The sequence below is a fragment of the Nilaparvata lugens genome, chromosome 1 (genome assembly GCF_014356525.2).
Source record: "Nilaparvata lugens isolate BPH chromosome 1, ASM1435652v1, whole genome shotgun sequence".
In the NCBI taxonomy this organism is placed as follows: domain Eukaryota; kingdom Metazoa; phylum Arthropoda; class Insecta; order Hemiptera; family Delphacidae; genus Nilaparvata; species Nilaparvata lugens.
In genome coordinates, this window is record NC_052504.1 from 34,516,518 (window position 1) to 34,638,413 (window position 121,896).

The following is a 121,896-nucleotide window of genomic DNA, read 5'->3' on the forward strand; positions in this document are numbered from 1 at the left end:
CGACCTAATAATAAAAATCTAATATTAGGAAGTAGCAACCGGGAACGACCACCGTAATCACAGAATACTTAGCAGCGGTAACATTTTTATTCTGAAAGAAAAAAATTTCAAATTTGGAAGGATAGAATAGCAGGTTAGCTTTATAAAGAATGTTTACAAACTCTCTACCAATACTCGAGGGCATTGTTCCTGGGTAAGAAACATCTAAATTGTCCAAAAGTCTTTAGTTACTCACACAGAGGCAATTTTGCTTTTTTCACATATTTTTATTTTTTCTAAATAATGGTTGAACATATTAAGTTGAAACTTTGCACAATCATTTATAACAACTATAGTGAGGTCCACGTTATAATGGCTGTGGTGCAAGATAGAAGAATAGCGATGCCGATTCTCTGCATTAATTAATTATATTTCTACACTGTCAAAAACATAATTGGCATGTTGTGGAACTAGAAAAGGATAGTACCACCGGCTTTGTCAATGATAGACAAGGATAGCAAAACCAAAGTTGATCAAATACTGTCATTATAAAGTGGACCTCACTATGAACAAAACTACAAAAAAATATGATAATTTTTCAAATTCATAACCCAAAATGACGGCCATTTAAAATGTTGTTGTTCAAATAACTTGAAAACCGTTTGTTTTACAAAAAAGTTACATGAATAACTTTTTTTAGTAAATTTAATCACCTATCAATTGATAACTAGTTTTATTAAGATCGGACCAATATGCACTGAGATATGGCAGCTTTAGTGGTTGGTGACCCACCTTTAGAGGATATATGTAACATTATTTAATTGTTTGAAATAACCTAAAATCGCATACTAAGAACATGCAATGCAAATAGAGATTGTTGCATCAACATGAGGCAACTTCATCAGCATGTCTTGGTGTGCACTGCAACAAATTTCCAGTGGTCACCTATAGAGAGAAGGAATCTCTCTTCTCTGTACCTATCGCTGAAGCGGCCATATCTCAGTTAATATTGGTCCAATCTTAATAAAACTAGGTATCAATTGATAGGTAATTAAATTTACTAAAAAAAATATCATTGTAAATTTTTTGTTCAACTTTAAGTTTCTGAGTTTTCAGAAACAAACTTTAAACAACCGCAATTTTGTTTTATGAATTTGAAAATTTTTCATATTTTTTGTTGCTTTGTGTAGTTGTTATAAATGATTGGGCAAAGTTTCAATTTTGCATATTTCACCATTATTTGAAAAAATTAGCGAAATAGCCGCTGTGTGAGTAACTGAAGACTTTTTGGACAATTTAGAAGTTTTTCTCACCCAGAACAATGCCCTAGAGTATTGGTAGGGAGTTCGTAAACACTCTTTATATTTGAATAGCAATATTCTGGTTATACTCAAAGTGCTCCAGAAATTCATCATCATAATCTTCTTCTATAAATATAAAAATGAATGTCTGTATGTGTGTTAGTTTGTTTGTTCCCTATAGACTCGAAAACTACTTGATAGAATGGCACGAAACTTTGGGAATATGTTGTATGAATATTGGGGATGGTTAAAGTTTCTGACCAGAAATTTTAATAGGGGGGCTAATAATAATTATATATTAATCCATTTTACAGACCTATGTTTTCAAAATTGTCGGCCGAGCGGGTAACGTAGAACGGGAATATGATTATGATTCAAGATCATGTTGTGATAATATGATTCAGCACCTGAATTTACCAGCTGTAATAAACATGTCACTCTGTGATAAAATTGTTTAATGGTATTAAAATGGTAGTTTTAAGTACATACATAGGAAGTACGTATTGAGATGTGAATGAAAATATTAAGATAAATTTCTGATATTGTCAGATAAATTTTATGAATCACCAAATAAAGTCAAGTGTGATATGAAATACATTGACCTTTTGTCGATACAAAGTTCGCCGGGTAAGCTAAAATAAACAATAAACTAAAATCATGCACATATCTGCTCTACGGTCAGTCACCGTTACAAAAAACGAAGCGGATCCAACAAAATCATTTTCTACGCAGGCGCATGTTAGGTACAGATTGTCTTACTGAGAGAAAGCGGAATAACAGCTGATCTGCATCCATGCAAAAACCTTGACCTTAATTTAGTTGAGTTCAATTGTAATAGTCAGCATTTATCATGAATAACAGCGTTGCTTTTCATTCAAACAGAGCTGACAGTAAAAAGTAAGTTCAACCATCATAGCAAGCAGCAGACGCCAGACCAGAGTCAGATTGAGGGTTATGTAAAATGTATAGGTTATTCCAGAAACCGCTTTCATCTTTCAATTTCTTCATAAATTATATTTATCTTCTGTTATCCGCGTGAAATCAAATAGTTTAAAAGTTGAGCTCTCATTCTTTGTATTTTTTTCTATAAATATCCTTAATTAACTTTGAAAATAATTACTTCGAAAAGTATACTGTTGAATGTGAAATGGGTAGAGTATTTTCATCGATGAAAAGAGAACTTATAAACTATAATGTTGAAAATAGAGCGCACAAAGTTATATCAAGAGATAAGTTACCACCTGCCCCTCGATATGAATCAGTTACTAAGGATATGGAAAGAATGCAAGGTTAGTAATAAAAAATCTATTTATTGCAAATTAATTAAAATTTACACCGAAAATGAAATTTGCTCTACAACCTGAGACCAGCAAAATTGCTCTTTCTCATAATTTATAGATTTTTAGTTATATCTGACAGAAATGCTCCTTGTATTTTTAAAAACTCACAATTTTTAGCTTTAACCATCAAACTATAATGTCCTTGTGCGCATCAAAATATTCTTTCACCGAGTAGAATGGATTTTTTTCCAGCCAGAAAAATGTTTTTTTTTTACATCCACGACAAACTTCAACTGTAACTCCATAGATGTCTAGACTGTGGGAGCTCTTGAAGCTGAATAAATAACACAAACAATATCCGCAGACTTTATTTCTCTCCACCTTTTGACTTATTTCACTAGGTTGTTATTGCAACCAGGATCCAGGAGCATCATAGCTCACGTTATTCATTTAAGCTACAATCCTTTCCACCTCTTCAATAAAAAAGTTTTGAATTCATCCTGTGTTGCTTTACATTTGGGCTTTGAACCAACTTTGGAGATCCGATTTACAATGTCCCAGGCAGCTACACATGGGATTCCTGCGGATTCAATTTTGACCATATTTGCTGCCTTTTTTGCAGCATCAACCTAAGCTCGAAAAATGCTCTTTGCTCTTAAGTTATGGTTGTGGAGATAGAGTCTATCGCCCTCATCATTACTGAGCCTAACCCTAGCATGAAGAGCAACAATCAAATTTCTGATCTGTGCAAGCCTTGGTGTGTACCTGGATTGATCATCAATAATATTTTCAGACGAAGAATATTAGGCTACTCAGTTACTAACTTAACTAGTTCATGATTATTTTATTAGAAGACGTGATGATGTAGACCTGCCACAATTACGATTGGCCAGATCACACACAAGTTTCCCAATTCGCACCCTGAAAATATTCAACAGGCTCCCATTGTGTGTCCGTGAATTGGAAGATAAAACAGTTTAAAAATGTCATCATCATCCGTGGCACTACAACCCGCTACAGGTCTTGGCCTCCTCCAGTATTCGCCTCCATTCGTCTCTGTCCTCCACCCTCGCTTTCCAACCTCTGGCTCCAATCACTTGTGCGTCCTTGTCAACACCGTCCATCCAGCGCAGTCTCCGCCTTCCTGGTCTTCGCCTCCCTTCCATCCTGTACAGCATGAGTCTCCTTGGTGGGTATGTCTCATCTGCCCGAATAAGGTGGCCAGCCCATCGAAGTCTACCAATTTTGATCATTTTAACCACATCAAGTTCACGATATACTTGGTAGAGCTCCTCATTCTTCCTCCTCCGCCAGGTGTAAATAACTACATTTTTTAATATACCTATAGAATAAATAAAGAAGCAAATTGGAAACAAGTACTATTTATAAATGGTTCATAGAGCTGGGACAAAACAATCACGAATTGAATTAGGAGTAGGCCTAGTGGTAGTAGTTTAGTAGTGGTCACCAATAAATTAACCTCATTATCTTAAATTATATTTCATAGAAGAAAGATATCACAGATTGAATTACATATCACATATCATTTCTGTCATCTTTAAAGCCTTCACAATGTAAATAAAAACTCTTTTTATCGACAGACTTGACAACATTACTATCAACCTGTCCTCATTATTAACTATAGCCTATTTTTGTTAAATTTTCCTAAAAATTGAATTCTGCATCTGTACATAGGATAACGCATTATAAAGTGCTCCAGAGTTTCCAACTCCCTGTAATTACACATAGGACAATTCTTGGAAGAGTCTATCTATCTCTGAACTAATATATACCACTATTCGATGTCAGGCGAAGCTGAGATACGATTCTTGATTAAGCAAAGAGTGATTTCATGCTTAGTTGCTCTCCTAAAGTAGAAGGAGGATTTCTTTTCTTATAAAGAGTACAGGTTTCCGACACTTAAGCTGATTGTACGTCTGACAGTTTTAAAAATTCTGAATACTTTTCAGAAATATCTGATAATGAGGATTTGAGTAAATTTTAAAGAGATAATATATTTGCTATTTCAACTTATATCCAGACTTTTCTATGTGACTTCTCACTTGAACCAATCTGCTCCCCGATAAATTAGCTCTACCTAATTGATTTTCCGCCAACATAACCAAGGTTATGTCACAGATTGGAGTAGGCCTATCGAGAATATTCTTTTTACAAAATGCAAGCTTCTACAAAACACGAAATGCCCTAATATGAATATTATTTTCCAAACGTACCCCCCAACTTGGTGAACATTTTTATACATTAGCTAGGAATATTCGGTTATAAGTTGAAAATCAGGTGACATATTATCATAGGGTACTGATAGTGTAACTTACTGATGTAATATATTTTTATTTTGTATCATGTTGTATATATTTGACACTTGTATTGTATCTGATGACCTCAGATATTGCTGCAATAAAGATTCTATTCTATTCTATTCTATTCTATTCTATTCATTGGCTCAGAAAGAAAAGTTTTTTTTAAGAAATGCAATTGAGCTTTTTCTAATAATTCAACGTTTTGGAATCACCATATTTAAGAATCATACATCAAAGCAGGCAGAACAACAGAGTCGTACAGTTTCATTTTACTCTCCCAGACATTCGACTTAGCCTTTCTAAGAATATTATTCACCGATTCCCCATCAACTTGATCTTCGTCTTAAGTGACTTACCATGCTGTCGAAAATTTTCCATCAGCGCTAAAAATTACCCCGAAATACTTGTACTGTCTGTCTATTTCAATTTTTCTTCCTCCTAACCAGAATGCCAAATTTTTCTTTAAACCTCGATTGTGAAAGTACTATTTTCGTTTTTCACAGTAAGGTGTTTGCATTTACAGTATTCTGAAAAGCATTTTATTTTCTTTCTCAGATCGGACTTGCAATCAATCAATTCATTTATTTCACAAACAAATATAATACAGATTAAAAAAGAAAGATATAAAATGTGAAATAAAAGTGGACAACCCTATGTATGCATAAGCCCGATTGGGGTGGACTACTCCTAATAAAACAACTAAAAATACTCAGAGGAGTAAGGGCTAGTTTCACATTCATTCGGTTCGTTTCGTTTTCGGCAAATTCCGATAAGTGTGAAACGGTAATTCGGTTTGAATTCGGTACCGAATAGAAACCGCATAAAACCGAACGCCCACTTGACTCTAATAAATTCCATCAGGTTTCAATTCGTTGCTAGCGAGAGGTTACTTTCACACACTTTCGGTTCGTTTCGTTTTCGATTCGTTTTCGGCAAATTCCGATAAGTGTGAAACGATGATTCGGTTTGAATTCGGTACCGAAAAGCAACCGCATAGCACCGAACGCCCCCTCGACACGAATAGGTCATTATATTCGAATTCGTTGCTTGGGAAACAGGAAAAAACAAAGTCTTTTACACACGCTTGCCTTTTATGTTTCTATTTTATTCCTCGAATATTACATGATTTCATCAATGGAGAGAAGAGATGAAGTTTATATACCATGTGTCAAAACAAGGAACAAATTTTCAATTTAAAAATTCTCTGAACATCCAAAATTAACATAATCAAAAAGAAACTATTCAAACAATTCACAATTTTTAATTAACTTTAAAATTTTGTTGTTCAAGAGATAACATCTTACAATTTAACACCAGCTGTTATATTTAAATATACCAGCATGAACTGTGAAAATCCAAACACAGCTGTGTTTGAGAAGAAAATACCTAATTAGAACCGTACGAATTAAAACCTGACATGTATAATGAAAGCCTCATTCGTTTTCGGTAACGAACCGAACCGAAAACTAACCGAATCGAATGAAACCGAAAGCGTTTGAAGCTAGCCTAAGGCCGCTCCGCTCTATAAAATATAAACTTGGCATAATAAATTATAACTTAAAAAAATACATTTTTTTTCTGCTACGGTAGCCCATCACATGAAAACAAGGATGAAGTAATTACATTATGAAAAATAACAGGCATACAGAGATAAAACCAAAAATAGAACATTTACAATGCAAAATGCATACTCTAAGAAAGGATATGTTAATTAGATTATTATTTAGGATTTAATAATAATAAATGATGGAATTTCTTATTTAAGAATAACATCTTACAATTTTCAGAAATGATTCACTGTCATTAACACTGAGCAGGTAGTTTTTCAAACATTTCAGAAATGAATGTGAAAGTTCCTGGCAATTTAGATATTGCGACACTAGATTGAACAATCTAGGACCATTAAAATAATATGAATGTTGGAATATCGTTAAATTCTAATCAGCGACGATTAGTATATCATCTGTGAAGAGCAGCTTCAATGTCTTCTTCTACGTTCATTCAGATGCCACTGAACCCCTTCGCTCTAAAAAAGCTATGAAAATCTCTCAAATGGAGGGAGAATAGAAGCGGGCTGATTAAATCCCCCTGCAAAATGCCCTTTGTAACCGGAATAGTTTCAGATTCTTCATTCTCATTTTTTTACTTCTTATGGTCGTAGCTGAAATATAAATTATTGTTGAGAATTTTGAGCTGACTCCCGCCCTTCCTAAATCATACCATATAGGAGCGAATGCGGAACAGAATCGAACGCCGACGCAAAATCAATGTATAAAGCGAATAGTTTTCTTTTTCTCACATGTATCTGGCAGTAAATAAGTGCTTGAAGTGTGAAAATATTATCAGAGCAAGTGCGACCTTTACGAAAACCGTTCTGGCATTCCGGTAAAACCTTGCTACTCTCCGTCCAAGTTGTTAGCCTACGCTCCAGCATACTTGTGAAAAGCCATTATAGTGATCAGAACTATGCTCCTGTAAATTTTTGGGTCCAGTCTATTGTCTTTCTTATATAGAAAAACATATTTATTTTTTCCATTCTAGAGGAATTTACACTTCACAAAAAATTCTATTGAAAAACAGGAATATTCTCTCTAGCCAAACTTCTGGTAGATCCTTATACAATTCATAACAAATTTCATCATTCCTGGAGCTTTCCTATTTTTTGACCTCAAGTAATTTAGTTAATTTTCTTAAATCGAATCCACTATCATGATGAAGGTGAAGAGCATCTTGAAAAAGTAGTTTGCATTTTCCGCCTCTTTGTTTCCATCCTGTCAATATCTATTTTTTTAGAAATTTCACCCAATTTTCCAATGGAATTTTATTATCATTGTGCTGTTCTCCTTTAAAAATGTTTGCTGCGTCCCAGAAATCCCTACTGCTTCTCTAAATTTCATTTTCAATCTATCCAAGTACTGAACTCTCTTCTCATTTAGAAAGAAGTTCTTTGTGATCTCTTTTCTTTTTCAGATATTCTTTTAAGAATTCATAAACGAAGCTATGCCTTTTCGCTTTCCTAAAAAAACACGCAATTTTCTTTTAGTCTCGTTGCTCTACCATGGTTTAGTTTTAAATTGGAAATGGTTACAATTGTCTGGATTCTATTCGTCTAAATGCTAAATATTATTTTAACTGTTACCTTTAAAAATAATTGAAAATCACATAAAATTACCATCATCCTTTCAAGTAGCCTTGTTTAAATAAATGAAATCATTGATATTTATAAAAAAATACCTACATATTTTTTCAGTGAGCAACCAAATAAACAATCTTCTCTGCCCTACTCTGTAGCCTATATAACCAACTTGGTAATATGATAAAAATATGAATAAATGAGATATCTACTGTACATTGCTTTTCTGCAATGCCTTTAAAACATTTCCACATAGTTATTAAAACGTGCAAGGCAGTCTTAAAACACCAACCCATGTCAAAGTGCCGTATTGTTCAGTTGATTGCTTTGGTGTAGACGTGATATACAGACCACCCTAAGGCTGGGCTCTACCCTACTGGTAGAACGTGCATGATAAACCTGCATGTCTTGTTCACAGAAACACATACACATAATCACATGTTCATCATCAGCGAGAGGCTTCCAACATAAAATAAACAACCAATAAAAATAACAGGCTGTGCCTGATGGTCCTTCCCCAATCATTTTAATGAATAAATTGCCTTCTGTGTATCAATAAATAAACCACTTGAAAATTACAAATTATAATGATAGTAGAAAAATAATTTAACCTCACAGCAGCAAAGAAAAAATAAATAACAGAAAATTGAGATACAAACTACTAATCTCAAAAACATTTTGCTCAAAGCGTTTCGCGGTGATAACAGCTGTGATGACCCAACAATGTAAGAAGACTGTGCATGCCATGCATGTTCTACAGTTAGTCTACATGTTCCAGCCTAATGTAACCTAAGCTCTATGTGGGGGAGTAATTCAGTTGTTCTACAAGTACCTACCTATTTTTCCAGTCCTTGATATACTGGAATAAATAAGATACTGGAAATTAAACCATTCAGTACGCATCACATTTTTGATGCGTTTTTGTTTGTCACAGTCAGCGACACCGTTGTACACTTCATAGGGATTAGTGAGAATAGGTTGGGGAGAAGTTCATTGAATATAAGTTTTTAGGTTTTTGCTTTCAATTGGAAATATGCTGGTATCATTCAGAATTTGTTTGATAGTGTTAGAATTAAATATATGATATTGTATATATGACTGGACTAAATATATTACTGGACTTTCTGCAAGCAACTGGAAATTAATTTACTGAAAACTGGACATACTGAAGTTGCCTACCCTGGCTGGTTCTTGACCAACTGAAATATTGACGGAGCGAATGTCACTAGGTACCTACTTTATTATGGGCAGCGACTTTTGGATCACTCTGTACAATATCTACTGTAGTTGTTTCAAAACTACCTACTTTTGTTTCCAAACAGTACCTTCCTTTCGATGGAATTACTCATTTTTACAGGCTTTTTGATGCAAAGTAGGAGGAACCAGGTTGGTATATTTTTTATATTAATTATATTTTATTTTTTCAGCACAAGGACTGACTTTGGAGGACATGGGAAAGAAACATGCCCAACTGAATGAGAATTTGAAGAACATACATGTGAAATCTACTGGCCCTGCAGTTAGTAACTGATCTAATACTGTATATCTTAAGACTAGATTAGTTTTTATCAAACTAGGCCATTCTAATCGAGCTACGAATTTGCTGACAAAATACCTCCATATCACTCATCTCCATAGTTCTGATTTGAATATGGAAGGATATTCTGAAACTGATGTCAGTAGGCTATTCCTTAGGATTAAAATCAATGCTGATGTTTGAAGCGAATCTCACTTTAGAAAAAAGCTATAGTGACTAGTGAGATTTTCCTTATAAAGTGAGCACCTGGGTAACATTGATTTGCTATCCTTGTCTGACATTATTCATCGCCGCTATCTCTATCCTTTTCTCAAACTCCACACCGCTTGTAGGCAATGAAGAACTGATTATAAATACATTGTATTTCATCAATACAAGCAAGCAATCGAAAAAAAGTTCAAAATATTTACAATAGGCTACAATATAAAGTTCACTGCAGATATAAAAATAGTATATTTTTTTATGAAATAAACCTATTCAACTATGCGATCCCTTATACTAGAGCAGTAAGTACATGGGCTAGTGCACTAACATTTTCGTAGCAGTAATACGTCATTTTGAACGGAGTGCAAAATCTTTGGGTAAGTGAGCTCACATATATTGTTAAAAATTATGTTATATATATAATCTTTCATTTATTATAATCCAGTTTTTAACGGCGGTTGTGAATTTTCTTGGGTTTTCTATTATCGTGCTTGTACATGAAGTAAATAGTGGAGTTTTGGAACTAGTTGGTTGAAGTGTTGTTGATATTTTGCCTTCCTAGCAACAACGATCGTGATAAGGTTTCTATTTTTTGTGTTGATTTCTATGTTGAAAGCATTCTAGTTTTTTGTAGTCTGCAAATTATTTCCAGAGAGTAGATCTGCCTAGCGTCCATTACACCTCATTGTAGAGCTAGTCTGGTGCATGGCGAGGTGGCTTCTGCTTGATATTCGTCAATAATTTTTGCGCTTTTAGAAGTGGTCAAGGTGCACATAGCTTGTTCTTCCCAATCCTACAATCGCATAGGTAAGCAGGTCAGTGATGATGGCAGGGCTGGTTAATAGTATCTCGCCGCCTTCTGGTGTTGTAGGTGTGCAACTGGCCCCTCACTCGGAAAATGTCGGCTATACAAATACTGGCTTAAGACCGTCATGATTCTCAAACTTCTGAAAATGGACCGACAGTGTACCAAGTGTAGTGTGATGAGATTATGACATGGATAACTTTTTTCTGTTGAAGAATAATTTCAAAACGACCCACGTGGCCGCAAAGTACTATCCCTTAGTTTATATGACTGTGAAACAGACCATGGTACGCTGAGATCATGTAGCTGGTGGGCACCTGACTCTTAAGTTCCCACATCAGAAATATCACCCTGGCAAGATTTGATTATTCATTTTCTTATTTCATTTAATAATAAGAATCCACTACTCAGACAGATGAATTGTACATTTTTGATTCAAAGAGTTTGCGAAAATGGAAACTATTGATGAGTGACTTCCATTTCGCGTTCCCTTATGTAGTTGTTTTTTATACATTTTATATAATATAGTAATTTTTCAGCAGAATTTGAGTAGTGGCATAATCAATTTTGGTGACCACTATTTTAGAAACTAGGCTACTGAAAATTGCTACTGTTTTATTTGATAATACTGCAGTTTTTATAAAAATTTAATCTAATCTTCATTTTCAGCCGGATTCATTAGCAGCTATACCTCCATCTCTGGAAAGATTTGCATATGAAGAAAGCGTTTTGGAGCCGATTTCAGTTCCTAAAGGGAAAATTACATTGAAAATTTTTTTAGAAATGTTAAGTCGATATCAAGAGGATAAGATCAAGTATCGTCCCGAAGTATTAGCCGCAGTTTACAATCTAGATTTGAAATTTGTTGGTAAGTAATATTTTATAAGCATGAAACAATTAGTATTCTCAAATAATAAACAGAACAAAGCTCTTCAAGTTCACTTGTGTGAGTTTTGTTTCGTCGTCTGCTAGTGGCGGTTGGAACTGTGATAAGTGTTTTAAAAATCGCCATCTGAGTCGATCACTTAGTGATTCAACTCCCGTGATGGCGGGCTCGGACGACTCGTATAATGACTCTATTAACAAGCGTGATTTAGAGGCTTTTCTAGCTAGAATCGAGGAAAGAATTGACTTGAGATTCAAACAACTCGGAGATGATTTGGGTAAATCTTTGAATTTGTGCCATGAGAAACTTGATGAAAGTAGTGTATTGCTTCTTAGTCAAAACGAAGTTATATTGAAACTTGAAGAGACTATCACTAAGTTGAAAACAAAAAATTTAGCATTGAAAAATAAGGTTGACGAGCTTCAAATCAGATTAGAAGATAGTGAACAGTATTCACGTGCAAACACTCTCGAGATTTTTGGAATACCAATGAAAACACTCTGGACAAAGTTATTAAAGTCGGTAAGGCGTTGGATGTGGACGTGCGCGCGGACATGATTAATGTATGTCATCGAATAAAAAAATAAAATAATCGCTCAACTACTAATATAATTGTTAAATTTGTACGAAGAACAAACAAGGATGCCATGTTACAACGTAGGCGTGTGAAACGTACATTGTCGACGCGTCATCTGGGTCTTCCTTCTGATCAGCCGATTTAGCCTATGTGAATCAGTCATTGTCTAGAGCAAGAAGAATTCTATTTGCGAAAGCACGTATGATGAAGATTGACAAACATTACAAGTTTCTTTGGATTGACAAGCGAGGAAATATCAAATTGAGATACGAAGAAGGCAGCCCGGTGTTTGTTATCTCTAGTGATAATGACTTACTCAAGCTCTAGATTAAGGAATGTTTCAATCTACTACCAAAATTTTGGCGGCTTAAGGACCAAGCTGCATGATTTGTCAGTTTCACTTTTGAGTTCTACTTGCGATATTATTATCTTATCTAAAACCTGGCTAACCGAGGATATTGAAGATGGCGAGTTCTGCTCTTGCGATGGTAGGTATCGAGTCTTTCAAATCAAATGTGATCGGGACCGAACTGTATCAGGGATGACGAGAGGAGGGGGGGGGCGCTGGTGGCGTGCGCCGCTTGGTTGCCGGCTGTAGCTGTCGCCACGAGAGCATAGGCCCAATACGAATCTCTTATCATTCGGCTTCGCCTACCTGGACGCACTATCAACATCACAGCTGTTTATCTCAGACCAACAGCTGGGCTCATCCATTATCAGAACTTTTCATAGAACATTGAAAAATACTTTAATTTGATCAGTGAGGACAATATTATTGCTGGCGACTTCAATTCGAGTGAGGTAACGATCCTATTCTTACTAAAAATATCATCCCGCACTTTTCTTTCAAGTAGATTTGCCTTGAATGCATTTCCCCGCCACTGAAATTTCCTTTTATAACTTCAAAAAATCCAATTTTCATAATCTTTATCCAACATTGAAAATTCAGATTGGGAGAAATTAAATTTCATTGATGACGTAGATGAGGAGGCTGTTGATTATTATTATGATTTATTTTACAATGCTATGAATTTGTGGATCCCCGAAGTAGAGAAAAAAGAGCTGCGCAAAATATCCTTGTTGGTTCAATAATGATATAATCAAAAATTTGAAATTGAAGAATAAACTAGCTCGTAAGAGAAAATTTTCAAGATATCATGTATAAAGATTTCAGGAAGTTAGGACCACTTTGAAAATGCAGATAGCTGTAGCTTATCATAGTTATATAACAGCCATACAGAATTATGCTAAGACTAATGTAAGAACTTTTTAGAACTACATGAAAAACAAAAGAGCAAATAATACTGTACTCAGCGAATATTAATTGAATGGTGTTAAGATTCCTGTTAGTGAAGTACCACAAAAATTTGCAAACTATTTTGCTCCAGTTTATAGCAATGATGCTCCATTTGGTTTTGATGACCTTGTTGAAACAGATGCTGAAATCAGTAGCACAGTTGATAGCTTTTGTATAAAAATATAATTGTAGATGAGGTTGTTGAATCCATTAGAAATTTGAAACCTAAAAGGTCATGTGGGCCAGACAACATTCCGCCGTATATAATCAAGGGCTGTTCGGAAATTTTGATCAAGCCTCTTCAATATTTATTCAATCTCTCCATTGACAAAAACAGATTTCCAAGTAGATGGGAAGAAGCAAGAGTGACTCCAATCCCTAAAGGCGGTAAATTGAGCAACTTATCGAATTACAGGCAAATATCTAATTTGAACTCAACTGCAAAAATATTTGAATATATATTGTATAAACGTATCTACAATCATTTTAAACCAATAATATCTGAAAATCAACATGGTTTCCTGACTAAACGTTCAACAGATATTCTATTGTTTACTAATTTTGTTTCTGCAAACCTTGATAGAGGATCACGTACCGTTGCCATTTACCTTGATTTTTCTAAAGCCTTCGATAAAGTAGACCACAAAATCCTTTTACAGAAAATGTTTGCCTTAGGATTCAGATCTGAATTGGTAGCCTTTTTCCATTCATACCTACTTGATCGATTGTTTTTTGTACTCTTAATGACATTTCCTCTTGTGTAAAAAATAGCAACTGCCTAATATATGCAGATGATGTAAAAATTTATCGTGCCATAAATGACTGTCGAGACACTGAGTTATTACAACAAGACTTAGATAGAATACATGATTGGAGTCTGAGAAATAAACTGGTACTCAATGTACAGAAGTGTAAATACATTATTTTCACAAGGCAGCGGACGCCAGACGTTTTCAGCTACTCAATGCAGGGTAACCAACTCGAAAGAGTTTATTTAATTAAGGATTTGGGCATTTTCATTGACTCCACCCTCAATTTCAAGGAGCATGTTAATTATGTTGTTAAAAGTTCCAATAAGATGTTAGGCTTCTTGATAAGAAATGTTAGACATTTCACAGATATTGGGCTTATCAAAATGCTGTACTACTCTTTGTTGAGAAGTCGATTAAAGTACTGTGCTGTGATTTGGAATCCATATCAGAATTCTTTTGTAAACTGTGTTGAGCGCATACAGAATAGATTTCTTAGATATTTATTTTATAAAAAAACATTATATTTATTGTCCATATGATCAGTCCATGCGTGATCTGAGAAGCACTTTTCAAATAATGTCTTTGAGTAAAAGACGTGACTATTTATCACTAATTGTGCTCCATAAAATTCTTAATAGTCAAATAGATGTTCCTAATTTTGTTCAATACAACATGTATTTCTTTGTCCCATTGAACAGACCACGTTTAAACATGTTATTCGCAATAGAAAGATCTAGAACAGTGCAACATACAAATTGTTTCCTTCAAAGAATACTGCACAATAGTTTAAACCCGATTCTTGACCCATTTGGTGATAATTTACGCAAATTTTGCTTTAAATCTATGCAAGCTCTTCAATTTTAACTGTCACATTATTATTCTGCAGACCTTCAATATATTCTTCCTTTCATTTTTACCCCGTTTTTTTTCTTCTATCAACTTTTTCGTTTTCTTGATAAAGTTTTTTTTCTCAATGTTTAATATTTAGTTCTTATTTATAATCAACTTTTTTCTAACTTTCTTATCTTCTTTTAAGCAACTTTTTTTCTGTTTTCTTAATCAAGTTTTATCTTGATTTTTAATATCAAGTTCTTATTTCTAAAACAGTTTTTTCTCTCTAAGCTACTTTTTTTCTATTTCCTTTATCTAGTTTTGTTTTGCTTTTTAATTTTAAGTTCTCAATAATTATTTCTAAATCATTTGTGTCATACTTTTTGTGTAAATGAGGCTTGTTTTAGCGTTTAGCTGTAAACCTCTTCGAGTTGTACTTTATCATGTAATGTATTCTCAATAAATAAAATAAATAAATTTTCAACAAAAATTCAAATAGTTTTTTTATCGGGGCAATTTTTGGACAAACGCGGTCCCCGGTAAAGTACCATACATCGTATAATGCAATGTTTTACTATTGCTACAAAAGGAATCCCAAAATAAATAGTCTGATTATTATTTATCGGCAAAGGAGTGCTCTGCGAAGAGGAGGTGGGGGTATGCTGCTGAGCACTGGGAGCCAGGAAACTGGAGTGGATCGTAAGGCTCCTGTAATTATTTGCATTTAATTGTTCAGCTGCACATCTACAAGGTGAGTGTGACAACTGTTGATCCAGGAAGAGGCATAGTAGAGGCAGCAACATACACCAGGCCCAGACTAGAGCACCTCAGAGTTGAGAAAGATGAGCTCCAAGTTGTGCTTGTGCCACATAGTTTCCGAATGATATTGTTTCTCGTCTTCAACTTGGCCGCTACATTCCTTAGGTGCTGGTTGAAAGAGAGTGTCCTGTCCAGGGTGATGCCAAGATATTTCGGAAACTTTTTGTGTTTCAAGGCAGCATCATTCATTAAGAATTTCAGCTCAGCATTTGCTAGTTTATTGAATAGAATAGAATGACTGCCTTTATTTTATACCTGGGAGGGCGAAGTTAGGGCGCAGTCGGTCCTCTCTTACACTTAACCCTCCAATACAATACTAAATTATAATTTAACAAGCAATACTCAGTAAAATAAAACAAAACGATATTTTAAATGAAAAAAGTAAAAAAATGATTAATGATAAGTGGAATAGTTGAATAAACTTAAAAGTAGAGCATTCTTAAAATGTAAAATAACATTAACAAAATAAAATGTAAGATCTATTGAGAAATGAATACAACATTTACGACGGAATGATAGGATCGAAGGAGCAAAAAGAGCAATATGGCTACAAACCTTATAAGCAAGATGAGAAAATAAGGAAATTAATAAATACTTCTATCATGAAATTAATTTTGAGAGAGAAAAAGAGTATTTTTTATATCTGTCTTTAGAGTTCACTTTTAAAGTTGAACTTGATTCTCTTAAAATTCATTCATTTAGAACCGACGATGAGCCTCAATGCGCTTCAATTCAGCCGGCAATGAATTCCACAATCCACAAGCTGTTACAAGAAAGGACTTGTTGAACAAGTCCTGTGAGTTGGTACAGCCAGCAGATGGGAACCATGCCGTGTACCACCACGACCGATATCACTCAAATATTGAAAATCCTCTGCAATATACTTAGGTGTTCCAGTTTTTAATGTCTTATGCAGAAAAATAACAGCATGGAGCGCCCTACAATCATGCAGTCTCATGAGATTAAGTCTGTCAAAGTATTCAGTCACATGGTCATCACGTCTGAGGTTGAAGATGAAGCGTACACAGTAATTGGGGGCACGCTGCATCCTCTGTAAAAGTTGAACTGTCATATCAAGAGTCACAATGTCACAGTAGTTAAAAATTGGAAAAATCAGTCTTGACTAACATAATCCTTGTAGAGAAAGGGATACAGTCAGCAATCTTCTTCAAAGTCATAATGCCCGCAATGACTCTATTGCAAGTCAAGGTCACATGATTTGTCCAGTCCAAAGTCTTGATCATAGTAAGTCCTAAATTTTTAACATCTGAGCTGTACTGCAATTGAACGTTGTTGCTTGTAATTTATGGTCCATTTGAAAAGTCAAGTGTGTTCAAGAGTCTTGAGTAGCCAACCATAATTAACTTTGACTATGTCTCATTAACGTTGAGTCCATTACTTGTAGACCATTCAATAACCCTGGCCAAGTCAGCATTGACCTCCTCTACCACAATGCTGAAATCAATTTTGTTGAAGTGTTTGTAGATTTGTAGGTCGTCTGCATAAAGGTAGTATTTAGAAGTAAGTAAAGTAGTAGTGACGTCATTTATGTAGATGCTGAACAGCAGAGGACTCAAGACCAATTGAGAGCTTCCACTCATCAGGAAAAACAGATGTCATGAGGGAAGTGTTGATCGAATGGGTGAGGAAAGGAAGGATCAAAGGTAAGAGGATTTTCAGCAACTTGATTGGGATACCATCTGCGCCAATAGCATTACTTTTTATTTTACTGATTGCAAGAAATACCTCTTGCTGAGAAACCGTAGAGAAGTAGAAATTATCATTTGGATGGATGTCAGGAAGGGAATTGAAGTGGGCACGGGCTTGATCCAAACTCACATGTTTATCGATGAAAAAGTCATGAGGTTGTCAAGCGAGTGGGCTACAGTCGGCACCTGCCTCTCCTTACCAGCTCCAATCCCCCTCAAAGCACGCCATAATGATGAGGATGATGTCCTCTTAGATGAAATCAAGTTGCGGTAGAAACCAGCTTTAGCATTTCTGATAATTTGTTTGCAAGAGTTTCTTAAATGCTTATATTGATAATAATCATGAGGAGTCTTGGACTGCCTTGCCCTTTTACACCAATAATCTCGATCCCGCATCAGCCGCCGGATCTCGTCCGTGAGCCACGGAGCAGGATCTCTGGTAACTCTGCGGTTTTAGAGAGGAACATGTTTATTGCTATAGAAAGGAAGAGTAAATTGCTATTGAGTAAATTTAACATAAGGTTTACATCATTAGTATTGAAAATGTTATGCCAGTCAAGATTAAGTGTATTAGTAAACAGATTAGAAAAGTTAATATTGTTATAATCCCGGTGATTACTTTCGGTTTAGGTTTGGGTCTCCTAATGTTATAAACTAGGTAAATTAAGTCATGTGTTGAATGACCTGGGAAAGGAATTTGTCCATGGCTCATAGCTGATCTCCTATCAGCAACCGCTACGAGATCTAACAATGTGTCCGAGGTGGATGTATGATGCGTGGCTTGGAGAGGCAGCAAGGTCATACCGTTCGCAAAAAACATAGTGGTCAGTTGTTCTATGTCATGAGTATCAGGTTCAAGAAGGTCAGTATTTAAGTCACCTATGATAGCCACATGTTCATAAGGCACCATCAGCTCCAACAGAACCTCCTCAAATTCGGACATAAAGCCAATGTGAGGGGGCCTGTAGCATACCGAAATCAACATTTTTACTCCATTGCATTTTATTTCAAAAAAACATATATTCAGGCCTCGATGGACGGGAGTTATCTGATGAGAACTTATGAGAAGGCCGCAGAGTACGCTTTATGTACGCAGCAACCCCTTCGCCATTCTTGTGCAAACGGTCATTGCGGATGATAACGAAGTCGTCAAGAGCAACGAGCCGACTGGGGACAGTTGGCTTGAGCCAGGTTCCAGTCACAAGTATAATATCACAATCTCCACTGGAGAAAGTGCACCTGAACTCATCAATATGGCAAAGGAGGGATTGCGTTCACATGAGCAATCTTGAGTCGATCGGGATAGGGCGAGACAGCCTGCTTGAAGGAATCGGCGACACTCAGCGCGGCCGCACCGTCATCCTGCCGCACCGACATTCAACGTGTCAGGGCGACTGCCTCGGAACAGTGAGGCGGAAGGGGGGGAGGGAACAGACAGGTGCGGAATAGTAGCAAAATCAAAACACACCACATTCATACTAGCAAGCAATCACACAAGAGGAAAGCAGAGAAAGAAAGATAAAAAAAGACGATAAAAGAAATAAAATTAAGATGTTAATAATAATATTATGAAAATGGAGATAAAAACAAAGTACCCTACAGCACTAAGCAATGAGTCGGAACGCTAGCTATAGGCTTGAGCTGTTCGGCTCCTATAAGATAAAATTTAGGTTCTAATTCGGTTTTCGTGATAATAATTAGGAAAGAGAAAACGAATGACAGATCAAAAGTATTTCAGTTCAAGATTAGATACACAGCAAACTAGAAGACTGTAGGATGTCGATTAATGCGAGAGTCAAACGGAATGAAAGAAAGTGTGAACCGAGTCCACTATTACAGATAGCAGATAAGAGTAATCACGGCAATCCTCAGGTAAATAGAATAGATTGGGAGCAGAAGAAATATGAGAATGTAGTGTGAGAGAGAGTAGGAGAGAGAGAGAAGGAGAAAAGGAGAGAAATCCAATAATAAATTGATAAGTGAGAGCAGAAAAGTAATGATTAATAGTGGGAAGATAACACATGAAAGATACATCAAATAGAATCTGTAATGTGATTAGATCATAATTATTGTCAATTATTTTAGGCTATAAGAGTATATCATTTAAGTTGTAAGATAATTGTAAGATTCATCTTAAGAATATATTAAGACAGATTACTATCTACCTGTTCTTGTGTTTTAGAGATAATTATCAATAATTAAATCGTACGGTATTATGGCAAACAAAATATTTCATTATGGCGAACAAACCCAACTTTGATCTGATAAACTGTGTTCCGTCTTATAAATGTGTTCTGTCTTATATTAAGACAGAACACATTTTTACTCAATAGTGCAAAAAACTCACAAAATATCAAAATTTTATATCATATCAAAATATTAAAAATATCAGAAAAATATAAAATTAATCATGTAAGAATAAGAAGAACAAAGAAAAGAAATAAATAAAAATATTTTTTTTTAAATCAGTGGAAAATGAATCAAATAATAATAAACCAATGATAAGTCTTTCACAGAAACATAGATAATACGATTTCTAAATTCAATTTCATAGTTCAGCTTTTAGAAATTTCTCCGAAACATAATTCTATCCCCCTCCCTCCACTTTACCGTACCATCAACAGTCCAGGCGTTTGCTTGGCACCCACGAGCAGCCACCTCGCGATAGAAGCTGTTCCGCTTCCGAGTGAGGTCCTCGCGGATGGTGATCGAGGACCCCTTCAGCTGCCGCCGCACGGAGAGAACGGCACGTTTTGTCTGATAACTGATAAACTTTACCAGTATCGGACGCGGCCTAAGCCGCGGCTCGTCGGGCCTTGGATCAACAACACGGCCGGAGCGATGGCATCGGTCAATCAGTGCAGGGTCAATATTCACGTTGAGTTTGTCGCGGCATATTTCAGTCACGATGGCTGTCACGTCCTCACCCCTCACCTCCTCCACGCCAAAAATTCGCACATTGTTGCGCCGCTGGTACTGCTCCTGGTCATCGATCTTGTTTTCGAGCAGCACCTGACGGGCCCTCGCGAACGGCGACAACCTCAGCCGCGAGAGACTCCACTCTCGCCTCCAACGCCGACAGTCGCGGTTCAAACGCTTGGACAAAGCGCGCGGAGATGGTATCTGCCAGTCGTTCGAAAAGCTTATCGGCAACGTTATCTGCTAGCCTGGTCAGAAACTCGTCATCGGAGAGGAATGCCGAGAATGTCTCTCGAGCCGCCCATCCCCCCCACCACCGTATCGCTTCCTCCTTTAGACGAAGAGGCAGAGGGGGCCGAATTCGACCGTTGATTCACTGGCACGGCTGGGCGCTTATCTCCTGCAGTAGCCTTATCAATCGAAGCCTGCGCCCTAGAACCGCTTCGTAGAGCTTTTGGCGATGGATACATGTTGCTTGGATTTGAAAATTGCTCAATTGCGCAAGAGATATGAGGTGGATTACAACAAGATTCGGTGATGAACACGATAACACCTTCACACACTATATATGAAAAAATCATGCTGATTCGATGAGAAAAACCGACTGAAACGACAATAGTTTTGAGGAGCCGAAACGAGACGCGTCAAGCTGCTTTCATAACTCTTATCTCACTCATCTCAATCTCTTATTGCATAGATGGAAGGCTGATACTTCAGTTTTCTCAGTGCTAGGGCACAGCCTCTATTTCGAACAGTAGTCTGTCAGGACAGCTAAGTCACTTGTTAGTGATAGAGTTCATTGAAAACATTTTATAAAACTTACATGAGGGATTAAATACTGTAGGAGCATTCCTGGATTTAACCAAGGCATTTGACAGTGTGAATCATAAATTATTATCAAATAAACTTCAAAATTAAGGAATTAGAGGTAAAGAGCTTAGCTGGATCAAGTCATATCTAGAAGGACGGCAACAGTATGTAAATATAAAGTATACAAGCAATAAAAATCAGTACAATATTGGATCAAACTTAAAATATAATAACTATTCTGTACCACAAGGATCGGTGTTAGGTCCATTTTTGTTTCTGTGCTACTTAGGGGTGTTGCCTAAATATATGTGCGATTTAGTTGAAAATGGTAAATTATGCTTATACGCTGACGATATAAGTCTGTGCATTGCTGATAAGGACTGGAACACGACAGAAATTAAATTTAACAATTCTATATCATTAACTAAAAAGTACCTAAATCATAGACATCTGCTACTTAATGATAAAAACAAAGTTCCTCCATTTTACTTGTAGAAATTCAGAGGTAAAACTACTTAATTCCGGAAATAATAAAGAAGAGATTAAATTTTTAGGTCTATATCTTGAAAACACACTTAGTTGGTCCGTTCAAATTCAAAAAATATGTAAAAAACTAAGCTCAGGAATTTTCGCACTGAGACGACTAGCAAAAATTTCCAACTTAGAAACGTTAAAAGCAGTGTAGGTACTTTGCAATGATCCACTCCCACATTTCATATGGAATTGAAATATATATGGAGGAACAAGCATCTCAAACTAAAATAAAATACTCCTATTACAAAAAGAAGCAATAAGAATAATTCTAAACCTTGATAGAGAGCAATCATGCAAGCCATTCTTCAGTAAGTTAAAGTTCATGACGGTGTACAGCCTGTACATTTATAGGACAATATTATATATAAAAACTAACGAATCTAGATTCCCACGGCAAGTAGATATGCATAATTACAACACAAGAAATAAAAATAATTTTTCAATAAAGAAACACAATAAGGAAAAATATAAACAAAGTCCAACGTACATGGGAATAAAATTTATTGGTTGTCTCCCAGATTGCATAAGACATGAACCTGATTGATCAAAATTCAAGGAATTGCTGAGAGCATATTTGATAGATTTAGCATGCTACAGTATAAACGAGTTTACTGTAAAAAAATGAATTTTAAACAGTCACTATTTCTCTTTAGCTTCAAGTTAGTCTTTTGACTTTTTCATGTATGTTTTGGAAAGAAATAAATGATTGATTGTTTCCTCTCCAGTCTCAAGGTCACTACTCTGTGTAGCCAAAGCCTGTATATATGCAAATACTCGGGACCTGACTCTTGACAGGTCTGAGACATAAAGTTGAAAAGGAGAAGAGCCAAGACAGATCCTTGTGGCAGACCATTGTCAAGCCACATTGAATTTATTTGTTCGAACTCATCTCATGCCCTATCAATACCTGGAAGGATCTGCTTTTCAGTATATTATCGTTTACAAGTCTTACTGTATGTTGACATGGAATGACTTGCAACATTTTATTATATTAGACCTTCTCGCCAGACTGTATCATATGCTGCCTTTAAATCTGCAAAAACTACAGCTGTTTTTTCTGTCTCTGATATCCAGCCTCAATGAATGTTCTCAGTGCCAAGTCTTGTCGGATATGATTCAATGTTTGTCTAGCCTCTCCACAATCACAAGCAGGGGAGGACAATCTGCCCCAGTCACTGAGAGATGCCCTACATCTTCGTGTCCAGTTCTAATCCTGTTGAGTACTGTCCATTGTGATTGGTGCGCAAAGTAGACATTAATCAGCTGAAACCACACTATATTTCGTGTTAAGAGCTGCGACAAACGCTTCTATGACAGAAGACCTCCCGCATTCTCAGATTTCTTAGGTCCTGGACACTTGGAGAACGGTCTTAGCAGGTTGTAGATATACATATACAGTGTTTCTGAAATGGACCGACAAACTTCGTAAGTGATTAAACAGTAAGTAAATGATTTCCTTGCGTTAAAATTAAGAAAAAATCAAGTAACATGGGATTAAAAATGCACTCTTACGGAGAAAATGATTTTATTGATCTATTCAGAATTTATTCATCATTTTCTCTGATTTAAAATACCGTTAAAGAATAAGTATCCTAGTTGAATTATTTTTAAATTGGAAAATTACGTTTATTTTGACATTTTCCCCATTATCGCAACAGTCATTGAATTTACATACTCCTAATTGATTCTATTCGATTTCTTAGCTAATTTTACTTGAGAATATTGATCATCAAATACCCTCATCAGAGTGCAACATATTTATCTATAAAATTTTGTAGATTTGAAAAAATGTGCAATCTTCCGCCATAATTATCTCTGTAACGAAACATTTTAGAACCCATGTTTACTGGAATTATCTTTTCTTTAATGTTTGTCAGAAAACCACTCACAAAGTTTGTCGGTCAATTTTAGAAACAACCTGTACGGTATATACAGGTATACCTAGGACCACTCTGTAGATCGCTCTCCGTGTGTTCAGGCCCTTATTATGTCCGGGAAAATGTAATTAAAAAAAAATCAAGTTTGCATCCTTCGAACTCCAGAACTTCCAAGATAAAATCTTCTTTTTGAGAGTGGTGCGGATGAGTCGCAAGCCTAAACTTTCAAAACCTAAACTCAGGCCACTGAATTTTCCAAATGTAGAATTAAATTTGAATGTAAATGTTTAGTATTTTTCGTCAAAAACACTACATTATCAAACAAAGCTTAGCTGTATATGACGTGTCAGGGATATAAATCCAATTATAATACTCAAAGGTGAAAAATCATATATAGGAGGTTTCTATTCAGGACTGATCACATCCGTGTAGCAATAGTTAATTCAGTCCACACTCAGTTTGAAATTATTCATAGTTTATCTTTATTATTTTCAGAGACGGCTGTAGATCGATATCAGATTTTCAAATTAAATGTGCCGAAAAACCTGGATACCCACGTCAAAGACCTACGTCTTCGTCTAGAATTAAAAAAGACATTGGCAAACATCAAGACGCTTACCATCGGCCAAACTTCACAGCCTCAAAAAGAAGGCGTTGATGCGAAAGAGATTGTAACAAAATAATCAGATGTGTATATAAAGGCTGTGCTTTATCTGTTGTAGTATAAGATTATGTAATAAAATTGTTTTTCATTAGAGCATACCATTATCTTATCAATTTGTATTGTGCCATTAAAAGTAAAATGTGTTGAAAATCCGAGGATTGAAAAGCGGAGTGAATTTTTTGCGTTGAACTTTTTGTGAAAAGATGAAGCGATATTGTATTGTTCACAAAAAATATATTGTATTGTATAGAACACATTTTTCTATCCAGCACACTGCCAACAATAGTGCCACATTCAATCATTTTTGTGTTGGATGGCTTTCACACAAAAGCTTACAGCACTTGTGCGTGGGTAATGAGATGAGATTATGTCATTAACAAACAACCATAAGACAATGAACTTAGAAGGGATTCGAGCCCAAGACTGTTCCGACTGTAGTTTATCAAAAGTTAATGGCAAAAGTCTACAAACCTACGATGAGCATTATTTTATTTCCACGATAAAATAAATTGGAGAGTTATAAGCCCTAAAAGAGCAAAAAATTGTATGAAAAACTGGTATTTCAAATATTTTTACACTTTGAGAGCGAATATCTCGAAAAATATTAGAGATATCCCTAACCAATACTGTACAAAAAGTGTAAAAAATTAATCAAACTTCATTTTTTAATAATTAGTCATGTCCGTTGAACGTGTGAGCAAAAAATTGAACATTGTAACTTTTAAACAACTCTCATCCTTTTAGCACAAGGGGTAAGGATGGGTACTTTTGATATGATCACCTCCTAACTGGTCCCAACAAAGCTGCGAGGTAAAAAATTGTGTTCAAAACATTCCTTTGTCAATTGATCTATTATTGCAAAACTAAAGCTGCTGCAACAGTAGTAGAGAAATACTTAAACTCTAGAAGAAGTTGGTAGATATAGAAATGAATCATCATCATTTTCGATCTCCGTCTCCAGTTTCCCGGGTGCGGTTTACGATGCCTCGCCATGTCTGTCTGTCCAAGTAGCTCCTCTCCTCCTCCAACCTCCTCCAGTCCAGTCCTCTCTCTTGGATCTCACTCCTAACCTGGTCTCGCCATCTTCTTCTTGGTCTTCCTCTAGGTCGTCTTCCCTCCACCTCTCCGTGTAGCCACACCTTCGCCGTTCTAGTATTCTCCTATTCTCCATTCTTTCCACATGTCCGTACCACCTCAGCCTTGCATTTGAAATGTGGGTCAATAGGGTCTCCCTCTGCTCCACCTCCTTCCTTATTTCGTCGTTCCTCACTCTATCTCTCCTCGTCTTCTGCACGCATGTCCGCAAGAACTTCATCTCCCCCGCCTGCAGCCTGCTCTCCTCTCTCCTGTTTGTGGTACAGGCCTCCAAGCTGTAGCTGGCAATCGGCACATAGTAGCTACTGTAAAGAGTTTGTTTGGTCTTGAGTGGTATTTCCTTATTCCACAGAAGTGTCCTTACTTGTTGTTATAGAAATGAATATTGTAGAAAATTATGTTAGCTTCAATTTTGTATACAATAGTCATGTCGTGAGATCCATAGTTTTCGAATTATATGCGAGAAACCAAACAATAGTACCTTTATAACACCCCCACCCCATTAGTATAGCAGGTAGAGGTGGGGACTTATGATATGTTTACATCTTTTACTACCCTAAACAGAATTGCGGAGTCAAAAATTATCTTCCAAACTTTTTATTCTATACCTTTTTTTTGAGAATTCATTACCTGGAATGATGTATATGAATGTCATCATTTTGCAAGGTTCCTCTACTTTTCACTAATAACATGGAAATAAACGAAATCTTCCAACTTAGATTTTATTACAAAAATGTTCATGATCACATGAATTTTTCAATAGTAAAATATGGTAAAAAAACTTAATATAGCCTCATTCTTGCGGAATGTAATCTAAATAATCCTTATTATACGGTGACTTCCATTGCTTCAGCATCTGAAACAAACCACAAGACAGTGATGAGTATCAATAAAAAAAGTAATATTTAAAAATAATAAGATCGTTGCAGAGTAGTTAGTAAGTTAGTTGGAAGTTAGCTGCAAACATTAGGAAATATCAAACTCAACACAACAATTTCTACAGATTATTACTACAAACCAGTACTCCGTTCTTCTGTACGGTATTAATTCACAATAATACGTACTGAACAAAATGACATTGTAACGGGTGTGTTTTTATAGATGTATAAAACTTTAAATTGCAATAAAACAATGGCTTATTCGATTGACCTTTTTTTAAATCTAATGATAATCACTGTGGCATTACATTTTGAATATGATTTCTTGCATATGACCGCCACGGCAGGCTCGGATGTAGTCCAATCTGGACGTCCAATAATCTATTACTTTTTCCAACATTTGTGTCCGTAAATCGGCAATAACATGGCGAATGTCTTCCAATTGGTCAAACGTTTGTGGCTTATCCGCATAGACCAAATGACTTTACATAGCCCCACAGAAAGTGGTCTAGTGGTGTTAAATAACTAGATCTTGGAGGCCAATTCACAGGTCCAAAAACGTGAAATTAGGCGGTCACCAAACGTGTTGTTCAATAAAACTGATGTGGCACGAGCTGTGTGACATGTTGCGCCGTCTTGTTGGAGCCACAGCACCTGGACAGCATGATTGATCAATTCAGGAATGAGAAAGTCAGTAATCTTCCATAAATTGGATGGACTATCCAACTGCTGTGCTCGATGGCGGATGGACTCATTCGGGTCTTCCTCAATGAAACGTTCTACAGTAGCAATAGCCTCTTCTGTACGCACCGTACGGCGTCTCTGGGGATGCGAGTTATCAATAAGAGTATACGTGGTGCAAAAGCAAAAACGTTCCATGGTTGATCAAATTAACTGCTCTGATGGATGATTTTGTCTACAATAAAATGGATGTAGGGGGCGATATATATTCCGCATAGAACCATTATTTTCGAAATAGAATTGCACTATTTGCAAGCATTGTTTAGGGGTGAGTTTATTCATAATGAATTGCCAGACAAAACTGAGAATTAATCACTCAACAACTGTTGAATACATCGGTATACATCTTAAAAAATACATACTGCAAAATGTTGAACACTACAAATGATTCTTACCTCCTCCAGCTGACTGGTCATACAGGTACTCATCCTGGTATTCTTTCAAAAATTGCGTGGAACGCCCCTCATCAAGGAACAACGAATAAACTCTTTTCACATCATCGATACCAACCTACAATCGAAATCATACCATTCTTGAAAATGACTAATATAATCAATAAGAACAGAGCACAGAATTAATAGATTCAACGTTGAAGCCAATTAGTTTTGCTTGTCAATGCCGAAGAGTTAATATATATTTTGTTAAACGAGCGAAGTGTGGTCTAAGATTCAGGTCAACGGTTTCGCATTCCTCTTTATGTATGTTTGTTCCGCATTTACGGCGAAACGCAGCAATAGATTTTCATGAAATTTGATAGAATGTTTCTTTTTGGATTGCGCGTCGATGTATATGTAAGGCTTTTTAAAATTTTGCATTTTAAGGATAATATGAAAGGAAAAGGAGACTTCTTCAAAATCCAATATTATCGTAGAAATCAGACTATAGAACTATTCATAATAAATCAGCTGTCGAGTGGAATATGCAATGCAATTGATAGCTCAAAGTAACATAGTATTTTCTCTTGACCTTTCTCTGCTTTCAACTCGGGCTGACCAGTTGACAGTATGACTTGGAAGAAATATTTACAACAGATGATAAGCATTGTTGATACGCCAACCCAATCAGCCATTGGCCGACATTGGCCAACTGACATCTCGCCGACACGACAGGACTGGACAGCACACAATTTACTCTGATGGACAGTATTAGAGGAGGCTTTGGTTTATAACTGCGCGAGGTCTACTGTTCACAGAACTACTAGTGTTAAAATTAGAGATTTCACCTGGATTCGTACTTATAAAGTTATATTTTAGATCAGAGACAAGAATTCTCTACATCGCACATAAAACATAGTAAAAATGTGCATTTCTTTCAATAAATTTAGCAAAAAGTTGATGAATTTGGTTTGTGAAAAATGTAAATAATAAATTTAAATTTTGGACTCCAAGTATCCCATTAGCTATTTACTCTTCTCTGTTTGACTTCAACTCTGTTCGTATATTCATATTCATTTTTTAATTTAATTATACATAATGCATTAAGATGATTGGGGGAGGAACGACAGGCACAGCCCAAAACGGTTCAAAGAAATATAGAATATATTTGTTCGATTGAGTATCATTGCTCATTGGTATAATTTAAAAATTCTTTACAGCATTATATTAGACTAAATAATGAAATATATCCTTATTAGGCTAGTTTCACACACATTCGGTTCGGTTCGGTTTGCTTTCTGTTCGTTTTCGGTCAATTCCGATAAGTGTGAAACGGTAATTCGGTTTGAAATCGGTTCCGAATGGCATCGAACGCCCCCTCGACACGATTAGGTTTTATCATATTCGAATTCGTTGCTAGGAAACCGGATACAAAAACAGTTTTCACACACGCTCGGTTTTTTGTTTCTATTTTAACCTGATATCGTGATTATCTGTTTCAAAATCTTCAATGTCAAAATCATATGGTCAATATGCATTCCAGTTAGTTCACTAGAGAATTTTTTCTTAATAAATAGTATGCTAAAACAATATGAAGATAAATTAACACTCAGGGAGAATTATTTTTTTTTTAATGAAAATTTCATGATTTCATTACTGGAGAGAAGAGATGAAGGTTATGTACCATGTGTCAAACAAGAAACAAATTTCAATTTTAAAAAATAATCACCTCAACGTCCAAAATTAACATAATCAAAAAGAAACTATTCAAAGAGTTCACAATTTTGAATTAACTTGAAAATTTTGTAGTTCAAGAAATCACATCTTACTATTTGAACACAGCTGTGTTTGAGAAGAAAATATCTAATTATAACCGTACGAATTAGAACCTGATAATATGTATGAAAGTAATTGAAAGAATAAGACTTTGATATTGTCAATACCACTTTTATTTATTCGAAAATTAATTAATAATTCAGAACCAGGTTTCATGGTAAAACCTACCACATCTTCAGCTGAACTTTTCTTTCAATTATGGAAAAATACCACAACATCTCATACCATACAATCAAATGTATGAAAGTCTTATTCGTTTTCGGTAACGAACCGAAACGAATGTAACTGAATGTGTGAGAAGCTAGCCTTGAGGAGAAAGAAGTACTAGAGAATATACATAGTGGCCTATAAGTCAGTTGACGCTAGCAATTTTTCAGGTCAGCTGTTTTAACACACAGCCGTTAAAGGTGGGTCTTCGTTTGTGCATATCCGCGTTCGCCTGCGTAAGCAATTAGTCGAAATAGCAACTTTCCCAAACAATAAATCGTATCTATTTGTGTCGTATCTATTTAGTTGATATCTTATGTCGTTCCATTTAATATAACAGTGATTTTAATACTAAATACGATATCAACTGAATGGATATGTTAAAAATAGATTCAATCTATTGTTTTGGATAGTTGCTATTTAGACTTGACGCATACGCAGCCGATCGCGGATCCGCACAAACAAAACCCACCTTAAGATTTGTTAATCACAGTTTAGTTTGAGGTTATGTTTGATGGTTGTTCGTGATAGATTGTTCCATGCTATTCGAAAAACATTGAATATAAAGTTAACAACAGAACAGCTGTCAACTGACTTATGGGCCAATCTGCATCTGCTAGATTACTACTATAGTAGAACATCTTAACTATTATAAAAACAGTGAAGCATCATCTAACCTCAGTTCGCTTCCTTTTTCTACTGACAAGACTAGCAGTAGTGATTAGTTGGATGGCATATCTCAGTGATGTTTCCACTGCAATCTTAGTTAGGACTAAAAGTGCGTCCTCACTCATTTCACAGTCCTCTTCCTCACACCTGCGATCAAACAAAAATAAACATTCGACAAAGTTTAATAGGTGTAGAATTAAAGTTAGATTCACGTTATAAAGTCAGTGGAAATGATAGAAAGGTATTGTTGCCACTTTTCCTTTTCCTTCTACAGGGTACGCCAGAGAAACTTACTTATTTGAAAAAATTCCCACGCGTGTATTGATGGTGTAGAGGGGCAGGAGGGGTCGCATCTGGAGGAGGAATTTCTAAAATGTATCCTCCCTCAAGCAAGTAGCCATCATGCCTCTGGTCGAGAGAGCAGCGGGCCTTCGCATTAGAGAGCTTCTTTTGTAATGGTCGATCTTGTTGTTGCAAAGTAACGTGTCTTCGGCGCTCGATTTGAAATTCCTCCTTACAGACTCATTCCTGGCCGTAATTCGTTTCTGTCGTGGATTAGCTCATTTCGGGAGTGTGGAAGTGTCAGAACTCCAGAAAATATCGAAAAAGTGAGGCAGTCAGATGTGCGTTCTCCCCGGCGTTCGGTTCGCGAACACGCAGCTGCTATGGCAATTTCCGACTCCACTGTTCGACAATTTCACTGTTGTGAAAATTTCACATTACAATTTTTTCCATGGCAACCAAGATAATTTTTCAAAAAAAGTTGAGGAATTGACTGAACGCTATTTTGCTGTCTGTCAAAATGCATTTGATATGCTGATTGACAACCTGCCTGAAGACGCGATCATTTTTTTTTGTGACGAAGCTCATGCGATTTTTTTCATGAGGTTATTTAAATTCCCTGGTTTATGTCGATCGACCACGGACCATAGCACATCTCAACAACAATATTCGCGACGCCATTGCCAACATACCGATTGATATACTGCAACGAGTGGATACAAATTTCAAAAGTCGACTTCATCAGTGTATGCGCAATGGGGGTCGCCATTGATCTGATGTCATTTTCAATAATGCATGAAAAAAAATTGGGATATTGTATTCTCATATAAAAAAAGATTAAAACAATAACTAAGTACTTTTGTTTTTATTGACCTTTCAAATAAATAAGTTTCTCTGGCGCACCTTGTATAAGAGATAGCTGCAACTCAAGTTATCCCGGTATCTATGATCTGATATTTATTGTTGTTCTTGTTAATGATGAGCAATTCTATCTCAAATATATTTTACTTGCCAAAAAAATGTTTTCTCATTGTTTTACAATTGAGATTAAATTTATTGGTGATTCATCATATTTCTACATTGTCTACTAACTATTTGGCAACGGTGCGGAGTTGGATAAGGATATAGCTATCTCCTTTGTCTAATGATAGACAAGGATAGAAAACCAACTTTAATCAGATGCTGACTTTGAATCCTACTATTTGAAATACAGAAATAATTAAACGTGATTTAGAAAATGTGCAATCGATTCTAGGAATACCCAGTAGCGGTAGGCTCAACTCTCACTTACGCCTCTCAGAAGAGAATCGACTCTAGTCGAGAGCATGTATTTCTAAATGGTGGTACTCAGACCAGTCGTTTCTAGTCTCCGCGACGTCACCATTTGAAAATACATGCTCTCGACTAGAGTCGAGTCTCTTCTCGATCTGAGTCGCGTAAGTGTGAGTTGAGCAGTAATGTTTCTCAAGCTCAATACGTAATATTAGCGATTAAGTAGCAACACAACACACCTAATTTTGAGGATTTCTTTGAGTTCGGCCTCTTCGTATGGTGATGTGGGTATGATGACCATTCGATCGAGCAGGTCTAGAGGGAGTCCATGCGGAGAGCTGATGTTGGTGCCTCGGATGCGAGTGATGCCTCGATTCGTCGCCATTATCACTATCGGAGCCATCTCATCTTCTAGAGCCCGATTCAGGAAAGAAAAGCATTCAATGTCCAACATATGAACCTGTAAATAATTACGACTCGTGTTAATTAGATTCGAACAATTAGAATTGGAACAATATGTCCTATTTTTAAAAAGGGGATAAAATGGTATGCGACAACTTCAGGGGAATAACTCTGATAAGTACTTCATATAAGTTTTTCTCTGCATGGCTTTTGAAGCGTCTAGGTGTGTATGTGGAAGAAATAATGGGAGAGCATCAATGTGGTTTCAGACAAGGAAGAAGTACAATCGATCAAACTTTTACCATGAAGCAGATGATGGAAAAATGTTTTGAGTATGATACAGATCTACATCTGCTTTTTGTTGATTTCCGCCAGGCATTCGATAGCATCAGGAGAGAAAGAATGATGAGAATATTACATGCAAATGCAATACCGAGAAAATGGATTAGTCTCATAAAGCTAACAATGTCCAGCACAACCGCTCAAGTTAAGATAGGTAACAAAACTAGCCGAATGTTCAGTGTTACTACTGGTGTTAGACAAGGCGTTACTCCCTCTGCAACACTATTCAATTTGGTTCTAGAGATGGTGCTCCAGAAACTGGAGAAAAGCGGAACTATAGTCAACAGAACTAACCAAGTATTAGCTTATGCAGATGATGTTGTCCTAGTCTCAAGAAATCAAGATAGCCTCAAAGAAATTTTCAACAAAATAAGGGAAGAGGCAAGAGAGGAGGGTCTTGAAGTTAACATCAATAAAACTAAATATATGAGAATGTCTGCAAATCAAGCAAGAAGGCAAGTATGTAAACTGGAAATAGCCGATAACTGTATTATAGAAGGCGTCAGAGAGTTCAAATACCTTGGGGTAACCCTGAGAGCAAACAATAAGACCAGTCAAGAAATATACAATCAAATAATGATGGGCAACAGAGCATACTTTGCTAATCTTAAAATATTTAAAAGCAGGCTAATATCCAGAAAAACAAAGGTGAAAATGTTCTTGACGCTAGTGAGACCAGTTGCAACCTATGGGGCCGAAACATGGACTATCTTGAACAAAGATGAAAAAGCATTAAGGTCAAAGAAAAATGTACAGAAGAATCTGGGGACCAACATGTGACGGAGGAGTGTGGAGAGCCAGATTTAATAGTGAGATAGACCAGGCCATTGGAGCAGGAAATAGGGTGAGTTTCATAAAAGCCAAGGATTGAATGGCTTGGACACTTAGCCAGAATGAGTGGCGGGAGGGTACCATTAAAACTGCTGGAAGAAAGAATGCTTGGAACGAGAAAGAGAGGTCGACCACGGACAAGATGGCTGAACGACGCAATTGAAGACCTCCGTGTGCTGGGCGTGGCAAACTGGCGACGGAGTGCACAGGATAGAGACGAATGGAGGCGCTATGTTGAGGAGGCCAAAGTCCACCCAGGACCGTAGAGCTGGATAAAGTAAAGTGGAGTAAGTCAATTAGATTACTGACTTATTTATTTATTTACATTACAATATGATAACTATTACAATTATAAATAACACAATTTCAAAAAAATAAGAAAAACCATCATTTTTGTATTACTAACTAATTCCATATAATGGAATGACTCAATAAATATAGCCTAATGCGAGAATATGAGCAAAATAAAAGTCATTAAACATCTATGCAAACATATTGAATTGAAAACATTGAATATTTTGCACCGACTCGAAAGAAATATTTTTTACTTCTATTCTCAAGATCATTGGAAACTTCTCAAAAGTAATATTTGAAGAATGATCAACTCAACTTATCTTATAAAGAATCCCTTTACGTAATCTACTTGAAACTGTAAGTACATCAATATTAATACTGTAAATAAACATCAATCATCATTATTTACTTCATTTCTAGCGTAAAGTTTCATCGAAATATTTTAATGAGATTTTTTAATATCCAAAACTTGGCACCCATAAATTCCATCTTGGGAGAAGTACAGCTCTTCCATAAAATTAATATTATAAAAATAATATGAATGACTAAATAATAATAAATATCATTGATAGCAAAAGGTAGGCCCTGAAAGTAAGGAAATGAACTAAACTTTCTAAAGGAATATTATTGATATCAATTTATCAAATTTTGTATTCAAATTTGTAGACCTTGAAAGGGTTACCATTTGAAGAGCCGACTTCTCTGAATATGATTTGAAAAATCGCTTCACAGTGGTTCAGACTCCTCCTTAAGCTGCACTCATCGCTCCTCATTCACCATCACCACGCACAAGCCGCAAAGTGCATGAGGCAATGAACCTCAAAATACAATAACAAATCGGTAAGATGGTTTTCTACATTGAAATTAGCCTTAAAATATAGCAACTTCACCTCATCAATGAATAACACTCCAGGAATGATGTCAGCTTTTCCTTCTTCCCTCCATTCGCCAACTTTGGCATTGATTTGCTCACGAACTTCAGATTTTATCTCGCCAGTGTCACCTGAAACATATTACTGTACTAATAATTTTTTGTGTACAGATACTTAGGTACTTTATATGAATACGAATTCCTCTCTGAAAAAATTTATCAGGATAATCAACTTCGTTACTCAGAGGTGCAACTGAATATTACTTAGATTATAAAAAAAAATCCAGATATTCCATCAAATAATATACTGAAATTGTTTCTATCAAAACCAACATTGTTATTGGAATGAGCTGTGATAATCAGAGTGGTTATCTGAAGCAATATTAACTTATGTGAATAAAGAATAAATTCACATTAATACTATAATATATTTTTCACTCTAAATAATATTAGGCCTATGGAGTTTCATTTATTTATTAATTTTATTTACACATGCACAAAATCAAAACAATGATTGGGAGAGAAACAACAGAATTAATGCAAAACTATTTCTCTCCAGTTGTGAATGCTTTACGCCTTTTGGCCAGCAAATTGAATCAATCATCTGTCATACAGGCCTTATGTAATCAATCCTTGTTGTTCGAAGCACACCTTAGTATACTTCAGTTTATAATATTATTTACCACCAATTAAAAATTCTTAAGCGTCTCAATAATTTATTTCGCTTTTCAATATTGTCAAATAAATTACCTGAAAAGAGTGCCAGGAAGCCATGAGTTCTGGAGTTGATGACATCCACCTCATGCAATGTAACAGTGTGAACAACTTCTTTTCGTTTTTGCAGTTCTCCTTCTGGGCACTGCACAAACCTAAACAACATATCTAATACTGTAATGCATTATCTTAATTAAATGTACTCATTCTTATGTAACACCTTAGAGTCAAGTAAATTCAAGTAGGATTATCTGTTATAAGATAAGCATGGCCCAAATCGGATACTTATACAGCCATATTTATTAGCACTTACACTTACAATAATTATTAATATAACTTATAACTAACTCTAACTGCAACATTGAACTTCATATAGTTTCCTCTTGATTCAACCAAAATAATTACCAAGTGCCGAATGTATACGCAACCTACATATAGATTTAAGAATAAGAATAAGAATTTTATTTGCCATTAAACATATAAACATCAATGCAATAGGCTTCGTCAACAAAATATAAATTTGAAATACATATTACAATATAATATATAACATGAAAACTAATTATAGCTCACAGTCTAGCAATACTACTAATATCACAGTCTAGAAATTCTCTTAAGTTATAAAATGGATTCTTTTTCAGCCAATTCTTTACCACTAATTTAAAGTTTTTTTCTTGCAAATTTCTTATTGCTATGGGGAGTTTATTAAACATTACATGCCTCTGATACATATGACTCCTATGAGTTCTAGACAATCTTACATAGGGTGTGAGAAGGTCACCGTTTTGTCTGGTATTGTAATTATGGTTATCACTATTTTGAAGATAATTTCCCAAATTGTTTCTCACCTGGATTAGATTGTAGTAAATATACAATGAAGTCACAGTCATTATACCAAATTTAATAAAACTCTCTCTACAGGAATCTCTTTGCTGCAGGTTAGCAATAATTCTGATGACTTTTTTCTGTAGTATTAACACCCTTCCTGCATTGCTGCTGTTCCCCCACAGCATAACTCCATAACTGATGAGTGAGTGGAACAGGCCAAAATTGGTCATCAGTAGTGTTTGAGTACCTACGCAATATTTTAACTTCCTTATAAGATAGACTACTCTTGAAATTTTCCTGCATACAAACTCCACTTGCTCTTTCCATGTTAACTTATTATCTAAATATAAACCTAACAATTTGACTGATCTATTCTCACAAACATTATTCGCCAATGAAAAATATATATTCTCAGTCTTATCATTATTAATTGCTAATCTATTAGATTCAAACCATACTATACTTCCATCTATTATACAAAATAATCAGCCAATTTCTCATATTTGCTATTTGAGGTGTGTACCACTTGTTACAAGATTTTTTCTTAGCACTTTCAACATAAGTAATTACAGGACAACATATATTAAAATGATTCAATATTACATTCATAAAATTTTCAAAAGCTACATTCAAATTTTCATTGTAACAGTTCTGAGATCAGTTAACATTCAAAAATCTATTCTTAAGTTCTAATAATCTGTCATCAGTTATTAATAGTTTGGTTACAGTCTTGTTTCGTACATTCCCAGTCTTAGAATCTTCTACAGAAATCTCCAGCCACACCCCTGCATGATCTGACAATCTTCCTTCACCCAGCAATGATACTTTACATAAATCAGGTTGAATATCAGTGACAATATTATCTAGGCAAGCTTGCCCCCTAGTGGGCAACTTATTCGTACAATAAACATTAAAAGATCTAAGAAGATTTAAAAAATCATTACAAGCCAAACTGTTAACATCCAAGATATTTAAATTAAAACCTCCTGCCAATATAATAGATTTACAACTTTTTGTGAGAATATATTCCAACAGATTTTCAAGATACAGAAAGAAAGTCTTTACATCAGAGTTCGGAGTCCTGTATACATTTATTACAATAATAGAATTCTCAATAAGCTTGATGGCTGAAGCCTCACATAGAAAATCAGTGCAAAGATTGGCTACGTCGATAACTTCAAAAATTTTATCTTTCTTAACATATATGGACGATCCCCCGTGTGACTGTGGTGGCTCTCTACAATAGAAACTAGCAAGCACGTAATTAGATGGCACATAACAATCTATTTCATCTCTCACACACCAGTGTTCACACATACATAAAACATCCACTGGTTTGTTTACAAGTTCAGCTTCTATCATACTCAATTTATTTCTGATGGATTGTATATTAATATGAAGAATAGATAATTTCAATTTATTAATAGAAATATTTTTATCAACACCACCTTTGAGATTGTTACGGTTATAAACTGGAATCTTATATGAATCACTTGTCGAAATGGCAACATCAGTCACAGTTTGTGTGCATACAGGCGTAGTAATCGAATCAGACCTTCGCTCCTCTACTCTTCTAAAAATTTGCAGTTATTCATAACTTATAAAGTCTCGGATTATAAATACGGGCACCATTTTTTGACACTAACCTTTATCCAAGTCATAAGTTTCGACAAAAATGTTGAACAATCAATTTATCAAGTATAAGAATCAACGCAATTTTTATAATTTATACTCCAGAATCTCACGTTCAACTCATTAATTATAGTCCATTCAATGAAAGGCTATAGAGGGAAAATTCTGCAAGACAATTTTTGACCCCGCAGTTCTGTTCAGGGTAGTGAGGAGGTAAACATATCAAAAGTCCCCACCCCTTCCCCTTGTGCTAAGGGGGTGGGGGTAGTTCAAAGGTACCACATTTTGCTTTCTCGCATATAACTCGAAAACTATGTATCTTACGGACATAGCTGTTATACGGTATACAAAATTAAAGCTTACACAATTTCCTAGAATATTCATTTTACAAATGTTTCTATATCTTTCCTAGTTTTCAAGATATCCGCTCTTAAAGGTGTGATATTTTTGAAAAAACACGTTTTTTTGCTCTTGATACCCCTTACATTACAGTTGTTTTAACAATGAAACGAAAACTTGGAATAGTGAAATAATACATCATTTCAAAGAGAATTTTATGCTTTACAAACCTACGATAAGCATTGAGTTTTACGATGCATTGCTGCAGAGCTATAAACCCTAAAAGAGCAAAAAAATGTATAAAAGCCTGCTATTTTAGCAATTGCACACCTTCAAGAGCGAATATATCGGGGACTGTTAGGAATATCACAACATTCCACTCAACAAAAAGTGTAGAGAATTTATCAAGCATAATTTTAGAATAGTTAGTTATGTCGGTTGAACGCATTGTTCTCAAGATTTGATCGCGGAAGCAAAAAGCTTAAAAATGCAACTTTAAACCATCCTCTTCCCCTCAGCATATGAGTTAGGAATGGGGACTTTTGATATGTTCTCCTTCTAACTAGTCTTAACAAAGCTGAAAGTCGAAAATAGTGTACAAAACATTCCGTCCAAATTCCTTTTTCAATTGGTCTATTGTTGAAAAATTGGAGATTTCACACTCAACACTAAAGCTGCTGCAAAACAGTTGTAGGGAAGTGCGTAAAAGTGTGAAATTATACATCAAATTGAAGAGAACTTGATGCTCTATAAGCTCATAATTGATTTTTCCCATCAATTATTAAAAAGTTATAAGAGCATAATTAGAAAAAAAATGAAAGCAAACGTGTTTTTTTTTCAAAAATGTCACACCTTTAAGAGCGGATATCTCGAAAACTAGGAAAGATATAGAATAAGTTGTGAAATGAATATTCTAGGAAATTGTGTATATAATAGCTATGTCCGTAAGATACATAGTTTTCGAGTTATATGCGAGAAACCAAAATGTGATACATTTGAACCACCCCCACCCACTTAGCACAAGGGGTAAGGGTGGGGACTTTTGATATGTTTACCTCCCTACTACCCTAAACAGAACTGCCGGGTCAAAAATTGTCTTTCAAACTTTACCCTCTATACCCTCTTTTGAGCATTCATTGCCTGGACTACTGATTTATATTTCAGATTCTCGTAGATCTCATTAATTTATCTTCATACTAAATTTGTTGAAATAAAACACTTTCATAGAAACCGACTAGAATTGACTGAGAAACTGTAGTCGACAACATAATTAGTACACTTTCTGTTTAAAAATTACACCTAACAAAATGATCTGCAGACAGGTAGGGATATTCTAGATTAATGTACAGAATTGAGGACTTATCGAGAAGTGATGCCACTTACGAATAATATGATATTACTAAAGTGAAGATCTCATAACGTTTCCAAAAACGGCTAGATGAGTTGTTGAACAGTTGTTACAACAGATCTTTACCATTGTTCATCAACTCATGATCATGATTGTAATTGAAGAAATCAACTGTGATGAATGATCAGAGAAAACTCACAATCAACTGTAGTTATAGGGTAACTGTGGAGCAACTCTAGTTGAAGAGTAACACAAGTAGGCCTAACTCTGAAGCAATAATTAAAAACGAACCTGGTTTGTGGCCCAGTAGCATCGTAATCTCTGGCGCGAGTGAAGGATCTTCCCAGCCTGCTTATCTTGCCTGTTGCTTTGTCAATCGTAATTACATCACCAGTTTGGATCTAGACAAAACAATTACTTCATTAATAATTAATTTCATTGGAATTCCAAAGACCTCAATTCATTAAAGGATTGAATTATTCTTATTGTCTTATTGGTAAAATAAATTCTGATATGAATGGTGTCCATCAACACCAAGTTAGTTACGCTATTAATCGTATAAGAATTTGTGAAATTTCAAGATTTATTAGCGAAATTATTCAGAATTAAGTCAGTTACAGAAATAATTGAAAGGCAACAGACAATTTATTCTGGATTGTTTTCACTTTGTGAAGGTATATCACACCTATAGCCAGCACAATAATTAACTGTGTTAACTCGTACTTATTTCTCTACAGAGAAGTTAAGTGTGCTCACTTAAAAACCTTCACTTTGCAATATAATTTAAGTATACGCTAACCGAATTCACTCTCTAGTGTTTGATTTTATGAACTGAAAATCTGCAATAACATTTATAGATGCTCACCTTTTCTTTGGTTAGAGATTCGATCATTTTGCTTCCCAAGTCATACATTGTTTCCATCTCAGTGCTCTTCAATGTCAGCTTGCCGGTTTTGCCTCCAGTGCCTGATGCTGGTCGCTCTATTTGAATTTCAACCACTTCGCCTTCGATTATTTCTGTTTCTTCTCTACAAAAATCATGGAATTATTTATTTTATGAATAAGAAAAGTATGAATAAAAGCAACAACTACTTAATAAAAGCAACAGCTATAAATAGCTGTTAAATATCAAAAGCAATATCAATATCAAATGCTACAGCTATAAATAAAAGCAACAGCTACTTGGAGTGACATGGATCTTGCAAAAATGGATGGTTGAAAAGAGATGAGGTTTTTACTGTGACAAAAGCAAACTCTACTCCTGACGGATGCGATTGAACAAGATTGAAAAAGGGATAATAATGAAATAAATTAAAAATTATCTATTTTTTATTCCTAAATACTACATCTATAACATTATTCATCAGCATTTGAATAAATGCAACTTTCAAATCTAAAGATGAATATGATTAAAGTGAAAGTTTCCTAACGATTCCAAAAAAAAAAACGATCAGCAGTTTTCTGCTAGATAACAATTAGTTATAACTAGAGATCTTTACAATAGTTGTTTAACCACTCATCACCATAGTTTCTTTCCATCTGAACAAGGAATGGTAAAGGGGATAATTTAATTAACTAACATATTAATGATGGGCAGAATAGACAAATTATACTTACTTGATTCGTACACCGATCGATTTTCTAATAGCCTGAGTAAGAGCTTCAGTTTTGCTCATTTCCAAGCTATATATTTCTGAGCCAGCCATACTGGTGAATGGCGTATCAGCTCCCAGTGCTTGAGCGAGCCCCATAGCGATTGCAGTTTTACCTGAAAACGCAGTTTACGAAAAAATGAAAATTATTTAGAGGACTAAGCAATTTATGAAGCACTTCTTTCACTTCTACAATAGTAAATTTCAACTTATTTTTCAAGTCTGGACGCATTTCAGAGCGTTGAGCTCCATCTTCAGCAGGCAAGTAGTATCTTAATACTCCTGGTACTCCTTGCCTGCTGAAGATGAACCAGCGCCCTGAAACGCGTCCAGACTTGAAAAGTAAGTTGCAATGACAATTGTAAAAGTGAAGAAGTGCTTCATAAAGTTTAATGATTATCAATTGTTAAATATAGGATAAAAACCTTTGGATGAAACTGAACAATCATTATAGAAGTATGAAAATTACATAATGAGTATTATTTGTATTGAAAACATATATAAGAATATTAAAAACGATAAAGAAATACTGAGTGACCACAGAGACAACCTTGTGTCAATTAAGAATAAATGATAGAAAAACTATCTTATTTCTAAAAGCACCTTAAACTCCCATTATAATTATCGTAGAGAAAAATATGTAGGCACCTGTGCCAGGCTGTCCAGCCAGTAGGACGGCTCTTCCGGCAATTTTTCCATCTTTGACCATGGCAAGAACCACACCGGCTGCTCTTCTGGCCTTCAGCTGGCCAACCATGCCTTGCGACACCTACAAATAAAAACCTTCATTTGTATTGTGCGTCACCTATTGCAACCACAAGCATTTCTATTTCAAGCAAAGAGTGTACCTTTCATTTGTTTTCAGCGTAACAGCTATACTTCTTGAATAGTTTAGATTTAATTTATGATACTCCGAGCCAAGCATCAGTGTTGTAACTGATTCATGCTTGCGAAACCTATTGCAACCACAAGCATTTCTATTTCAAGCAAGGCTTGTTCAATTTCTTGAATATTTGAGATTTAATTTATGATACTCCAAGCCAAGGAAGCATCCTTGGTGTAACTGATTTAAAGTTACAGTTGGCAACCTTTTGTGATCGCCAAGTTTTGCCTTCATAACCAAACTATGAGCAGACATGGTGAGTCGGATTTGTAGATCACGTATAAAAAAATTGAAAGACAACAAATAGTCGATTTTGTAGAACAATATCGATTATTTATAACAGCTTTAATAAAAAACCAATATAACTATGACTAATATAATATACTACGAACTACAAAGGAGCTGAGGCCATGGATTTACGATTGAATACAATAATTGCTTTACAACTGAAACTGAGAGCGGTTGCTTACTGTTATTTGAAAATAATTGATCCATAGGCGCTCGGCAACAATCGAAATATGTATGTGGTTTACTATTATGTTATTTAGACACTACAATATACAATACCTAATTCAATTCAATATTATATTGATGCATGCTAAAGCATGCTAGGAGCTAGACAAAACTCGTTAATTATCATCTAGAAATTTCTCAACAATAAGTTCACTTGACATTAGAATGCCTGGAGGAAAAAATGTTAGAGAACAAATATCAAGTTTAGAACAAACTTATGATTCAAAATTTGGTTATTCAAACTTAATGATGATGCCTAGATAAGAATAAATATAAATATTAAGGAACAAAAATCAAACTTCTGATCCATAATTTAGTTAGGTCTATATAAATTTAATGAAACGTGTAGAAGTTACTTATAATGAATAACGCTTTTCTAGAGCTCTTGTAAATTTCTAGTTCCTGTACATAATGTAAATTTATTTCTAGTTATTTCTGTAGTAAGGATGAAATTAATCTATTTAAAGACCGAGTTTTCTTTCTCACAAGTTACGAGGCAAATTTATTAAAATATACTGCCAGTTTTCATTTTTTCTCAAAATTGATAGGCCATTTTTCTCAACAATTGTAGGTCTACTGGTGTAATAAAACGAAAAATCTAATTTTAAGGACAATTTTTTGTAACATTACACTTGACAAAGAATAACAATATTGTATTATTAAAAACTCTCTTTGTTTTGCCTTGACCCATCATATGCAATATGGTACAACTGTAGTCTATTTGCACTACAATATAACTGCAAAATAGCTAATGGGAAATGCTGAACAACCATTCTACATAATGTTCTTCTGTATAAACTACAGAGAATAGGCTTCCGGGAACTGTGTTGAATCTATGTGGATGTTACTTGCATGAAAGAATACAAATCCTTGAAACCAGTAAACTAAACGTCTGAATATGGTCTTTTCAAGGATAGATAGAATATTATGTAGGCCTATACTTATTTAAAAAGAAATAAATATTTAAATGAAATGATCAATTATTAAGATAACATTTCAAGAGTTACATGAATTGATTTGGATGAAGTTGAACTGACCTTTCTTGGCTCGAGTCCATCATCCAGGCCGAGTCCCCGGATATGAGAGTGAGCACCAATTCGTTCAATGCGGGTTATTTCTCGAACTTCTTGATCCTTAGCAGCTGTGATAGACTGCAATAACAAATACAAAGATTGTCTAATAAGTAAATAGAATTTATTACACATGCTTGAATTTATATTCAAGATTTGTTGAATGCGGTTGACGTCCAAATAAGCTCTTGCTTGTGCGTGAGGAATGAAATGAGATTAGGCCTATTAACGACCATTCAACATTCAATTTTATTGTTGAAACATTGATACAATGTATAACAAAGTCAAAATTATTATAAAATATAAAACTATGAGAACAATACATAAAATCTGAGAAAGACATAAAAAATATCGTATATCTATGAAAGTCATTTTACATCACATAACCTATTCAAAAATAATTAATTCCTGTTATAAGGACATTTTTTTCAACAAGATAAGTTTTAGTTTCACTTTTAAAACATTCAAAATCATCAACCTTAAGACTATCTGGCAAGTAATTATAAAGTCTTGTACCAAATTCAATAAGACAGTTCAATGTATAGGAATAATAACACTGTTTAACTATGAGTGAAGAAAGAAGCATTTCTTGTATGATGACTATAAACAGAGCTATTTGAACAGAACAAAGCAAGACAGACTAAGTTTTTCTTGATGTATAACAAACATTCCAGTACATGAATAGCATGAAATGACAAAATTTTATAATGCTTGAAAAATGGTTTGCAATGAGACCGACTACGAACACCAGCAATAATTCTAACGGCTCGCTTTTGCAAAACAAACAGTTTTGTAACATTAGTATCATTTCCCCAGGCATTAATACCATATTCTAAATGACTATGCACATAAGCAAAATTAACAGTTTCATCCTTGACGTGAATAATGAACAGAAGTGGGCCCAAAATAAATCCTTGGGGGACACCTGATTTTACTTCCAAGATATCTGAATAGCAGTTTTTGTGAAAGACAGACTGATACCTTCCACTTAAGTAAGATGACATAAGACTAATAGCAGCATTGTCAAAACCATAAAAAGTTAAGTTTATTTCATGAGATATTGTATCAAATGTCTTAGACATAACATAAAAACTACCTTTTACCCTATGACCATCATCAACAGAATAAAATAATACAGATCTTCATGAATTCAGAGACAGCCATGTCAACTGCAGTAAAATACCAGGTTTCTGAGCCGTATGTGATTTTTGGTAGGTCTAATGAGTGTATTGTAAATTTTGATCTTGGTTGCTCTGGATGGTGACCGAGAGGTTATTAATTTATTCGCATAGTAGGCACAATTTCCAGCTAGGCTATGTATGATTCTCTGTTTTATCTTATCTCTCATGATTAAACACATTCAATAAAATATTTTTATAATCTTCTAAAAAATTTGAATATAATCAGGCAGCTCTAAACAAGAGACTTATGCAGATCAAATATATTAACTTAATGATCTATTTTTAGAGATAAAAATAAAGTGTAAAAGCAATTTAAAAAACTTATTTCAAAACAGCATTTGAATTTTAGGTTATAGCGGTAGAGCTTTATTTGTATCTATATTCTATATTTAATCTTGAAATTAAACATGGAAACTGTAATAAAAAAGTTCAATTATTTACTTACTGCCATTATTTACCACTGAATACAACACAAAATAAGAAATTAATGATCAAACATTGAAATATCAATCAAACAATGCTCAAACGTGCTTGGAAAATCACCCGGTTTCTAGGATACAAGCATCGTTCGTTGCTCTTCTGTCTGTTTCTAGTGTTATTTTGATTCAAAGAGCATAGAGAAGCCCACAACACTTTACTGTGAAATAAGCTGGAACACTGAAGAAATTAGCACTAGGATTAAATTGGTTTTTCATCAGTTTGGGATTGATTAGAATGAGAATATATTATTTCAAAACTATATTTTCTGTTGTCTTTGAATTTAAAGAGATACACAAGATATGTATTGAAAACCTTTTCCAACGCAACCTATCTGAACGCATTATAATTTTCAGAATTCATAGCGCAGTACAACCTATGTTTAATACTGTGATACAACGTCGTAGACTATATATCATAGCTCCGAAGCCATATCTACGTACAGAGCTACAGGTGAGCAGTTGTGAAACAAAAAATATAGGGCATGATTGTATGCTTTCGGCTGTTGTTTGTTCGAAATTTTGTTGGTGAATGCGAATCACTAACAAACAGCCTCGGAAATCGGACAGGAAATATGGATAACAAATTGTATTTACCTTAAACAACTTAGATTTGGGGCATGGAATTTTCGAACTTAAGCAACTCATGGAACTTGTGACATAATGGCAAATAAACTTTATATATATATATAGTGTATAAGTGTTTTTAATCTATCTGTGTCGTGTGTATCCTGTTTATATTTATACACAACACGGATAGATTAAAATATTTTTGAGTGTTTTTAATCTATCCATGTCATGTGTATCCTGTTTATATATATATAAATATATAATATATATTTTTAATCTATCCATGTCGTGTGTATCCTGTTTATATTTATATTATAAAACTTTAAAGTGTTTTTTGTTATGAATATATATATATATTCCAAGCTCGGAAACCGGCCCTTAAAAACTTATGTACATTTAAACGAGAATTTTTGGGGGCTGGGCCCCCTTTGTCAATCAACCAGGAATACTTTAAAGTTTTGACAGAAAACACTTTAAAGCTTTATAATATAAATATAAACAGGATACACACAACACGGATAGATTAAAAACACTTAAAAACTTACATTTAACCGAGAATTTTCGGGAGCTGGGCCCCCTTTGTCAATCAACCAGGAAGTGAAGTGGTGCCTTCTCGAAAGGGGGCCCAGCTCCCGAAAATTCTCGGTTAAATGTAAGTTTTTAAGTGTTGTGTGTATCCTGTTTATATTTATATTAAAAAACTTTAAAGTGTTTTCTGTCAAAACTTTAAAGTCTTCCTGGTTGATTGACAGAGGGAGCCCAGCCCCCAAAAATTTTCGTTTAAATGTAGATAAGTTTTTAAGGGCCGGTTTCCGAGCTTGGGGTTTAGCTAAGTTCTAGACTTTAACTGGCTTTAAACTCTGGAGTCAGAAAATTGGCTTTATAATTTTGCTTTCTGAGTGAAGGTCTTATAAGTCCAGTACTTAAATTAGATTCTCGCCTCTTTCCGAGTCAAGGATTTATTGAAAATTGTTAAGTCCAGGACTTAAAACAGCGTGATTTCAAACCCTTGACTTGGGTAGCAGGGTTTATATTCAAGTACTAGACTTAACTGAGCAAACACAATTCAGTTATTGTTTTGGAGTAGATAATAAGCCAAATAGATATCATGGAATACCTAAATTATTTGGATTTGTCCATCTAAATTCATAATTTATAGTTTGCAAGTTCATTTAGGAATAAAATTGTATCAGAAATAAGCGTAAAAAACTAGCCTCATTTTACGGCTGTGACATAACCTAAAAATGTTCAAGGAAAATAATACAAGGATTGCCTTAGTATGGCCATCATCACATCTCCCAAAGTGAATATTATTAATCAATGGCATATTCAACATAATAATATAACAATAATAAATTATTATTCCAGTTTTTTCTCAAAACATACAAAATTTTTTATTCCAAAATCAATGGCAAGGATCAATGATAAATAATAGCATAACGTAAAATGGAATCCTTATTTTTTATTCATATTTCAAAAGGTTAGGTTTTGCTTGAATTTATAGATCTAAACAATACAAAGAAATCGAAACATATTTTCACAAAATAATTGTCACAAAACAGTTTGGAGAGCATTTGAATTATCCCGCTGCAATCATCTGTTTTGCTATAGGCCTAATGCCAACAATACAACAGCAAAATATTGAGAATTTCCCTCTATTACTACCTTAAAGTCCTGGACTCAAATAAGTCGAGTACTCAATAGACCCCGGAGTTTAGAACATAAACCTGTGACTCAGAGAGTTGATTTAAACCCGAGAGCTTATTTCAGTCCTGGACTCTGTAAGTCCAGAACGTATAGATCCCGAGCTCGGAAACCGGCCCTAAGTGTTTTTAACATAAAAATTGCATCTACCTCCTTTCCTGCAACTTCTGTCCTGCCTTCTACATAGGTGAAACCACCACTGCCATAAGCCTCCGGATCAACAATCACAGGGCTTCCTTTAAAAATAATACTTCCCTACCCATCCCTACCCATGGCTCTGAGCACAACAAGAACTTTGACCAATGCTTCAAAGTCAAAGTCCTTCCCCCACAGCCCCCTCCTTAGATGTCAAGACAAAAGAATTGGCTTTTATTTGGGTGCTTGGAGCTGCTTACAGTCCTGCTACCAACTGTTTAATTTAAAGTGAAATAAATTTCACAACTATCAAATATATATATATATATATATATATATATATATATATATATATATATATTTTAAATTTTCAATAAAAATGAAAAATAAATTCCATTCAAGTTCAATTCTACAATTCCTTTCTCCTCAATTTTAGTCTAATTCTTTTTTGATTTATAATTTTAAATCTGCTCTTTTCTATCAATTCATAAGCTACAACTTTCCTTATTCATAACTCACTCAAATCTTAAATATGGACATTGTAGCACTCCAATAGACAGAATGGCCCCTTGGAGGCAGAATTGAGACAGACAAATATAGGATTTACTACAGTGACTGTGATGATGATAGGTTTATTAAATGAAAAAGACTAAGAAATTGTCAAAAAAAAACACATATCTATTGATACTTAAAAAGACCGGTTTTGGTAATTACACCATTCATTGTCAATCTCTGATAAACTCAGTTTAATATGAATAATTATCACAATATCAACTTCTGAGCTACACAAAAAGATGATAGGTTTTATGATGGTGTGAGATTTGCAGTTAGGAAGGCAATAGCAGAAGCTGTGATCTAGTTTTAACCATGTATAATGAGATAATGTGCAATATTAGACTAGGAGAAAGATTGAGCAATATATCTCTTGTCAGATTCTATGCATCTACTGAAGATTCAGATGATGAGTCCAAGTACCAATTCTGTGAACTCCTTGAATAATGGTGGACAAGTTACCAAGTTTTGACCTGAAAGTCTTATTGGGAGATGCAAATGCAAAGGTAGGGAGAGAACAAATGTGGATGCCAGCAATTGGAAAAGAAAGCTCATCATGCAGGAGAAAGATACAATATAAAAGAGGATCAAAAAGCCATGGTTTCATCAAGAGTGCCAACAAAGAGGAACGAAGTAGATGGAAAAAAGCATGGATGAACAGCATTACAGGAGACTGGGAGCTATATACAGAGTCCACTGGAGAAACCATAAGCTGCCAAGAAGAAAAACACCACTCAACATTATTGGACTACTGAACAAAGCTGAGGAAGACAATACATCGAATAATGCAAGAGACTTCTAATTCACTCCACACCCCTATGGAGTGAAAAATAAACAAGGAGGCTTAGTAACTGATAGTACAAAAAGTACTAGAAAGATAGAGAGAATACTTCTGTGAATTACTAGATTTATTTATTCATTTATTTGCATAAATACATACATGGAGACAACAGGTTAAACCCTTAAATATCTTCTTGAAACATTACAACATTCTTCATTCAAAAATTTGATTGAAAATAAATTACAAGCTAAGAATAAAACAAGAGTAAAATAAAATAAGAACAAAATGAATTGAATAATAAAAAATTATTGTCCTAACAATAGAAATATGTTTTTTTTTAATAGAAAATCCTATATTCAATTTATTGCTAAAACTACTTTCCAAGAGAAAGATGAGAGGTGGATAAATATGCACTTAAAACTATCTTAAGGTGCGTACAGACTGTCGCTCTGCTCCGCAACCGAACGTCACTCCAGCAGAGCGATTGATGATCGACCGGCGAGCAACAATGGTTCGACCGGGGAATGCGAGAAGATCTACCATCTTCCGTAACGTTCATGATGGGTGCGTGGGCGGTCCGACTGTGGTTCGATGGTGGTACGAGGGCGGTACGATGGCGGTACGAGGGAGGAGCGTGCTCGGTGCGGGTTGGAAGCACGAATATGTGTACACAGCTTTACATGACATGCATGGTAATACAGAACAAAGAATCATGTGGGCACTGAGAAAAAAATTCATAAAAAAAGAAGAAAAATATGGTATGGCGCACTCACACAACTTTCCTTGCCGTTATGAAAATTGATCACCTGACGCTAGTGTACCCCTGCATCTCAAGTCTACTATTCAAAGATAAGAGACAGCTGGTGATTGGTCAATAACGCTGGAAACACACGAGGTCTGCTATCTCTTTGTAGTGGATGATTTAATAGAACCAACAGTTTGAAATTTGATAATCACATTTTCTCGGATTTCAAGCTTATTTTCAATTTTAGGTGAACATGTTACTGAACATTAATTGAAGAGATTTTCATGCTCAATCTTTTCCACTCGAAATTTTTTGTTTAAATTGCATCTGAAGCCTGATAATTGAGAATCTAAAATCAAACTTTGCATAGATGGGGCGGAGCTTCTGGAATTTTTACAGATATGTGACTTGTGGCAGTTGATAGAACTTATCGATGACTATTTTGGGTATAACTTTAATCAAAATCATTGGAGCCGTTTTCGAGAAAATCGCAAAAACCTTGTTATTGACAACATTTTCGCCATTTTAGCCGCCATCTTGAATCGCATTTGATCGAAATTGTTCGTGTCGGATACTTACATTGTAAGGACCTTACGTTTTAAATTTCAAGTCATTCCGTTGATTGGGAGATGAGTTATCGTGTAGAGTCGTCTTAACGATAGAAGTGAAATTTGAAATGTTTACAAAGATGGCCGACCTTTGCTCTGAACTTGGAATGCTGACAGCGCTTCACTTGGCGTTTTGTGAACTATGAGACATGATGATCATTATTATTTATTATTAAAAAATACTTTATTTTATTCTATTTCTGTTAATTTTCTTGAGTAGGAACTTAACTCTTTCAACTTGTACTCTTATTTTCTTGTACATGTACATGTACATAATTTTATATAATTACTATTTAAATGAACTCACTAATGGCGCTCATGTGTTACTTTTGCCAGTAGAGCCAAAATTTCATTATTAGGTACTTTACTTAATATTTTCACATAATCTTCTTAATTATATTGTAGGCCCACTGTATACATCTAAAATTTTGTACTTTTGTTAACTTTATTACTGTTATTATTTTGTGATTGTAGAAATGTCCGTGAATTTATTTGGCAAATAAATTTTAATATCAATTGACTTAAACATGTATGGGAAAGCTTTGAAATTCTTCAAACCTACAAAGTATTATTGCTTGGATACATCCATTTGCTAGTTATTTTAATAATATTTGAAGCCAAAACAAGAAAATATCCAGTTTCTTGATAGATTTTTAATATTATTATCATAGTTAATAGTACATCATTTCAGTTTATAGTTAGAAAACAGCTTTTGAATTTGCCAGTTGATTACTTTAATTTAAATTTGCCAGTTGAGCAAGCTTCATGATAGTGTCAGAAAAATTTCAAAATAATAATGAAACGACTTTTTAATTATTCAATATAAATACCCATAATCTAGAATAACAAAACAAATCAAGTTGGCCATCTCGTCAGCATTCCAAGTTCAGCTTTCAGGGCGGCCATCTTGTCAACATTCCAAATTCGACTTCTATTGTTAGGTAAATTGTTATCGTGTACACAGACGCACATACACACACACACACACACACACACACACATACAGACCAATACCCAAAAACCACTTTTTTGGACTCAGGGGACCTTGAAACGTATTGAAATTTAGATATTGGGGTACTTTAATTTTTTTCGGAAAGCAATACTTTCCTTACCTATGGCAATAGGGCAAGGAAAGTAAATTTGATTCCATGAAATAGCCTATGAATGTTTGTATGATATAAGACTACCTTAAGCTGTGTACACATATTCGCGCATCCAACCATTCCAATGCTCCTCCCTTGTACTGCCCTCGTTCCTCCATCGTACCGCAGTAGCTCCGCCTCCGCTCGGCAGTCGCACCCATCATGAACGTTACGGAAGATGTAAAGGTGCATACAGACTTTCGCTCTGCTCCGCAACCAAACGTCACTCCAGCAGTGCGATTGATGATCGACCGGGGAGCAACAATGGTTTGACCGGGGAACGCGAGAAGATCTAACATCTTCCATAACGTTCATGATGGGTGCGTGGGCGGTGCGACTGTGGTTCGACGGTGGTACGAGGGCGGTACGAGGGAGGAGCGTTCCTTAATTCCTTAATTCCTCCTTCTACATCCATGACCAGGGAACTGGATAGATGGCGTCGAATGGTAAGATGACAGGTCAAACTATATTGTCCTTGTAAGCATTAAAATACTCATTGACTGAGTAGAATGGGTTCCTCTTCAGCCAGATCTCAACTCGGTTTTTAAAAGCAATACCCTGCAGGTTCTTCACACCAGCAGGCAGGTCATTGTATAGGCGCAGTGCAAATATTGGGAAGGAGTCTTTTCTCTTGTTGGTTCTGCAGCGAGGTATGTCAATGTCAAGTCTCCTCCTTGTAGCGTGCACATGACGATCAGCCCTCAGCACATGACTGCCCTCGGTGTCCTTAACATGCAACAGACTCAACAGTATGTACTGGTTGAAGACCGTAAGGATGCCCAGGTCAATGAAGATAGGCCTACAGTGCTCACGATGCCCTGCTGAGGTGATCACTCGAAGTGCTTTCTTCTGGAGCATCAGCACACTTTTGCAGCCCGCTGCATGCCCCCACAGCAGAAGTCCATACAGCAGATGGGAATGGAAAAGGGCAAAGTATACCATCACCATATATTTCCTGCTGAGAAGGGCTCTGAGTCTACGCAGCAAGTAGATTACTCGTGCCAGCCTGGTGCAAACTCCATCAATATGGCCAGCCCATGTCAATTTTGAGTCAATGACAAATCCCAGGAGTTTCACCACTGATTTATGGGCAGAGTCAGCAAGGCTGCGAAGTCCACAAACCAGTTGCTGAGTCTTCCCCTCATTCAAGCAGAGTCTGTTTCTCTCAAACCACTGCTTGGCATCATCAAAAACTTGCTAAGCCTGCAAGCCAGCTTGTTCAACCGTCCGCCCCCTAGAGTAAATTGTGGTGTCATCCGCAAACATCAGCACCGGTCCAAGAAGCCCAAGATCATTGATCATGACCAGGAAGAGTAGTGGGCCCATCACCGATCCCTGTGGCACACCATGATCCACCTGCATAGGCTGTGAGAGAGCACCTCCAATGGATATGATCTGCTTCCATCCAGTCAAGTAGGATCTGAGGGTCACAAGCACCTCACCACCCAGTCCATACCCAGCAAGCTTCTCAAGAAGAATTCCATGAGGCACGCAATCAAATGCCTTACTCAGATCAGCAAGGACCAGGTGAACAAGATCTCTCTCCTCAAAGGCTTTAACAACAAAATCAATCATCTCTGAGACAGCTGTAAACGTAGACCTTCCACTTCTAAAGCCATGCTGTGCGTCAGAAAAAAGATTATTCCTCTCGAAGTGGAACACAAGTTGCTCCTTCATTAGGACCTCAAACACCTTACCCAATACAGGAATGATTGATATAGGTCTATAGTTGTTCATAGACTCAGGGTCACCCTTTTTGAAGACTGGAACCGTGCGGGATAACTTCAGGACATCAGGAAAACAGCCATGTCGCCGCGTGCTCGGTGCTGGTTGGAAGCGCGAATATGTGTACACAGCTTTAGATCTTCTCACGTTCCCCGGTCGAACCACTGTTGTTCCCCGGTCGATCATCAAACGCTCTGCTGGAGTGACGTTCGGTTGCGTAGCAGAGCAAAAGTCTGTACGCACCTTTAGACCAGTTATAGAACTGTTCTATAACTTCTATAACTGTTCATTAGAACAGTTCAATAACTGGTCTAAGTAGATAGCGCAATCAGCAGTGACAACCAGACGACCGGTTTTTAGGTTTTAGGTTATGTTAAAAAAGAAAACATTGTCACCAATAACGTGAGTTATGAAAATTATTTGATTTGCAGTTTCTATAAAAATATGTAGTTGGAGAAAAATGTTGTGTACATCACAAGTGAAAAATGTTTTTTCTCCCTCAGGGAAATTGTTGCCTCGACTTCGCCTCGGGCTTCAAACTTTTCCCCTCAGGGAGAAAAAGCGGTACTTTTCACTCTAGATATACAAATAACTATTTAAAAATAGCTAATTTAAAAATACAAGGTAATACAACATAAATTGAAAACTCAAAGCTCAACTTTTCGAACAGTCAGTTTACTGTCTACTCTTTGTTTGAGCAAATTTTTATTTATGAAATGTGTTTTGTTAAAAGACAACGCGCCCAGAGATAGATTTTGAATGCTTGATATATCAAATTTGAAACGAATCTTGTAGTTTCATCTCATGAAAAAGGAAATGAGATAATATATATATAATGATACATTTTCATATCATATATTATCAAATTTTTCCCTATTTTAGTTCTCATAGATCAAGTCCTCTGTCCTTGAAACAGAAAACACTTGCTGCCTGTACGTAGCTAATCAGCTGATTGTATTCTGCAGTTCTGCATCCCTCCAGCATTCTGCTTCTGGGAATTGCGATCTGCAATGCAATCTTCTGAAGCGGAGCTTCAGATTTAAGCTGCAAGAAGACTGGAAAGAAAACCAGAGTTTCGGTTTATAGTGCTCGAATTGTAGACTATGGAAAGAGTTGACATCATGAGAAGTCGAAACTGGAATATGTGGTTTTTGTTTTTTAATTATTAATTTAATTTTTTTATCACTCCAAATTACTGTTACTGGTATAAATAATTATTTGTTGTTTCAATGGAAGTTGACGAAGGAGTACAATCAACCAACGATGATGCCAGTGAGTGCAAGAGATGTGCTGTACATTTGGGTTATTGGGATGATAAATATATTTATATGTTTGTGAAATCTGGCGACAGAAAGGCCCCAGAGATCAATCAAGGCTATTTCGCCCGTACTCGTGGAATTAGAATGCTAGTTGATAAATTTCTAAAGGTAAGATAATGTTTTAGAAATTGTCATTATAACATTGTTTTTTATAGAATAAAGTAGCTTTAAAATAGATAATAATAACCATCACACACAACATAGCGTAGCTTGAAATTTGCCAATAGACGTAAAGCCGTCGTATTTTCTGATGTTAAATCTACACTTCCGTACGCCGGTTTAAAATGGACAGATTGATTAACATTTGGAAACGCGTCGGCTACGATAAGCCTTTCAATAGACTTATTTCCAGCTACACTAAGTTGTGAAAACTAATAAGTAGAAAGGAAAGTCTATTTATTATTTGTTACAAAATTGTAAATAACCAAAAACTGAGCAGGGCAAATTGGAACGTGAGAGGGGATGTTTCATTAACCAGCCGGAGCATGAGTGGTGAAATATCCAACGTGGTGGCCCAACGTAGTTGGACCAAATTGTCGGATAGTGAATGGCCTGCTTTAGATTAAGGGCAAAGCCACATTAGGCATTTCTCATACGAGTCAGCAGGGTACGAAGATCTCCGATTAGCTGATTCCAAACTCCAAGCCAATCGGAGATCTTCCTGCCCTGCCGACTCGTCTGAAAAACGCTTGATGTGGTTTGGACTAGGCTCTTGATTTGATAGATAGGTATTCCAAATGTGTCTTATAGTTATGTGCATTACATTTATTTACACATACGTTTAGGTATTCCATATATATAGCCTATGTGTACACTATTGAACTATCATAACTGCTATCATGAGGACAAGGGGTGTGTACCTATAGGTTCTTGTAAAGTCATTACTAGCTCTTGCAAGCGTTTGGGCTATTTTTAAAATCAAAGTTTAGTTTTATTAAACCTAAATATGAACAGGCATTTATGTAAACTGTTTTCAGCAATTCAAACATTACTTAGCATACAGTAATCATTATGGTTCTGATCTTTTTTTTTTTGGTCTTACTACTAATTTCCTAGAGCAACATTCTATTGGAAATGCCTGGACTATACAGAAGAAAAATTGCAATTAGCTGTCTCCATTACAATTTATTTCCAAGTTACCATTTTGTAATAATTAACAGCAAAGCTTGTAGACAAATAATATTTATTGTCAAGCAAAAAAGGATTTGTTTAAAACTCACAAACCGCAAGTGCAACTGAACTTTCATATCAATATCACTAAACAACTCCTTTTTAAATGTTTTCTTGCTAAATAGTGTAGCCTACATCGTTCAATTTACAGAAAACAGGAGCGGCTTGTCAAATAGTAAACTTGGGTGCTGGATTCGATACATTGTACTGGCAGTTGAAGGAGCAAAGGATATCAGTTGCCAACTACATTGAATTGGACTTCCCGGCCGTTACATCTAGAAAATGCTATTACATAAAGAGGAACAAAACATTACTCAATGAAATCCATAATGAAGGTGAATATTAAAAAAAATCAAGAAACAATACCATTCTATGCATTATGATATATGGAAAAATATGCACACCAAATTTTAAAAATAAGGTAATAGGGTGCATGATTTTCAATGGAATTACTGTGACCATTGGTTTTTAAGCACCGGCATGAGAACACACCGGAAAAGCAGAGAGCCATCACCCAGCATAATTTTGTTAACTGCTGTTAACTTAATTGAAAAGTCCTCCAGGCCAGCTCTGATGTGCCATATTCTATGCCTCAGTCTAATGGGATCAATCTCTAATGTGTCATTTTTTTTTTAACATCTTTATTGCCCATAAAAACAAAATACAAAATAAAAAACTTACAAAAGAAATATTCTAGATTATAATAATATATTATGCTATTTTACAAATAAATTAAAATTACATGGCACCACCCAGCAAGGGCAAAACCCTGACCGCTGAGTGAGAGTATCAGCTGTTCAGACAATATAAAAATTTATTTACTAATAATCAAAGCTACAAAAAATCAAAGTTAACAATAAATTACTAGTAATTATAATATTTGACTGATGTCGAAGAAAAATTTTTGTATCACCCACTTATTTATCTGTTCCATCCTCTGTCTACCCCTATTAGAAAGATATTCTGACAATGCATTTGGCATTATATTTATTATTTTTGAGCTAAGATACCCCAATTGTCTTCGCACAATTGTCACATCTGAATAATTAATATTATAAATGTTATGAGATGTAACTCTCAGGTTATACATAGAAACGTTATTATTCACTGTAAATTCCTCCTTCCTCATCCATGCATAATAGAGAAGTTTCTTTATATAAATTTGACGTACTGTCATCACTTTAAATTCGGCAAATGTTTCACTACTAGAAAAAGCCCTTGGCTTATTAAGAATTGCTTTTATTATCATTTTTTGAAATGTAAAAATTTTATTCATGAAAACATCATACGCTCCTCCCCATACCACTAATTTCGTTATTAGGAATTCTCTGGTGGCGCATTCATTCATTTTAGAAGAATATTCAAGGTTATCCTTCATAATGATGGAAAATATATGCGATCTATTGAAGTTTTAGTGAAATACAGAGTGTGGCATGGGAAACGGACATTTATCAGTTGTTTGGCAATATTTTAACGTGAAATATTTTTCAAAATAGATTGACCGCACGAATTAAATGGAAAAAGCGACTCAATCGCAAAAGGTGAAAGAACATTTACATGTGAAGAACATTTTTATCAATTAAATTATATTACTCAAACCACTGAGTTTTAAAGTTCAATAAATCCAGCCCATCGAGATGAAGCTGGATTATAAGTTACAGATAGTTTTAATCGAAGCAGCAATTGATCTCAAACATCCTGCCCACCTCCTAATGCAATATACCTACACTAAATATTTTTTACCAACATAAAAGTTCAAAAAAATAAGAGAATCATCTACAGGGTGTCCACGCAGCGGGAAAACCGGGAAATCCGGGAATTGTACGTGAATTTCATTTGGGCGGGAATTGTACGGGAATTTTGTCGAGATACGGGAATTTTTTGACACTTCCGTCAACTAGATAATTGTAAACTAATTAAGGACAGAGTTGAAATTTAGCCAGTAGATGAGTGGTGTATTAGTGATGGATATGATGCAGGTTGGTGTATCGATGTGGCGTTTTATAAATATTGTGTATCGATACGGCGTTTTATCGGTGCGTGTATTGATAGATTCTATCGAAACGAGGGGTTTTTTTCGATATTCATTATTAAGGAATGTTTATTTATGCCGAACCGAACCTCGAACAGCGCAGCTAACCGTGCACTTCGCTGCGCAGCGCGCCGTGCAGCGAACCGCTTAGCGGATTCAAATAATAAAATGCTGTCAAGTGGTGATCTTTTTCAATTATAATAATGAAACATCTGTACTGTTGATTTATTTTTCTAATTTCGGCTTCAAATCATCAGTTTTCGTATTGTCAATGATATCTGAAATAATTTCAAGACATAATAATGTTCCAATCACTGATTTTTTTTAAACATGATTAGAATATTATTTGATTTGGATTCTCTTATCATATTTTCTTGTGAATCAATAATTGATCATCCATTGAATCGATAGATACTAAATAAATTAAAACCAATTGGAGAATTCAATCTAACAGGCTCTAGGATATATTTGGTAACAAAAGTATTTAGAGTAGTTATAATAATCTATCACGTAAAATTATTAAGAATCTATATGCAAAATTGCAAGTTGATCAGTCCAGTAGTTTAGACGTGACCAGTACAGTATCATTTCATATTTTATTACTGCATAAAATGTTTCAACTCATGAGAGCCATTTTCAAATGAAATACATGAGTGCCATGACATTTGAAATTGGCTTACATGAGTTGAAATATGTTATGCAGTAATAAAATATAAAGAGGTATTGGATAATATTTTATATTCACTTCATTTCAACTTATAAATTTGAAATAGAGCGTCAAAAAATACTGAGAAATAGTTAACTGTGTTGTTTAGGTTGTGTGGAAGTTGAGGATCGATTGTCAAATTAGACAGCATTACACTGCTGTCTCAATAAATGTTTCCTCCAGTTCTATTTTCAGCTTGATGATCCAGCCCTTCTGGTCAAAGGTGAAGACATCACGTATCAAGTAGTGCATGACAGAACAGAAGGTTGATAGCCTTCGCCTATTTCCTAGGTATTATAAGAGAATGCATATTATTTTGTAAACTGTCACAATGATGCCTGAGCGTTAATAAACATGATTAAATAGTTTCTGTGGCTTGTAAAAAGAGGATTAACAAGAAAAAATATGGTGTGGTACACTCACACAACTTTCCTTGCTCATTGAACTGTAAGCCCCATTCTTAAACGAGATTAATTCACATAATGACGATTGGCGGCAACATATTTGAAACTACGATCAGACTTCTGTATTTATGTGTATATATAATATTGTTTTCAGAGTACTTTTTTCTTTGTGTAAATTGTGAAATTCGATTATTTTTTAAAAAGTCGTCAAAATAGCTGTTCTACAGATGAAATATCTCGTCTATGTGTTCTTTTTATGAACTGTTCTACCTACCTAGCTCATGCACGAGAAGGAGGTTACAAAGTTCATTTCTCAAGGATAGGGTGGACCCCCATTAGTTTCCCAGAAAGGAGACTCATGCCAGTTGATAGAGCTGATAAATAACTATACAGGGTATGAATTTGAAAAAAATCGGTCGTCATTTTTGAGAAAATCGTAAAAACATTTTTCTCAAGAATATTACGGAGCTCCTGCAATTTTCCCAGAAATGAGACTCATGTCAGTTGATAGGGCTTATAAATAGCTATCCATGGTATACATTTGAAGAAAATTGTTAGAGCTGTTTTCGAGAAAACCGTGAAAAACATTGTTTTTTAGTGATTATCCGGCATTTTTTCCGTCATTTTGGATTCAATTCTATTGAATTTCTTATTGTCAAATCCTCATGGTATAAGGACCTTAAGTTTAAAATTTCAAGTCAATCGGTTGATTAGGAATGGAGTTATCGTGTTCACATACACACACACACACACACACACACACACACACACACACACACACCACACACACACACACACACACACACACACACACAGACCAACACCCAAAAATCATGTTTTTGGACTCAGGGGACCTTGAAACGTATAGAAAACTTGAAATTAGGGTACCTTAATTTTTTTTGGAAAGCAATACTTTCCTTACCTTTGGTAATAGGGCAAGGAAAGTAAAATCGGGTGGTTTCAACAAGATGAGGCTTATTCAGTCAGAGCTTCTAAGGTTGCTCTCAGGCACTTGTTCCCTACCTTATCTAACAACTTGGTGTACCGTGGTTACCCATATAATCACATTTATTTGAATGTGATGTCTGATTATGGTAATAGGTATTATTGAAAAACACACGTCTGTGGTATGTGCATCAAACTCTCGTAGTGTTTTATGAAGTCAACAAAGTTTTGTAAGTGTAGAGGCATGTTTTGTAAATAGTAAAGATAAATTTTTCTGATAGCATCATCAGATCATTAATGAAAATTGCATCACTTAAAAGTGGTAATTTCCCGTACATGACTACTGTATTCGGCATAAATTCACATAGCAAATAGCCAAATTTCTGATTAGTTTGCGATTTTCCGTTTCCCAAGTACCACTTTGTATTGAATATTCAATAAACACAATTAGCTTTGTGGCTTCTATAGTGAGGTCCACGTTATAATGGCAGTGGATAAAGATAGAAAATTAGCTATGCCGATTCTCTGCATTAAATTATTCTATTTCTACACTGTCAAAAACATAATTGGCATCGTTGTAGACCTAGAAAAGGATAGTACCACCGGCTTTGTCAAATGATAGACAAGGATAGCAAAACCAAAGTTGATAAAATACTGTCATTATAACGTGGATCTCACTATATGAAATCTGGCAGCACTGTACTTCATAATGCTGCAATCTAAAATGTGCACAGTCTACACTCTGCTTAAACTCCTATTCTTACTTTATTGTGGATAATCGATGCACCAGTCGCTTGCCGACAAGCATGATGTGTCGTCTTGTCTTTCAGTCTCAGAGTATTCGACACTAATCTGAACGTGACCATTTTAAAACACATGCCTTGCCACCGAGATCAGTACATATTTGATTGTTGGCAGATGGAGAAGTGAGACTGAGCGCGACGGACATGCACGCCGGCAACTATCACTTGGTCGGCGTCGATCTTCGCAATCTGGCAGAAGTCGAGCAAAAACTCATGCAGTCAGAAATCAACACTGAGCTGCCAACGTTGTTCATATCAGAATGCGTTCTAGTCTACATCGAATCTACGTTCACTCTGCGTCTACTGTCCTGGATTTCGTCGAAATTTCCGCTTGCACTGTACATCAATTATGAACAAGTGAGTTGGTTATATAATATAAATAATATAGTTATATGATCTATATAATATTGGTGAACTGAGGTTAGAGGATATATACAAATTTGGAGAACCGAGTATTTCATGATTTCTATCTATGATGGGACCAAAATAACTAGGTGACGATATAGCAGCATGTAATGTGGGGCTGTCTCGAGCAGTTACTATACCGAGACGGCACTATAGTCTGTGTAAAATAAGTTGAGACTTGACTCTCCATTCAAAGAAATTACAGGGTTGGCAAATCGTGTAAAATTGCAACTTTTTCAAATCTCCAATTTAACGTAAAAATTGGATGTAGATCATTCATGATATCCCAGTAGTGCTAATGAAGTTTTAGGGTTGAAGGATTAAAAAGAAATTCGACTTTTTCGATTAAATTGGAAACATCGCAAAAATATGTTCTTCTTCTTCTTCTTCTGAATATCATTTCTCTCAGAATCATGGAGCGTCTTAAGGCATAAGAATTTTATATCAGAATAACGGGGAGAATGCCTCCTTTTTATTGGGCCTGGATCATTTTTATCTGACCTATGTGAAGTGGGGTAAGTGCGGACCACATTTAAAAAAGTTGACTTTTGATAATTTTTTCTGAAATGGTTTTATGAGTAAAAGCCACCAAACTTATACCAAAATATTCTTTGAAGAGTTCTCTATCAACTCCAAGTACTAGTTTCACTAATATTATCTCCAAAAAAAATAGAAAAAAAGAAGCAAAGTCTACACATGGTGTACCCCACCAGTTGGGGTAAGTGCGTACCCGACTGTTGTTTCGCCTTTGAATAGCACTATCAAAGCGAGTTGGGCATGTGCAGAAAGAGCCGTTTTTAAGCTTTAAAATAAAATTTGCAGATTGCATTTTTTTTGTTCGGGAGATATAAACTTTTTTGTGCGACCATGTTGGGTGCCCCCAAAATACCTTACCCCAAAAAGTTCTAGAATATGCTCTTAAAATCATATTTCTTGTAACAAAAACATCACTATTGATAACTTACCTCAAAAATATCAATGGAGAGTGTGTTGAGCCTCAAATTTCATTAGTTTCTTAATTTTTTAATTGTTGATTGTCTTTTTCATATTATTTTGTCATTCTCATAAAAATTATTAATCGTGCTTTTATTTCTTCTCTAAAATTAATCAGTGTATTTACACTATTTACACTCATTGTTGTCGCACTCTATTGGAGGTTGTATTGAGGCAATCCAACACTGAAGATCATCTCTCCTCTTCTTCCTAGTGATGGACTGGGAATGACAGTTATGATCTGGTCTTCATTGATGTCGGTAACGTCGTCAGTCTATCGATATTTCAACATTTATTCAACATTTCAACATCGATATTCCTAATATTTTTCTCAAAAACCTTACACAGGGCTCTCCATACTCATTCTTCCTCTCTATTTGTCCAATGAAATATTTAACACTGGCTTTCAAAGGGAATTTCATGAGAACCCAGTCCTGCACTCTCCACTCATCAGCTCCAATGCTCAAAGCATTAGTTACCTTGTCAAATTCTTCATTTTGTAGTATGGTCTTCAAGTAGTCTTCATCATCTGATGAATCTGTCAAATTACGAATACCGGTAATGTCTTCTTCGGAACCGCTATCTTTTGTGTTTTTATTGCCCTGTCCTTTTTTTGTTTGGACAAATTTTGCCTTCTTACCTGTCTTATCTGTCTTCTCTTTGTTTTTCTTTTTCATTTCCCTTCATTTCTTTTGCTTTGCGCTTAGCTTCTTTTACCTGTTCTTTCTGTTTCATTTCCACCTCTTCAAGTCTTTCCACAACCTCTTTAGTAGTAATGACCTCTGCTCGTGAAGCGACTTTTCTCCTCCTTACAAATTGAGCTGGTGATGAACCAATACAAGCACAGAAAAAGTATTTACTTACATTGCAATATTCCAGCAGTAAAAGTTTTGGATATAATGCGCATGGTGCGCATTTACCCCATTTCAGTGGTCTGCACTTACCCCAACATGCAAATTCTCTGGGGTAATTGCGGACTCGGGCTTGATGACATTATCTGATAAGATAGACCAAAATAAAATATACGATGAGAAACCGCACAATTTTTCTTATATAAAACCCTTTTTTTGAAAGAAAAAACACTCTTAAGAGGTGTTTAAAAAATTGATGATAAAACTTCTACCAACTTTGACCCTGAGTGAAAATGTAGAGGTATTTTCCAAGATACATCACTCACACAAATAATAATTTATAAGCTGAAAACAAGTTGAGGAATTTTGTAAAGGGTTAAAACTAACATGTCTACTTCACTAAAATGGAATACATTGATATTTATTCATTTTAAGGCGCGAGTCCGCACTTACCCCAACTACGCACTCACCTACTGCACCTCTATAGTAAGTTATTTTTTAAATTAATGATCATGTTCGTCAATGTCGAGACATTTCGAGCAGAAAACATGAAATTTTCGACATGCTAGAAACGTTTCTGTTTCAAAAGATAAGTGGGTGGTGAAAGCGAGAAAGTTTCTCAGAAATAATTGAAATTAATTTTTTAATTGTCAAAGGTAGTCGGAGGATCGCATTTTGGTCACCTGGCCTCCCTTGACTCAGCCTCTTGACCCACATTTGTGCCTGGGGTTTCACCCATCTCTGGTCTCTTGGATTTTTTCTTTTTGCCACTCCGAAACTTTGCAGGGTCAAAAGCCTCACCTCCCCCAAGAAGTTTTGCCTGAATGGCCGCCTTTCTTTGAGTAATGGTGAGGTTTGGTCTCTCCACCCACAAACTGCTCGGCTGCTCTATTGCATCCTCAGGCATTCCTCCATATTCTTACTTTTCTGGACTTCTGAGAAGCATCCTCCCTCTTCAGTTGGGATGGTGTGATTGAGCTTACGTCATCCATGTCGTGATCAGTAGAAGCCTTCTCAATGTTGATAGCCTCTACATAATAGTGCAACGAAACCTCCTGTGTTCCTGAAGCACTAATTTCAGATTGAGGAACCTCCTTGATGGGGCAGATCTCGATAGGTTTGAACTTCTGGAGTTGCCTGCCAGAGCCCCGCATGTCTAGGCAAGGCTTAGTACTACAGGAGGGCGCCTGGTATTCTGCAGGCATCGTTAGATACATCATAAAAAGCACCACCCATCATCACGGTCCACATCACACCTTGCGTTGGCCTGAGAACCAGTAAGAATATGGCCAAGGAAGGTCTACAGATAGAAAAAGAAAGAAAGAATGGCACAAAGCTTAGCAATGAAAAAGTGCCATTCTAGAAATGAAAAGTTCCAAAGCATATTAAGAAGGAAAAGGAGGGCTTTGGAAAGAGGGTCCCTTTTAGTCGCCTCTTACGACAAGCAGGGATGCTGTGGGTGTATTGTGGTTTTTCAACAAATTGTTGAGTACGATGTTCGACTCAAAGCTCCACCAACTCTCATGGGTATGACTCTGATACCCTCATACCCATGCTGACGGACATGGTTGCGTGGACTGACATCTGTTGCATCTGAGGCAAGCGGACCATTGATCCTTACTGAGCTTATAGCGCACAGTGCCACAGGCGTCTGTTCTCTGCTCATTCACTATAATTATACGACTGTTGCCTTCATCTTCCCTCATATCAGAATGTCTATCATCAAAATGATGGTACCGAAGATCGCTAATGAGTGTGACAGCGGCTAATAAGACTCCAAGGCCCGTACCGGTATGCACCAACTCGGTTTAAACGGAGATACGGTAGATCAACTATCAGTTCAAACACATTATAATAGATGCAACCATACCAACAAGTAAACATAGATTAGTGTTGAACTTAGATGGAGCATATTGCCCTCAGTCATTCTTACAAAGACATCACACAGAAGACGTTAGAGCACTTTTTGACTAAATTCGAGGTGTTTCTGACTTAATTCTACTTCTAATCATGAATTTGACATCCAAGTTCCAATTGATTTACTAGTTCGAGTTGACCTCGGTTGGTAGAGGTGATGTAATTTAGCTATTTGATCAATGTGCATATAATATTTCATGACCCTCGCCGTTTTCTTCTCAGTTTCCTTCCTCTTTTGGCTTAATGTATTTTCCTTCCAGTTGAATTCATTTTAATGACTCGTTTTCAGGTAAATATGGATGATAAGTTTGGTTCAGTAATGCTGAACAATCTTCGTGCCAGAGGCTGCCCTCTAGCAGGCGTAGATGCGTGCCAAAATTTGCAAACTCAAACACATAGGTAAAATTTAAACTCATAGTCCAAAACTTAAACTTAATCTAGAACTTAAATTGGTTTATTTATATAAATGGAAATAAAAATTTTTATTCAAATAATTCTATGTTTAATGTACAATAATTATATACATTTATAATCAATGCAATCTATTGTTATTGAACGAGCATTAGCGAGTTATCAATTTTTGACTTACTAAAGGTCAAAGTCGTTGTCCGTCTGTTTGTTCTACAATAGATTTAGAGAGAATTGATCAATCAGCTTCAAATTTTGAACAAGTATTCTTCGAACCTTTTTACAGGTCAAGTTCGTTGGACAACAAAATTGACTCACTCCTTCGTCCTTTCTCAAAATATAAAAATAACATTGAAAGTGCATAAGAAACATTTATTTATTTATCTATCATTTAGGGCAGGTTTCCAAGCTCGGGGATTAGCCAACTTCTAGACTTTAAACAGCTGGAGTCAAAATCTTGGCTTTCCGAAACGGGGCGTAGTCGTAATCCACGTTTAAATTAAATTTCGAAAAACTAGAAAATTGAACACAAAATAAAATAAAGAGTGAAGTTTTAGCTATTTCAAATTATTTAGGAATGTTTCATTTCTTCAAGGAAAAACGTTTCCAATGATAGAAATGAGAAAATAAATATTATCATAGAAACTACAACCACGCCCCTTTTCGGAAAGCCAATTTTCTGACTCCAGCTGTTTAAAGTCTAGAACTTAGCTAAATCCCGAGCTTGGAAATCGGCCCTTAGTCAGCTACAGAATACATTGCATGCAATTACTAAAGTTTTTCCTTTCATTCATAACACATGATTTCAGCTGGTTAATAGGCTATACAACATAATATTTACAACTTTTACATCAACAAACTGATACAGGTTGAGATATCATCCACAAGTACCTGATTGAAACTATAGACCTTATGGAAATACAGCAATAGACTGGCTTCTCCACACATCTGTGTAATCACTTGTCAGCTGATTAACTCTATAGTCTGATTTTTACTCTAATATTGGCGTATGAAGGAGGCTCCTTTTTCCTTTTATGTTATCCTTGAAATGCAAAATTTCCAAAAAACCTTGTATTCACGTCGACGCGCAATTAAAAAAGGAACATACCTGTCAAATTTCATGAAAATCTACTACTGCGTTTCGCCGTAAATGCGCAACATTTAAACATTAAGAGAAATGCCAAAACCTCACTTCGCTCGGTCAATTAATGTTTCATTTACAGGTTAGTTGATATCCATCCTACAAGTTCCCAGTTTAATTTAGTTTTGAATGGTTGTTTTGCATTGTAAACTCATTGATGATGTCACTTTCAGGTTTTTAGATGCGAAATTGTAAGCACATTAATTATCGATTTAATGTGACTTTCAGGTTTTTGGATGCAAAATGGGATGGCGCAAAAGCGTGGAATATGGTGCAAGTGTATGACGCGATTCCTGCCAGCGAGAGACAACGAATCGAGAAGATCGAGTTCCTGGACGAGCATGAGCTGCTGATGCAACTGTTCCAACACTACTGCATCAGCATCGGCTGGAAAGGCCAGCTGTTCGCTGACTTGGACATAACATAGCAACCAGAGGGCCATGGACATGGACAAGGCTTTTTGCCTCATTTCCAGGCCCTGTCAATTTAATTATTCTTGTCGTTATTACTGTAATACTAATGGATTGTATTGAATTCGCCCCCACCTGCATGCAGCAAATTATGTGTATAATTTGTAATACCCGTGCATCAAATACTGCTTCAACCCCTTGTACATAATAACAGTATATGTGACTTGTTTGTGATTGATTTCAGTTGTTATTTTAGTCACAAAATATTTTCACTGTTTTAATTACTGTACTTCCATTATATTTGTACAAAAGAACTTGAACATTTTCAAATTCTAGTGAGATTTACTTTGAAATGTCAGCATAGCTTTTGAATAACATGAATACTTCCCATTCATTTTGACAGTTCGATGTGAAACAAAACTTTTATTATGTTTTGTTAAAAGCTTTTAAATAAGTCATATTAATTGTGTACGTATTGTGCGCTTTGATATATACTTATAACTGATATCTCAATGTTATTATCATTCTAGTGTAAAAAATCGAGAAAATCTTATATTAAATCTAAATGTAAAATATTCTAATAACTTCATTCAGCAATCAACTATCAGTAAGTTAATGATATTATGTTCCCGCTAACACTCGCGCTACGGAAAATATTGATGAGAATTAAAATTCAGTATTGCTCATTATTTCAGTGATTATTTTTATAGATATGAGTTATAGTCCTAATTGTTTAGTTGAGCAATCTCCGAGTCAAGGTAGTTATAATCTTGCTGATAAGGTTGATTCGAATCCATGAATCCAAGTCCATATTAAAATAGTATTAATTTATAGTTGGTGAAACAGATATTCTTGAAATTCATGTCATTTTATATGGATTATTAGTGTTTGTTTGTGTGCGGTTCGGTGCACTCGTCAGACCGGCCGGCCGGCCACAACCAAGGCCGATGTGAGCTGAGCAGTCCAATCGAAACACTCAACCGAATTTTTATATCTAGAAAGTCTTTTGCTCTTTCTAAAGTTCAAGCACTTTCTTCAACAGCATCAGAATTCATTCAATTCTCATAGCGCGAGTAATCGCGGTTTATTAATTACAATGAATCAATAACTTTGGCCAAGCTTTTAATTATTATTGTCCAATAACAATAGAGTTGGATTTTTTATTTTCAATCAGTCTAAATAATTTTCTCTGTGAAAATTCATGGCTCATGTTTTAAATATGTAGATAGATATCTTGATTTGTAAAGATAATATTTTAATCCTTGGGTGTAGTCCTTGTTAATCTATCTCCTAATTTCATGTTTCTGTGATAATTCCCTTTTTCTAAATATTATATTATACAACGTTATTTTAATTAATATTTGTAATGTTTATCAAATTTAAATGTTATCGAATAAAATTTAAGGTTTTGTTTAGAAAATTGTTTTAAAGCACAATTAATTTAACATTTGATGTATGAGTGTTTTTGCTCTGTTGGAAACCAGATTAAAAATATAGTTTCCTCACATTGAATGTTTCTTTGATATACTTGTATTGCATTTCAGCTCAGACGATTGTTTGTTTCTACAGATATTTGTAGAAAGAGAAATATTATGACCTTATCAAATCTAGGATCTTTGAACTCCAGTGATTACTTGGCGTTTCTATCATTGATATAGTTATTCATACTACTTACAGATACTTTTAGCTATTCAAGATTCGATTTGCTACTTGTTTATCGGCCGTTTAACGGATAAAACCTAAAGGATTTTCATCTGGCTAAAACCGCGTTGAATCACTAATTTCTTGTGATTGGATTTATGTAAAACATGAAAACTTTACATAAAATCATAGCCAGTCTATGATTTTAAATTTTGTTTTTGTACTGTTGAATCGCTCAAGTTGGCTTGATTTTTCCTTTTCTACGAAAAAACATTTTTTGAAAAAACACAGTTTTTTTGTCATATCCACATTTATTAGATTTGTATACAGGATTGAAGTATTAGATACAGCTGAAGATGCGTTGGTTTCAACACGAAACTTCAGTCCTGTATACAAATCTAATAAAAGTGAATGTGACAAAAATAAAACTGTGTTTTTCAATTATGGAGAAATTTCTCAATATCAATTCCCATTCAACAATTTTTTTTTCAAAACTTTATTTGTTACAGCTACATGAAATCATGACAAGATTTGCTATTATTGTATATTTTTCATATCTTCATTTCTTGTTTACAGGCATACCGAAATATTTAACCTAATAAGAAAAATGAATAATGTTTTTCATTAAATTTAAATTTTAGATGTTTTATTTTTAAGTTCCTTTGAATTTTCAATATGACTTTTCCAGAAATCATTGCATAATACGATTATTTTGTTGTTGCGTTTTGTGCTGCAGTTTGGATTTAATTAATCTACTATCCATTTTGCCTCAAGCAATTGAATCAACAGTTTAACTTTCATGTTATTGTTTTTAAATGTGATGTAACTTGAATCGTCAGGAAAAGAATAATCAAATAGTGATTTTTGCAAATATCTGCTACAGCATTTTACAACTGCAAACACAAAACCTTGCTCATTTGAAAGTTTAATGAAAACAGAGGCGATTTTGAATATTTCCGTTAACTTTTTGTATCTCATCTCTGATCTCTCTTCATTATTATGTGGTGATGATATTATTTATTTTTCCAAAAAATTTCATGAGAGTGCAGGTATATAAATCATACAAGATAAGCGGATTAAACAAAATAGCTATTTATGAGTGAATTCTTGATTTTTATTTACATTATTCCCTTACATTTACAACAGGCTCTCCAACTTTTATAACATTTACTATTCTAATGAATTGCACTTCACTTCATATTATTTACAATTGAGATATTAAAAAATAGTTTCTTAGTTGATTTTCATTATCGCTTATATACATTTTATTAATAAGGTAACTGCCGTCTTATTTGCATCTAATGTTTCTAGTTTAAAATAATCCAAAAAAAAAATTCTGTACTTTTCTGATGTAATTAATTGAACACATCAAACTCTTGAAAGTCTCATAATTGTGTATTTTTATATGGATATAATTATAATATAGAAATTGATATTGCACTATCCAGAGACAATTAACCTTGTGAATGTCATACCCTATAAATATTTCGTAGTTGTTACCCCAAATTATTATTGTAGTGAAAAATGTTGAATTGTCTTCTTGTTTCGCAGAAATTGAACCATCTCTAAATTACTTACACGTCCTTACATTTTTTTGGACTTGGTATCCATCACATCATTCAGAAGATTATGAATGTCACGTAAACCCACTCACTGTCAAGTAAAATAGGGCAGCATTCTCCATTACACAATTTCTTACCACTCTTAAAATATCAAATATACCTCCTCTAAATCATGGGAATTGATCGGATTTTCCTTGGAAGGTAAACTAAAAGGACTGATAATATTGAGCCTTTGAAATACTATGATATCCATACTACCACAGTTTTTCATTCTGAAAAGAGATTGAACATTACTTTATGAGTAAAACAGTTCATTTTATCTTTATCAATTGGTAATGTTTAATACCTGATGTTTTAAAGTATTAATCATTATTATGATTTTTCAAAACTTCTCAATTATTCAACTGATTATGGAATGCAGATGAAAAGCTATTCATGAATGTATTCCATGATGATATATTCGGATATTCTGTAGTAAACAAGACTGAAATGACTAGAAGCTAGAATCAAGAACAATTGCATCAGTCCATTTAACTGATACTGATTGATTTTAGGTCTCCAAAAAGTATTTTGATTAGACAATAATTTTTGTGTAATATTTAGTTAATATTTTTATATACGGTAATCCCTTTAACACATAATCTCCCATTTTTGTCAGTTTGTACTTTCTTTTAACAAAAATTTGGGTTAAGTATGACATATTAATTTATGGTGTATGTGATATGGTAATCTGTATGACTGAAATGGGAACTCTTGAATAATTTTTTCTCTAAAAGGTTTTTAATCTACAAAATATAGATATTGTGATGAAAATGGTAGCAGTTTTCTATTAATATTCGACCCATTTTACTGATCAGATGCAAAGTATTTTCAACTGTAATATTAATGTAATAAAGAACTTATTCAATGTGATCAAGTTTTTTTTCTATAACCATTATTTGAATCTAATTTCTAACAACTCACCCAAACCTTCCAATTTTGATCAATTTGATCAAAAATAGGCTGGATTGAAATTACTAAATCTAATTATCAGTCGAAATTGGGACAGCGTCATTGAACAAACTAAGATGTTGATAAGACTGCTGATCAATTCACTACATTCTTTCAGAACATAATTAAATCTAATACCTCCATAATTAAGCTTTCAGCAAAAGACCCAAATTAAGCCATGACTAGTAATGAAAGTGACTATTAATAATCCAAGAAAACCGTGGGCTGTTATAAAGGAAATCTCAGGAAGTCCACCTAATAAGCAAAATGTTCCTATTTGAGCATTCACCCAATCTGAGGACGTAACCAATGCCCAAAAGATCAAAAAGACGAGCAATAATTTTAATCAATATTTGTTGGCAGTTGGGAAAAAACTTGGCTGAATCCATCGCGGCACAAAGTGCGCCGGAAATAACATAAGAGGATCATGCTGTGGAGACTGTCTTCAAGTTAATTAATTAAAGCTGGATTCGCACACAACAGTTAACAGTGAAAATATATAATTGCCATAAGTTCTAGTAGAATTATTCATACTCGCACGGCCAGGTTGAATAGGCCGATCTGCCCCAACAATTTCTAACTAGGTTGGATTTCTAATAAGAGTTTTCTAAAATAACCTAGACACACTGACACTGCCTTTTCATAATCTAGCCTAGATTAAACTTAGCATTGAGATGAATCGTTCCAAAGTGCTTTTAAAACATCTAAGTTGATTCCAAACTGTAAATCGGGGCCAAAAAACTATTTTTTCTAACAATAGGCCAATTTCTTAATTTGTTACAATGTCAAAAATTCTTGAAAAATGTATCAAGATACAATCATAAAAGTAACTTACCTCACCAAAAATAATTTGATCTCTGAAAACCAATATTGCTTACTTCTGATGCTCCAATTTTTTGAAAAACGGTGAACTAAAATGGTCAGGCCAGAAGTAACACTAAAGCTGCGTACACATATACGCGCTTCCAACCCGCACCGTTCCTCCATCGTACCGCAGTCGCTCCGCCCCCGCTCTGCAGTCGCACCCATCATGAACGTTACGGAAGATGTTAGATCTTCTCGCGTTCCCCGGTCGAACCACTCTTGCTCCCCGGTCGATCATCAATCGCTCTGCTGGAGTGACGTTCGGTTGCGGAGCAGAGCGAAAGTCTGTACGCACCTTAAGCCGGACACGAACAGACATAATGAACTCTCAGACCGAGAGGGAAGGCTTTAGCATTGAAGTAGGTGAGACCATGTGACACCAGTAAGTTGTATATGCGCAGTGTATGTTTGTGTCGTGTCTGGCCTGGTGTGACTTTACCCTAACGTAGGTACCGTAACATTTTTTACTGAATAATCTGAACGTTAGCGCCAGTCGCTTTCGACGTGTTCTCTGGCAGGTCAGTTGTTCGCCTGTCAGACGAAAATGTCAAGTGAAATGTAGTCAGTGGCTCGCCTTATCGGTTATAGCGGGATAGCAGGACCTCCTATATTCATCGGTCCTTTATAACCAGGAGTCCTGGTTATAGGCTTTGCTACACTTCAAACCAAAACCATTAAAAAACATAATTTCGCTTGACTCTAAATAGGTTATCAAGGCGGATTTTAAGTTATTTCATTGCTAAGGGTAAGGCTCTAATTGCTGTATTCCACTCCTTTTGGTTCGGCAGAAGTTTTACTGCTTCAAATCAAAACAATTTATTTTTCCACATTGCATCACACAGATGTGTAAAATTTTATAAATTTCATTATTGAAACAATACATTAATTTTAAATAGGTAATGATATTTATGTTATTACATTAGTGTTAGCTTTACAGAAAGAGTGGAATTCCCGCAATTGAATGGGGAGAGTTCTTGCATGAAAAATAGAGTAAAATGTATCTTCATCTGTGTGCTATGAACTTATTTGCTATACTATATGAATAGTGGAAGAGCAAGGGAACCTGAGGCCAGCAATCAAGCAAAAAAGTTATATTTTAATTCAATTGAGTTGGTATGCTAAGTGTAATGTATATAAGGAGAATGTATAGGCTTCAGTTCCAATCCAGCCTATGCCAAAGAGGCACTCGACCAACCTACTTTTATACACCACATCGCCGCAAATCTCATCCTCCCTGATGTCCGGCAAATTCCTATAGATAATTTGAGCTATGTAGTATGGTGATATACAAAAATTAGGATAAAGAAACGAAGCTCCTGAATACCATTAAAAGTAGAAAACTCCAATACCTCGGCCACATTATGAGGAATAGCTCAAGATACAGACTTCTGCAAGAGATCCTTCTTGTCGACAAAATCAGGATAGCCATTATGATCGCCAACATCCGAAACGGAGCAGGCACGTGAAGAAGAAGAAGAAGTATGGTGATTTGAGTTCTATTCCATGCATTAATCAAGGTGTTGAATATTCGTGGTTGTTTATGAGTCGTTTTTGGTAATTGTGTTGTATTTTAGCAAATAGGTTTATTTTGTGTTTCCCTTATATATGTGAATTGTTTCAATAAATAACTGTCTTAAATTGAGCACATGGAAGTCCGAGAATAGCAGCAACTTGGGGTAACTGGATTCTTTTTCCAGGATAGTTTTTATTATTGTGCGTTGAGTAACAGCAAACGGCTCCAGGCAAACGGATGGCTTGAATAAGGTGGCTTTACGCGCAGTTAATTTACTGTTCAGTGTGTGCAGTAAAATACTTTTGCCATTAAGCGCTGCACTTGTAAAAGCTAATCGGTACAAATGTTCTGCTCTAATGATCGAACTACTTCTATTTATGCGCCACATGACCTTGATACTGCTCAACTGCTGCATGACCTTCAATTCCCTAAAGTCTACAATGGAATCTATTTCTAGCAGTTAAACTCCTGGCTGACCCAAGCAGTAAACTACTGCTTGTGTAACCGTACCTACCGTACCTTGATGCAGCTTCCAGCAATTTTTCTCTTCAAGCTTATACAATCTTTAATAAACATTATAATATTTAGTGGTGTTAAATTTAAAGGTAGACTATTTAAGGTTGTTCCACCACCCATCAAGACAATAAGAAATCATTTTAATAACTGTAACGGAAAATTCAATTAATATTCAATTTACATGTTCAGTAGTCTGATTAATAAAATTATTCACAAATTACATCCGCAATTAGAAAATGGACAAAATATATTTCAACAATAGAAAATATTTTTTATTTAGCCTGCTAATGGTCGTCAGATTAATCAAGCTAGTAAAATAGGCTCAATCAATTCTATCTGGTTTAAGCTTTAATCTATAGAATAATACTCTTTGTACTTCAATATTATTACTTCACATCACTATCGTTGTTAACTTTCATATTTTCACAATTTCTCAGATACTCTTCAACTTGTTTCAATTTCTTCACTGCTTCATCATGATGTTCTTTCTCTTCCTCTTCAAAAATAGAGCCACTGAAAAAATATAATTTTTAAATGAGAGAGTTTGTAATCAACCCTATGAATTTTTTAAAATATGGAAATAGTTTTCATTTGAGAAATTCTTTCGATTGATTATACAATATGTCCAATAATACAGATTGAGTATAAACAATTAAATGAACAGTAATAATTAATGTTGTGTTGTGTTAATAACATCGCCTAGATTATGATAAACTATAAGTGAACATTATTAGTATACTCCATCCTCCATGAGATGACATTGATTGAATAAGATCACAAGTTTCTCAACAATTTTTTCGAGTGAAAAGGAAAGGAGATACAGATATATGTGATTATTCTACTAAAAACATGAATAATCTGGAGAATTAATAACTACTACCACAAATAATTCTAATAAACTTGAAATATCAGATAGAAATGATAGACTCTTCAGAGGAAGATGAAAACAACATTTCTGTTGGATGCTTGGATTTTTTAACAGAAAACAAAATGATTAACTCTCACCTGTTGCTCCGAAATTCATCATCAGCCACTGTCGAAAGAGAAGGTGGATTGACAAGATTCTTCTGGCTTTTTCTGTTTGATTGAGGAGTTCCGGGGGTAGTTTCAGTGTTGCCCTGTAAAACAATTATGTTAAATTCAAGCATGGTGTAACAAATATTATTTGTGAAACCAATAGATCGACTTACTATTTTTACATTGGAATCTATGTAGTATGAAGTATATAGTATCTTCAGTCTGTAATAGAAATAATAGAATAACTTGACCCGTGAGGAGGCCAAAGTCCACCCAGGACTGTAGAGCCAACTAAAGTAAAGTAGAACAATTTGATAGTTAGCATCTCACTCACTCATACCTTAACAGTGATTGTAGTAGACCTGTTGAGCTGAGGTAGCGAGGTTTTGGTGAGATTGAGGTGCGGATTGGAGCTCCTGTTTAGGTTGACTTCGAGCGTGGACTTGAGTAGGTCCATCTTGGATCCGCTGCTGGCCTTGTTGTCGGTGTAGGAGCTGTTGCGGCGACTGCCACGACTCAGCTCGGGTCGCGAGCCTTGGTCCAGTGACGTCAGCGACCCGCGGTGGTTGAACCGGATCATCAGACTCAGTCGCTCAGCGCTCAACATCTCGTCATGTGACATCGAGTCCTTATCGGGCAGACCGTCTTCCACGTTCAGTTTTTCTTTCTCCGATTTCTCTGTTGGAAAATATCCTCAATAGAAAAAAGATTCTTTCACAAGCAGAATTGATAACTATAACATTTTTCTAATATCGATGTCATAAAGTATCATCAAGTAACTGAGGAAAGATCTGAGATGTGCCAACTACAGAGACCCCAGAAGGATGGCGAATGACAGAGAGACTGGAATTGGAATTGTAAAATTCCAAAAAGATAGTTTATATTTTCACTTCCAAGAATTTAAGCCCAATTTTATAATGTCATTATCATGATCACTGGTGGATGTGGATAGGAGTGTTGATTGCATTGGGCAATATACGACTTATTATTATTTATGGTATCATTTTGCGTGTTTAGATACAGGTTAGTTAAATAAATTAATATGGTACAAAAACATTGACACCCACAATTTTTATGAGTCCATCAATCAGCAATAGCAACCACATACAGATGTATCTCTTTTATATCAAAGCAATAACAATTATCCTATCAAAGCCAAGCAAGGCATTTGAAATTACACCTCTATTACCCACTTTTAAAATTTTAAAATTAGTTCCGTAAAATAGGAAAATTACCTTTTCTTATCTAGGTTTTCATCTACCTATGTCAAAAATGTAGTATCAACAATTTCTATGGATATAATCCACTTTACACTACTAAAAACTCTACACTACTATATACCACTGTAGTGTATCTTTATTTGGTAGGAACGAGGGAGCAACTTGAAAGCAAAAATATCTCTTTGGTACAGTACCTTTATCATAGTCATGGAATAATGATGATGCAACCTGTCTTGAAAGGTCGGTCATTACAAGTCATTATAAGTAATTTCTCAGTTTTTAAGTTTGCTTTGAAAATTTTAATTTATCCAGTTCACTCAACTCATTAAACAATCCAGCTTACGACAGATTTATTATGTTGTAACAGCCAAAAAAGAAATGTAATTATCTAAATGTGTCGTGAAAATTTATAGTATTTTAATCAAACTTTAAAATGTCATTCTTTTATGCCCACCAACCGACCTAAATCTTTGATAGTGCATGGGTCTGGAACGATAAATTGATACGGTAGTGTTCAATATATTTCATATGAGTGACACAACATATCATTATCTGCTACAGTACGGTACTATATATACAGAGTGGGTGGAAAGTCCGAGAACGGCTTCATATCTCATACACAAAGGTAATTTCATGGTGGGTGTTATTGGGGATCCTACTTTAATTTATTGAAAATACTACTTCAAAAATCTGGTCCTCCATTTGGATCCGCCATATTGAACGCAAATTTGTTTTTTTGAATAGGAAGGTGGTTATGCGATACATAATTTCAATACGAAATTTCAAGAAAAAATGAATTACGAAAACCACACATCGATATATCAAACCGTTTCAAAGATATTCACATTATTAATCAATACCACTTATCTATTTCATTTCTGATTTGATGGTATTGATTTATAATGTGAATATCTTCCAAACGGTTCGAGATAAGGATGTGAGGTTTTCTCCATTCGTTTTGCCTTGAAAATCCGTATTGAAATCATGTATCGCATGACGACCATCCTATTCAAAAAAATAAAGTTGCATTCAAAATGGCGGATCCAAGATGGCGGACCAGATTTTTGAAGTCATAGTAAAGTACGGTAGTATTTTCAATTTCAAAAGGATCCCCAATCACACCCACCTTGGAATCACATTATTTTTATGAGATACTAAGCCGTTCTCATACTTTTTTCTTCCCTTTATGCTTTGAATAGTATTGATTAATAATGTGAATATCTTCGAAACGGTTTGAGATATCGATATGCGGTTTTTGCCATTCATTTTTTCTTGAAATTCCGTATGGAAATCATGTATCGCATGACCACCTTCCTATTTAAAAAAAACAAAGTTGCATTTAATAAGGCGGATCCAAGATGGCAGACTAGATTTTTGAAGTCATAATAAAGTAGTATTTTCAATTTTAGTAGGATCCCCAATCACACCCACCGTCAAATCACCTTTTTGTATGGGATATGAAGCCGTTCTCGGACTTTTCACCCATTATCTGTATCTATTCTCTGAATCAGCAATATAACTAAAGCTCTAGAAAGACTAGTATTCAGAGCTGTAAAGTACTAATAGAGCCCTAATTCAGATGTTACCTGCATCTTTGACATTGACTTTCTTCTTGTAATAGGACTGATCGTATTTATGAAGCCAGAAGAAGTGTATGAAACCGTAGAGGCCGCCACTGACGATGGCCAACAGGCCCATGGCGCGGAACGCCTGTCTCGTTCCAATTGTGCCGATCAGCAATCCTCCACCGAAGCTGCCCACTCCGCGACCTCAACAAAAAAACAATCAATTCATTTTTTTATTTCTTGGCGTGGCGAAGTTGGGACAGTAATGTCCACTCTACCACTTAACCACGATCAATGTGAAAAATGTATATTTCTGTTCAAGATTCAATATTCAAGATTCTTTATTGCCAGAACAACTTTACATTGTATGAGCACGTCAAAAAATAATAACAATAATATAACACTTGTGAAATAAAAGAGAAATTATGAAATAAAATTAGGCATTAAGATAATAGAAATCGTATAATATATATGAAAATATTACAATAACAATTTGTCTTAGTTAGAAACAAACTACAATTCATATTAATAATAATTAATAAGTTATTCAGTTTTACCAAAAATTGAAAGGTACATGTTGCATAATGAGCATTGATTATATTGAACACTGAAGATACTCATCCACTGAATAGTAGGCACTCTCTATCAATTTATTTTTTAAAATCTGTTTGAATTTATAGATTGGCAGCTCACTAATTTCTAAAGAAAGATTGTTATACATTTTGGCTTGTTGAAAAATATGGCTATCTCTTGTCTTGGAGAGTCTTATTTGAGGCAGTGATAGATCATTGCCACGTCGGGTGGAGTAAGAATGATTGGCTCCCAGACGCGGAAAAGATTCTATATTCATTTTAACATATTGTAAGGTATGAAGAATAAAGAGAGAAAGAAACGTTAGAATTTTCAGACTTCGGAAACTTTCCTTGCAAGACTCACTGTTCCTCAAGTTATTCAATACTCTCACTGCCTTTTTTTACCAAATAAAAACCTTTGTTGCATGACAAGAGTTGCCCCAGAGACGAATTCCATAGGAGATGAGGGATTGGAAAAGTCCATAATACACGAGTAACAAAGATTCAGCATTCAAAGACAACTTGAGTCTCCTAAGAAGAAAAACAACTTTGGAGAGTCTCCTGCACAAACTCAAGATATGAGGCTCCCAACCCAATCTTCTCTCCAATGTAAAACCCAAGAGTTTGACATTATTCTTGACATTAGTATCCTCAGGCGGAGCCCTAAGGGAGAAGCATATATATTCAGTCTTACTCTCATTAATGACTAGATGATTTGATTCAAACCATAATTTTGCAGAGTTAAGGGCTCCCAACATCTTAGATTTAACTTTTTCATAATTTTGGTCAGAGGATATCAATGTCGTGTCATCAGCATATAAAACAGATAACGTTGGAATGTTACAATACAAATCATTAATAAAAATAAGAAAAAGAAAAGGGCCCAAAACAGAACCTTGTGGGACACCTGCCACAACATCTCTAAAGCCAGAACATTTACTATTAATAACAACCCTTTGCTTCCGATCAGATAGGTATGATTTTATCAGCTTCAGCTCATTCTCTCTCACTCCATAGAAGTAGAGCTTGTCATAAAGGATATCAAAGGGTAAACAATCAAAAGCTTTGGTGAGATCAATTAAGGCTGCTGCTACTATGTTTTTATTCTCAAAGTTTTGAAGGACAAAATCAACAATTTTTTCAATAGCCATGATAGTACTGTGGTTGGGACGAAAGCCATGTTGATGTTCATACAATAAGTCATTATTTACAAAGTATTCATATAATTGCACGACAAGACATGATTCAATAACTTTTCCAAGAATAGGGACAATAGCAATGGGTCTGAAATTTTCTGGTTTACTCGAGTCACCCTTCTTAAAAATTGGAGTGATATTTGTGTATTTGAAACATTTAGGAAAAACACCGTCCTTGAGCACTTTGTTTATTATGAAAGTCATTGGATCTATCAGACTGTCACTGACTGCTTTTATTGTGAAATTAGAGAGACCAAAAACATCTTCACTTTTCGAGAGGCTGAGATTGGCCATAACCTGCTTTACCTGTTTACAATTGACTGATTTCCATTTGAAACCTGAGGTAGGAATAGGCTTATGAAAGTTCACCAATAGGTCAGAATGTTGCACTTCTCCATTTTTCAAGCCTGTTCTACATTTAGAAGATTTTACTGTCAGAGACACATTGACAAAATAATCATTGAAATCAAATTATCAATACCAAATACCTATTTCTTATGAATATGATTTAACATTTAATGAAATGTAGAGAATCCAAAATGAAATTTAGTGACGTTCCAAAATTGGGAGGTAGAGAACACTCTCAATGAAAGCTCTTTCCTATTATAGGAATTGAACATGAACAAACTTGTTCTAATTCTGAAAATTATAATAGGATAGAAATGAACTATATATATAGAATTCTTCTGTATTCAGAGTTTCCAATAAAATTGTTTGCCAAATGCCAAATATCAGACTTTTGGAATCCTAGTCAGATTCGGAATGAAATTTTCCGGTAAGAGTAATGTACACATTTTCAGATAATCCTCTACCCATCCATTGAATTACGACTCCAGTTGTTACTCAGAAAATTGTTCCAGTTTAGCGCGATGCACCCTGATTTGTTTCTGTAATTTTTCCTCCATCTTGAACTCATACACAAAACAATTCAGCCCCGACAATACAAACAACAGACAATAAAACAAGAATGAGTTCAAAACTAGATGAAAGGAAGAATCACGAGTTAGTAAGTTATCAAAGTTAAACTTTGATTATCAATTCACAAGATAAGTTATTGCTGAAGACAAAACTATATGATTAGATAATGTTCTTCCAACAACTCACAAACAAACGATAACTTGTTGAACTGAACAAACAAAATCATGCTGGTGATTAACCTTCACTAACATGTATAAAAAAAATGGACAATACAAATTCCAACAAACAAATTCCTGAGAAAAAGAGCACAATGCGCCTAGTTTCAGGAAACTACAATTTTAACTGAAATAAATTTAATTTCAGACAAATACAAATTGACAAGAAACCTTGCTCTAGAACAAGGCTACAACAAACTTAAGTTGAGCATGGATCAGACCAATCTCAACATGCCAACATTGGACAAATACGAAACTGCTTAAATCCAATGTGTGTGAATTAATCAACAAATTACAAATTTAAATTCATCCCGGCCAGGCAGGATCATAAAATGTTCTGAACAAAGCTCAGGCTAGAGCTACCAGAGGACTGTAATTTACTATTTAAATAATCAAATACAAACAAGGGGCAAAATTTAATCTTCAATTTGAGCCAGGTTATTTGTACAGTTAAACTCTGCATTAATGAACAATAAAAAAAGAGCAAAAACTCACCAGATTTATTCCAATCTTGACTACTTGCCCTTCGAAGCCTTTATTAGATGTTCTGGTCAGGTTCAGGGTGGGACGAAATTGGGGAATAGACAGGTTATTTGCTTACGGGCTGCCTTCTCGTTGATTCTGTGTTCAAATTGCAGGTCATACACTGTGTTTCGAACAAAGCTCAAACTGGATTCTTTATAAATTCAAATCCGATTCAAATTAATTCAATTCCTATTTACACTGTTATATTCATAATTCACACACACGACACTCAAACAATTATTTACAAGAAATTTCCGATCGAAATTACATGACAAACACAATTTTGATCTTGCAACAAGACAACGGGCTGACGAGACAAGACTGAAGCCTTTCAAAAAAATCCACAATGCCAAGCAGCAGGACGGTCTGCGCCGGCGCAAACACAAGCCTGCTATTGGCAGAACTATAGTCTGGCATTCTGGCGCTAAAATTCGAATTCTCTGGCCAGACCAAAGGAAGACTATTTATAATTATTGGTAGAAATTGAGTTTGAGACTATTATTTGAAGGTTTTTTCAAATTATAATTTTTCATCAATTGTGACATCGATTTTTCAAAATGTGAAAAATGTGTATTTCTGTTCAAATTACCAATACCAAATACTAATTTCTCATGAATATGATTTAAAATTGGAAGTAAACATGAAAGGCACTTATTTTCCTTCACCTAAAACTCTGTTTAAGGTACGGTAGCTTTTGTTCATAGCATGACACTTGTTTCATTGCTTATTTCCCTATATTTTCAATATTTGAAACATAAATTATTCAATCTTTGGATTTAATCCAAAACTATTGAATTAGTAATGTATTTCAGGCATTTATTGAGAGCACCAGATTTTGGCTCTAAAAATGTATTGATCACAACATAATCAAGTCAAATTTTATAATCCAAATCAGATTTTGTAATCCAAGTGAAGAATAAAAATAGAACTCCCTCATAACATACTTAAACACGAGTGATGAATATACAGTACTATATTTGAAAATTTTCTACACTAATGATTGTTACCTAAGCTGAAGTGGGCCATTCCCAATACACCGATGAGAGTTGCCAGTAAGTTCTTTGGAGCAATTATCGCACAATAAGTGGCTGCCGCAACCCACATCAGGTGCACCGACAATGATTCGATAGCTTCGAATGGAAAACACCACCAAGCATTTCTAAAATAATATCAACAAATAAAAACCAACAAAAATATTCTCGAGTTTCTTCAAAACTACTGATTGTTATACAATATAAGTCATCATTCCATCATTCAGAGAAATTCAATCTTAAAGACAGATATCTAAAATATGATGCCAGCCTTCAAATAGAGTCCATATCTACTCTCTCAACAGTATGCTGCGAATTTGTTCTCTCCATTCTGAACTTACCTCAAACTCATTAAATAGACGTTTAATATTTTAGATTTTAGATATTTTATTTTCTCGAACTACAAATTCACGATAAAGTCCAGAAGGCTATATACAGAATAATCATGCAATTGAATGATGATTTTTGACGATAGCTAGACTTTATTATTTATCAAATTTACAAATTGTCTTGGAGCAGAGAAGTAGCACCAATATAACTTTTCATCTTTCAATCCAGTTGAAAATTGGATTTAGTGGGATTAAATGAGAAGCATAGCTCTTGAATTGAAGATTTTTGTCTCTCTCAAGTCTCAACTACCATAGAGATAGATTACTTTCATGCATAACAATAATGAATTTATTCCAGTAAGTTGGGTAATTTTTGGTGATTTGAATTTTTTTATCGGAGTGAGTTTAGAATGTTATACTTACTCTATAAATGAATATCCCATTAATCGTGCGGCATGTGAGAAGAATGCTATTACTATTAGATTGACATGTCCAATTTTGTGAGTGAGTTTTTCTGCGCCATATAAAAAGGGGATACTACTAAGTGTACCCACTGAAACAGTTATTCCTGAAAAAATCCAATTACAGTCAATAATAATACTAAGAAAGTGAGTTAATCGATAAATGAATGATTAGAAGCATAAATTATTCTGATCTCGATAACTTCTACATTTTAAAATTGAATATAAGTTCAACATGAGAAAATAAGTTGAAGCTCAAAATCCAAGCGCTTCTCTCATTGGAATCGTGTAATTCAGTTATCATAATATAGAGTTTGAATTTAATTAACTTGTACCAATTGTAAGATAAGGAAAATTACATTGTCAGAATATATTACTCAATTTTTGAAGAAATATAATTTCACAATTCCTTTCTAATAATGGAATATTGCACAGAAACAAAACACATATTTTTCAAATTAGTTCAACCGAATACCCACTGATTAATAATACTCACCAAGTAAAGAATTTGGAGCGCCCAACTCTTTTAGATAAAGAAACAAGTAAGATTCTATGAAACCCCAGCAATTTCCCAATACAAATAGGAAAAATATGAATAGAATAACATGAGGAAGCTTCAAGAGGCGCAACATATCACGCATGATATTATCAGCGGGAACTTTAGTGCTGAGAGGCATCATTAATATTGATATGGCTGACAAAGCTAGGAGAGCGTCATACGCATAAAACGCCACTGTGTAGTCCGAGTACCCTGCAAATTACAAAAGACAAACTATTCAATTAAATTGGCAAAGACAAGGGCCGGATGACTCGCTCAACAATATTGATTTGAAAAGATAAAATTTATGTAATAAATATAGAGAGCTTCACTTGAGTATGAGTGCTTGCTCCTCTCAGGTTTAGTTTAATAGTCCTCATTAGTCTCTTTATACCAATAATTAGCTGATTTTATTTGAACTACAGTAGTTTCAATATCCCAACACAAGGTATTTCGACTGGATAGTTGAGAAAATACTTCTCTACAGTTACCTTATACCGTACAACACAATCAGGTACGATAATATATTGACAAAAAACATGAAAATTGAAATATTGTCAATCAACAAATTACAAAAAGTAAATTGCCTCATACTATTTGTCTTCCAACATAAATTGTCTTATAACTAAGCCATATTGTATTGTGTTTTACATTGTCTCTTGAAGTCTGAGTACGGTATCTATCTATTACATGAAACTGAGCAAAATTCAAATCTCATTCCATGATCACCCAGAATATTCACATGAAATTATGATAAATTGGTATATCCTTTCATATCGATAAGAACACAACCTGTTACATTAAACATCCTCAATTATAAAATTGCATCCCTTTCTACATTGAGAACAATTTGAGCTGAGAATGCGCATAATCATAAACTTAATGGATAAATGTATTTCTTCGTTAGGCTACTCTGGCATCATAGCCGAAACATGTTGCGAGTTAACAATTTTAAAAAAAGGTACTTGAATTTTTATTTTTATTTCGACTTTATGGATAGTTTCCAAGCATTTAATTGTGAAGAAAAAATAAATTTCCAGCTTTGGCAAATCATTGCGATTTAATGGCAAAACCAACTTACAGTAATAGTTTCAACCTGAATCTTAGAGATAAAATATTGATGATTAGTTATCATTAGTTACCTTTTCAATTTGATGAATCATCTATAAGAAAATTGTGATAGTGACTTTTAAGCAAGTCAAACTGCAACTGCAACTGCTTAATGCATTCAGTTATAGGTAGGCTTCAAATTAAGACCTTGTCATTCGATGAAATCAATGTCGTCAAATATAAGAGGGAAAAATGTTCTCTTACCAAGCTTTTTGCTCCTGTAGTCGATAAGATAGCCGGTGAGTGGGGAGAAGATGGCCATGCCGATGGTGGAGAACAGCCGCTCTCTGCCGAACTCTCCTCCATACTTGTGAATCATAGTCAGTGCAATCGGGTCCATCACAGTTACACTGGCTGATAGCATAATTGTCGCCACAAATCGAAGAGCAAAGTAGATCCAAAACACTCTGTCATCAGATTCTTTGTAGTCGGGAGGGCAGATTTCTGGTCCACCATCTCTGAAATTATCATTTGCTTTCAATAAACAAATGTTCAAAATATATAACTCAAGTATTGTTTATGCATTTAAACCCTTATGGAACATGTGGAAGCAGAAACTTGTATAGTGTATAGTGTTATATTGATATTATTTTATAGAAGATTTGTTCAAGCTACTCCTATAATATAGAGCTGTATTTGAAGGTGTTTTTAGATACTTACTTTCCGTGTCCATGATCACCATTATGCTATTATTCTATATATTTCCCTACCAAAATTCAGCCACCCGAAGGGCTTTGTCATTGCATTTGAGGAGGTCGTCATTAGAACAGCTTTTGTGTCAAGCAACTCGCACTGCAACAAGTGAGTGTAGCTTTGTTCTAAGCCGCAGTTTTTCTAGATTACTGCGTACTAAAAAATTTCTTCCTTCAACTTCATCAGATCTGATGGTTTGTTATTTGGACCTTTATTCATAAACTGGGGATTATACCTTTATTCGTTTTTCCTCTCTCTTTAAAAAGCTGAAAGCTCTCAAATTTTGGAAATAGGAGGCCAAGCATTGCATTTTCCAAAAGTAATACATTCGCAAATATCGTATTTTTGTTGTAAAATTTAATATTATGGAGAAATTTGAGACTGAGAGTGAAATTAGCTGAACTTACCTAAAATTGCATTTTTGTAACATACAGTCGGCAGCCATCTCTTGAAGAGTGCTCATTGTTAGGTTGGTAGCTAGAACCAGACCACCACACCTCAGATCTGACTCTTCCAGAGCCGTGTAGTTTACTCCAGAAAGGATCAACAAGTCTTTACTGAAATGTTGCCGGAAATCTGTGACTGTTTCATTATCGTCCATCTCCACTTCCAGTCCTGAACATTACATTTTTCAATCAATTTGAGACAAACAGATTACACGGTGTTTCAAGAAGTTGGGGGAAAATCAGCAGAAATACAATAAGTTACTTATTCCCTATTATCTATTTTTTTTAAATTTAGAATGCAAATGAGACTAATGTAATAAGATTGGTAGATAAAATAATAAGGTAGTCCTTGTGCTATTTTTCTTCCAAATTTATAGGTGACACAGTCCAAGATGAGGTTAGAATTTCAAGTGTACAATTTTTACAAAATTTTAGTCCAAAACCAAACATGAAAACTATAAATTATGAATTTAGATGGTTTGAATTAATAAATTGATTACCACTTGTAACAAATAATATTGAGTTATTTAAGAAAATTTGGAATCATTGAAGAAACACAAACTTGTAAAATTATTCTAATTTTTTTATAATTTGAAAAATGATACACGCTTATACCTACATGTGAGTGTAGCTAGTCATTTCCACAATAGTTGATTAATGAATTCACACTTTGTATTCTCTAGTATATTAACACGAGAGATTCAGGTGAATAGTTTCTGAATGTCATAAATAGCATTAGGCTATAAATGGAACATTGATTTTGATTAGAATAAATACATTATTTTACTTGAAATTTAACTGTGATTTCTTATATATTTATTTTGGAGCTCTTGTTGAACGTTTTCAAACAAAATTAAAATCATTGAGAATACTTGGACAGCAAAGACTGTTATAATTATCATGATCATTTTTAATTTAGTAAAAATAAATTCAGCCTTACAAATGGACTAAAATATAATATGCTATATGCTTCTTGGAATAAATACAATTATGGACACTTTTTTGTCATTAAATAGACCGACTAGCAGTCAAATTTCTTTTTACATGGATTTATTCACTTACTGTGACAACGAGACCTTTCGGCAGATCCGCCATCTTCATGGTTGTACTCATAGACAAGTTTTGTATGGCAATTTGTAGTGTGCTGTATTGGTGTTTATAGGGTTTTTTGTAGCTGAGAAGGTAAGTGAATAAATCACAGTAAGTGAATAAATTCATTCAATGAAGAAACTTGACTGCTAGTCGTCCTTTTTAATAACAAAAAATGATTTAATAGTAAGCAGTTCGTGATGGAAAACAGCATTGAAGAAATTTATGGTATTCAAAAGCTGTTCATGAAGAAGAGAGGATTGATTTTTGGGGATAAAAGTTCATCATGACGAAGAGATTAATTTTTGAATGATAACAAAAAAGCTAGAGAATGATCATTCAATTACCACCACATTATTCTATTATTATAATAATAATAGCCTGATTATGTAAGTTTGAAATTTCGTCAGTCATAGAATCAATATTAGTTGTATATGATTGAATATAACTTACTTCCTAATAATAAACAACGTTGACTTGTTACCTTGATCTTACTCACTATACAGTATAACAATCTTATCATAGACCAATATGAGAGAATAATTTTGTCACAACTTACCTAGATGTTCCGGAGGTTCCATCAAATCTGGATGCATATCAAGCAAGAAAAATGCTGGAGGTTCTTCTTCTCCGTCTGGCTGCACAGTGACGTTCTGTTTGACTGCTGTACTGTTTCCAAACCCAAAAGCTAATTTCTTTTTACCTGGAGTTCTGAAAATTTATTTTTTTAGTTGATATGCAGTGGTCAACAATGATGTTATAAGGTAATACTAAATTGGAAGTTTTCTACTGAAACATACATATGCTCATAAATATACAATGATGCAGATCACAAACGGTACTAATATGGTTAATTTCAGACATTTTAATAATTACAATTGGAGAAATTACAAAAATCTCCAGGAACCTGGATAGTTCCCATATTATAATTCAAATAGTTACCGTACTGATTCGATAGGGTTTCATTGCTGGATATCATTTTATAAGGATATATTGAAAATCAAAATACCGAACTATAATAATCTTGATTATGCAATATTGTACAATACAAATGGATGGTATTTTCTACTAAAATCTTTATAAGAAATTCAGCTCCACGTCCAATGCCCTGGGTCATATCAACAATTATTATATGATTACAAATTATCAATTTGCCAACAGACGATTGTAAGTTTGTCATGTAATCTAGTATCCGGTAGGTAGGGTATACTCAAAGTTGAATGCATTAAACTCACTTTGTTGTTCCATTCTTCTTCTTCTTATTGTCATTTATTGTATGGAAATGTAAATCATGATGATTTTCAGCTTCAATTTCAATTCTCATCTCATTCAATTGCTTTTCACAGTCAACCTGAAAAGAGAGGAATCCTAATTGAAACTACTATTCAAACCTGAAAATATTCAATGGTTAAAAATGGCAAGTAAATGGCAAATGGTTAAGTTGAAATTACAAGTAGAACAGATTACAAAGACCATGTGAAATACATACATTATGCATGTGTTTCATGTACATATTTCTCTTTCACGGCATATTGAACAAAAACTGTTAACGAAACCGTGGAGTGATAGTAAAGTTTAGAAATTGTTATTTGGTATGAGCAATTTTTTTCAAGTTTTGATGCACACATACAAAAGAAAGTATAAGATTTTATAACTTTTAAAATTGAAAAAAAAATAATTTTAAATACATGAATTAAAACATTCTTCATATATTCTACATGGTAAATTACATTCCTACTATGATACAAGAGAAATGATATGATACAAGAGAAATGATATGATGAAAGTTTTATAGGCCTACAATAACTTCAAATCCCACACGTTATTGTGTATTGTAATTTTCATTACAAATCGTCATTATAATATTCTACTCATTCAATTCACTCTTAAATACTATCTTTCAGCGTTATAGCTATTTTTAACAGTAATTGTAGTTGTGACGAATTAACTTGAATGAAATTTGTTGTAATGAGTTAATTTGAATAGTTGAAAAGCTGAATGCAGCTCACTCGGTAATTCCTGTAGGGTGGAACAGCTATACTCTGGTGATGAGGAAAGCTGCTGATGAGAGATTTACTTTTGTATGTTTTCTTGGGCTGCAGCAAGCAGTGGTCGACGCAGTCATCCAGCACCATGTTTAGCTCTTCTTCCTCGGGGCATTCCCTGCTCGGGCAAGGGCTCCACCAAACCTGGCAAAGCAAAGCAAAGCAAACAACACCAGCACATCACACAGCAATAATGAGTGACAACCAAATGGGTTTCAAGTACACATTTATAATGGAGGATTTATGCTTTCAATGCTTGCCAACTTCTATGAAATTTCCATGGTCATTTTAAATAAATGCAATCATAATATACATATAAGCACTGCAATATGCAATTGTATTGGGCTGATATGATATTAACAATTTATAAATGACTATATTAATCTCAATTTTTGTCTTCTATTACTAGTATCACACTGTTATCTTGTCAATACTTTTTGAAATATCTTACATTAAAAATGATGACTTCTTAATCAGTAGCGTGCTACACATTCAAGTCTGAATATCTGATTTAATTTTTCATACACAATTTTCAAGATTTCCTGTCTACAACAATAGAGTTTTTACCATTGGTAGGTAGTATTTATATGTTGCACAATAAAAATTAAAAATTGAATATTTTAGCCAGATACGATTGGGTTCAAAATTCAAACTCTATGAATTTAGTACCTAAAAAATAGATCTTTATCTAAGTAGGTACTGTACCTCGACCATTCCTGTTGTTGGATGCCTCAAAACATAAGCAGCGGGCATCTCTCCCGGGATTTCCATTTGAGGAATCAATGTCAAAGAATGATGGAATATTAGATTGAGCACCAGCGAAAAAATTACCACCGGTTTGTAATGTCCAAATTTGTCCACAAGAAAACCTGCAATAAGAAATATGGGATTCCATTTCATTTGAACCGGTAGGCTGGATAGAATCAAAAATAGTAACATAATGAAAGTGAATTTGTTCAAAATTTAATTAAAGAGTGTGGTGGAAGAATAGTTTTTTAGACAGTTTAATTAAACGAGTTTTTTCAGCTATTTAGTTCTTCGGTCAAAATTTGAAGTAGCAGAAGTCCTTAGTAATTAGTTCTATTTATATAGCTTTGATTGCATATTCCAATTATTATTATAAAAAGAGTGAATTGAAATTTATTTATTTGAGAAAATAATTATAGTGAGCCCACATCGATTTCATTTCGCCGATGTAAAATGAAGGCATTAGAAGCTATGCCAGGGAAATTAACGATTCGGACAATGCCATGACTTCATTTTACAGCTGTTAATTTTAATAGACCTATGACGTCATCTTACAGAGGTTAAATTTAAGACTGTGCGACAGGCTGAAAAAACTTTATACTGGGAATATTTTCAAAGGTTTTTTGGTTTGTTTATAGCCTCTACTATCAACTTATCAAAATAGAAAGGGGTTTCAGGAAAATTGTTTTTTACGGATTAATTTATTACTTTTTGAGATATGAGCATTTGAAATTTTAATTTTTTGGACAGACCATTTAAAATTCGGTAAGAGATAAATTCATGAAATTTAGAGGATAAATTCTTTATGTAGGCTACTGTATTGTTGATTGATAAAAAAATCTTGGTCATTTTTTGAAAATGGAAATACATGAAAAATTTAACTTCAAAATATCATAAATTTATCTTTTACCGAATTTGGAATGATCTGTCCTAAAAATTTAAACTTTAGACACTCATATCTCAAAAGTAATCGAAAAAAAACTCAGAAAACTTTTTTATTTAGATAACTTGATAGTATACAAATCGAAAAACTTTGAAAAATGTTTATTTAGCCTGTTGCACAGCCTTAATAGACATAGGCTTGCATAAAATCGGGCCCAAATATTTTTGAGAGAATCAAAACAGGTGACAGAGTAAGTAACAGCCGCCCAGGTTGATATGTGTTCCTACCTACCTGTTACAGGAGGACTGAGAAAAGTAGTCAGTGGAAGAGCCAGGTAGACAACTGCAATCTCCTCTACGGTCAGTCCAATACTCTGCATGTGAATGGTCAAGAATGGCAGAAGCGACGCAGTAGCTGTATAAGTGCAAAACAATGAACAAATATGGATATCGAGCAAGATAAAACAGAAAAATTCGAAAAAATATAAATTTATAATTTTCATCGAAAATGATAATCAGCGTGTTTTTATCAATAGAATTTATATATTTTTTCAAAAGAAGTGAAAAATCCAATCTGAATCAATAATGCTGGTAAATTAAACTAATTTCATCCTCAATAATGATAAAATTCATTATATTCATGTTCTTGTTCAATCGAAAGTTTATGAATAGTATTTATTTATATTCATACAATATGACAATTCCCACCGAGTATAATTACAACCATATAGTGGCACAAGAACAAAATAGCACTGTACATGATTAAACATTAATGTAAAACTAAAATTATAATAAGTACAGTAATAACGTGGATTGCAATGAAAACAAGATGGAAAGATGGAAAAGTTAAATAGAATATTTAAATATAGAGAAAAAGAAAACGAAAAAGTCATGCAGCTCGTGATCTTAATGCAAAACGCATAATCTATATTTCTTATGTATTTCATTATAGAAAGGAACACAATTGTATAATATACTTACTTACTCCTACAGGTCTTTACAACCCTTGGCCTCCTTCACATAGCCTATCCATCTGTCTCGATCCTCGGCCTGCCTCCTCCAGTAACGAACTCCAAGCGTCCTTAAATCACGTTCCACATCATCCGTCTATCTATTTCTTGGTCGACCTTTTCTTCTTCTGTAATCTATTTTCTCCTTCCTTATACATTTCACCACTCTTCCATCTCTCATTCTCAACATATGCCCCATACATCTTATTCTGCCAGCTTTTATCGACCACATAATGTTTTCGTTGTTTAAGATCTCCTCTATTTCAAAACCTTTTCTTCCTCTCCAAAGACAATTCTCAAAAACAGGGCCCACGATTCTTCTCACCACCTTTCTTTCAAAAACTCTCAGTCTTTGCATATCTCCAGCAGTAAGCACCCATGTTTCCGATCCCTAACTCACCACACGCTTCACCAAGGCCAAGCATAATTAATAGTATAATATATTATAGCTAAATATTTCATTAATTAATTTTTATTCAAGTCGAATCAGAATTTTATGAAAATTTGTAATTTTCCATGAATATACTGGGATCCATGCATTAACTTTGTAACCGAATCACATACAGCCTTGAAAGTTGATAATACTATTTTATTGAATTACGGTAGGCTACTATAATAGTCTAGTCACTATATACATTGGTGCATGCAATTTATATTGTGGTTCTGATTTTTCAATATATTATTTGGGTACATAAGAGAAGATCAAAACCAATTTCTTCATGCAAAATTTCCTTGTGCTAGATACAGGTTGGCCCAATAACCTCGTATTTTCGGCTCATTTTCCAGTTTTCAGCTATTTCTGCCAAATCTCGTAATCGGACAGAAAAATGTGCTCTTGCCTGTTTTTTAGATCATAAAACTCTGAATAAAATGAGATCATTCGGAACTCACTATCTCCAATGAGTACTGAGTTATGATTTTTCAAAAATGAGTGAAATTTGAAGGAAAAATCAATTTTGATGAATTTTAGTTTTTGATCAACAATATCTTCCGATTGTTAACATTTAGATGTATGATTAAAAATCCTTCTGGATGTATTTTTGTGCTCTACAATCTGAGATAGGGAGAGCGCTCTATCTCAAATACACCTGTCGACAATGCTCCTTGTATTGTGAAAAACACCTAATTTTCAGCTTCAACCATAATCACAAACTACATTGTCCTTACATTGATATTTCGCACAATGACATAAGTTCATGAGATCATGTTCTATGAGAATCACCCGCTAGATGCACTTAATTTCAGTATTTCCTATCTGAGCATTGTGTCAAAAGTTATGTGTTTGAAATTTTGATCCTTGAGGTGTCCTTAAGCGCGCCTCTCCACTAGGAAATACTGAAATGAAGTGCATCTAGCGGGTGATTCTCATAGAACATGATCTCATGAACTTATGTCATTGTGCGAAATATCAATGTAGTTTGTGATGATGGTTGAAGCTAAAAATTAGGTTTTTTTCACAATACAAGGAGCATTGTCGACAGGTGTACCTGGAAATCTATTTGAGATAGAGCGCTCTCCCTATCTCAGATTGTAGAGCACAAAAATACGTCCAGAAGGATTTTTAATTATACATCTAAATGTTAACAATCGGAAGATATTGTTGATTAAAATCTAAAATTCATCAAAATTGATTTTTCCTTCAAATTTCACTCATTTTTGAAAAATCATAACTCAGTACTCATTGGAGATAGTGAGTTCCAAATGATCTCATTTTATTCAGAATTTTATGATCTAAAAAAAAGGCAAGAGCACATTTTTCTGTCCGATTACGAGATTTGGCAGAAATAGCTGAAAACTGGAAAATGAGCCGAAAATACGAGGTTATTGGGCCATCCTGTATCTAGCACAAGGAAATTTTGCATGAGGAAGTTGGTTTTGATCTTCTCTCATGTACCCAAATAATATATTAAAAAATCAGAACTACAATATAAATTGCAAGCACACCCCCTTTTTTATGTCTATATTGACTGGACTATAACTACATAGCTTACACATACAGCATTTATAGAGAATATTTCTTGAAATTAACCTGCTTAGTCGCTTACTTTTTCAAAACTGTTTTGCTAGAAGTTAGAAAATCGCTTTCATTCATTTTGTTGGGCCTTCGACAATGAATTTTTAAGTGGCACTTCAATTCATTTTCACTTCATTTCTATATTATTCGATCCAACTAATTTACTGTATTAAATAGGCCTACAATAAAAAAGGAGACCTGCACATATATATAAAAACTAGCGCTGGAATTCATAGCAATGATTCTAGCAAATTATGAAGCCTAAATTGTCTTACACGGTATCAGTCATCAGTGTCTATCTTTATATTATTAGTTTGATAAAATTAGCCTACCTTATTGAATAAGAATGGAAGAGATTGGAAGATTGATATAAATGAGCGTCTATTAAAAAAAACAAATATTATAATCCATCCTAGAGCACTGAATGCTTCGGTTGATGATTTTTTCAAAAACTCTCATTTCCAACCATATTAAGATATTTTTTCAATAAATAAAAGATATTTTTATTACGAATATGTACGGTATAATAGATATAAGCTTAGCCACCTCTAATTAGAGGAGGCTATGATATAAGTTATTCTCATAATTTTCTGCTCTAGATATGTGAGCTAGTTCTGTGGATATGGATGAGAAAAAAGCTCTTCAGCTTTATTCATATCTCAAAAATGAAGCCATTCATTAATCTGTAGGTTAAGAGGAAGAGAGGCCATTATCATTGCAATTTTTACCTCAACCTCGCCCACAACACTTGTAATGTTTATAAAGTATAAAATAAAAAGGCATTTCAACTTTTTATATCTTTCATCTAAAAAAATGTTCCTATTCTTTTTCTCGTAGCGTCCTTCCAACGAAGATTAGCGATCAAAAATATGTTACATAATGTAAATATTGCTAGTATTGCAGCAATATAAAATCATATTAACTCATGGAAAACAAAGTTTTAATAAATAAAAACTTCAAAGCAATTTTGTATGAAGCAAATCAACATACCAAAAGGAAAGCATCTTACCTCCATACATCATGAACAAGGTAACCTTGAGCATAACCAAATTAGGGTTTATATTCAGTTGTTCGCAGTATTTCTCAAATCTTGTTTGATTTTGTTGGGACGTTTCCTCGTCGGACGCCATGATCGCGCGCAGTAGCAAATCCGCACAATCACTTTGCAAACCACCAACTTCCAGATAGAAACTTTTGAATGCTGAAGCTCACTCAGATTATCCTCTTTTTCGGCTTATCAACAGCAAATATTCATCTACTAAAGGTGTCAACTTCAGAGAGATTACAAGTTATGTACAATACCCTAGATAGCTGATGTTGAAATAAAACAATAAATTGTGCACATTTCTTATCCAACAATAAATTTTATATTCTAGACACAAGCGTTACTTGAATCACTTGAAAGCGAAAGCAAGTTAGCAAATTTGAATTTGATTACCGTAGATACCAAATTACATTAACCACCAATGCACTTGAATATGTATTTCTACTATCTTGACCATGTTAGTTTGTGAGACAATGATAATAATGTCTCACGCAGTCATTAGACGTGAATTGTTATGGGTTAATCAAGTTATCTAAGCTGATCTGTCATTACTATCGAATAAATGGAACAAGCTAAATGAAACACAATAGAATGGTGGAAACTTTTTTAGAATGTACCTATCTTGAAAAGCAACATTTTAGTGTACCTACAGCCTTCAAGTAATCAGGCTTTTACGATCCACCAGGATCAATAAATTTTACCCAATTAATGAATAAATGACTAATAGCTAATTATCATGAAATCTGATGAATCAATCGGGTAGATTGATAATTGTTATTAAAAACACTGTTCAACTAGGTATTCAATTAATTTTATTGTTCAAATGAAATAGATGAATGAGTTATACAATAACAGAGTATATAGCCCATAGGCTACAATAGACAACATCAAATCTTTTTTTCAAACACATACACACACAGTATACATTTAGGCTTAACACACAATGGCGTTTTCTCTGTCTAGTTTCTCTTACTAAATACTGACAATAATGATTCAATGTCCATCATTTTTTAAAATATATGCATAAAATAAATGCACATATTTTTATCTACACTAAAAATTTATAGAATTGATTTGATAATAGTTTTTCCATAAATAGAGTACAAAGAACACAATGGTCATTTGCTATACAGAGTGTTTCTGAACTCCCTATCAATATTCTTGGGCATTGTTCCTGGGTAACAAACATAACCAAATATCATTTTCAAACTGTCCGAAAGTCCTTAGTCACAAAGTTTTTTTTTGTTTTTAAATAATATTGTAAACATACGGGAGTGAAACTTTGCTCAAACATTTATGACAAATGGACAAAGCTACAATGGACAAGCTATGTGAGATATAGCAGCTTTAGTGATAGTTGCCGCAGGAGGTCTGTTGTAAGTGCACACAAGGCATTCTGCTAAGTCTGCCTTAATAATGCAACAATCTCCATCTGCATTGCATGTTATTTGTAAGCAATTTTCGATTATTTCAAACAGTAATAAAACGTTACATAACCCTCTAAAGCTAGGTCACCATCACTAAAACTGCCATATCTCACGAAATATTCATTAAATATTGGAACATGATATGTCAATCGATTTGTGATTAAATTAACTTAAAATGTCATTCTTTTTTGTAAAATCAATGAATTTTCGGTTATTTAATACGGCCACCATTTTGTTTTATGAATTTGAAAAATTGTCATAATTTTTTAGTAGCTTTGCCTAGTTGTCATAAATGTTCGTGCAAATACTAAAAATGGCTGGTGTGTGACTAAGGACTTTCAGATAGTTTGAAAAATATATTTGGGTAAGTTTCGTACCCAGGAACAATGCCCAAGAATATTGATAGGGAGTTCGAAAATACTTTGTATTGAGCACAAATGGATACAGAAATGGATTTTTCTTGAGCAACAACAATTTTACAATAACTACATAACAATTTAAGCCCATATTGACAATTAATTTCAGATGAGTTTTATGGAATGAGAAATCATTTTGAATAAATGCGCACATCAATCAATAGAAGAATATACAATACTATTTATAACAAATTGACAACAAACATTTTGAAAGCTAATTAAGCTCTTTGAAATTCGAACATTTACAAATAGGCCTACATCATGTTTTTTCACAGCATGCATCCCGTCACCTCAGAAAGCAATGAAAAACAAGGTCTGTAGAATGATAAAAACCATCAATAGACCTGATATAAAAAATATCAACATACAAACACATATATTTTTGTTTTTATTAAATATGAATTGGAACATCACTGATACTAATTTATATCAGTGAATACAACAATAATTTAGCGAACTAAAATTAAAGCGTACTAATGCGCAAACTAACTTATTGTTAAAAAATCATATGGATAGAATGAATGAACAAAAAAATAATTCATTAGAAGAATGAAAATAAAATTTATAACAAATTGAGTTATTTTAATACATTAAGAAGATAGAATGATTTACAAATAGAGGAACTTAGTTACATTATCGAAAACAATCTATTTTTGCAGACTTGTGATTTAGCAGTTAATGGTCCTATTCAATTGCAATTTCTTTATGAAGCGAGCACTAAAGCTAAACAAATATCACAAATGTCACTATATTAATTGGAGAGGAGAAGAATTTAATTTCTTAGTTTCTTGATAGCCTAAACTCTGCTGTAACATACGAGTAACATAATATATCACATTGCAATTGCAATACATATTGCAACATCTATTTAAATAATAATTTATAAACCTATAAAGCTACTAAGTTATAAAAAATTAGTAGTATTGCGGAGAGAACCGGAATCCAATTGCTATTTCTTAGTTTTTCTAAAAGACATTTGAAACAAAATAAGTTTTAGTCGTTTCCCCAAAACAATCATGCGATTCTTCGAAAGTGTCTTTTAGTGCGAGTAGCCTATTCCAAAATAAAGAAAAGCTTTTATACAATGGACAAAATAATCAAATCTGTTCAACAAAAACAATCTAAATATTGTTAACAATGGTTACAGAAATTTGTAATTCAGAATTGCGTTCAGTGCCACCAGAATTTCTCAATACTGTACGATGATACAAACATGAATTGATCCAAATGTGTTTCAATAAAATAACTCTATATAGAGTACTCATACAAAAACAAAAATAAAACTAAGACTAGAGTGAGCAAATACAATAACCTAAATGTAGAATGGCATCAACAAGACCTTAAGGGTGTGGACACAGAGAGCGGTTATCGTTCAGAGCAGTCTTCGGACTATATCTATATCGGAGTTCGGAGGATATAGATAAAGACATTCATATCTATCCTATATCTATAATAATTATCCTTCCAAGGCCGCTCGAAATCGGAACGCCTGTCCGCTCTTTGTGTGCATACACTCTTAATTAGAACTAAATCAAGAATGAATAATAATCAAATTGCTGAAGAAAAGACTGAGAGCATGAGGCAAGTATTTGAAAGTGTCCCCAAGAAGCCAGAAATATTTTTAAATAGAATGTAACTATTTACTATTCAACAATCAAATAAAAAACAAAAACAAAGATCATCACAGAAAGAATGAACTGAACATTTGATTTTCCGCTAGTAGAAGGAAAGCAATCACACCTTTCACTTGTAAACTAATTGGTAATTTTGTATAGTCATTATACGAGGGTCATTTTTTCAACCTCAGATTAGCCATAAATGAAAGATGAACATATAGAGTGAGGCATATGTTTAGGAACAGCTTATGTTTCTATCACAATAATAATTTCACAAGTTTGATTGGGATCCTATTTGAATAGAAAAACAACTTTTCTATGGCTTCAAAACTTTGGTCCGCTATCTTGGATCCGAGATTTTTAATTCAACGTCACTTTTTTAAATGGGAAGGTGGTCATGAGATAGATGATTTCGAATTTCAAGAGAAAATATTAATGGCGAAAACCGCACATCGATATCTCAAACCGTTTCAAAAATACCGTAAATAATTTACAATTATTGTAAATCTAAATATTATTCAAACTATTAAATTTTACTTTTTTTATGTTTCCAAACATTAGCACTTAACATTCACATACACTTTAAACAGTAAAGTTTGATCTGCCAGATTTTCAATGTACTCATTCATTGAATTTTTTATGACTTATTGGAATAGTTTAACCAATTTTGAAATTGGTTTAAAAATGACGGATCAGAATATTGAAGTCACAGAAAAGTAGATTTTTTATTAAAATACGATAATGCCCAATCGAACCTTTGTCAAATTATCCTTGCAACAGAAATATTAAGCTGTTCCCATATATTGAGGCATTCATCATACCAGTTGCCAGCCTACTAAAATCCTATTCACCAAAATGTTGCCGCCAATAAGTTCAAGTGAACTATGACGTTGTTTTGGAGCTCCTCCTCCTCATTAGTTTGGAAGCGCTACCTTCCAAGTCATGTCATGAGTTTGGGGAAAAGCTGTAAGATACTAATGACCAAGTCAGGTCTGTTCAGTAGGTGATCGATAATATTTGATTAGCTGAAGAAGCCGTTTTGAGGTTTAGTTACACGAGCACTTGACCGAGTTGTCATGAATCACTAGATTCCGGAAGTCATTTCAACTGACGTCATCATTTTGACACCATTGACGCACATCATCATTGGTCAAGGATTGTATACAGTCTAGTATACAGTCAAGGATAGTATATAGACTGTATACTATCCTTGATCACTAGTACCGTTTTCTGCGCAAACTTGAATCATTCTTCGGTAGATTTATTCTGAAATATTGCCTTTTCTTGGAGGTTGCAAAAATTGACCCTTTTATGAACAATGTGGATAACAGGGGAACCGATACCGGAAAATCGCTTTTGAAAGATCTCATTTTGGGGTTTGTAATCCCAAAATAATATTAGCATGATATTGCATCAATAATTTATTATAAAAACAGATTTTTGGAATAGCCTATGGAAGCGATTCTCCAAATCAAATTAATTAAGCAGCTGCCTCTTCTTTACCCAAATTTCTTTCATTCTCTCTGACTGGATGCGTTTCCTTTCTTCTGACCATTTCACTCTCCGCCGTTTCAAGTCTCTATATTTATCTTGTGGCTGTTCTTTCCTATAAATAATAAAGTGAATGTGATAACCAAGGTAACAGGTAAATTATACATTTTATAGGAAATTTTCATTTTAAATTGATTTAACAAAATTAAACTGAATTTTTACAGTTTAAGCATGTGGAATTAGTTTTTTAACGGGATAACCTCAATAGTCCCATTTCATGAGATCTCATCCAATTTTTTCATATCTATTTAATATTATTACATTTCTTTTTATTTAATTTTATTATATTAAGATATATTTTTGTTTACAAAATTGTTTCCGTATTTATTAATGAAATTACTATTTGAACATACAGTTCATTTGTTAGAAGAAAGAGTTTGAAGCCGAATTCGCATCAACAGTGACAATGAAAATATAATTTCTACTAGTTCTAATTGGACTAATCCCACTCAGCCCGGCCGAGTGAGTAGGAATTACCATTACAAATTAGGGGAATTATATTTTCACAGTTCACTTTTTTCTATCAAGTAACCCATGTCAGAGATGTTTATTAAACATGAAAAAACATTTACAATATGGAAAAAAGTCCTTTGAATACTTGGATTATTTTGTAGCATCCCACTATAGTCTATGCATATGTCGGGATGCATTAATTGTTCACTGTTACTGTTATGTGCGAATCCAGCTTTATCCTGCTACTGCCAACACACTATGTACCCTTATGTTGGCAGTGAAGAAAGAAAATTAGTTTGTAATATATTAATGAAGGAAAGTAGTGAATACAAAACATTTACTAAATTATTCTATTTTACATTATTTTCTACTTTTATATGTTTTGTAACTTGTATTTAATTTATTTTCACTGTATTGTAAATTGTTTTTGTTTTGCATGGAATTACTATTCTAACAGGAGCTGCCATCCACCAGCACAACGCAAGGCACATACATAGAATTCCAACAGATAGCATAGGAGAAATTAATAGGAGTTGAATGCTAAATGGAATTCATTCATTTATTTTATAGAACACTATAATCATAAGACAATTATGACATTGGAGGAAAAAATAGGCTGAGCCTGTACTATTTCTCTCCAAGAATTTTGATAAAATGTTAATGTTGTTAAATATATGGACAGAAACTCTACAACGCCTTGCCAGAAAATATAAGAAATTCTCAATCACTTCGAGTCATTCAGGTCTAGCCTACAGTTGCGAACTAGATGCCTATACAGCTATCACAGCTTCCTTAAAACTCAAGTAAATCTAGAGCCGATTCAGCTTAAAATTAATTGATAGGAATTATAAAGAAGCAGAAAATCCTTCTGGAAAATTGTATTAGCCATAGCGTAGTGGTCTAACCATATTGTTCAATCAAGTACTTGCAAGAGATCAAGAGAGATCCATATTACTCTCAATGAATTGAGATTGAAAATGCATAACCATAATGATTACTCAATAGATTGCTTTGCTCTTGTAAAATAATTGAAAAAATCCAATCAATTAAATATTTAGGAATAGTTATAGACCAAAACTAGAAATGGAACTCACATCTACTCCACCTCTGCTCAAAATTAAAGTACCTGACATATACTCGTATTTTACAAAACCAATAGAATTTAGCATCCTGGAATTATTTGAAATATTTATTTCGCTTATGTACACTCTTGTTTATGTATAGTATTGAGGCAAGGGGAAGCCCACGACACAAACTTCAACAAACTTTTTGTTCTACAAAAACACATCATGAGGACAGCACTGGCACTGGGAAGGCTAGGAATGTAACCGAGTAGACTATTATTCAAATAAATCTACCTAGCAACATTAAGACAATCATACATGAAAAATGCAATTTTTTAAATTAATAATAACAAACATAAATTTACAAACCATATTACTCCACACGTCCAAATGCATCAAATAGGCTACTTAAACGTCATTTAACTAGACTTGCAAACACCAACTTCTACTATCATAGTTTAAAAATAGATTACCAGAAAGATTCATTGAAAATAAAATCAAAAAAGTTTAATATATGGGGTGAAAGACTGGGTATACGGGCAGGTGAAGCTTGAAGAGTAATTATTGCTTACATTTTTTTAATGAATTTTGCGCTACAATTATTATTGTTTTTATTTATTCATCTACGCACTAGTATGTTGTACGGTATCATCTTTTTTATTTTGACCCATTTTCCTGTCATATAGATATTTCTCAATTGTATTTGTAATACTATTTGAACTTCTTTCCAGAGCTTAAGCTTAAGGCTTTTCTGGAAGGGCCTGCCTCATTATTTTATTTATATAGTATGATATTATTATATTGTAATATATCCTGTACATTTTTGAAGATGACAATAAAATTATTTCAATTTCAAAAAAAAAAGATCAAACGATTAAGCCGACCGCTACCGCGCACTCTTAATAATAATATTCTTGAACTCTTTTTCATGTATTGAATAAGGTTCAAATTTACATCACATTTTTCAATTATGAGAACGGTCTTAAAAAATGCAGTTTACTGTACTGGGAAGTACAGCACAGTTTGTGAAAATATTCCCAATTGTTTTAGATAATAAAGTTGCCTAGAGAAAAATTGAGTAGAATTTCTAATTAAGTGCAGGTAGATTATCCAACAGCCAACCAATCTAGTAGTTTCTATTTATTCATTAATCGACTGGTGTGTGTGATAGAATCAATGCCTCATTAATGAAGATGAGAAAGAAAAAACAAGTTTTATTTACGTTTCTCGATGAGATAATGAAACAGAATTTACTTATGAAAAAGTTTCTAACCCTATAAATATGTGTATTATTTTCTTCACTCTGGTTATGCAGTGGTCAGATATTTGTATTAAACAAACCACTTATTAAAGCATGACAAGGACCAGAAGAAAAACATAGAAAGGTACAAAAAACAAAACATAAAGGAATAAAATGCACCCTTGATCTTGCCACCACCATTACTTCAAACAATCTCATTACACTAAAACAATAGACAATGTATTCACAAAACGTTAATTCTGATTATATACATATATTTATCTATACTCGAATTGATTAAAATTCTGTATTGGAATAGCATAAGAATCAGACTCTCTTCAGCAGTCCAATAAAATGTTTCATTTATGACTGAAGAGAAATCAATTTTTGAAAATAAATCATTTGCAGGTTTTATAACAGCAGAAGATGAACAGAGAATACAGAATTTAAAAAAAATAATGAAAGGAAAGATAAAAATAATAACAACACAGAAGCACACAAAAATTAGATAGAAAAAGTTGGCTGCGACTTCTGCTCGTTGACTTCTTGCAAATCTAATACTGCTGTATTAGATTGTACTGCTTACTTTCCGATATTAGGCCTATATTATTCGACTCAAAACTCATAAAAATTGAAACGTTGTAAAAGTCAAGTCACGAAGTTGCAGCAACATAAAAATTTGAATGCAAATCAACATGAAAATTCATGCTCAACACAAAATTTCAAACCAGTCTGAAAATACCAACAGCGACACAACACCAATCAAAACAATCAATCAACACAAAATATCAAACCAGTTTAAAAATATCAACAATGACACGACACCAATCAAAACAATCAATCAGTCAAGAGAGGGATTCAATCAATCAATAAATGTCCGTCAAAACATCAATTCATCGATAAAATCTAAGGATGTCGTACAATATGAACAAATAATAGAAACGACCAAACAGGGTAAATACAGACAACATGACATAAATAAGGAGGCAACTGAAGACTTCACCAGTGAACATCATGTGTGTCGTTCATGAGCAATGAGCACATTAGGCCTATTCAATCAGCGTCACCGAGTCGGACGAGTTGGATTCATTGGGTGGCGATCCAACTGCAGCTTCACACCTGCTAAAAACATACAATATTCATCATAGTACTTCTCAGATCTGACCCCCACCCACTTTGGTAGCTCACGTCAATTCAATTTCTGCATCGTACATTTCTGTAGTACACAAGCTCTATTGTGTAGGCTAATGAATATAAAATATAGAAGGTATCCAATAAAACTGTGAGGTATGCAATAAATGTTAAATTTTTCTATCTGCTTAGAAATTGTATGAAGATTTATTGTTTCGTAGGAGAAAAAAATCATTATCACAGTACAAAACCATTCACCAGTTCAATATTCAATGGATAAAATACTCATCTAGACTCCCAGGAAAAGTATAGTTGTAGAAATGATCTTTCAAATTAATAAAAAAATAGTTCAAAATGATTAAGCAGTGTTGCCGGCCAGATAGCCGAGTTGACTAGGGCGTTGCAACCTTCAGTCTGCTTGTGCTACCTGGTCGCGGGTTCGAATCCCGCTGAATCCCAGGCATCATTTCCCATCGAATCCCATCAAATAGTCGTTTGATCATCTCATAATTCACCCTAGCACTTTCCATTACCCACGCAAAATCAAAAAGCTCATGTGGGCATCATCCGCAAAAGAAAAAGTGTTGAGGGCATTCAGATATACTAGTATAACAAATAATTGATGCAAATTCGTTAATTTTTGGCTTTGAATAATAATTGTCACAGTACAATAACATTTGACAGCTTTATACTCAATAGATAAGATACCCATGCGTACTCAGGAAACAACCGATATTCAATTCAAGTGAGCTAGCCAAGTCACTCGATATTATTATTATATATTGCAATGATCACGGATGGAACATTTGGCTAAAGTATAAAATTCTAAGTACTGTATTCATATTTAATAGCTTCATGTTCAAATACTCTATTAGTTTTATTTAATGAGTAGTTTTTTAAGCACAGATCCCTCCATTATTTCTAATCATTGAGTTTCCTTTGTTGAGTATGGAAGGATTGAGTATGAAATAAGGGCTGGGCCTGGACCCTACTTTTCTATAAAAAAGCAAAGGCACTTGCTCTTCTAAATTATACCAAGAAAAAATTCGTGCATAAGGTATTGATAAAAAAATGCTATGGTTGAAGTTTAAAATGTCTGATTTATTTAATAAAATAATCTTGACAGTAGAGAACGTAAACATTCAGCAGATAGTTGTTTAATTTAAAATGAATATAAGAGCTTCTAAGATGTATTTCTCAAGAAGCATACTGCTTTATTGCACAGAAAAAATACTTCTCTAAATAAAAGTATAACATTACGATTAAGGCAACTACTTTGTACTTTAGTTATGTTCTAAAGACTTTGGTGTAGATTATCATCTAGCAAAAGGTGTACCAATTGCACTAATTCAATACTAATAAACTAAACTTACAAGCAAATGCAATCACAATATAAAATATATATATATATGGATAATGCTGTAACAATAGTCCACTGGTCAAAAACGTTAAGTAAAGACTAATATCGATAACAAACTACAAAAAAGAAAAACACCTATTTCAATGCCCGGCACTAACTTGGAATATAGTTTGGAAGATGGATGCATTCATCGAATGCTCACAGCTATTTCGTTTCAACAGCGACATTAATTACCGTATGTTGTAAATGTTGGTTCTGATCAACGTCATTGATCGTCAGTCCAGTAAAATCTCGATTAATATTAACTCTTTCAACCGCCACTCTCCGTTTCCTGTCAGTCCTGAAGTGTAATAATTGTAGTACATTACAGAATTAATTTTGATTGTATGAAAATGTATCGTTAATTAAAATTTGTTCGTTTTTTATTATTGAATAGTTTTATAAGAATATATTATTTTATAAGTTTTTGGTGATGGCTTCACAAGAGCCAGTTAAATTTTAATCGTGATTAATTCCACGAGAAACAATCAGAGCTTGCGAAAAAACCTTCTCTGATTGGTTCTCGTGAAATTAATCACGATTAAAATTTAACCGGCTTTTATGCAACCGGGCCTAAGTAATAATAGAAATAATATCGGGGCACCGAGCTTCGCTCGTTATTTATCTTTATTGATAAACAGAACACAATTCTCTACAAAATAGTGGTGTTTATATTTTACAGCTGGCTATAGCTTGATGAATTTCAGAGATGCGATATTTTGATTTTCCACAGAATCGCTCGCTCACTTTATACTATCCACAGACGACGAGAGTCTCAGCTGTTTCAGCCAAGGATGAATTATCCTTTTAATGTCATGCAGCGAGTTTTCCCAAGGATGAGACCTAGTGCAATCGAATTTTTATATCATAAACCTACTATGTTCCAAATTTCGTGAAAATCGTTAGAGCCGTTTTCGAGTTCCGTTGAACATAAATAACCAGATATAAAAATATGAACAATATACAGAAATTGCTGGCATAATAGGATAATAGTAAAAATGATAGAACTAATTTGAATAAAAACATGTGTTCATTATAGGTTTTTATATAATTTTTGTAGTAATTCACTTTGCAGTTTAATTGACTAAAAATTGTAATTTTATACTTCATGGAATACTATTCTTATCATTAAATCATTTCTGCATCCGTCATTGCAATACCCTAAATCTAGATATCTTTACTATCTAAAGTATTACCCTAAATATTTATATTATGGAGTGACCTCCACATTTATATTATAATTTATTCCCTACAATTCTCGACAGATGAAAATCTTAAAACCAATTTATAGCGTTTTGGATAGTTGAAATACGACTATCCAAATTTGTTGAACTCTTTTAATCGTTAAATATCGCAAAATATCCATAGAAAAAACTACTTAGTTTCTTCTGCAAATAAAACTACCCAAATTCGTGGTTGTTAATCAGTCATGAAATGTCTAGTGTATAAACTAACCAGTTTCTTCGAATAAAACAATCCAAATCTGATAAACTACTTGTGATGAGTCATAGCTCAATATTTCATTGCAAATAGCTTATTCAGTTTCTTCTCCTTCGAATAAAACCAACTAAAAACTATCCAGTTTTTAAGTATAAAACAATCCAAATTTGATGAACTTCTGATAGATCAATAATTGTTGATTCCAAATAACCTATTCAGTTTCTTCTTAGAATAAAACAAACTAAATTTGATGAATTCACAAAAATGTATATTGCAAAAAAAACTATTAAATTTCTTCTTCTTTGAGCAGAAAATAATGCAAATAAGTTGGATTGGTGAATGGGCAAGAAAAACTATTCAGTCTCTTGGTCGTTCTCCTGGAAGAAGGGCTTGTAGTCGAGGCCATCGCGCGTGACTCGACCGCCACGACGCTTTTTGCGCCTCTTCTGGCCGAAGACGCAGGCGTCCTCGTCATAGACCTCGTCGCCCGACCCCTCGCCACTCGACTCCTGCATGTGGCCGACCCTGTGCGCCTGCAGCACCGCCTGTCTGCTAAACACCTGGTAGCACAGCTCACACGTGTACGAGTTGCTGCGCTCCCCCACGTCGTCTCTGCAACCAACCAGGCACTATAGTACACCAACACTCTGCTTTTCTATTGGCCCATCGCTTTAACACCTTGATGCAACCTTTTCCCGCTACTGCATTCGAATTAGGGGTTTTCAGTTCCATTACATTCAACAGCTGGAGATATTAATTTGATAAAGATATCTTTATTTGGGTCTGAAGATCAGTTTATAAGAAATGATGCTTCTTGGAGAATCCATTCATAGGGAATATCTATCAGCTTATTTAGTGTGTATCTCACTAGAAACACCATTGCATATTGATCGTCTAACGAGTCATATAAAACCTCTTCCACTGTCTAGACCGTAGTCTTGACGTACGAGGTCTTTATTCAATTCTTTAATTTCTCCAATCAAAATGATGTTCAGAATAATTCCAAGTGGTGATGTGCTAAGCATCCCTTCCACATATGTGAAGTTCTATAGTAATGGAAGGCTTGGTTTGGTTCCGTCGAACTTTTCTTCAATTCCTTGAGACTCTTGATAAATCAGATTCCATATCGATTGACAGAAAATAATATGATACGTGATTATCGTTCATTGAATAACCATGATTTGACCAAAAATGTCGAATGGAAGCTAGTATAATTTTCTGAATTCTATAGAGAATCTCAAGTAGATCAGCTTATACATCCATCATATTTTTAATAAACTTCACACATCACAAATAAAATTCCAGACAGTTTTCAGGCTGCTCGAAGTTTGCCAGGTCTGCTAGTTATAGAATAAGCTGCTACTATGATAAAATGTAATATTCACTAAGGTTAATTGCTTGTGGATGAAAAATGTGGTCAAAATCTACTCTGTACGCTACAATCATTATTAATCAAGAGTAAAGTAACATAAAACGCATTACATTCTAAGCACAAAGATAACCTGCAACTGCAATTCTAGGCCAATGACACACTCTCATAATTATATGCAAATACATTACTTTCTAACAGTCATAGTCTATCAGGGCAGATCATCCGAAATACGTTCAAAAGGTTTACTCTTCATAAAACCGTAACATTTTTAAAACGTGATAATTGAAGAGTGGGTTAGACTGTGTCTTGAAAAGTTAATTAAGCCTGAAAGATCTAATTTCAGAAAATATAGGGTTTTTCGGTGAAACGGTAAGATTTCGATAGCTGACTAATTATCGAAAATTTATTTTTTCAACTCAATGGTCATAAATGTGAAAGGAAAAGGTTGCCATTTACTTTACAATAGGTGAAAAACTGTTTTATTATAACATCTGCTAAATGTCCTCCATTGGAATCTTTGCAATTTTCAAGTTTCTCAATACATCTAACAGCATATGACTAGTCTTCAATCAAATGCATACTGGAACTCATTGCTTTTGGGCTAGAATAGTTCTTATTCCCGTGTTATGGATCGAGCAGTGTGACTTTTCGCTCCGAATATAACATTGCAAAACTACAAAAGTTGCCATATGAAAATCTTGAATGCTTTATTTCCAGGCGGCGTAATTTCATAAAACAGGGATAAATCAGTTCCCGCCCCCGCGCCGAAAATTTGAAAACGTGCAACATTATTCCATGGCGTTACTTGAAAAAAAAGAAAGTTTTTTGGAAACTCCATCCAGAACTATGTCAGTATTGAGTGCACCAATGGTCACTTATATTGATAGTATCCAGTTAGGTTAAATAGTATCGAGTATCGATATTTTCATCGATAGTACTGGTGCATTCGAAGTGTCTCCCAAATCGAGACTAATCTTGCAAAATCTTTCTTGAACACAACTAACTGCTAACCTTGCACAGTCAGTGCTGCCAAAAAGCAGAACTCTTGATGAAGATAATGACATTTCTGTATTATTCATATAAATGATTCACTTACCGTTTACAGTTATTCATCATATTGTCGCAAACATGAGTGTAGGCCACGCTTTTGGTTAAGAACGACTGATTACAATAAACGCAGGTGTAAATCAGTTGACATGATCCTGAATCCGGCAGAGGAATAGCCGTTTCTTTCAAGTGCTTTGGTTTCTCTCCATTCACCCCACTTCCAGTAGCTTCCTGGGAATTTTCATCATCTCTCGGTGGATGCTTATCGCCGATAGGCGTTCCATTTTTCGAAACTCTTCTTTTTTTTATCCTCTTCTCAGTTGATCTTGATTCTGTTTCTGTATTACTGGAATGGAATAATTTTTTATTGTAGCCACTTCTGCGGTCATCAAAGGCATTACCTTTTGTCACAAATTACAACAAAATTTAATACAATATCAAGTATTGAGTGACACAATTGAGTATCACTATGTAATAGTTTAAACTCATAAAACTGGCCAACTCATAACTCGTGGATTGTATAAAGTGGATTGCAATTATAAAACATTTATACGCATTTAAACATTTACATGTATACCACATGTAGCATATTTCCTGCCATACGAATTGCATGTTTTTGAAAATGTGATCTCCCAAACTTCTAAATTGTTTCGGAAGTGAGTTTAATAGATTTACACCAACAAACTGAAGTGTTTTTTGTGCGTTAGCATAAGCATAGCGGTAGGTGATCAAATTTTTCTACTTGTTGTTTGTTGATTATGAGCATCGCCTTGTTCTACAAGCGTATCTCAATTCTCTTTCATGTAGATCAGACATTCATAGATAAACAAAGATAGTAAAGTCAATATCTTCAGTTCCTTGAAGATCTCTTTGCATTGAACACGTTTTAGAAAATCACATTTAAGTTTAATAGCTATTCTATGAATTCTTAATAGTTGAGAGCTGTGTGCCTTTGAACACCAGAGTGTTGTACCATTTGTATGATACGCAAGTGTGAATTCATGTAAACCACATTTAAAACATTTACGCATTTAAACATTTACATGTATACCACATGTAGCACATTTCCTGCCATACGAATTGAAGACTGATCAAATCAAATTCATTTTCCATATAAACAATGTGATGTTATATTTAAAAGTAGCTTTGTTCTTAAATTAAATTTGGACGTTTCAATGAAATGTACGATATTTTTTGTAGCTTTGAACAAATAAAAAAATATTTTGTCGCTTCAATTCAAATTAATAAGTTGAAAAAAATAGATACTATCGAGTGCCCTTTAATATTTCTCAGTGTATAACAAGTTTCAATTCATGAAAACAATTCTCAAATGTCATAGTTTTCATGTCTTTCATTCAAAAATAGCTCTCATGAATTGAAACAGTTGAAGCACTAAAAAAATATAAAATTGAACTGATATTTATATTCATGGCAAAAAATACTCAGTGTGGGTATTGCATTGTATAGGCTGGAAGGACGTAGAGGATCTTCAATAAAACTATCCGTCACCTAGTTGCTAATGGCCGCAGCCAAAAAACTCAGTCTCGAGCATCCAATAAATGGATCTGGAGCTTTTTCATGGAGTAACAGTAGCACACGACATAACAATCCTTATGGTTGCCATTGGAAACCAGGTGCAATACAATGCAGTACCTACACTGAGTATTTTTTCCACTTCAATTCAGTCATAAGTTGAAATAAATGGAAATTCTACCTAGGGCATGGCATTTTATCAGTGGAGGCTATTGTTTAATATAGCTGCGCAAGGTCTACTGTTCACAGAACAACTAGTAAGCTTAATATATTGTTTGTTTGTAGACTGTGTCTCCTGTTTACTGTGATACGGTTTGAATTTGACTTGTTATGTTTCTTGGCAACATTTATTTTTGATATCCATTAAGAGATTCCAGGGTTGGTGAAAATCATGGAAACCGCTTAATAACATTTTTTGCATGGATAATTTTACAGTAAATTAATTGGGGATTCTTCTGCAATTGAAAAAAACTTATTTTCTGTCACTTCAAAATTTTGGTCCACCGCCTGGGATCCACCATTTTGAATTCAACTTCATTTTTTTAAATGTCAAGGTGGTCATATTAATGATTCCGATACAGAATTTTAAAAGAAAATGAATGCAAAAACCGTGAATTAATGGAAATTTTATCCCCTACATCAAAGCTACTATAAAAATGAAAGGAAACCCATCAAATTGAAGAAAACTTAATGCTCTACAAACCTACGATAAGCATACATTTTGAAAGAGCAAAAATTGTTATTTTTAAATCTGTTATTTTACACTTTCAAGAGCACTGAACACTGAGCAATGAGCACTTTAAAAACTCCACCTAACAATAATTCAATGAGAAAGACAGAAAAGTAGTTCTTTAACTCAGATAGGATCCCAAATGGAACCTACAGTCAAAATATCATTGTGAAAGAAATATCAATCAATCAATCTTTTATTATCAAGGAACATAAAAATGTTACAAACAACGTCATTTTCTACAATAGCTTATACAAAGAACGACGATACAATTAGCAACAGTGAAAATAATACAATATAATAATAGCAGACACTAAGACGCCTAACACCCTTAACAATTATCACAGTTAGCTTTGGTCAGACAAAAAACTCTCTCACAGAATACAGGCACCTTTCCAGTAGCAAATTCCTCAAGTGAGTCTTGAATTGTAGAACGTTCATTATTCGAACGTCCACATCAAGTTCATTGAATAGCTTTACCAACATGTATTTCCAATTTTTCTGAGAGCTTGTATATTGATTGCTCTCAATTCTAACATTTAAGACTGCTTCTTGTGGGGTAACTATGGATATCACCATTTACTCTGAAATTACTCAGGTGCTTTTTAACATATAAACAACACGAAAACATATAAAGTGAAGGCAGAGTCAATAACCTTAATCTACGGAATAGTGCTCTACATGAAGCTTGGGGTGGTTCATTACAGATAATTCTTACATCCCCCTTCTGCAGTCTGAAAAGTGTGATAATTGTGGAACAGTTTCCCCACAATTGTATGCCATAAGCTAGGTGAGTAAAAACATGAGCGTAATACACACTCATTAAAAAATCATGGCTCACAATATGTTTCAGTCTGCGCAATACAAATAAACATTTACTCAGTTTCCCAGCTATGTATGTTATATGGCTCTTCCAACTTAAATTTGTGTCCAGCAAAAACCCAAGAACTTTAGAGAGCCTATGTCGGTGGACCTGTTGTTGAAGCTGAACTGTAGATCGTTGCTTGATCGTATCAAGCTGTTTTCATAATTTTTTATCTACCATGTATATTCATTTGAAAATAGCATGTAACCCCTGTTTTGCAATTCTGAGTTGGAAATTTACAGAAAAAAATTGAAATCTCGTACCAGCAACCAAGTGCTTTCAATTACGCTAAGGAATCATTTGTAGCAAGCTCTGTTCGGTTGGGCTTTTATCGTTGCGATAATTTCAAATTACAAAATAGATAAAATTCTTTTAATTATTAAATTAAATTTTATTTATTGAATAAAATTGGAATTTAACCATCCTCGGTAAATTTAGAATGCAAATTTTGGATCAATGCTTTCAATGCTTGCATTGTATGTTTTCATATGCTTTTCTCCCCACACATTCTATCACTATCACTAGAGTAAAATCTATTTCTACGAGTTGTCGAAAAATAAAAACGCACGGAATATGTATAATCCAAATTCAAACCATTTACAGACATTTTATGTAAAAGTGTGACTTATTTCATTAAAAAAAAACAACTTACAGTTTGGTCGTCTTTCATTTTCAAGAACGTTTCTTGCACTTTTACACAATTTAAACAGAACTTTTCGAAATCGCCAATAAGCATCGCGCAACGAAAGCATATCATAGATGGAAGTTTGTCATCTTGGGGAATCTGAAAAAGATAAAATTGATGATAGCAAGAGTAAATGAAAACAACATATTTTTCAAGCCCATTCCACATGAAGTTTTCTGTATAATCCAATACGGTATATATTGTTCAGGAAGCCAATTAATGGTTAGCCAGGACATATTTTCAGTGGTGACATTTTGTTGTTGCCAAACAATGAATTATCTTCGATGATGTTATACTAAAAGCGTGTTTAGATAGCAGTCAGAAATAAATGTCTGTGAAGTTATCTAATTATTTAAATAGAAGTACTGCAGATTTATCATGACAGTCAGTTTGGCTGCGAAACCACACGCTATTCCCACACCTGCTATGCGCATATATCATGAGATGTGAGCAATGACAGGTAGGAAGGCAAGTATAACTGAGTTTAGCCTGCATTGGAGTAAAACCACCCACAGAAACGTCATCATCCCAGACGTGGGCACTGTTGGATAGTTCCGGTGTTACGTTAGCCGGATGTATCCTCCAAACTGTCTACAAGCCTGGAAAAATACTCGTTTTTCACATAATTATATATACATATCAAAGGTGGGCGCATGCACGTTCACCGAGCAGGGCAACGAGTGCTTTGGTAAGAGTCCAGAGAAGAGGATTTTTTACATACTGTAATCCTACTTCCAAAGACTACTTCCAAATCCTACTTCCAGGGAAGGGGGTTCCCTAGGTACAACCTTAATTACCATATAATAGTCTGGACTAGGGTTGCCACCTTTTTTAAAGAAAAATAAAGTACATTGGTAAACACAGGCCTAAAAAATATAGTACATTATGTTTAAATAAAGTACATGTCATTTTTACCTGTATATTCAAAAAGTAAGCATAGTTCTTTGTGGCATTCTTATAGACTCACAAAAATACACATTATTGACATGAGTAATAGTATTTTTTTTTTATTTTAGAGCTCGAATGTGCTCTTGGGAAAAATAAATAAAGGAAGCTTGATGTTTTTAATAACTCTTATAAGTAGCCCATGCAAATAAAGTAATTTTGAATGGATATTTAAAATACAATACAAATGTAATTGTAAAACCATTAATTCACATATTTAATTTAAGTCTGTCAAAAGGAATTTTTCCAAAAGCTATGAAAGAGACATGTGTTAGACCATTACATAAAGGAGGCGACAAAACAAATGCCACCAATTACAGGCCTATTTCACTTATAAGCAATATTTCTAAGATTTTGGAAAAACTGGTAAAGAAACGTCTTGTGAATTACATGGAAAAAAACAACTTACTATCTAGGAATCAATTTGGTTTTCGTGAGGGGAGGAGTACAGAAGATGCGGTATTAGAATTGTCAAATTTTGTCACAGATAAGCTAGAAAATAACAAAAAATGTGCAGCAGTGTTCCTGGACCTAGCAAAAGCTTTTGACACTGTTAATCACAGTTTGCTGCTGAAGAAATTAGAAGCCATGGGAATTAGAGGAGTTCCTCTAGCATGGTTTAGATCATACCTCTGTGACGGGCGTCAAAAAGTCAAAGTTGAAGAACATCTCAGTTCAGAGGGAACGATGAAGTTTGGGATTCCCCAAGGAACAGTTCTTGGGCCAATTCTGTATTTGGCATATGCAAATGAGCTATGTTCAATTAAGATAAGAGGAAGAGTAATAGCTTTTGCTGATGATACGTGTATACTATTTGGAGGAAACACCTGGGAGGAAGTTTTTAATCTGGCACAGGAAGAATTGATCAAAGTCGATAAATGGTTAAGAGAAAATTTGCTTACAGTAAATGCAACAAAAACGAAATTTTTAGCCTTTTCTCTGACAGAACGGACGAGACCACCGGATTCTTCAATAATCCTGCATCACTGTGGAAGCACCAACAACCCGTGTGATTGCCCTTCAATTCAACAAGTCAATGAAATAAAATATTTAGGAACAATAGTGGACAACAAATTCAAATGGGACAAGCAAATTAATCTATCAATTACCCGGATCAGGAAGCTTCTCTACAAATTCTATCAACTCCGTAAAATCCTCAACTATGAGACATTAAAAACTGTTTATTTTTCTTTAGTGCAATCAATTTTAAGATACGTCATAATTATCTGGGGAGCTACGAATTTTACACATGTTGAACCTCTCTATAAACTTCAAAAACGAATACTAAAAATAATAGGCTTCAAGGAGAATCAATTCCCCACGAACATTCTTTTCAAGGACAGTAAAGTACTGAGTGTAAGACAACTCTACATCCAGGCTACCATCACGCGAATGAGGAGAAACAACGAACACATAAGACTGGCAGATCATAACCATCAAACAAGGCAGAGAAACACGTATTCAATAGTACCAAGGATGAACACTACATTTGGGCAAAGAAACTACACATATTTGGGACCAAAAATTTATAATTCAATACCAAGTTACATTAGGGAAGAATTCAATAGACACAGGTTCAAGAAAAGTTTATTTTCCTGGTTGGTTGATATTGGAGTGGAAAATTGTGAAAATTTAGTTAGACTGTAAATATTGAAACTATTTATTCTTCATTCCACTCTTTACTGTTTTTCATTTTTCTAAAAATAACCTTTCTTATTATTATCCTCAATAGAACATTAATATTTATTTACTAATTCCATAATTTTGTTTGTTTGTATTATACATTTTTACTCATTTTATTATAAAAAACTTTAATCCCATATCAGTGAATGAAGTTTGTAAATAGTAATTATTACACGCAATAAGCAACTAATTACTTATACCCCAACACATATAATATATAGTGGGGTGTATATTTATTCATTGAAATTATCATTTATTCATTGTTGAAACACCGCTGATTTATGTAGTTATATTACAATACTATATTATCAATATTCTAATGTTGCATTCAATCTTCATTGTAATTAATAAGTTTTCATAATATGTGAAATTTGCTGCATAATTGGCTGTTGTACTGTAATTTATTGTAGATTCGTGTATGAACCAGAATGTATTGTAACTTACTTGAATAAATAAAATTTGAATTTGAATTTGAATACATGAATATAATGGAATACAAAATGAGTTCAATAATGTATTTTAAATTTAATAAAAAATCAATTAGTTTTTCTTGACAATATATTTCTTATTGCTTTTGGCCATCATCAATAAATAGTTGCTACTGGTGAAGAGTTGCAAAGCATCTTTGCAATCAACATTCAAATTGAAATAAATCATTAGTTCATTATTTCTTATGAGATTCAAAGATGCTTTGCTCCTCTCATCTCTCCACTTATTATTCATCACAGAAAAAACCCATTCCACAAAATAATGCTGAAGTGGCAGGGATAGAGAGTAAATATGAAACCAATTTATACAAATTCTTGAACTCATCAGCATCACATGCACTGTAAAAATGTAGCCAATATTTAGTTTAAATCTGACAGTCTCCGCCAATCTACTAATCTATAGTGAGGTCCACGTTATAATGACAGTGGATAAAGATAGAAGAATAACGTTGCCTATCCTCTGCCTCAATTAATTATATATCTACATAGTCAAAAACATAATTGGCATCGTTGTGGAGCTAGAAAAGGATAGTACTACTACCTGCTTTGTCGAATAATAGACGAGGGTAGCAACACCTAAGTTAATCAAATACTGTCATTATAATGTGGACCACACTATAAAATGTTTTGATTTCCACTTACGTTATTATATAGTACTTTGTTGAGCAAAATAAAGTATTTTTGCGTACTTTATCTTGCTTACAAAGTATAAAGTACAATACTTTATAATATAGTACGGGTGGCAACCCTAGTCTGGACCCCCACTAGAAAACTCCCAGCCCCAGGGACGTAGTATTCTTACTCCCTTTGGTTGACTTTTACCTTCACCATGAGAACCAGCAACTCGCGGCTGGTTTATCCAGTACTTCCTGAGACGGGACAAGTTCTGATCCTCAAAGATTTTCAAGAACATCCTTATCTCCAGAGGCCAGCATAATAGTAGTATTATATAGTACTCAAGAATATAAAATATTTAAAAAATAAGGTGTAATTCTAGGTCCAGTGCCAAAATACCTGTGATCAAATTTTGGTTGGGATCGATTTAGGGTAGGCCTATGTTATTTTGAGCACAAAAATTAAGACCCGACGTGAAGTAGACCTATGCTAATCCACAAAAAGCAACCCACGCCGTGGGATGTTTTGTAAATCATTGCTAGGCTTTTCCAGACATCCGTCTAATACATGCAATGAATAATCCACTTAGCTGTGAGCTGATTGATTATAAATAATATTCTATCATAGCAATGGTTTACAAAACATGCCACGGTGTGGGTTGCTTCTCGTGGATTAGCGTGGGTCTACTTTGCGGCGGGCATAAACGGCAGCAATTTTGATTATCGAAATCATCAAATTATTATTTTCCTGATCTAAGTTTTTCTAACCTAAACTTTCCTAACCAAAACTTTTCTAAACTAAGCTTTCCTAACCTAATATATTTTTATTTATATACATATAAATAAGAAACGTTGAGCATTAAAAATCAACTTACTTTTAAAGAAGGAATAAATCTCTTAATTTTATCAATGTATCCAAGTCTTTTTTCAAACAGATTTACTTTGAACCCATTTTTAGAAGCACATAGTCTGCACATTGATTCTATATCGACATCCATTTCTATCTACTTTATCAATAAAGAATAAACAATAATAATTTCTTAAAAAAAACTAACAAGAGTTTAGGCTATAAGAGACAGACTACAAAATGAAAGAATGGTTGTTGTTGTTACTTTTTTGCCAAATAAACTTCTCATCTTTGTTGCTCGTTGTTACACCACAGAATATATACAGAATGGAAACTTGTAATCAAATGCCTATCTTACCAATGCTTTTTACATGACCCCAATACTAAACACGTCACGTGACCTTGGGAAGTTTCAATCCTGGTCTTCTGATTGGCTAGTGGCAGTGAACGAGATCAATTGATCCGGATCATTGAAGTGATCCGGACCTACCATCAATACTATTACAATGCGGCGCTTCCTAACAAGATGGCGGATTTTTGGCGTCAGGGTGTGACCAAGTTTCCATACTGTATGTATACTGTGGTTACACGAGAGCAACGAGAGGCTGGTTAAGCCAAGGCCAAAGTAAACATACAGTATGGAAACTTGGCTAGTACCCTGTCACAAAAATCTGCCATCTTGTTAGGGAGCGTCGCATTTTAATATAGTGAGGTCCACGTTATAATGGCAGTGAAGAAAGATAGAAGAAAAACGTTACCAAGTCTCTCCATTTTGCCACTGAGTGTACACAGCTGTTACTCAATTCATCCCATTAAATTTGATCTGATAATAATTATCATTTCCATCATAAAATAATCAATTTAATGTCAAATTAATCAAGACAATATATTTTTTCATAATTTGATTCAAAAATTTGCTTCTATCATCTGAGATCAGATTTTTATTTTTATACAAACCTGAAATGGCGGCTAGTTTAAAAAGCTGTGATACACCAATTTGAATTTCAAAGCAAGAGAAATTAAGTTATTAGGTATGTATTCTATTCCAATTTTTTTAAGTAATAGAAAAATATAAATCCTGTTCGCTGTTCTTCCATCTCAATCCACTGTCATTATAACGTGGATCTCACTATAGCAGTTAACTTACATTTGAGTAAAGGCAAAATGTTAATTAACTTACCATACACTTATGTGAGTAAATTATTAAAACTATATTATATATACGGGACTATCATTTATGAGGACTTGAAGAATCGATTATTGGTAACTTCAAAATCGCTTCAAATCATATAAATTATATTCCCTTAGTTAAACAGCCCAATATTAAACTGTATTCCAGCGCCAAAACATCATTTTCTCCTCTATGAATATTGAATTTCTCGCGCTAAAACACCTCAATGGCAGCCTTCAATTTCAAGAAATAGCTGGCATTGGGAAGGCATAGGCATTTTGGGTCTATACCTCTTTAAAGTCTTTGGTAGAAAGCATTGGTTAGATAGGCGTTTTATTGACAGTTTCCATTCTGTACCTTTTCTGTGCCAAGCTTCGACCATTAATATAATAGACACGGCTTCTCAATACCTCCACAATACATTGGGCAGAAGCAAACATAAACAGCCGTATGACGTCACATGAAGGAGCAAAATGGCTGGATATTCTTGTAGTCTACGGTATAGGCACGCTATCATATTTTTGTATTTTAATCAATTACCAGATGGTGATTTCTTTAAAAAATGGTGAGAAGTTGCTGTGCATATAACTGCACGGAGAGTGATAAAAAAGGAAGTGGGATTTCTTTTCACAGGTAAGTAATTATCTAAGCCACATTCTTTTCAAATTAGGCTCAAGTTATCATTCAATAAGTCAATGTTAATGAAGAATGCTCATGGTAATTGCTTGTTGTCCTTGTATAAAAAGGTATTTCAATGCCTGCAGCCGATTTAGAGATTTTAAATTTTATCATTTGATTTTGCATACAAAAATATTAATAAGATAGCAAAGATCACTGCGTCTATTAATGCACTTAATAATTCACGAAAGTTGTAGAATTAAGAGCTCCCTCTATCACTTATCATATAGATTTATATTATTAATGTTATGTGTCTAATTTCGGTAAGTAGTCTATTTTTTTAAGACAATATTAATATTCATTATAGAGAGTTCATGATATCAAGGAGAATTTGTAAGTAAGCCTATAAAGTAGGTAGGTAGTGATAATATTGTAAACCAAGCTACTGCTCAGCTTCAACACTTACCTATATTAGGTACCTTCCTATAATAGGTATGGTAGCCTACAGTTTGTAAGTTCACATTACAATATTGTCAATTATCCATGTAATATTGTTTTGAGATGATCAATTAGTAAAATAGAAAGAGCTTTCAACGTAGCGAGTAATACATTTTTGTGGAAGTACCTGGACAGTACCGTACCCAGTGTCTTTGACTCATGAAAAACAAATCAATATAATAATGCTCACAAACAGCTCATGTAAGAGTAAAAATGAGAAAATAGACCTTTGCAAACAGACCGCATGATTGCATACCAGTCAGAATCAACAACCACGTGATACCATATACAAACGAGGCAAAATATGTTGCCATTACTCTGGATGCCAAGCTTCGGTGGAGAAACCATGTTAAGAAAAAGTTGGATGAGCTCAACTACTACAAGTACGGTAGAATGTATTGGCTGATAGGAAGGAATTCAAGCTTATCAACCTACAATAGAGACAAACTCCAAGGCCTGTCTGGTTGTATGGTGCACAACTGTGGGGCTGTACAGCAGAGAGCAATATTGGCATCATCCAACGATTCCAAAACAAGTTTCTTTGAAATGCTGTCAATGCTCCATATTTCATCAGGAACGCCGACATTCATAGGGACCTTCAGGTGGAGACAGTCAAGGAGATGATTGTAAAAACAGCAAGGACCTATGAAGAGGCTCTAAATGACCACCAAAATGTTGAGGCAATCCAGCTTTTGGACAACTCAACATTAATGAGGAGATTGAAAAGGAAGAAGACAACAGATCTGGTGTAAACCACCAGGAGTGCTTAGTGAAAGTGGAAAAAATTAACATATCTATTTAGTGCAGTTATTATGAATGAGCTAATTTACAACAAGGAGAAGCTATTACAAAAATCTTCTTGTAAAATGAATTGTTGTTGTTACTTTTTTGCCAAATAAACTTCTCATCTTTGTTGCTCGTTGTTACACCACAGAATATATACAGAATGGAAACTTGTAATCAAATGCCTATCTTACCAATGCTTTTTACATGACCCCAATACTAAACACGTCACGTGACCTTGGGAAGTTTCAATCCTGGTCTTCTGATTGGCTAGTGGCAGTGAACGAGATCAATTGATCCGGATCATTGAAGTGATCCGGACCTACCATCAATACTATTACAATGCGGCGCTTCCTAACAAGATGGCGGATTTTTGGCGTCAGGGTGTGACCAAGTTTCCATACTGTATGTATACTGTGGTTACACGAGAGCAACAAGAGGCTGGTTTAAGCCAAGGCCAAAGTAAACATACAGTATGGAAACTTGGCTAGTACCCTGTCGCAAAAATCTGCCATCTTGTTAGGGAGCGTCGCATTTTAATATAGTGAGGTCCACGTTATAATGGCAGTGAAGAAAAACGTTACCAAGTCTCTCCATTTTGCCACTGAGTGTACACAGCTGTTACTCAATTCATCCCATTAAATTTGATCTGATAATAATTATCATTTCCTTCATAAAATAATCAATTTAATGTCAAATTAATCAAGACAATATATTTTTTCATAATTTGATTCAAAAATTTGCTTCTATCATCTGAGATCAGATTTTTATTTTTATACAAACCTGAAATGGCGGCTAGTTTAAAAAGCTGTGATACACCAATTTGAATTTCAAAGCAAGAGAAATTAAGTTATTAGGTATGTATTCTATTCCAATTTTTTTAAGTAATAGAAAAATATAAATCCTTTTCGCTGTTCTTCCATCTCAATCCACTGTCATTATAACGTGGATCTCACTATAGCAGTTAACTTACATTTGAGTAAAGGCAAAATATTAATTAACTTACCATACACTTATGTGAGTAAATTATTAAAACTATATTATATCTACGGGACTATCATTTATGAGGACTTGAAGAATCGATAATTGGTAACTTCAAAATCGCTTCAAATCATATAAATTATATTCCCTTAGTTAAACAGCCTAATATTAAACTGTATTCCAGCGCCAAAACAGCATTTTCTCCTCTATGAATTTTGAATTTCTCGCGCTAAAACACCTCAATGGCAGCCTTCAATTTCAAGAAAGAGCTGGCATTGGGAAGGCATAGGCATTGTGGGTCTATACCTCTTTAACGTCTTTGGTAAAAAGCATTGGTTAGATAGGCGTTTTATTGACAGTTTCCATTCTGTACCTTTTCTGTGCCAAGCTTCGACCATTAATATAATAGACACGGCTTCTCAATACCTCCACAATACATTGGGCAGAAGCAAACATAAACAGCCGTATGACGTCACATGAAGGAGCAAAATGGCTGGATATTCTTGTAGTCTACGGTATAGGCACGCTATCATATTTTTGTATTTTAATCAATTACCAGATGGTGATTTCTTTAAAAAATGGTGAGAAGTTGCTGTGCATATAACTGCACGGAGAGTGATAAAAAAGGAAGTGGGATTTCTTTTCACAGGTAAGTAATTATCTAAGCCACATTCTTTTCAAATTAGGCTCAAGTTATCATTCAATAAGTCAATGTTAATGAAGAATGCTCATGGTAATTGCTTGTTGTCCTTGTATAAAAAGGTATTTCAATGCCTGCAGCCGATTTAGAGATTTTAAATTTTATCATTTGATTTTGCATACAAAAATATTAATAAGATAGCAAAGATCACTGCGTCTATTAATGCACTTAATAATTCACGAAAGTTGTAGAATTAAGAGCTCCCTCTATCACTTATCATATAGATTTATATTATTAATGTTATGTGTCTAATTTCGGTAAGTAGTCTAGTTTTTCATGCTCTCCATCTACTCTTCTGTTAACATATATGTAAACTACTACTCTATTAATCATAGAATGCAATAAATTATTATTACTGCCGATATATTTTCTACAAAGAAATTATATCATGATTATTATATTATATTGATATAA

At 34.4% G+C, this 121,896-nt stretch overlaps 5 protein-coding genes and 1 long non-coding RNA gene across 6 annotated transcripts; 2 read left to right on the top strand and 4 right to left on the bottom strand.

The window, feature by feature from the left end:
- The first annotated feature begins 2,043 nt into the window (after positions 1-2,043).
- On the top strand, positions 2,044-24,394 carry LOC111051841 (protein NDUFAF4 homolog). Its single transcript, XM_022338412.2, has 4 exons — positions 2,044-2,569; positions 9,442-9,533; positions 11,230-11,428; positions 24,067-24,394. Exons 1-4 carry the CDS (start codon positions 2,428-2,430, stop codon positions 24,252-24,254), a joined length of 621 nt encoding a protein of 206 aa, XP_022194104.2. The 5' UTR covers positions 2,044-2,427; the 3' UTR covers positions 24,255-24,394.
- A 1,633-nt stretch (positions 24,395-26,027) lies between these two features.
- On the bottom strand, positions 26,028-45,320 carry LOC111051842 (ruvB-like 2). Its single transcript, XM_022338413.2, has 12 exons — positions 44,935-45,320; positions 43,276-43,389; positions 41,491-41,611; positions 40,808-40,958; positions 40,056-40,218; positions 39,482-39,591; positions 35,080-35,198; positions 34,349-34,461; positions 31,829-32,049; positions 30,044-30,182; positions 27,345-27,459; positions 26,028-26,186 (listed from the first exon to the last, which is right to left on the bottom strand). Exons 1-12 carry the CDS (start codon positions 44,938-44,940, stop codon positions 26,158-26,160), a joined length of 1,401 nt encoding a protein of 466 aa, XP_022194105.1. The 5' UTR covers positions 44,941-45,320; the 3' UTR covers positions 26,028-26,157.
- An 8,549-nt stretch (positions 45,321-53,869) lies between these two features.
- LOC111051844 (leucine carboxyl methyltransferase 1) lies at positions 53,870-70,546 on the top strand. The gene is made up of 5 exons (XM_022338415.2): positions 53,870-54,354; positions 55,568-55,751; positions 60,422-60,663; positions 64,762-64,871; positions 66,250-70,546. Exons 1-5 carry the CDS (start codon positions 54,157-54,159, stop codon positions 66,446-66,448), a joined length of 933 nt encoding a protein of 310 aa, XP_022194107.2. The 5' UTR covers positions 53,870-54,156; the 3' UTR covers positions 66,449-70,546.
- Positions 70,547-73,767: 3,221 nt separating this feature from the next.
- LOC111051843 lies at positions 73,768-94,371 on the bottom strand. The gene is made up of 15 exons (XM_022338414.2): positions 94,150-94,371; positions 90,409-90,531; positions 89,193-89,356; positions 88,452-88,631; positions 87,678-87,793; positions 87,002-87,153; positions 85,315-85,522; positions 84,419-84,672; positions 83,063-83,317; positions 82,529-82,673; positions 81,753-81,904; positions 77,341-77,523; positions 74,875-75,212; positions 74,523-74,635; positions 73,768-74,030 (listed from the first exon to the last, which is right to left on the bottom strand). Exons 1-15 carry the CDS (start codon positions 94,268-94,270, stop codon positions 73,904-73,906), a joined length of 2,631 nt encoding a protein of 876 aa, XP_022194106.2. The 5' UTR covers positions 94,271-94,371; the 3' UTR covers positions 73,768-73,903.
- Positions 94,372-104,163: 9,792 nt separating this feature from the next.
- Positions 104,164-108,829, bottom strand: LOC111051845. Its single transcript, XM_039420071.1, has 2 exons — positions 108,391-108,829; positions 104,164-106,534 (listed from the first exon to the last, which is right to left on the bottom strand). The coding sequence occupies exons 1-2, from the start codon at positions 108,408-108,410 to the stop codon at positions 106,276-106,278; spliced, it is 279 nt and encodes a 92-aa protein (XP_039276005.1). The 5' UTR covers positions 108,411-108,829; the 3' UTR covers positions 104,164-106,275.
- A 3,246-nt stretch (positions 108,830-112,075) lies between these two features.
- LOC120348805 lies at positions 112,076-117,040 on the bottom strand. The gene is made up of 2 exons (XR_005570393.1): positions 116,760-117,040; positions 112,076-112,253 (listed from the first exon to the last, which is right to left on the bottom strand). It is a non-coding gene; the product is annotated as an uncharacterized LOC120348805 (long non-coding RNA).
- Positions 117,041-121,896: the final 4,856 nt, after the last annotated feature.

Coding starts and splice junctions, on each gene's coding strand:
- LOC111051841 (XM_022338412.2), top strand. CDS start 2,428: ATGGGTAGAGTATTTTCATCGATGAAAAGAGAACTTATAAACTATAAT. Junction 9,534..11,229: donor TGAAATCTACTGGCCCTGCA/GTTAGTAACTGA, acceptor CTTCATTTTCAG/CCGGATTCATTAGCAGCTAT. Junction 11,429..24,066: donor TCTAGATTTGAAATTTGTTG/GTAAGTAATATT, acceptor TATTATTTTCAG/AGACGGCTGTAGATCGATAT.
- LOC111051842 (XM_022338413.2), bottom strand. Junction 40,959..41,490: donor GGCTGGACAGCCTGGCACAG/GTGCCTACATAT, acceptor CTGCGTTTTCAG/GTAAAACTGCAATCGCTATG. Junction 26,187..27,344: donor TGACCAGTCAGCTGGAGGAG/GTAAGAATCATT, acceptor GGTTTGTTTCAG/ATGCTGAAGCAATGGAAGTC.
- LOC111051844 (XM_022338415.2), top strand. CDS start 54,157: ATGGAAGTTGACGAAGGAGTACAATCAACCAACGATGATGCCAGTGAG. Junction 54,355..55,567: donor TAGTTGATAAATTTCTAAAG/GTAAGATAATGT, acceptor TTCAATTTACAG/AAAACAGGAGCGGCTTGTCA. Junction 64,872..66,249: donor TTGCAAACTCAAACACATAG/GTAAAATTTAAA, acceptor TGTGACTTTCAG/GTTTTTGGATGCAAAATGGG.
- LOC111051843 (XM_022338414.2), bottom strand. CDS start 94,270: ATGGCGTCCGACGAGGAAACGTCCCAACAAAATCAAACAAGATTTGAG. Junction 82,674..83,062: donor CGCTCCAAATTCTTTACTTG/GTGAGTATTATT, acceptor GGATTTTTTCAG/GAATAACTGTTTCAGTGGGT. Junction 74,031..74,522: donor GATGAATTTCGGAGCAACAG/GTGAGAGTTAAT, acceptor ATATTTTTTCAG/TGGCTCTATTTTTGAAGAGG.
- LOC111051845 (XM_039420071.1), bottom strand. CDS start 108,410: ATGATGAATAACTGTAAACG. Junction 106,535..108,390: donor ATGATGAATAACTGTAAACG/GTAAGTGAATCA, acceptor GGTTGGTTGCAG/AGACGACGTGGGGGAGCGCA.